This window comes from Lagopus muta, chromosome Z (genome assembly GCF_023343835.1).
Source record: "Lagopus muta isolate bLagMut1 chromosome Z, bLagMut1 primary, whole genome shotgun sequence".
NCBI classification, from domain to species: domain Eukaryota; kingdom Metazoa; phylum Chordata; class Aves; order Galliformes; family Phasianidae; genus Lagopus; species Lagopus muta.
The window spans coordinates 26,025,873-26,170,051 of NC_064472.1; the positions used below are offsets into that span (position 1 = coordinate 26,025,873).

At 42.6% G+C, this 144,179-nt stretch overlaps 2 protein-coding genes across 2 annotated transcripts; one reads left to right on the forward strand and one right to left on the reverse strand.

Annotated features, from left to right (window-relative positions):
* Positions 1-36,101: 36,101 nt before the first annotated feature.
* TMEM252 (transmembrane protein 252) lies at positions 36,102-38,514 on the forward strand. The gene is made up of 2 exons (XM_048930967.1): positions 36,102-36,448; positions 37,422-38,514. Exons 1-2 carry the CDS (start codon positions 36,171-36,173, stop codon positions 37,675-37,677), a joined length of 534 nt encoding a protein of 177 aa, XP_048786924.1. The 5' UTR covers positions 36,102-36,170; the 3' UTR covers positions 37,678-38,514.
* Positions 38,515-41,884: 3,370 nt separating this feature from the next.
* Positions 41,885-111,597, reverse strand: PGM5 (phosphoglucomutase 5). Its single transcript, XM_048930966.1, has 11 exons — positions 111,091-111,597; positions 104,540-104,702; positions 102,581-102,727; positions 100,972-101,097; positions 98,401-98,591; positions 97,057-97,211; positions 70,018-70,133; positions 61,624-61,759; positions 60,114-60,297; positions 53,997-54,131; positions 41,885-43,409 (listed from the first exon to the last, which is right to left on the reverse strand). Exons 1-11 carry the CDS (start codon positions 111,349-111,351, stop codon positions 43,320-43,322), a joined length of 1,704 nt encoding a protein of 567 aa, XP_048786923.1. The 5' UTR covers positions 111,352-111,597; the 3' UTR covers positions 41,885-43,319.
* Positions 111,598-144,179: the final 32,582 nt, after the last annotated feature.

Below are 144,179 nucleotides of genomic sequence, written 5' to 3' on the forward strand. Positions count from 1 at the left end.
CAAAAAACCCTTCCCACTGAGAAAATGAATAGGCAAGATGCTGTCTTTAGAAATGTTATTATTGCATTAATCCAAAATTGTTTGAGTCCTATTACTTTCCAAAATCTCTGATCAAACCATTGAGTTGATTATATATGCCTTTATAACATACTGTACAGTACTGATAAAATCTAAAGCCAAAATAAGTTGAACAATTTTTCTTTTGATAGAAAAACTGAGTAGGACCATAATAACTGAGGGGTATAAAAGAGTTTTGCATCTTCCTGTGCAAGGAAGCCTGCCCATGACAGGCTTTATCCTGCCACTGCTTCCAGTGGGCCAGCAGTGATGCTCACTGCCACAGCAATCACAGCCACAGTCACTCATCTTTTCCCCAGACTGATCTTTCAAAGTATGTCCCTGAAGGAGATGTCTTCAAACAGCTTAGTCAGGATTGAATTTAGCAACTCGCTTTTTGACCCTGGAACAAGGAAAATTTGAGTCAGCAAGTCTGCAATGACCATGTTCCCACTGACTTCTTTGCTTTAAGCAACGTCATTGGCAGCATGATGCTTGAGTTACTTAATCATGACATTAGAACATCTCTCCTCAGTTATCAAAAGGACCACAGCTGATCTAGCAGTTGCTTTACTTGCTTTCTCTAGGGTTGAAACAGTAATTTAGGCCTTTTTTTTTTTTTTTTTTTTTGGCATTAGATGCAGTAGCACTTCAGAAAAGGTTTTCATTCTCTGGCAGAAGCACAGTATATCAACATGCCAATTTCTTCCCCTCACAGATTGCTTTATACTCAATTAAAAATAGGATTTTTATGGATAAAATATCTTTCTGGGGCAAGGCCTTTTGGTGCTGGTGACTATTCTCCTCTGCTGTTATTCCTTGTGACTGCAGCCAAATGCAAACCCTACAGCCAAGCACAAGCTGTCCCTCTGTGGGGGCCACTGTGCCCCTGGTGTTTGGAGCTGTGCTACTGCCCAGCACTGCAGCACATGTGCCCACACAATCATTGCCAGCATCCAGCCAACCGGGAAATTAAAGACAAGGCTGTGACTCAGCAAAGCATTAATAAAGCCATAACAGCATATGAGAGCAAAGCAAAGAGTAAACCTCAAGCAAACTCAAAGCCAAGACAACAAGCATCTGAGAAAACCACCACTTTTCTCCAGAAGGATATTCTTCATTAAAATGGCATAATTCACCATCAGCTGCTAAAACAGTGAAAACAAAAACAGTTATCAACACATCAGTGTCTGAGAGAGGGTACTGTTTATTTCTTTCTTCCTACATGCACAACAAATATAAAAAGGATAACAACAGCATTAGCACTTTGTCTTGCACTGTATTATCCCTGTCAGCCTCACATCTGTCTCCCTAAGTGTTTTTTAGTGCGCAAGCTTCACATGAGCTTGGCTGTGGCTGGACTGCCAGCTGCCCTGTGAAATCCCCAGGTCAGACTTCAGCTCATTCCTGAATTGGGATCACTTCTAGGCATCATGAAAATTTGAGCCCTCCCATTTTCAGCCAGCTTACCAAGGCAGGAGAGGGGAATGATGGGGAGCATGTTCGTCCTTCCTCTCACAAGTGAGTTAACAAACTTCTGCATACACATGAGCCTTGGAGGCAGCAAAGTAGAAATGTTTACGATATTTAAGAGCTTGAGGACCCACAGAAGACAAGAGGATTTCTGAGCACTGGAAGGGTGCCTGGCCAGGCTAGCTTGCTGTCCCCAGCCGTCACCCCCTTACTCTGCTTCCTCCTGCCAAGATCCAGGCACACAGACCTCACCACACAGCAAAACAAGTAAACTTACCCCCGTGCAGCATCTAATTAGTCTCAGAGGAGAGTGAATCTCAAAATGTCATCTTCTGCAAGCCACGATGACCTACACCAACCGAGGATCTGCCTTCTAAAGGCTCTCAAGGGAACATTATTTGGATCAGCATATGACCTCCTCCATCACAGCTGCCTATTCAAGGGTAACTGTATGGTAAGGGATGAACGGGGATGTTAGCACTAAGTTAAAAACATGAGGTACAGCAATGTCTAAGCATTACATACTATGACATTCCTCTTTCAGCAGCACACAAATCAGAATCAGGGAACCCACTCTGTGTCAGTGTTGTTTCCCATCTCAGTATAGGGCGGCCTGTAACACTGAGCACATTTGCTTTTGCTCCCTTTGTTTTGAGCTATTAATTTTGTCTAGAGTTCTGAGTAATAAACTCTAAGATGGGAAAAATCATGTAGGCTAGCCAAAAAGAGCAAAAGAAAACTAAAGTATGAACACAAAATTTACAAAATCAACTTTTTTTTTATTACTGTTATTTTTTATTTTTAGAACTTTATTTTCAGGATAAGTGTCTCAGACATCCCCCATGCCACATCTTGGTGACCCGTGGCTTGTACAAGCCTCCATTCACATTACCAGTGGATGCAGCTAGAGACCCAAGCCAACAGAAATTGCAGAAATCCACTGCCTAGCTTCAGTCTCTGCTTGCCAGCTGTGTCTCTTTGGATAACAGCTCCTCAGAGCTGTATCCATTGTATTTCGCTGCTGCCAATATGCGTAGCCATGACCCTGATTTGTGCTCAAAAGTATTAAAAAAGGACTCTGTTGCTTCAGTCCTCTCCTTGCCAGGAGGTGGTGTAAGCAATCATACTCTTACTGTAGCATCGCACATATTTCTAGCTGCAAATAGTGCCATAGTTTCTTTACAGTTTATCCAAAAGGCAGGCAACAGAGCTGAGTTGTCCCTGCATCCTTCTCTGCTCATCACCCACTCCGAGTGACAGAATGGAGAGAGGGGAAATGAATGACAGAATGGAGAGAGTGACCTCAGCAGAAAAATTAAAACAGATGGTGAGATCTAGAGGGTGGAAGATAGAGATAACCACAACAGCAAACCAAGAGCCTGGCTACTATCAGATAAGTACTGAAGCAGAAGGACTGGTCTAAAACCAGTGACATTCTGATTAAGGCCGAGGTCTCTAAAAGCAATGTCTTGTTGACACTTTAATATGAAACACAGAGATGGAGACCATCCAGAAAGAAAATAGGTGCTTTTGATACCCTCCATTTAAAAGAATTTTTTGAGTTAGTTTTCAGAAAAAAAAAAAAGTGAATTTGTTTCCTCACTACTATGGGAAATTATCTGGGATCTAAAAAGCGAAGAGACAGATGGAATTGAATTTGGCGAGGGAAAAATAACAAGAATGGGTTCTTCAGATACATTGCTATAGAGACAAGCCTAAAGGAGTGTAGCCTCTCTGATAAATGAGAAGGTAAATCTCATTTCAACAGACACGGAGAAGTCTCAGGTACTCAGCAAGTTCTTTGCTTCAGTCTCCCCTGGCAGTCAGACTTCTCACACCGTATTCCTGGGCCTCCAGGCAGCAGTTGGCTGAGCAAAATCCCTCCCACTGTAAGAGCAGAGTTTGAGACCACCTCATCTAACTGAATGTGCTCAAGTCTATGGAGGCTTGACGACATGCATCCAGGAGTCCTGAAAGAAGCTGCTGATGTGGTTGCCAAGCCATCATTTGAAAATTTGTGGCTGTCAGGCAAAGTCTCTGGTGACTGGAAAAAGGGAACATCACTCCCATTTTCAAGAAAGGGAGAAAGGAATACCTGGGAACTTCAGACTAGTGAGCCTCAAACTGTCCCTGGGAATATCTTGGAGCAGAACCTTCTGAAAGAGATGTTAAGGCACATGTGAGATATGAAGGTGATCTGTATCCCATCCTTTTCTCTAAATTGGGAAGATACAGATTTGAAAAGTGAACTGTTCAATGGATAAAGAATTGGTTGGATGTTCACAGTTAAAAGACTGGTCAGCAGCTCTATGCCCAGAGGCCAGTTATGAATGTTGTCTACTGTCTTGGGACTGTAACTCTTCAACATCTTTATCAGTGACATGGATAGTGGGATTGAGAGTATCCTCAGCAAGTTTGTTGATGGCACCAAGCTGAGTGATGCAGTTGATACAATAGAAGGGAGTGACGCCATACAAGAGGGACCTGGACAGGCTAGAAAAGTGGGTACATGAGAACTGAATGAAGTTCTACAAGGCCAAGTGCAAGGTGTCACACGTGCTGGGGCAATCCCAGATACAGATAGATGCAGATACAGATACAGATACAGGTACAGGTACAGATACAGATACAGATACAGATACAGATACAGATACAGATACAGATACAGATACAGATACAGATACAGACTGAGAGAAGAAGTGCTTGAGAGCAGCCCTACAGAGAATGACATAGGGTTGGTTCCTAGTAGATGGAAAGCTTAACATGAGCCAGCAGGGTGCTCTTGCAGCCTGGAAGGCCAACTGTATCTTGGGCTGCATCAAAAGAGGGGTGGCCAGCCAGAAGAAGAAGGTGATTTTCCCCTTATGCTCTACTCTCACGAGGACCCAATGAGAGTATTGCATCCAGGCCTGAGGCCTCCAGCACAGGAAAGATGCATAACTATTGGAATGGGTCTGGAGAAGCATCTTGAAGATTATCAGAAAGCTGGAGCAGCTCTCTTATACAGGGTGAGGGAACTGCACTTGTTCAATCTGGAGAAGAGAAAGCTCCAAGGAGGACCTAATTGCAGCTTTTCAATATTCAAAGGGAGTTCAAAAGCAAGAAGGAAAACAATTTCTTGCACAGATGCATAATGATAGGACAAGGGGCAATGACTATAAACTACAAGGAGATTAAGATTAGGTTTCAGGGGAAAAAAGTTTAGGGAGAGAGTGCTGAGGTACTGGAACAGGCAGCCCAGAGGGGCTGTGGATGCCCCATCCCTGAGTTCAGCTTGGATGGTATCCTGGGCAGCATGCAAGGTCATTGAATCTCATTGATCTTTGAAGTCCCTTCCCACTGAAGCCATTCTATGATTATACGATAATGGCCATTTATTAGCATAGATGCACAAAATCCCTCACAAAAGACATGCCTGTTCCCAAACGCCTGTACTCCCGAGCTCAGCAGATGCTTTTTTTCCTCAAAAATTGAAGTCTCAGAGCATTAACAACAATGAATTGCTCGGGCCTCATTTAAATTATGAGTCAGGATGATTTTTATGTGAATCCTGCCCTCTGTTGATGCATTTGAAACACTTCATGAAGGCTATGGGGCTAGCTGAAGAGTGGCTGCTTTTAAAATTGTTTCTCATTTAGGAAAGGGTTGGTTGACTGGTTTCTTTTGTTTCTCAAAGGTAGGCTTTCAGTGAGCCTGTAACAGACATCTGACAAGGCTGCAGCAGGAATGTACTGATTTTAAAAAAGATTTCCTTGTTACTGTTTTTGAATAAAGGAAACTTTTCTATAAAAAATTTGAACTTTGTGAAGTGTCTGGATTTCATCACTGTTCCTTCAGGCAGTTGTCCTCCCCAGATCATAATTCTATCAAATATATTTTGTCCCAAAATAAACCAGACGAGGCTATGAAATCATACATGTCTTACCAAATGACTTCTTCCTTCAACAGTTTTCTTAAAGCAAGGATCTCCAAGCAAGTGTGTTATCTCCCAAGCATTTTTCATTCTGCTAACCAGGAATGCATGACTCTGGCTTGCCTTATACCAGACATACCACTCACTGCACCACCTTTACAGCCCCTCCATGTGGTCTTTCTGGCTTTCTGGTCTCTAGCCTTTTCTATTCAGACCCTGGTACTGTGTTCACTATGACAATTTTTAGTGTAATTAATATCAAGTCTTTCTGAAGTCTCACTGCTTGTAGACAACATCCTCTTTTGAAGAGGATCCCTTCATTCTACTTCACACCACAGTTTTCTTTCCAGCTTTTTCCCAAGTTTGTCACACTTGCAGCAGTAAGTCACCTTCCCAACAGTCAGCCATACGTGGGTTACCTTATGTACTCTTATTAGCAAAAGTAATTTTTTCAGGCAAAGAGACGAAACCTTAACGTGTTTCCTTTGTTCCATTCCAAGCAAACTGGCTACAGGGTATGCTCACAGACAAATACTTGCATGGCTAAAATTTGAGGAGTTCTATGCAGGCTTGCTATTTCCTCCTCACACGTACATAAGATATTTGTTGTCAGAGACTGAGACATACAATCAACATGAAATAAAGCTGCTGTGGTTCAAACTTGCAGACCTCAAAGCCAAGGATTCTGGCATCTACCCAATAACAGTAGTGGCTGATGGTCAACAGAAAGGCAAAAGTCTTGCAAGGGTCCATGAAGTTTGGAAAATGTTTATTAAATGCAGAAGTTAAGATTTTAAGTTGATGCATTTAGGCTGACCCCTTGTTTGCTTTGCTGCTAATGCCTAGCAAGAGTCAAAGCAGTGTGTCAGGCAGCAGCACTGACTTTCCCAAGACTCACCTTTGTCTACCCAGAGAAACCACTATCTAATGCCCAAAGGTGAGTCTCTAGAAGGATTTTAAGAGGGGATGCTAATGTCTTCACATCTTTCCCTTCTTCCCCTCTGCATTCTGGGGCAGCTTGGGCTGCTGATAGACAGCCTGGCGCCCTGTCCAACTCATCCTGCTTAGACAAGAAACACCCAGCATGACTAACACAAAGGGAGCAGCCAATTTCAACTCATATTCTTGCAGATTTATCATAGCCCAAAGGGAAAATGAATATTGATTCCCAGCCCTTAGAGACTGCAAAGCATACATACATATTTATGCTAGATCACTGAGTTACATTCAAGAGAACTGTACACTGTGATGATAGCATCATTTGGCACATGCAGTGAAATCTAAGTGAACAGTTCACCATTACAATGAGACACTGCAATGCCACTCAAAGTCCCACTGGGAAGGGACCTGCCCTAATAGAAGAAACTACCTATGGTATCATGGGCACTATTGTCAGAAGTGGCGCAGAAGCTCTGCAGGAAGGGACTTGCTTGTAGAAGTCAATATTAGACAAAATTTCTTGGTTTCTTACTCATCTCATCGAGAAAGTTTATATAAAAATTGATAAAATCAAACAACAAAAACTATCAATTATTATTGCAGAGCTCAGATTCTTGTTCAGAATAGGTGACTACATGCTATTGTGCACAATGAAGTACATAAGCTGTGTAGCAATGCCTCACAAATGCACATACTGCTTTATTTTCAAAAGCTTGACATGAGAAGAATAATTTGGGAGATGGTATGGTAGAGATAAAACATGTAAAACTTTATGACTTTACCCAAGAAGACAAGGTTTTCCCATATTTTGTAATATGTTTAGTCTCAGCAAACTAGAATCACCACTGGTAATCCAAATGTCTCATAGAAAAATGTATCATAACCTAACAATCTACTTCACTGACTTATTTATTAGAGTTTTAGACTGGAAGAAGCGTGTGGAGGTCTCTCATCAATCCTGCTGAATACAATTCTGACTCAGTAGCCAGTTAATTTGAACATATTATCCCAGTCTGTTACATAGGGAAGGATTACCTAAGTGAAATGCTTATTGAGATGAGAGGAAACACCTTTTCATTTGTCTAAGAATGCATTTTCAGCCTCATGTTCTGATTACTCTTACAGGAAATTTGATTTCAAAATTCACTTACATTCATCTATAGCCACCATTCCAATTCTGGATGCAAGTCAGGAACATCAACACCCATAGGGACTGGAACTCTGTAATTTGTGCCACTTCTGTCTCAGTCAGACACCAAACTGATTTTCTTTGTGGATAGAGTTTGTCAGGTTGCCACGCCAAGGAGATGTGGCGGCATTGGGAAAACACAGGATTCTTCCATGTTCAGGGATTTTTTTCAGTGCAGATTTCTTTATATATATACTGACCCTAGTCAGCTGCTGCATGCCTCAGGGGAAATATATTAGGGGAAAAATCTTTAATTTATAAGCCTTTTGAAGAAAGGACTGCCTTTCTCGTACTTCCCCTAGAGCACTAGGTAGGCTGTCAGCTCCCACACAAGAGGCAGTTGTATTTCTAGGCACATATAAGAAAGCTGTCTTGCTTTGCACTCACAGCCATTCTTTCTTCAGAAGAAATCCCTGTAATTTTAACACTGGGTTATTAGTGTGGTCTTCCTCCCACGCTTCACTTAGAACAGATGAGAGCTAGAGCTGCAACTGGTGATGACTAGGCTGTGAATACCACAAATGTAAATTCAAATTCCCTCATTTTCCTTGGATACCTACACAAAAGAAGCAAAAAAAAAATTAAAAATAAAATAAACACTGACAGTATTGCTAGCAGCCATTGCTGTGATGAAGTTGTACTTTTCCTTGTAAAAACCTGATGTGTCTTGGAAATGACAGTGATATACACCCATGCCCTTAGATACACATAACAGAGAAATGGAAGCGCTAACAGTTCTCTTAAAATGGGCACTATTTCATCACAGTTTCTTTTTTAGGTCCTCCTTTTAATTAAGCTTCATTAAAGGCATCATAGGTGAATATCAAAGGCAACCACTACACAACAATGCAGCATAGACAGCAAGATATGAAACATTTCAAAAGAGGTGTTTTCTTCACATTTCTGTTTACTAATATTTTGCAGTACAAATGTCTTACTAAACAACAAACAGATGTGCCAGTGGCTCAGCCTTTTTCTCAAAGTATGCAGAGATCTTGAAGAAGTTCAAGAAAAGGTTAAATTTGGAACATGGCACTTAAAACCCACAGAGGTGATTTGCTTTGGGATTTGATCTTGGTTTGCACTTGAGACTGGCTTCTAACCAAAAGGTCTGCTTCTCTTCTGGCTGGCCTTCATAGCAGAAATTTTCCCATATCAGATTTGGTCAAATAGTACTGGACAGATTGCCCAAAGAGGCTGTGAGATGTCCATCCATGGAGAGGTCTGGAGCAACCCCTTCTCCATGCATGTGCCTTGCACAGGGGTTGGGTTGCAGACCATCAGTCTGAAGTATGCTGTAGCTCCAGCTCATCCTTTGGCTTCCCCAAATTTCTCCAGGCCATTTTTCTGATTTGATTATTAAGCTACCTTCTGTTGTGTCCCATGACACTAACTGAAATGAGCATCCCTGGTATTCCCAATGTGCCTGGGAGGATGTCCCATCAGCACGTGTTCAATCATTTCATGGCAAAGGCACACTAAAGTTCCTTTAATCAATACCAACAAGACAAACTTCAGGACGGTGAGCAGAAATAAGAAAAACACAGTTTGTTTTCTGAATTTTGGGAGACGTTGCTTGTTTTGTTTTTTAAGAACAAATATCTTACTGACTGGATTTGGAGCTCCTAAATTCCAAAGAAGAAAATATAATCTCAGTGCAGGAACTGAGCTTACTCTTTGCTCTTTTCTTGGTCAAAGCTAAGCTTGGGGCTAAGGGCAGGGAGCTGCATCCTGCTAAGGCCCAAGGGCCACAGATCTCTTGTGCTCATTCTTCTCCTTTGTTAAACTTCAAGTGCTTTTGCACACTCACCCCTGAAACTGTGGAAGCTGCTGGAAGCCGAAATGCCCTTTTCTTTCCAACAATCTCTGTTTTCTCTTAACTTCTCCCCTGATCTCCACCCTCCCCCAGAATCCCTCTCTTCCCCATCCTCCATGACCTCACCAACACCTCCACCACCTGAGATGTTGCTACATGGTGTGCATTACTTTGCAGAGCTTCAAGTGCTTTTCTTTTTGGCCAATATCTCTGGTTATTCCTCTTTGCCTCTGCTTTCCACAAACTTCCTCCAGCCCCTTTTACGAAAGTCACAGGGACCAGAAGTGCACATAGCACTTGAGGTGAAGCTGTGCCACTCAGTGCTGTTACTGAACTGAGGCTTTTTCAATAATGATCTTCCAGATCACCTTACTATCTACTATACACTTGAGACCACTAAAAGCTATGGAGCAAATGTTCCAGCAAGCTACCCACAGTGACGCTTAACTCGGAAAACAGTAATTATATTCTAGCTGCATGAAAAATGCCTAGTAATTAACTATGACAGCACTGTGTGGATGAAAGTAATTGAGACTTATTATGATGTTTGCTTAGTTTTCTTAAACTGTCAGTCAAGTACTGAATAAGAGGAAAAATCAGCTTGCTTTAAAACATCCAGTTCATTTTCTATGCAGGATTTAATAAACAATCAACAAGAAAAATGTATTTCTTAACTTTCTCAAGCTTTAAAAGCACAAAATGAGAATGAATATTCCAGGCACCAGACTTGGAAAAGGAGTTTGAGTAGTTCCAGAAATACGCATTATTTGTTGGAGGTTTTTATATATTTAGGGGGCAACATAAATGTCTGCAGATCTGTTTTGTCCTGGTATGGATCAGACACATAACACTGATGTTATTTTCATATGCATGTAGCAGTTATTCAGTTTGCAGTTACCATCTGAGAAAACATAATATCAAGGAGGCATTTTAAAGTGGCTTACAATGGCCAATTGTTAAGATATATTTTAAAATGAAGAGTTATTGTTCAGTAGTACAATTCGAGACCAGCAGCAATCATGTTAAAAATGTTCTCTAACATGAACACTAGCTGCTAATAAAATGGCTGTTGTATCCTTCCAATGCTGCTTATTTAGGCATCCTATGGAAGGCATGTTTTGGTGTTTCTACATGATTACACAGAAACTAGACTTATGGCTCCCCTTGACTTCTTTGATTGCATGGCTTCAGAACTAAAATCTATAATGTATAGAATTAATTCTATTTATTGCTTGAAATCTCATCAATAACTGAATCCAAATAAGGCTGAACTCAGAACTGCTGGAGCAGCACTTAAGAAGAGGCAGCTCTGTTAAATAAATTGGATGCAGCTGGAGAGAGAGAAAGTGTATCTCAATATCGCAGTCTGAACAGAGGTCTCTTGGTGCAAAGCTACACTACCACAAAATATTACACAAGCCAGATAGCAAGTTTCTCCAGTGGGATGTAATCAGTGACATCAGGGGATAGGGGTCAAAAATTCTTCAGCCTAATTTATTCCTTATCTACAGCAAATGATGACAGGAGCAGAAGATAATAAGTTCCAGTTTCATCAATTCTGTGCATGCAATGATTGCAAAAAAAAAAAAGGACCAAGGAAAAGGAATGTCTTTCAAGATCTTAACTGAGGAGTATTACCATTGCATTTCCCATCCCTCTGATTATGGATTATTTTGTCTTTCCAAAATAGAAGTGTCTGTCAAGAACTATACCTTAGAAAAACATATGAGGACTGTACCATTTCATGTTCAGAAATCCTGTATATAAATCAGAGGGACTGGGGAAAAAAAAAATTAATTCTGGTTTCCACATCAAAGACCTGCAGACAGAGCCCTCATTTAAGGTGAAAGCTGTTACAGCTGAGTCCAACTGTGCCTTCTGTTTTTGTTTTTGTTTTTTTTTTTCCTAACATATTCAGTAGTCAGGGTGCTTACTATCACTATGAAAAAAAGCACAGTGTAATAACAGAAGTGTAAACACAGTATGTATTTACTGGAGAGGTATCCAGATTACCTAGGAGCAGTGCAATATTTGGATGGCTTTATTTTAAACAGTTGTTCTGTGATCTGGTATTTTAAACAGTGATGTTAGAATTATTTGAGCTGGCTACAGTTGCCCTTCAGTGAGAGTTACTGTTGACATAAGAGCCAGTAGCCATGGCAAAAGCCTGCAGGGAACCACAAGAAAAGAAAGTGAACACCTCTATGGACCTAAATATGCTTTTGGTATCTGCCATGCTAAAGGAAAGTTGTGGAAAGAAATGGTTTCACAATGTCTAGACCTGCAGTGGTGGCCAGATGGCAAATGCTCAACAGATCAAGAATTGGTCAGAAGCTACCAGTCTCCCAGAACAGATCAGCATGACGATTTTCTGGAATTCCACAAAAGGTAGATTTGGGTTAGGGGAACAATCTCTCTGCCCAGGTTTTAAAAGTGTTACATGAAACACCTGGCATCACCCAACAACTGCATGACCCTATCACCCACAGCCATCAGGGAAAACTGAAAAAATGAGTAAAAGCATCAGAAACACTACGTCCAAAATTTGTACAGAAACTGGTCTGAAGTGGCTGGATGCCACCTGTGAACGGTTATTTCAGATTAACTCAGTATGTGTTGGAAATACAGAAGTACATAAAATCCTCCCAGTACCAAGCTCAACTACAACAACCAGTGCCTTTGGGAAGGAAAATGCACTGCTGTAAACCAGGAGATTACATACAGATAAAGTACATCAAAAGAAAAAACAGTCAAGCCCTAAGGGGGGGAAGGTTTTTTGGTTTTCTTTTTTTGTTGCTGTCACTGTTTTGTTTTTTGTTTGTTTGTTTGCTTGCTTTGTTTGTTTGTTTTTCATTATTAACCTTCTTTTCTGCAGCACATGTAAAAGAGAAAAATACTTCACTCTTCAGAGGCCTTAAACAGCTTAGCTCCTGGGGCAGGGAGTGCTCCAATCTGCTTGTTTCATGCTGCCTCCTTGATGGCAAGGACACAAAACCTGCCCTGTCTTCACAACTCTACCTGTGTTGCAAACACTGTGCCCTGGCTGGATGGGAGTACAGAGCCAAATGGAAGAGGTGCAGAGAGCCAGCTGAGACTGCAAAGGGATCAGCTCAATGGAAACACATCCTAGGAAACTTACTAAGAACACGGAGGTGTGGCAAAGAACACGCGACAAAAAGAGGTGCCCAGAGGGAAGGTCTGGCGCAAGAGCAGGGAAACCATGGACAGACATGGGTACAAGTCCCAGCTCTGAGACATCAGTGGGATCAAGCAGAAAATGCATGCTGAATTTATCCCAAGACACAAGGCATGTTAGTCTGGGGGTTCTCCAGTTTTACTGCAGTTCTTTACTGACCATTGCTACACGGCCAACTGGGGAAACTATATCCAGGGGCATCTTAAACAGTCTTGTTTCAGCAGGTTCCTGTCCATTTGATTTCCTGGTATTCATCCAAAAGAAACTTCACCTCAAACATTTTCAGACAGCATGTTTTGAACTGCTCCTTAATTTAATTGTTGAATAGAAATTGGATTTCCATGGAAATGACATCATGGCAGATGAAAAGAGATCACTGAGCAGCATAAAGAATGACAACACTGCCAAGTAAGATGAGTTCCCATAAGAGATGGCTGCATCTATTTTAAAGCCTTAAACAAGGTTAAAAAATAAACATAATGAAGTGTGTGATCAGGATCTTCCATGTCAAGCCCCACTCTTGCTGTTTAAAAGCAGGTGATGGAAGGCAAAAAGTAGATCCTACCACAAAGAGATTTTCCATCTCTCAAGCCTTCCCTGCCAGAGGCTGAAGATTGTCTGAACTCACAGCTCCTCAACTGCTGAAGGCCAGGAGGCTGCAGAATTCTTTGTTGGTAAGGTGCCAAGGCCCTGCTGTTTGACAGACTTCTCCATTTCCAGTAGGCCCAATTACCCTACATGGCAAAAAAAGCTGTTGCTTTCTTCTTCTATTATTTTCAGTAGTGCTGCAGATCAGGTACAACTTATTTGCAAAAGACCACAGAGCTCAACACATAATAAAATAGCTAGGGAAATTCAGTTATTCCAGACAGGGAGTAGAAGCCTCACCATATGCCACAGGAGTAGCAACCAGCTTGTTCAAACGCCCATTGCACCAAGAACTTTTGCAATGAAGAGTTTACAAATGAAGCCTTCAACAAAGCACATAAGTCACTGTTGCACACGGAGAGGGAGATGGCACTGCTGCCTTTAACTAGGCAGGTCACTGTGACCCCAGATTACACCAAATGATTGCCACACTCTTAGAGGGGACAGCTTCTGGGGCTAATCTTAGCTCAGATCTCTGTATCAGTGGCAAGATGATCTTGTAAGAGTTGCTGTTACGTAGAGATGATCAAGATGCCTGTAGAGGTCATAGGCAAAGAAACTAGAAATGTTTCCCAATTAACATATATTACATATAGGCACAGCAAAACACGGAAAGACGTAAGTGGTGATGCTCCATTGGTGATTAATGCACCCAATCACTCTTTTGAATCCAACAAGTACATGCCTAAGGGATGGTTCTCAATGGTGGGAGAGACAGAATGGTGGCAACTGGCTCTTCTCTTAAGTCTTAAGGGACTTAAGTCTGGTTCTTCTTAAGTCTTTTATAATATTATGCTACCTGAACATTAAATCCTAAGTACACAGATATTGCATGATACTTCATATTAAAATATTTAACACAGAAATCATCCTGCTTTTAGGCCACCTTAACTTAGTTCTTAATTAAAGGTTTCACACAATCAGTAACTTCACTTCTACAAATCAGTAACTTAGGAAACCAGCTTCTGTCCCCTGCCTCCATTCACCTGTACAGGTGAAGCCAAAGAGAATCGTGGGCAGCAATGCTTCATGCTTTTCTGCTCTCCCTGAAAGGCACACCTCTTTGCCCTGTTTTTGCTCTTGCAAAACACATACCTAGGTGCGTGCTCAGAAAAAGCAGAAGGCATAAATCACATCATGGAGAACTGTCCATCAGCCAGGACAGGCTGACAAACATTAATCTTGCAGTGTGACATGTATAATATGTGTCATATCGTGAACCTGGTGAAGAACCATTCCTCTTCAGGTCAAGGTCTTTGGGAGGCAGGATGTTCTCATACAGAAGATTTGAGAGCTAAAACTCATGACTTAGTGTGAGGGCCTGTGTGTAATTCTGTCTTACATCCACAGGTGTCAGTGAAGGACTAGAAGCATTTCTGGGTGTTCTGTAGCAAAAGATCAGAGAGCTGAGTAGCACTGCATAGCTAAGTTTCTGGGCTGCAGACCCACCATTGCAGGATAAAACACATGTCAAAATGCACAGCTCAGTGGCAAGCTCAGGAAAGGCCACTCCTGATATGTGCAGGGCTGCACAGGTCAGTAAAGCAATTCTCTTCTATACCAACTCTGCTGCCACAGAACCTGATCTGATTTCTCTTTCATCCTCTGGAGAGATTCCTCCAGTTTCCCCATCGCGCAGCTTCTTTCAAGTGTTAAACTCTCTGCGTGTTTTCTCTCCACTGGGTATGCAGGGGACCCTCCTCCAAGCTCAACTCTTCCACCTGTGATAATTCTTGCCTTGTTTGTACTTTTCCACATATACCCATCAGGCTTCTACTCTGTAACCAGAACAATTGGGGAAAACACAAAGGCACTGTCTGCCCTCAATGCCTCCATGTTGCCGTCAAAGAACTACAGTGATGTGCTGTGGCCTGGCATGATTTCCCCTGGAGCTATGCAGAGGAATAGAATAGGGTGCAGCTGGAGGTGAGACAAGCATATGGGCTCCTGCTCATGTGAACTGATGCACAGCAAGACAGGGTGCAATCCATGCTGAAAAATATTAAAATTTTCCAAAGAAAATTAACATTTTTGAAATAGTTCCATTTTTCATCGAATGTAAGCAAGTGAAGAATAACGTTATGCTAACTGCTGCTTCTTTTCAAAACTTCTCATTACTTCCAGCTGCTCAGAAATACTTAGGAAGTCACTGGAAGAGCTACCAGAGACTCAATTAGCATTACAGTCTGTACAGGTTTGCACTAGTTTATTATAACTGAATCGGTGTCATGCTTTACTGGTTACAGAAATTCTCTCCAGTTCTAGTCTCCACCATCATCCATAGAAAGTATTGTAATCTACACAGTAATCAAGGTCTCTGAAGCTGATACAAGCTACAATTATTCTGTTGAGCTATTCCACTGAGTGGATTTGTTTTTTGATCATTTCATAGAATCATTATTTGGAGGAAAAATCACAGAATCACAGAATGGCCAGGGTTGAAAAGGACCACAAAGATCATCTAATTTCAAACCCCCAGCTGTGTGCAGGGTCGCCAACCACCAGACCAGGCTGCCCAGAGCCACATCCAGCCTGGCCTTGAATGCCTCCAGGGATGGGGCATCCACAACCTCCTTGGGCAACCTGTTCCAGTGCGTCGCCACCCTTTGAGTGAAAAACATCCGCCTAATATCTAACCTAAACCTCTCAGTTTAAAACCATTCCCCCTTGTCCTATCACTATCCTCTCATGTTAACAGCTGCTTCCCCTCCTGTTTATATGCTCCCTCCAAATACTGGAAGGCCACAGCGAGGTCTCTCTGCAGCCTTCTCCAAGCTAAACAAGCCCAGTTCCCTCAACCTTTCTTTAGTTTTCATTACATCTGGTATCATCCTTGTTAATCTTCCAGACTATCCATAATATGTAGAAAGGAATATTTAGTGCTCAGATTGGCACTGAAGTGAAAAATCATTTCTGCAATGTTATAACTGATGGAAGTTGAAGCAGGACAGGGGGAATAGAAATCATCATCATCCAAACCGTCTTACTTCTGTGCCCAAGGCAAACTTCTGCAAGTCTTTGAATACGTATGTTCTGTATGACCTAAACCATGGTGTAGGTAAGGGTAGCTCTCATCTGCCTATTTAAAGTCGTTCCTGAGCCATGTCCTGACTTCACAGAATCATACAATCACAGAATATCTCAAGTTGGAAAGGACCCATATGGTTCAAGTTCAAGCCACTGGCTCCACATAGGACCACCCAAAATCCAAACCCTATATCTGAGAGCAATATCCAAATGAACTCAAGTACTTGGGGGCCCCTGGGCAGCCTGTTCCAGGCCCCATCTGGTTCTGTCCTCTGGTGAAGAACTCATTCCTAACCCCCTCTTGCAATTCATTGCTGCATACTTCCGTGACAATACAGATGTAGAGATATGGTTCTCTTATTTTTGCTGTTCACAAGAATTAAAACACAGCCACACAGCCTGCACACCATTACATGGGCTGAATTACCCATTTTGCTTGCCAGCTGTATCGTGGATGCAGACCCTCCACTGGACCTGCCCATAAGTGATGCTGTGCACCAGGACAGAGGCACCTCGCAGAGCCATCACACCACCCTGAACACCACAGTGCCCTGGGGCTCTGTCCAGCCCAAGAGGTTGCTGGGGCAGGCAGTCCCCTTCCAACAACTGCACTGTTGCTGTTTCCACCGTGTTGTTCCCACCAAGACCCATTACCTCCTCTCACAAGATGAACATTTTCACAGCAATAAGCATGCTAGGCAGGTGTTTGGGGTGAGAAACTATTGTGAGCTTCGTCATAGACTGTCAAACAGTGAACAATGTTGCAAATATCATTGCTGACTCTACTTCTCTCATGACTGTGTTTAACCTACATACAGGGATAAGCTGCCCCAGCTGCACATTGCTGTGAAGTTTGGGCAATCTTACAGATTTTACAGTTTTATGGTTTTCTGTGAAAAGTACAGTTGTGTAGAAAAACATCACCAACATAAAATCTGGAAGTGTGAGTTGTGCTGTGAACCTGTCTGCAATGTAAACTAATCCCATGATGAGCAACCCAGAGGCAGAGAAGGAGTGTATTATCTGTGGTGTGGAAGGTATGCAGGAAAGCAGAACACATATCCCAAGTTACAGTTTTGCTGTGGAATTAGCACCAGATGCCTCGTGGGATGCAGAAGAGGCAAAGAAGAAAAGTGAATCAAAATGGGAGCTTAAAAGTCTGGCGGTCTTTATTCAGTCGTTTATGGGAACCAAGTTTCAGGTCTACACTTTCCTAGCACATAATGCTAAAGTTATGATAGCTACTTCATTGTTAGTCAACTTCTGAAGGAAATGAGTTTCAAGTGCAATTCATCCAAGGTGGCAAATTCATGCACATAAAGGTACCCAGCCTAAGCATACATTTTATTGACTCTTTAGCTTTTTTACTACAACTTCTACCCAACCTTTGAGTATTGAGACTCAAAGTACTGTATCCAGACTACAAGCATTTCTCCAGTACTGCTAAAAATCAAAGTTATTTCATGAACTCTTTTCACCATTAGAATATTATGGAGTGTGCTTGTGCTTGAAGAGAAAAAGATGTTCTTTGCATTGCACATAGTTACATGGGAGATTTTTTACTTGTAAAAACAACTGCAGTATTCTTGCCATCATCACACACTCTGTGAGAAAGGGTGATAAAACAGTGAAGGATTATTGATGTTCAAGTTCCTTTCAGTGTACTACACTCTACTTGCACATCCATGTTTCATTTCTGTTCTTCAAACCTAACATGGCAACGCTCCTCCCTCCAGATGGCATTTTCTCTGTGTTGGAAGGCAGCATCAAGGATAAGACAAATTACTATGTTTTTACTAGACTCTGTCCCTCCACATGTACAAAACATAAAAAATGCACTCTTGTATGCCCTTAAGTTGTTTTCAAGAATTTTGGTTCCCTGATGGCCTGTTTCATAATGGCAAAGAAAAGAAAATAATGATTGTGTGCCACACTATGGGCTTTCATGTTCTCTGAGGATCTGTAGCAAGCTGCTTCTGTAATGCCCCCTGCACCCACAGTGACGAAGAAAGAGCCCTTGTTGGTCACCTAATGTTCCTGGAAACCAAACTAATCTTCACAGGAAGGCTACACAGCCTCTCAAATCTGTGAAGTTCGGTACTTTGCAAACAGTAGTAGGTAGCAGTTTTTTCTGAACTACATCTCCACCAGAAGCTGGAAGCATCTGAATATCCAGCCTGCTGCACAGATGAGGACAAAAAAAAAAAAGTAGAAGATTACAAGCAGAAAGAAAACATCATGTTGTGACCTGAGTATATTGATAAAAACCTTGACAAATGACAAAGTATTAAACTTTTCTATGGGGAAAATGAGGACAGAAATCTAAGCAGTCCATACCACCATCATTGCAAAACCAGAGGAGCTGCATTTACCTCTTCCATCTCTGCACTTGCACAGTTTTAGCAATAAGGGCTTGATCGTTCACAGTGCTGCAGGTCATCTGAATGAGCTGCTTGTACTCACACAACACCCATCCTCCAGATTTCTGTCACATTCTGGGATAGATCCTCTCCACAACAGCTGCTAAAAGTTCCGTTATTTACCAATAAGCCTTGACAGCTCTCCCAGACTCAGATATTCATTGGCTTCTGGCACAACTGCCAGGTGGTGTGCTCCGTTGCTCTCATGCCCATGAGCTCCACACCAGCAGTGCTCCGCCTCAATCACCCACCCTCTCTGCCACTTAATCTGGAAAAAAACATGGTCTTTTTCTTATTCAATAGTTCACAACTGGGTCCACACTAAGCCAGTAAGACAAAATAATGTAGCTTAACTCACATGTTTTTATTCCAGAATCCCAAGTGAAAACTATGTGCTAATGAATCTCCCTTATATGTCAGACCCAGCCTGTGAGAAGTGGGTAAGATATAAACTGACAGGTTTCAATTTCAGGGTTGGCCAGCTCCAGTTCCAAGACTCTGTGGTGTACAAGCACGCACAAGTGAACAGTGCAAGTGAACTTTATACTGTTTCTGATATAAGCAGAGATTGGATCCTACATGACCTTGAGGTTACACTGCAGGGATATTTCTGAGGTTACTGTACAGGGCCCATCCCAATGCCTGCTTATCTTACGATAGTTTCTCCATGTATTTCAGAGATTTAAAAAACAGCATCCTCACACACATCCTGATCAACCCTGCTTACACAAATCATCCACTTCTTTGTGTTCTGCTAACATCTGCCTCATTTCATACTAAGGAACTTGGCCAACAGAGCACAGGCAGGATCCTTGCTAGCTAAAATATGCAAGAAGCCATCCACCAGGGGATATAATACTTTTTCCTTGTATCCCAAAAGCTTGGACACCAACATTTTTAGCGATCATTTATAAATTACATAGAAATAGAGATATTTCTTAGGCAATATATACAATTTACGTGTCCAAACATCATCTGCCTAATTGTTGTGATGTGAAGGAAAAGCACAATTCAGATTCTTTGTAAACTAACTTTATTCTTTTACATTTTATGTATGTAGCATATGGAATTTATCTGTTTGCCTGTTTTTCTGCCCATTTTACATCTTAGTTTCAAACCAACCTTAATGCTGACCTTTGCCTGACTTCATCCTTCTTCATATCTATCTCCTTGCTGTATGATTCAGACACACATTTTCCTTTGCAGCAAAGGAGTATGCATTTTTTTTGTGCATTGCATCTGCCAGTAATCCAGTGCAGTGGTTTCCATATCAGATAAAATACTTCCTCTTAGAGATTAGCATGTCACAGTGTAAAGCTGTCCTTTTTGTGCATGCTGCTGACTTTTCAGAAATCCCAAAAGATTAAAAGAGTGGAAAAGAATTGCAGTTAGCTAACCTGTATTTTAGGCCTTTCACTTACAAACACAACTCTCTGATTGTGAATGGATCAATCTCAATTTCATGCTGCATGCAGAAAAGGTCTTTTATCCTCTGCTTAGATGGATATTTCAGCAGCTCAAGGGTATTTTTAACCTCATGTGTGTACACTTCCATGTAGTATTCGCTACTCTGAGACCAGAGTTATCAGATGGGAAACTGTATAGAGTGAAAAGAGACCAATTCTGTATGGAAATATGGGTTGAGAATAGATGAATTTGGATTACTGGATATGTAAAGAGATTGAAAATGTATAAGGTTATTTATATTATTGTTAAAAATACTGTCTTCCTTTCAGGAAAGTGAAATTAAACCCTTGAAATGGACAAACACTGCCATAAAAAGTAATTAATTCTCAATTCGTTTTGCTCACTGCAGAAGATAAAACACTCTCGTGATCAGGTTTTTCCAAAGCTCAAATCATATCAAAGCAGTCTTTGTTTGTACTACCTTGACCTAGAGCATTTTGTTTAATTTCCATCTTGTTAAGAACAAAATCCTAATTAAAACAATACGTGCAAGGAGATTGAGGAGGAAGATTTTTACAAGGCCATATCCTCCATATGGATGAGTAATTAGACTACACTAGATGGTCATTTGCCTCTATCAAGGTAAGATAATTTCCATGGGATTAATATGCAAACACAGCATAATGAAGCCTCTAAAGTTGTCATAAGCATCTCAAGTGTTTGAGTTATAAGAAAGGAAATAGCTTCCATGGTAAGACTGTAACTCACACAGTCCAAAGATTAGATTTGTCACTACAGAATTGCAGGGAAAAATAAAAACTTTTAAAAAAGCTAAAAAAATAATAATAAAAAAAATCCTTAAAAAAAAATGTCCTTAAAGTTGTCCTTAAAATTGTAGGAAGGTAGCAACACACAATTTAATTTTGTGTTCATCTAGTCTGGCACCTCCCCTGGAAAAAGATACTAACTACAGCAACTGTTCTGTGAATGTCTGTGTACGTGTGCTATCTTTGGAACCATGCTGGTAAGGAGCAGTGGCACAGGCTGCCCAGAGGCTGTGAAATCTTCTCCTTGGAGATGTTCAAAAGCCATATGGACGTGGGTCTGGGCATCCTGCCTGGGCACGGGTTGGTCCAGAGGGCACAAAGAAATCCCTGTCATCCTCGACCACACTCTCATCCTATTCCTTCCAGAGGTAATGTGTGAATAATAGGATATATCAGAATTAAAATCAAGGTGTAAAAAAGATGAGTGATTGGGCAGAGGAAACCCACATTGTCTCTGTACCACCATGATCCCATCCCTATTCCTATTCTGTTTTTGGCAGAATGTGATATAGGTGGTGAAAAGGCAGTACTCTTGAGTTCCCTGCTTTCCTCCTCCCATTCATTCCTCATTCAGCTCAGCCTAATCATGTCTGTGGCTTTTGGAACTTAAACCCACACTTGTGTTTGAATATTTTGTTCCAAGGAGCAACCTTACAAAAAGGGCAGCTACCAAGAGCTGTAACCTGTACAGCAATTTGAATCACAGTGAGAGTTCTAGATAAGTAACATTCATGGACAGCTCTATGACAATCAGATCTTAGTCTATTTTCCTGTTTGTTAAAATCCATATGAGCAAGCAGTCCCTGTGAAATGACTTGGAGGATCCAAATCTAGCCTCATTACGCAGCTACTTATTTAAAAGTTCCTTACCCACTGGTAATCATCTCATCTTCAAATCACAACTGTCTGCAATTCTGCAAAGGAGCTACAAGTAACACAGAAAACAACACTCATCCTTTCTGTTTAGAGGATGCAAGTAGTTTGTGATGAGTTTGGAAGAACCACCTCCTAAACAAAGGATTTCACAGCTTCCCATTTTACTCAAACAGTGAAGAGATTCAGTTTCAGTTCACTTCTCAGTTTCAAAATTAATTCTACCAAAATATAAGAGGAACTTTTTGTTTGGAAAATTAAGGAGAAAGAGGTAAAAGCAAAAACGTAAAGTGATTATGATTCTATGTGTGAGAACTAATTGCAGAACAAGTCAAAAGACTGAAAGTGGAAATAGAGAAATAGTACTGAGAAACAAAGCACGTGTTCTTATCAGTGGAAGTAAGAAGTAATTATCATAAGATGCTCTCTAAGGAAAGTAATCAATACTTCAGTTTTCCAAAATGAGAATAGAACATGAATTTGAGAGACATACATCTTTTCCCATTAGTCTTCATAATTGCAAAATAGGACTTAACTACTGCGTCAAAGACTAACAGCTGACCAGCTGTGAAGAGTCTGAAGAGAGAAGTCTTCCTTGTGTCTTGGTGGGCTTTGCTCCTTCAGTCTTATTTTGTAATTCACGTGATAAATTGAGCAGTTGTTTCATACAGTTAGCTGTAATGAAGACAGGCTTATCTGCTGGGATTAGCTTTAAAAAAATAATTTGCTACATGAGTTTCTTTACTGAATACTTTTTATGTTTAAGTTCTATATGATAGCAATGGAGGTGTTCAAGACCAGGTTGGATGGAGCTCTGGGCAACCTGGTCTAGTACCTGACTGGGAGGTTGGGGGCCCTGCTTGTAGCAGAGGGATTGGAACATGATGATCGATGGGGTCCCTTCCAACTCAAGCCATTCTATGATTCTATGATTCAAGATGTTGTGTATTGGCATTGCCTGATTTCCTTTCATTGGGCTAGACCTGTGTTCATGTCTTTGCTCTCAAGCTTGGCCTGACATCAGAAAAGAATTTGAGAGAATACCATCTTATGGCAATTTAAGCAAATACTGAATTGTAGCAATCCTCTGTAGGTACGTTTTAGATACTAAGGATAGATACTGATCTTGTCTTCTGCAATAAACAAAAATATTAGCCCACCAAAATATTTGGGAAAGTGAAATATTATTAAAAAGCTGATTTTTAATTCAATTTTGTGCTCCCCACAACATGTAGGATCTATACAAGTGTCAACTTATGTACTCACATTCCGCATTGAAGGATAGCAAGTAATTGCAAAGCAGATCTGATTTCCCTCTTCAAAACAGTGGTGTTCATTTTAAGCAGAGCTCTAGAATTTGCTGAATATCAGAAGTCTGAAGAATAATTACACTTAAAATGTTGCTCATTAATACAGACCTCTATACGTGTTGAGGTGTTCTGTACATGAAAATTCAAAGAGTAGTTTCCAATATCCAAAACTTCTTAGATTTCTTAGGTGTGCTTTCTTGTGAGTACTTACATTTTCTGTCATGTTTTTCATTTTACTGATGATCTGTAGATTGTCTTTGCTAGCCTCAGTCTTCTCAGAGGAAATGGTTGAGAATAAATTCATAACATAAGATTGAACTGTAGCTGGAGGCAAAGAAAATTGCAAAGGAAGTGGTACTGGAGAATAAATTGTGGGCAAGAGACTGTATCAATTTCTTGCAATATGCAGAATCACAAATCACCAAATGGTTGGGGTTGGAAGGGACCTCTGGAGGCCATGTGGTCAAAGAGCTCTGCTCAAGCAGAGACACCTGTGCTGGTCGCTCACACAGGATATGTGCAGTGAATGTGTGTAAATAAAGGGAAGAAGCATGTTCTTTTTCAAAAGATATGCACATTATCAGTAAAATTCAGGAAATTGAGCCCCTGGCAGAAAGGATGCAGTCAACTGAAAGACAAGAAAAAGAGACAAAATAATCGGGAAAAAATTTGCAAGCTGGATACTTTCTTCTAAAATGTAGCTGTCTTCATTAAGCAAATGTCATATTTGTGGGGGGGTTTTTTTGTTTGTTTTTTTTTTTGTTTTTGTTTTTTGCATTAAATGTTCTGGTTAGAAATAACAAACCTAGTTGCAAATAGTTCTTTATGATAATGTAAATGTTAGACAACATATTGCAACACAGCTAAGGTTTATTTAAATAATTCATCCGATGAACATGGATAACAGTCTATTGCATCATTTGAATTTAAATAAATAAAAGGTGGCACTCTGCAGGCTCATAAATCTGAGAAAATATTGCCTTCTACTTTTCTTCACCAATAAGCATCAGTCTTCAAGTACTTCTGTAGTAAATGAATGTATGTTATTAGGAGAAAGCTTGCTGATAGAGAGTATTAGGAGTTATTGGTATAGTTCACAGTTGCCATAATAAATAATTGCAATTATACCCCAAAGACTGATTTCTGCCTTCCAGACAGTGTGAAAGAATGGAAAGACTTGGATCAGAAGGCACCTGTGAAAGTCACCTAATCCAGCATTCTGCTCTAGTAGGGATAAATTCAAAAGTAGACAAAGTTGACAAATTTTGAAAATCAGGAAAAGTGGATGCTGGAAAGTCTCTATGGTTCTCTTCCCCAGAATTGCACTACTCTCATAGGCTCCTTAGTGCAACAATTGGCTCTTTTTTAATCCCACTTCCAAGAAAATGTTTTCTGTCTTCTCCATGATGTCCCTTCACATGATGGAAGATTGCTTTAGGATTCCCACCCCATTGCACTCTCACTAGGCCAAGCAAACCCCTAGGTTTTTCTCATGCATCAGTGCTCTAACTGCAGCTATTTTGACTAGACTCATCCAAATTTAGCACTTAGCAATACAATGGTGAGGGCAAAATTGGACATTTCGTTGCCATCAGATCTGAAATTGCTGGTGCGATGCAATTGCAATGCATCTGATAGAAATTGGCACGCAAGGAGAATTGAGTAATAGGGAGAAAAATATCATAGAATCACAGAATCTTTTGAGTTGAAAGGAAAGTTAAAGGTCATCCAGCCCAACTCCCCAGCACAGAGACATCTGCAGCTAGATAAGGTGCTCAGAGCCCTGTCTAGCCTGACCTTGAAGGCCTCCAGGGATGGGGCATCCATCACGTCTCTGCGCAACCGGTTCCAGTGCCTCACCACCTTTATTGGAAAAATCTTTTTCCTTATATCCAATCTAAATCTTCCCTCTTTTAGTTTGAAACCATTTCCCCTTGCCCTGTCACAACAGACCCTGCTAAGGAGACTGTCCCTTTCTTTCCTGTAGCACTCCTTCACATACTGAAAGACCTCTCTCAGGTCTCCCTGGAGCCTTCTCTTCTCCATGCTGAACAGGCTCTCTCAGCCTGTCCACAGAGGGGAGGTGTTCTATCCCTCGAATCTTTTTTCTGGCCCTCCTCAGGATGCACTCCAACAGGTCTGTGTCTCTCCTGCAGCGAGGACTCCACATCTGGATAGAGTACTCCAGGTGAGGCCTTTACAGTGCAGAGCAGAGGAGCAGGATCTCCAACCTTGAACTGCTTGCCGCACTCCTTTTGATACAGCACAGGATGCAGTTGTCTTCCTTGGGCTATGAGGGTGCATTGCTGGCTCATTTCCCTGTCCACTAGTACTTCCAGGTCTTTTTCAGCAGGGCTGTGCTCCACTGCTACATACCACAGCTTGTACTGATAGTGGGAGTTGTCATGATCCAGGTGCAATACCTTACACCTGACTTTGCTGAATCTCATGAGGTTCTCATTGGCCCATGGCTCAAGACTGTCTAGGTCTCTCTGGATGGCATCCCATCCCTTGGGCACATCAATACTACACTCCAGGGCCTGATATCATCTACAAACTTGCTGAGACTTCGCTCTGTCAGTGTGATTGATGGAGATGGTAAAGAGTACCAGTCCCAGTACTAAGCCCTGAGGGACACCAACTGTCACTGATCTCCATCCAGACATTAAACCACTAAACGTCACTCTCTGGGTGTGATATGTTGAGAACAATTCCTTGTCTATCAATCCACCAATGAAATCCATATATTTCCAGTTTGAAGACAAGGATGTGACAGGAAACCATGTCACATGCCCTGCTGAAGTCCAGATAGATGACATCAATGGTTCTTCCCTTGTCCACTGATGCAGCTGCATCAACATAAAAAGTGAAAATGTTTATCAGGCAAGACCTGCCCTCGGTGAAACCATGCCGGCTATCCCATATTAACCCTCTCTCTTGTTCCTTAGCATAGTTTCCTGGAGGATCTGCTCCACAGTTTTCTCAGAGGCAAGGCTAACAGGTCAGCAGTTCCCTGGGTCATCCATTCTATGCTTCTTTAAAAGGGTGATCTGTTGCCTTTTTTCCTGTCATCAGGGACTTCACCTGACAATGACATTTCAAATATTGTTGAGACTGGTGCGGTGACCACATCAGCCAATTTTCTCAGGACTCTGAGGTGCATCTCACTGGGACCCATACACCTATGGATGTTTACATTTCTCAAGCAGTCGTGAACCTGATCTTCACTTACAGCAAAAGGGACATAATTCTCTCAGCATCAGAATCATCAGCTTGAAGGCTGTAGGTAGAGTAGAGAATCATTAGTGAAGACTGAGGCAAAAAGTTGTTAAATACCTCGGCCTTCTCCTTCTTTATTGTTACTAGCCTGCCTGTGTTGCTCATTAGGGAAGATATGCCCTACTAGCCTAGCAGCATCTCTATTTTCCTCCCAGGCTAAACTGTTCCTGCTTCCACTGCCAATGCTTTTTCTTTGTGCTTTTCAGTTTGACCAACATGCCTTGGTTCAGCCATGACAATCTCTTGCTTTCCTTTTCTGACTTTGTCCACCTGGGATGGAGAGCTCCCGTGCCCTAAGGAAAGCTTCCTTAAAGATCTGCCAGCTCTGCTGTGCACCATTGTCCTTGTGGACAGATTGCCAAGGGTTTTTGTTGACTTGTTCCCTGAAGAGCTGGAATTCGGCTTTCCTAAAATTAAGTTTCCTGATTTTATTATTTGCTTGTCCAGTATCCCTCAAGTGTGTGAACTCCACGGTTGCACAGTCACTACAGCCCAGACAATCTCCACTCCTGATGACATCAATCCTTTCAGTCACATAGGTAACAGATCTTTGCATTGCATTCCCCTGGTGGGGCTACTTATTACCTGGCTCAGGAAGGTATCCTTGACACATTTCAAGAGACTCTTGGATTGCATACAGCATACAGTGCTACTTTTCCAGCAGATGTTGGGATGATTTAAGTCCTCCAGCAGGACGAGAGCCTGTGATTGCAATGCCTCCTGTTGCTGGAGGAAGAAAGCTTCATCAACAGGCCCTGCTTGATCAAGCAGCCTGTAGTAGACACCAACCACAAGGTTCCCTTTGTGGCCTCAGTCTCTAATTCTGGCTGCTGAGCTTTTGACACTCATGGCCACTTCATGGATGGCTCTTCACTTTCTATTCCTTATTTGATGGAGAGGACAACGCCTCCTCCCCTTCTTTTTCATCTGAAGGTATGACAAAGAACAGTGGAATAATGGGAAGCGAGCAAGAGTGAGAGGTATGAGAATAGCACTTCTGTCTGAGAAATACAACTTTGTTTTTTTTAAAAAAAAAAGCTTATCCAGGACATAAATACACACTGTTTCTCCTGTGGGCTTATAATCCACAAATACCCAACAGTCAAAAAATCAAGTTCAGCCCCATTTTCTGCCTCATCTACCCATTGTAGCTGCTCCTTTGCTCGAGTTCAAGAGCTGAGCAGCAGAAATGTGAACCAAATCAGAGAGATAAAGAGAAAAAAATAGCTTACTTCGCGCTGTGGTCCTTTGAATATGAGTGCTTCATGAAATGGAAGGAGGAAGGAGCTGAGAAGAACCCAGGGGCAGTGACTGGGAGCTGGGAGTTATGGACATAATCCCTTCTGTAGCATCTTGAGCAGACTGAAGAGCTATAGGATTATCCTGGAAGCGAAATTATTTCTACACAGTATTAAATAGGAGCTGATGAGTAAATGCGCAGGATTTCAACTCTGCTTCTCATTCAAGATCATACCACTGATGGCTCTAAAGGATACCCAACCCTGCAAAATCCGGAGGCTGAGTCACAGAATCTGACAAAATGGTTGAGGATGGCAGGGGTATCTGTGTTCTTCTGGCCAAATCCCTGCCCAGGAAGGGACATCCACAGCAGGGTGCTCAGGCCCATGTCCAGGTTGCTTCTGAAGTTCTCTGAGGAGGAGATTTCACAGCCTCTGGGCAGCCTGTGCCAGGGTATAGTCAACCACACAGCATAGAAGTGCTGCCCAGTGTTCTCAGGGAACATCCTGTGTTCCCATTCGTGACCTTGTCCTAGCACATATAATTAACAATTAATAACCTGTGTGTTGGCATTAGCAATTAGTCATACAAATACTGTCAAAACTCAGAGCAAGAGTTGTTTTCAGAAAGCATGAAAAGAAGGGGAGAAAAAAGGGAAAAGGAACACTGGTGATGACAGTCATGAATGGCAGGGTGGTGCAGTCATAATATAGACAATTAAGACTGTAGGAGGCATCCTTCATTAATACCAGTTTATGATTGTGAATTATATGTGAGTTTATGATTATCCTGTCACTAACCTGCCATTAGTCCTTTCTCTTAACAGCCAGAGGAGTCGGGCTGAACTGTTGGAGCTTCCTCAAATGCCCATGTGAGGTGGGTAAACCGTCTCCAACAAATTACACATCAAAGCATGCACTGTAGTTACAGAAACAAACAGATATTTCTCATTTCTAGCACCTGATTCACGCTTGAAAATTATTGGTAAAAAAATATTTGAAGACTTCTTTATCCCGGAAAATTTGTTGTTTTTCTATAACTCTGTCACAGGATATTGCATCTACCTGAAAGAGGAATTTTTCATCTTTCCAGGGCAAATTTTGATTACATAACATTCTGAAAAGTTGCAGCTATAGCAATTTAACTATCTAATATTACCTGATATTTGATTGTAGAGTTTAGCCAATCTGTTTAAATGACATCAAAAGAGAAGGGTTTCAGAAGGTTCACGCTAATCACAGTGTAATATTTAACCTTATTTGAAAGCAATTGGGAACTCTTGCTTTAATATTAAACCATCCAGCACAGCCAAACAGCTGGTTGTAATCTTTCTGTGCTTTGTTAGAAAAGGGGCTGTCAGCTGTTTCTCTAAAGTTCACTTTTAATTTGCTTTTGACAAAACTGATGAAGACTTAGAGCCAAGTCTGAAGACCTGACTTTGCTCCTGCTGCCAATGGCCAATAGGCTAACAACATATATGTCTTGCTTTATTTCCTTACATAAAAACATATTTTGCCCTTAAATCTCAATTTAAGAAGCAAAGAAGGTTAACCTTAGGATAATTGGCTTCTGTGAATGAAGTATGTACGAGGAGAAAGAGAAAATATGGAAAGATTTTTGAGAAGTTGGCATATAAACTTTGAAATGAGAAATAATGCTCGTACTTTTTCTCCTTCAGCACATTTTCTCCTGAGATTTTTTGCAGATGGTACTTTATCACTTGATAGTAATGCAGACGCTGCTCACAACTTTTCCCAGCCTCTTAGGTGTCATGTAAGATGAGGTAGCTTTGAGTATGAGGCAAATACAGCATGCTTGAATTTCCTCTTGTAGATCCTTCTTTTCTAGTTTGATTCTTACAGAAGAGCAAAAGCTACATATTATCTTTATACCTATCTATCTTTATAGCTATCTTTATAGCTATACCTATACCTATCTTTATAGCTATCTAGATGTGGCTCTGGGCAGCCTGGCCTAGAGCCTAGCAACCCTGCCCACAACTGAGGAGTTGAAACTAGATGATCTTTAAGGTCCTTTTCAACCCAGGCCATTCTATGATTCTACGTATGTAACAGTTTTTCAACTGAAATAGTTGGAAAAGGAAAGAATAACATTTGCTGAGTAAACCCTTATTTTGTTTTACTTCTTTTCTTCTTTTTTTTTTCCTTAGCAAATTCTGGTAGATCCATTGAAAGTCTTTTAAGGCAGAGATGATTTCACATTATGTAGGAATTTGTCCCATCACTTCTGATTTTTCTGACCATGTTTCCAGTGTAACATCACTCTAACCTATTAAAATATTATCACAGCTGCTGTATTTCATGAATTTTCTTACACCATATGAGAGTAACAGTAAGCAGGTAAGTAGGTGAGCAATCCCAACTTTCATTTGTTTAGTAAACAAACAAAACACGGCTTCTAACTTTAAAATTCAGAACAAGTACCAGAAAACACCCCCCACCCCCCCCCCCCCCCCAAGGAAAGAAAGAAAAAACCAACAACAAAGCCCACCAAAATGCAGATTAAAACAGTTGTTAAAACTCAAGATTTTCTCAGTGATTTTAAAACTTTGTCTAACTTCTCCTTATTGTAAGTATTAGTATTTATTGCTCATTTATTCTGCACTGTACATTGTATACTATCTTTAACAGTCAGGGAAAATTCTCAAAAATCCTACAGCTTAGTATTCTCAATCAAATCATTTCATGCCCCTTTTGAGCATTTCTAGAATACATAAACTCAATTGCTTTTATGCAGTTCAGTCATGCATTCATGATTCACAGCTGGACCTCATAATGTCACAGCATCTTCAAAGACAAAAGGTAGCACTGATGGAGTTCACCCTCCTAGGTTTGCATTTCTCAAGCTGGGGATTGGCCTGTGAAACACAATTTTAATTTTTATATTGCTTCGTCTCTCATTGGTTCTTAAACTCTCATGATCTCTCAAAAAAACCATTGTAAATAATTGAGGTATGGTATGGAGAAAAGGCTGCATCTGCACAGGTTAACATCAATTCCCATGCCCTGAGATGCATTTTTTTAATGAAAACTAGAACTCCCAAGAGAGGCCCATTGCTGTACTGAATTACTGATAACGTTGTGCAATATCCTTTAACTACTTCTTTCCAATAAATCTTGTCTGTCAGGGGTGACACAAGCGGACAGAATAGAGGAACAAACCTTGTTTGAATTCTGAGTTTTCACTTTTCACAAAGGTAACACATTTCCAATCAGAACAAAAATTCGTATTTCTGGTAAAATTTCACATCTTAATAGCATCAGTATCTATGATGTGTAAAGTGATAGTATCTTATATACTACTATGGGTTACCAACTCCTTCTGTTACATTCCACATATTTCCATTAAAGTTTAATTTTCAAATTTCCTTTTTCACTATTTTTTTTTATTTTAAAATGTTGCACTTAAGAGATACTAAGAGAGACTGCGTTGGTCTGTCACAAACTTTCATTAACATGTGTATGATTTCACAGCTTTCTTTTTGAGTAGCATAATTCTAAAAACCAGTTTGTGTGAAAACTGCATGACAGGTTTCAACAGGATACATGGTGAGCAATGACCTTTCCAAGTGAAATGCCGATTGCAAAATAGTCAGTGTGGTCAAATCGTACGGTGGAACATCCATTAAGTTCATCTCTAGTTGGACTTCCTAAGAATTGCTTTTTGTGCGTCTGGACCGCTACCTTTTGACCTTGGTCTTCAGCCAGTTCTGCTCCACAACCTTTACACTGTGCTAGCTACTCCCTTTTCCCACCTGACCCTCATTAGCAGCAAGTTTCTTCCTGTTTTGTAAGAGAAAAAGGAAATCTGCTCATCCAGTCTGACGCAGCCTGTGGTACTCATTGCCAATAAAACAGCCTAGCTGACATGCAACAGGGGAGTTGAAAAAGGCCAAGAATGAACACTGAAGAAAATAAAGCAACGGAAAATAAGAAAAATAACAGAACCCTGAAAATTATATTGTGGGGCTATTTCAGGCCTCTCATCCTTCATCTTTGCTGACTCTATAAGAGTCATTCAAAGAAGTGATTCAAAATGAAACGCTGTGTTCAGCTCGAGATACCGACAGCTTGTGGACATTGACTTAACTTTGCCGAAAATAGCAGACTCCTACAGCTTGCAAAAATGGAAAGACCCACAAACGCAGAACAGCTGTCAGGCCTGCAGATTCCCCAGCCAAGAGTCCCGTTCCTCCTTCCTCACTGTATCATGAAGGACAAACCACGTTACCCACTCATTGCCTGTTCATCAACACAGTTGTCTCAGAGAGTGTTATGTGGAAGCTGAAGCTGAAGCATCATAGAAGGTACGAATTACAGGCAATGATGTGAACTTCATTAGCAGTCCCGAACAACTGTTTTTCCAGTTGCACAGTCTGAAAGCATCAAAGGCCCACAGAAGTAAGGAGAATGATTTTGTAAAGTTATATATGTTTAGCAGGTAAGAAAAAAGTGCAAAATATATGGGGAAAAATGCCATTGTAATTCAGCTGGATCTGCTAGTTTACAGGGCAAAATGAACTGCAGGAAGAATGTACCTGACTGTATGGAACAAGGAAGCACAGAGCTGAGGGGCACTCAGAGGCAGCCACGTGCCAGCAGAACGAGGGGCTGGGGTCTGTACAGCGGGCAGGGCCATTGTGAACCCACCCAGCCTCACGTTCCTGTGGGTGCCTGCAGCCCACTGCCAGTTCCCCTGCACACCCTCGGCTCCTGCCGCCCTCACAGACATGGCCAGCTCTCAGCAACCTCCTGCCGCATCTTCCCCAAAGGCAGCAGATACAATTCCCCTTCTTCTCTACAAGAGAAGTACCACTAAAAAGAGATGCAGAGGAAAATCTGCTTGGAGCCTGTTGTACTCAAAATCTCCAGAAAGGTTTAAATCTCCATAAAGACAAGGAGTAGGAAGTGAGATGAAACCTTGCAAACTGTATGACAAACGTGGCAGCATACCAAAAGTACTTGCTCCACCCTGTCTGCCTGTGCCCCTTCCCACCAGGAGGACTGCAAATCCTTTAGGGCCAGTTCCTGATCTTTACCAAGTGACTCAGCAGTCGGTATCTGCCAGGGCAGGGATCTGCTGTCTTACAGCATTCTCCTCAAGAAGAATACAAATGAAGAGCTGCAGTAATGCTGAGCCCTATTTCTGCCTCCATTAGGAAGAAGCATTACCTCAATAGTTTCACCAGTGGAGCACAGCAAAGCATCATGACTCATAGGTCATTTTCAAGGTGTTCATTTGACTGCCTAAGATGTTTAACTAATTAAATAGAAGTGTTTAATTAAACAATTAGATTGTTTAATTAACCCTGCAATGACAAATAGCTTAGTCTCATTTTTGTAGCTGACAGGTGTCTAGGATCCTAATCTCTAATGTCACTGCGGATCAGGCCACGCAGAGAGAAAACAACGTCAGCTGAGACTGAAATTATGTAACATTTTAATTTTTCAGCCTTTCAGACATTCAACATAATGGCCAGATTTCTAGAAAGAAATTGCCATAGGATGGTTCCTTCCCCGGGTGCAGTAGCGACACTGATCGTAAGAGCAATGGCTTCTATTTCACTGCTCGGTATAAGATGCAGCATCCCAAAGACGACGGAGTTTGGTGATCTTTCTACCTTCTGGCACTGGGACCTTCTCTTCTCAGAGAAGAATCTGTTGCCCGGGTGTGAAGTAACTTGCACAGCTGCAGAGGAGCTCCTGTGTGGTAACTTTGGCTGCACACCATCTCAGGCAGATGCTCGGAGCCACAATGGAGACAGAGTGTTTGGGAGCTCTGTTGGCTTCTCCATCCCCGTGGGGCGTCAGGTTGGCAAACTGCAATTCTCTGACACTGTTGAGCGTGGTAGGACTGAAGAAACAATTTTGCTGCGCAGAGAGCAGCTTAGCACATAGTGCAGCAGGTGTTACCTCTGAAGGAACACCTCCCTCCTTTATTGATGTCTGTGTAGGTACAGAATGTATCTACATATATAGATATAGGTTTACCATCCACACTGTCTAAATGTGTTGACAGGACAAGGCAGAATGGTTTTAAACTAAAAGAGGAGATTTCTGTTAGATGTTATGGGAAATTTTTCACTGAGACAGTGAAGTGGCACAGGCTGCCCAAAGAGGTTGTGGGCGCCCTGTTCCTGGAGGCACTGAAGGCCAGGTTGGATGGGGCCCTGGGCTGCTTGAGCTGGAGGGTGGCAGCCCAGTCCATGGTAGGAAATTGGAACTGGATGAATCCTTGAGGTCTCTTCCAACCCAAGCCTTTCTGTGATTCTGTGACTCTATGTCCATCCTGGGTTTGAGACAGTTTTAGGATCAGGTTTGTTAGTTCATCCTTCAGAGCTGCTGGAACACAGCTTCCAAACGCTGTGCAAGCTCAGAAGCTGAGGGCTTGTGGTTATCACCATGGATGTGCAGGCAAACTGAGACTTCACAGAATCAGGGAATTGTAGATTTGAAGGGACCTCTGGAAACCACTGAGTCCAACTAACTCCCTGCTAAAGACAGTTCTCTACAGCAGGTTGCACAAAATAAGCATCCAGTCAGGTCTTGAATACATCAAGGGAAGGAAACACCACTGCCCCTCTGGGCAGCCTATTCCAGTGCTGCATTTCACTGACAAGTACTTGTTTGTGTTTGTGTGGAATTTTCCATTAGCCACCAAAAACAATCTGCCTTCATCATCTTGACTTCCACACTTAGGTATTTATAAACAGTTCCCCCTCATGGGAACTAAAATGCATTAAGCTAGTTGTGAAATTGTACCCAGAGCGTGGTGCTCAGTGGCTCAGCATCTGGATGAAGATCAGAGATGAGTTGCATCCAGCATGAGTCAGTACTGGGACCGGTGCTGTAGGCTGGATATAAGGAAGGCGTTTTTTTACAGGTAGTGAGGCACTGGCCCAGGTTGCGCAGAGAGGTGGTGGATGCCCCATCCCTGGAGGCATTCAAGATCAGGTTGGATGATGCTCTGAGCAACCTGGTCTAGCTGTAGGTGTCTCTGCTCACTGCAGGGGAGTTGCACTAGATAGCCTTTAAAGGTCCCTTCCAACTCAAATAATTCTGTGATTCTATAATAAAAGCACCAATACACAACACTCCTCTCCTTTGTCTAAGATGGAAATTGGATACAGGAGATTTCAAACTGAGCAAGCTTGACTGTAAGCTACAGTATCACAAAGGCAAAATATTACTGCTCATTACAAAATATATGCAATTCAGAGGTACATGTGGAGGAGTTTTTCTTATAATGAGGACTGGAAAATTAACTTGACATTAGGTTAAGGTACATTCTTATTTCTAATTTCTGAGTAAACTTTATTATTATTATTACTATTATTACTACTACTACTACTACTACTACTATTATTATTATTATTATTATTATTATTCCGTAGGAAATAGCTTAGCAACTAGCACACAGTGCTGAATCCCTTAGATAAAGACTTGTAAACAGTGTTGTCCATGTATCCACACACACTGAAATGCGGAGCAGCCTCTATGTGAGCTGTGGACATCTGTCTTTCTGGTGTCTGCAGGCAAAGATGGTGACAAGCCCAAGAATACTTTGAACTAACCCACTACCTGCCTGGGTAGAATGCTGTGGGCCTTTGCCCACATGGTGGTAAGGGCAGACCCGCCTGGCAGAGCACCATAGAAATAAGCAGGTAGTTGAAACCTGCTTTCCAGGTTACATCATATGAAGATACATGGAAAGATATCAGAGGCTCAAGGCACCTCAGTGGAATGTAAATGGCAGATTTCTGCATCCGAGGCATTCTGGAGATTTGGTGTATTCAAGTACTTCTGTGAATTGCTGTTGTGCACAACAATCCTGAGATATTAATGAGTGATGTCCTCATACCAGATGCTGACAAGAGTGTAATCAGACAGTGGGAAGGTTATTTCCTTGTCAGAATAACTGACCTGAGAGCATACAGTAAGGAAACCACATGCGAGCATGAGTTTCAGGAAACTATATGTGAACATGAATTCTGAATACCCATATCAGAAAATACAACTAGGTGACAGGAAATATGGCCTGACGGGATTTTGAGAAGGTACTGAAAGGTGGGAAGCACTTGACTGACTTCGCATGGTTTATCATATCAGCCATAGGTTACCTGGCAGTCCCTCTGCCCTTATCTGCATCTCAACAGTGTTTTGTGTTCCTTTTTTGTTGTTGTTCTTTTTAAGACAGATAGATACAGAAGTCATCATTCACCAACCAGCAAAGTGTGTCGCCACTGTTCATTGTGATGAATGCAGCAGTTCAGTAAGAACTCCAGAGGTAGCAGTGGCAAAAAAACTGGTGCAGGAAGTTTGTTTGCTGGTTTCAGATTACAAATTAATCTCGAAAGAGATTATGAGTATCTTACAGAGTTAATGAGTATCTTAAAATTGTCTGTTTCTCTTAATTGTCCAAAGGCCAGTCAGTGCTGATGTGTATAAAATAGTGCTGCACAAAGATGAGAAGCACAGCTGAGGCACACAGTAAACAAACAACGGGTGGGAGCTTTGTGCTGTGTCTGCTGGGAAACATGAAAAAAGTTGTTTTTTCCCTCGTTCGTCTTTCTGTGCTCTTACTCAGTTTCTCCATCATTTGCCTGGGAATCCTTTGCATCTACACAAGTTCCTCTGCATGCAGATGCAGGAATAGCACGTTGGTTGCTTACTGCCTGTTAGCTCTGGGACTCCTGCTCCTTGTGACTGGCATTTTCTGGAGCATGGTCCACGAAGCCATGAAATACGGGGGCCTCAGCAACATCTTCGCGAGAAACCCTGGCCTTACAGAGCTCCGTGTCAGCACCATAGACAGGTACGTGCTACAGAACTGCTGCCGATGAATGACAGGGAGAGATGCTTAGCTTTAAGCATACTGTGAGAACAGAAGTGCAATGCAAGAGCCAGAAGCAATACAAAACAGCAAGTAAGGTAAGGTATATCCCTGAAAACATAGCAGGTTGCACAGAAAGCTTCAAATGAATTCATAGAGGGAGCAGGTACAGCCGCGCTGGCAGCAGTGAAGATCCTGCCAAAGCATCACTAGTTGCACTGCAATGGACCACACGGATTTTGCCCTGCAGGCTGTGCTCCCATATCGCTATTCTAGCCACTCTGCTCAAGGAAGTATGCAGCGAGCTACAGCTCCCTCTATGGTCCTAGCTAAAGTGTTATTGCATAATTGTTCCCACTATTTAGGAGCAAAGTCTGATGCTCAGAGAGACATTTTCTTACACTGACTGGTGCTGGGGCTGAGAGTGTTTTTTACAGGGTCACTGGATACAGATTGGTTTTCACAGACTGTTGTGGAAACCACACCAGAAACACTGGCAATGGGTATTCTGAAAACACTCTGTGTACAATATTCCGCAAATTTTGGTTAGACAAGCAGGAATATGCTATGTGTAATTTAAAACTGTGTAAAGTAATGATTATCATAATACTAAATAAATAAGCTACTTCAGGCAGTGATCTCTCTCTTTCTCCAAATCGAACTTATCTCTTGCACTTGCTGAAATACACCCATGTGTATTTCATGGGAACTCTCTCATGTCTGAATTTCTTGTTTTAATAAAAGTTTGTGGAGAAAGACACGGGTAATGAGCCCAGCTATGCCAGTTCCTTTGCATTTATGTATTGCACGTCTTGAACCTTGCCTGGGTTTCCATATAAAGCTTAAGCCTCAACTAAACTTTGGAAACACAGCAGATAGCTCCTCACCAAGCTCTCAGAGACAATTCACGTTTCACCATGATGCACTTCATTTTGGTTTGCTGCTTTTCTTTCAGGCCTGATTTCTACCCGCCATCCTATGAAGACAGCACTGACCCTGAGAAGCAGACCTTCCCACTACCTGTGGCCTCTGCACCAAAAGAGCAAGAAGTCATTAACATTCCACCACCTCCGTACAGCGAGAGCAGCACAGAGCCTGTCAGTGAGACTAACGAGCCAGAGCAGCCCCCACCATATGAACTACCTGGCCAGGTCTTGAGCCCCATGCAGGAGTCAGATGCTTGTGCACCCGCACAGGACAATGCTTGCTGACAGCAGACAGGCAGACAAGGGACCTCAGACAGAGCATGGGACAGCCGGGCAGGGACGTCAGTCAGTGCTGCCTGGGCCTGCATCACCCAGGTCAGAGCCACCCAGGAAAAGCACTGTCTGTTTTCATATTTGAGGGAAGCTGGAGGGGGAAAGCAGAAAGGTGCTCAGCATTTCAAAAAAGGAGATTCACAGGTCTGCAGCATTTGCTTAAGGAAATGCCACCCAATGTGATCACAGTGTTTCTTCACATGGAAATAGTCACCTCTGTGTAACGCTACCAAGGGACTTAGAGCAAACAAGCTGTCGGCTATGTCAGGAGAGCATAGGTAGGTGCATGGAGAGATACACCCTGCTGTTACTGCGCAGCCTGCGGGAGGCACTCGCTGGAGGCTGGTGCTTACCCAGTGGGTAAGAGACAACCCCTGCCTCTCCCACTAGGTGCGAGCACTGCTGCTCTGACAGCCTGTCCATTACAGTGTCGGTGTAACTGCAAATCCTTCTGAAAGAAATGTAACAGTAAGCAGCTCTGAGGAAACAGAAATCAGTGGGAAATCATCTGCTAGCTTCATTGCAACTACGGCTTTAAAGCTCAATGCTAAAGCAATTCTACCCAGAAGGCACCAGGGGCTTTGTTACTTAATCACTGTTGTCTGATATCTTCAGTCAGGTAAGGAAATATGCATGCAGGAAAGTTACCTTACAAAATCAGATCCTTTAAGATTTGCACGAAATAGGAAAGAAAAAAAACCCTACTGCTTAATATTGTGGTTTTTTAATTGGCCATAAATGCAAAACATAACAAGTTGTTTTTTCATAAAAAGTATTACTTTTTTTTTTCTGCTTCCCGTGCACAGAAATGCTCTTGACATGCAAACAAATGTTGTATCTTAGAAAAGTCGATGTCACTGACAACAGGAGTCATTTCATATGCTGCGAGAAAGATGCTAATGGTGGGAGAATTTCCTGAGAGCAGCCCTGCTGAGAAGAACTTGGGGGTTCTGGTAGATGAAAAACGTGAGACAGCAGTGAGTGTTTGTAGCCCAGAAGACCAGTGGTATTCTGGGTTGCATCAGAGAGGGGTGGCCTGCAGGGAAAGGGAGGTGATTGTACCCCTCTGCTCTGCCCATGTGAGGCCCCATCTGGAGTACTGTGTCAGGCCTGGGGCACCCAGTATAGGATGTGGAACTGTTGGAGAGGGTCCAGAGGAAGGCCACAAAAATGACCTGAAGGCTGGAGCACCTCTCCTATAAAGACAGGCTGGGAGAACTGTGCTTGTCCAGTCTGGAGAAAAGAAGGCTGTGGGGACACCTTCTTATGGCCTTTCAGTATTTAAAGGAAGATTATAAACAGGAGGGAAATCCTGTTTAACATTTTACAATGATAGGACAAGGGGGAATGGTTATAAACAGTGTTTGGATTAGATGTAAGGGGGAAGTTTTTCACTGAGAATGTGATGAGGTGCTGGCACAGGCTGCTCAGAGAGGCTGTGGATGCCCCGTCCCTGGAGGTGTTTAAGGCCAGGCTGGATGGGACCTGGGCAGCCTGAGCTGGTACTTGATCTAACAGCTGGCAACCCTGACTGTGGCAGGAGGCTTGGAACTTGATAATCCATTAAGTCCCTTATAACTCAAAACATTCTATGATTTTAAGGAGTTTCATGCTGTTACCAGTCCTAAACGTCTTGTGTCTCACAAGTTTTGGCTGAAAGTCCTCATTTGTGGTTTTATAACAATAGCTGACTTGGGAAACCTACTAATTCACCAGCTTTTGTCTGGAATTTGTAACATTTGTAGTAACTGAGTATTTTTGTAGCATATATTGTAAGCTACTTGTTTTGTTCTGAAGTACTAGTACTTGGTAATTTACTACTGAATTTGTGAATAAATTTTGATTTAAAACCAATGCCATGCATTCACTTGTATGATACAAGGTGCCAGCAGTTAAAGGAAAGTACACAGTACAAAACCTTAGGAGTTGCTACACTTTCTAACTGCTAAACAGACAATCCTGGTTAGGTGTGCAACTCCTCAGAGAGAACTAGCATGGTGGAAAAAGCTGCTCAGGCCCCTCTCCAAGCTCTCTAAAAGCAGAGCTTTTAGATTTGCTGTTATTTAAGCAGCTGCTTTTTGAATTGCTCTTATTTAAGAGCTGTGAGGAATAAAAATGGGACTGAAAGTACTGGAAAGAGGACAAGCTTGGACTCATCCTTTGTCACATGCTTCCTTCCTTCCTTTTGCAAAATCACAGAAGAAAACTTGCATCCAGGCCACTGTAGTAAATAATTTCAGATAACAAGAAATATGTCACAGAATCACAGAATCCATGATTGGAAGGGCAGAGTTGGAAGGGACCTCTGGAGATCACCTAGTGCAACGCCATGCTAAGGCGTCCCTACAGTAGGTTGGACAATGGTGGGATTGAAGAGGGTTTTGAGTATCTCCAGAGAGACTCCACAGCCTGTGTGGGCACCCTGTTCCAATGCTCTGTCACTATTAAAGTTCATTCTTGTTTTCAGATGGAGCTTCCTTGTGTCCGTTGCCCCTTGTTCTGTCACTGGGCACTGCTCAAAAGATCATGGCCCCATCCACTTGGCATCCACCCTCTAGATATTCAAAAGCATTGATAAGATCACCTCTAAGTCTTCCCTTCCCCAGGCTGAACACTCCACACTCTCAGCCTCTCCTTACAAGGGAGATTACCCAGGTCCCTAACCACATCTACAGACCTCAGCTGACCTTTCCAGTTGTCCTCAATCTTTCTTGAACTAGGGAGAACAAAACTGAACAGCCAGCACTGTGCCCTCGCAGCCCAGAAGGACAACTGCGTCCTGGGCTGCATCAAAAGAGGCATGGCCAGCAAGTCAAGGGAGGTGATCCTGCCTCTCTACTCTGCACTGTTGAGATGTAGAGTCCTCAGGACAGGAGAGGCATGGACCTGCTAGAGAACATTCAGAAAAGGGTGACAAAAATGATCCAAGGGGTGGAACACCTCTCTTGTGAGGACAGGCTGAGAGAGCTGAGGCTGTTCAGCCTGGAGAAGAGAAGGCTCTGGGGAGATCTGAGAGCTGCCTTTCAAGTTATCTAAAGGGGACTGACTACAGGAAAGAAGGGGACAGACTCTGTATTAAGGTCTGTGGTGACAGGACAAGGGAAAATAGTTTCAAACTAAAAGATTTAGATTGGATATAAGGAAAAAGATTTTTTCAGTACAGATGATAGGCACTGGAACAGGTTACCCAGAGAGGTGGCGGATGCCCCATCCCTGGAAATACTCAAGGTCAGACTGGACGGGACCCTAAGCACCTGATCTAGCTGTGGATGTCCCTGTTCATTGCAGGGGAGTTGGTCTAGGTAACTTTTAATGGTCCCTTCCAACTTCAACAATTCTATGATCTTATGATTCTTTGACCATTGTCCTGATGGGCTAGACTGTCCCTCTCAGCCCTAATGATATGTGATCCTGTAATTCTTGTGAGCACTGCTGCCATCCAAGCTGTCTGTGAACACAGCGAGCTTCTCATGCTCCCGCTAATTCTCTTTTAGAAGGACACCACTCCAAAGGGAAAACGTAGTAACCATTTGGCTGTGCTAGGAGGCAATTTCCTCTTATTTTATGAGTTAGCTCAGACCACATGATGCTGGAGAGCAGATGTAAGCAGTTTGCATATAAAAACCACGCTCCCTCCTTGAGACTACTCAAAACAATCTGCTGTTTCTAATCACATGGGCATTATGCTCTCATTGTTTTCAATAATTCAGTCTCAATTACTGTGCTTTTGTAAACTGCTTAAGTGAGTTGTCAGTCATCATTCCATACTGCTCCAAAATGGGCCTCACAGCGCCTAATACAGACTATACTTCGACTGTAAAATTATCACCACAGTTCATATATTGTCAATAGGCACATGAGATTATGGGCAGTTTTCTTTAATACAATACATAAGTGCATCTATCCTTCTTAGACTGTGCTCCCTTTATTTCCTTTATCTCTCTCTTTCCATTTTGCAAACTTGTTTGCTAATTAGTGACGGATACTCAAAAATATCATGTTCTGAGAGAGAAAATGACTGTCCAAATAAATGCTAGCACAATTGCAGCTGAACAACCGTTACAATTTCCAGACCTGATAAAACCGTGAACCAACAATAGAGGCAGAGGGGCCCCATCTCTGAGTGCTCATCTGTTTAGAGTCAATCATGAAGACAGTGTAACTGTATGAAAAGCAGTTTTATTAGGAAGCTTGAAAGTGCAGTGTGTCTTGCCAACAAGACAGAAATATAGCATTTCTCTTTACTGTGTACTCAGTGTCATAGAATTTATTTGACAGAAGTGTTGAAAGAAATCAAAACCGGTTTCTTTTGCTGCAATGTTATATAAATTGCATTAGATTTGAGAGCCACAATGAAATGAAACACACTGCGGAAAGACAGGTGGAACAAAGCCACCTTAAGAAATCATACAAGTGACCACACTGTTCCCAAGGAAGCAAAGCTTTCAAACAAGTCACATGCATAAAGTCTTTGCGTGTAGCTAGAACTGCAGTTATCATTTCACAAGCAGAAAAATGCTGATGTCTATATCCCCAGATGTCCTTCTCAGATTCAGATAACAGATAACAGGTCATCTCTTCACTCTTGGCACTCCCTAACTTTTTACTTCATGATCCACTGTAAGAAAAGAACTAACAAAAGCTGAGTCCAGCTGCTGAATGATACAAGTTATTTGTGTTTGTTTACATTTCCTCTTCACTACACACCTCACTAGCCACTTTGTGCTAAGTGGAACATGACTATTGCAAAGACTTTAAGAATTTCCATCATAACTTCTTTCTGTAAAATTGCTGAACTTGAAGCAATTGTCTTTCAAACATAATAAGCACCAGCTTCATCTTCTGGCATAAGGAATATCACAAAAGACAGCCAAGATTCTATACCCAACATATTGCTGCAAGGACACAATCAGCTTCTACAGCACAACTGCCTCAAAAGTCAAAAATCAAGAAAACGCAAAGGCACAAGTAGGACTGATATGCTTTAAAAGCAGGGTTAAAAAAATATGGGATGACACTTTCTTTGAGAGCATGTGCAAGTGTGTATACAACACTGCTGCCAGCATGTATTTGGGAGCAACACGAGAGATTGGAGAAGTGATGTCAGATGAGAAAATGCACGCTTCACAAAGCTGAGCACAGAGCCCTTAGGCCCCAGACATGTTCTGCATACGTCTCTGTAAACCAACAATAAGGATACAAGGATCCCAAACATGTCTTTGCTTTGCAGCTTCTTCCCCTCTCTCCATAACCAAAATTTCTCAACTGCTATCATAGTACTCAAAAATAAGCAGTTTGCCTTTTCTGTCACATCGCTGGCAACATTTAGGAGTTAAGGACTTTTTCTGTGATTATATCGTTATCTGAAATAAAGATATTACAGGTAAAACAAAGAAGTCAATACACTACTGTCTTTGGAGATCAATGTAACTGAATATGCTTGACATGACATTGAATTTTTCATTCCACCTCCCTCTATCCCCAAGAAAAGTTTTTAAACCATATAAGGCACAAACATCTAACATGTTTCAGCAAAGTCCTGTCTCTTCCTTGCTGTTTCTCTTTTGGCTCTGTTTTAACAATCCTCCACAGCTTCAGGTGATGACAGTGGGTCCCTTTCTCCCCGTCCTCTCATGGATCTGAGATATTTTCAGTGCGATCGCTATAAGAGGACTCAGCACAGCCTGAAGAGGAAGAAATGAAATGAATTACATACAGCAGAAATATCAAGAGACACGTTATTTAAATTCCTCTTCTACCATAGTAGTGATTTTCTGATTCTGTGTAATAGTAGCAAACCATTAAATAATCATTAAAGAGTTGATGCACTTATGCCATGTCGTGTACTTGATAGCAGTGTCGTGCCAAGCAAGTTTTGTGAAGTTTCACATTCATTATACCTGCACTATGCTTCAAAGAGAAACCAGTAAATACACCACAGTAATAATGTCTCAGTGTAACAGGAATAGAGCAGCTCTTGTAAAATCTTCTGTATGAAACAGTTTAGAGATCACCTCGGTATAATTATTTCTGTTCTGATGAGTGATGTACTAACTAGGATAAAAGCAAGAAAACAAGCAACAGTTCTGAAATTCAGGGCTGCTGACTGTACGAAGTGGCTCCACATATGAAACTGTTCAGATTGGTGAGTGCAGATAACTGCTAAGATAGAACCATACGAAAACAAAGTAAAATATGATTTTTCAAGTAATAATCTTCTCCCGGTTAATTATATTAGATGGAAAGATGACCTGACAGAAGATGAGTTTTATGCAAAAAACTTGATTTTCAGAAAACTATATATTTCACTGCAAAAGTAATATTCTAATTTTCTGATTCTCAAAAGTTATTCTTTTGTCTCAAACTATATTCCAGCCTTAAATCTGTCAAGTTTGAAAAGCAAATAAAACAGTGACTCTAAACAGCTTAACTTCACAGATTTCTTTTCAGAAGCTTAATGTAACCAGTTCTTTAAATCCATTTCAGTCACACAGCAGTTTCTGACAGTAGTATTTGCTTTACCTGCACAAACGGTCAGACTGTTAAATGAAATTGTGAGGAGACAAAACAACTTTGCAAGCAAAGTCATGAAGCAACATTTTGCATTTCATTGGCAACAAACGGGTTGGTGATTAAACTAAGTTATGTACAAGTGTAAGCAGTCTGATACATCACTGTTCAAAAAACTCCAGATTTGCAGATACCACTGAACTGAATTATGATTGAAATCGAATACAAGCCCAATGAAATAAAATGTGCATAGAGGAAATTAATATATGGAGTACAGATTCATGTCGTGAGAAAATGTTGCTGAAGTAAGAAGTAAAATGTGCCAATTTACAAGGACTTATCATTCCTTCCATCCCACGCCGTGGAGTAAGGAGAAGTGAAACAAGAATAAAACATCTGAACTTCCTCTGTCACCTCCTTGAGAACACTCTGATCTGTCTATTCTAAAAAGTACAGGAAAATTAAAAAAAAAAAATCCTTACTGATCTAGCTTTACTCTGTTGGAAAGACCACACAGCGAGATGCAAGAGGTCCAGGAGGCTCCTGGAAACCCTTGATGATAACTTTCTGGTCCAGGTATTGGAAAGACTGACCAGACGTGAAGAGCTGCTGTACCTCCTGCTCACCAATGTGGAGGAGATCATTAAAGCTGTTAAGTTTGGAGGCAGCTTGGGCTGCAGTGGCCATGCCCTGATCAAGTTCATGATCTCAAGGAGTGTGGGCCTGGCGAAGAGTGGCATCAGGACCCTGGGCTTTGAAAGAGCGAACTTTAAGCTGTTCAGTGGACTGTTGGCCAAGATCCCCGGCATGCTGTCCTTAAAGATGTTGAGGAGAGCTGGCTACTCTTCAAGGATGCCCTTCTGAGAGCACAAAAGCCCTCTGTCCCTCTGAATAAGAAAGCAGGCAGAGGAGATAGGGAACCAGCAAGGCTCGGCAAGGACCTGCTGGCCATACTGAGGGCAAAGAAAGGTGCGTACAAGCTCTGGAAACAAGAGCGTGTCACCTGGGAAGAATACAGGGATGCTGCCTGGATTCGCAGACATGGGACCAGGAAAGCCAAGGCGCAAGTGGACTGAACTTGGCAAGGGATGTGAAAAACAATAGGAGGACATTCTACAGGTACATTAGCCAGAAGAGACAGGCCAAAATGCTGTACTTCCTTCAGTAAATGGAAAAGGAGAACTGGCTTCAATGGATGAAGAGAAGGCTGAGGTACTGAATGAGTTCTTTGCCTCAGTCTTCAGTGGCAGCCAGGATTCTAATGTTTCTCACGTCCCTGAGTCCTGCATCCCTAAACCCCTTGGTGGGGACTGGGGTGGTAAATCCGCCCTCACTGTAAAGGCAGAGCAAGTCTGAGATTGCCTCATGAGACAGAATGTGTACAGATCTATGGGGCCAGATGGAGTGCATCCCAGGGTTCTGAAGGAGCTGGCTGAGGTGGTTGCCAAGCTGCTCTCCATCATATTTGGAAAGTTGTGGCTGTCAGGTGAGGTCCTGGATGACTGGAGGAAGGGTCACGTCACTCCCATTTACAAGAAGGGGAGCAAGAAGGACCTAAGGAACTACAGTCTGGTGAGTCTCACCTCTGTGCCTGGGAAGATCATGGAACAGATCCTCCTGGACAACATGCTTGATCACATGAGGAATGAGCATGTGATCCAACACAGCCAGCACGGCTTCACCAGGGGAAGGTCATGCTTAACCAATCTGTTGGCCTACTATGATGGAGTGGTGGCATCAGTGGACAAAGAGAAGGTGACTGATGTCATTTACATTGAGCAAAGCCTTTGACATGGTTCCCCATCACATCCTTATATCCAAATTGAAGGGATGTGGATTTGATTGGTGGACACTTGATGGATAAGAAACTGGTTGAAAGGCCACAGACAGAGGGTAGTGATTAATGGCTCCATGTCTGGGTGGAGGCCAGTAATGAGCCGTGTCCCCCAGGGATGGGGTCCTGGGCAGCCTGATCTAGTATTAAATGGAGAGCTTGGTGGCCCTGCATGTGGCAGGGGCGCTGGAGATTCATGATCCGCGAGGTCCCTTCCAACCCAGGCCATTCTGTGATTCTGTGATTCGTTTCTTAAACAAATGCACACTGGGGAAAAAAAAACACCGAAACAAACAAAGCACTACTCAGTGCTTTCAACAAAAAACAAAATCCAATCATGTGACACCCATTTACGAAAATATCTTAGCTGCTGCTCTTCAGCCAAATGGTTCCAATTACCATTAAAATATTCTGCTGCTTACAATCATACTAGTTAACAGATAAAAACTCAATTAGTTCTTTCCTCTCATTTGCCTCAACTACACTTTCTTCATCTTGCAGATGTTAAAAAACAGCATTATTTTTAAAATGGCAAAAGCAGAGCAGAACAAGGATGAAGAGACGAAGAGCTGAATACGCCAAATGAAATGTGGGTAAGTTTTACATAATTTGAGCACACTCATTTTCCATAGGTGTTAAGCTGACATTTCTCAGTCCACTCTAAGTCTCAAAAACAAGCTGCCCCATCAGTTTTATCAGTGGAAAGAAATTCTCAGAACTTATCTAGGACAGACAAATCTGAAAACACTCAGAGAATAGCAATAACATCAATAGGACACAAACCATTCTACTGATCACAAGTAACTACTATTCTCTCAGAGTTCTCATGTTGTTGCTCTGTCTTCTCTTACTGTATTTATCTGCATTTTGCATACAGCAACAAGTTCACCAGCATAATTTTGGTCTCTCAGCTGTAAATGTACCCAAGTGAATGAACAAGGTACAACACTCAAAACACGGGGTCAGTTATTCATGTACATATCATTACTTGTAAAACACTAAGCACTAACCCAATTGCTCCCTGTGCTCTGGGACCACAGAGAGGGGCAACAGAAAGCCATCTGAATTAGTCACTGAAAGAATGTACTGCTGGGGCACCATCCATCAGCTAAGCCTTTATGTGATTTACGGTATATGGGGCATGTAGGCACCTGAATTACTGACACAAAGATCACCCCTTGGACAATAATTATTTCAGAACAAATATTCTGAAATTATAATGCTACTGATTTCTAAGCAGAGCTGGCATAGCACATATTTCAGCACAATTCACTTTCCTAGAACAATTGTTCAAATTAAAGAAAGATAAACAACTCAGCACAGCATGAAGTTGTCAAAGAAGGACTGCAGTTCAATATTTGGAACTCTGCCATGACAGGAGATATGCCAAGTGTTTTCCATCTTTGCGTTTTCCCTTTCTAAAAGCTGCAGTCAAATCCAAAATTCTACCTCTTCAGCTGCTGGTCCTTCATATTTAGTGTCAATTGAAGTAGTTTTCCAGATCCTTGAGATAGCTTTGAGAAAAACATGCTTGTAGATTGAAGTCACCAAAAGCTGTACTTGCTAGGTGGTGTTATTACTGTTTTATTAATAACGATAAGCCTTGAAGATTCAGGCATGACTTTGCCTGAATTAACAAGCAGACATCACCACACCAGATCTTCTGCAGGGCTGATATATATATAAAGAGCTAAACACACAGCTCAGCTCAATGTGCCTGCCCAGCGGACATATCACTGTCAGATCCTGCATTTCAAAAAAGCAGGAGTCTCTGGAAAAGTTTATGCTGCCGTCACTGGTCCTAGAAAATCTTAAGCCATGTGGATAACCTGGTTAATAGTGGAACAACCTGGGTCTGTAGCATTTACAGAACTGGCCATGTTATAATAATGATTCATTATAATGATGCAACACGTTTGCTGAGGTGAAAAGGAAATTGATATCTCTGCCACCTCGCTATCTGTGTCTAACTACTAACTACTCTTTGCAAACTCAAATAAAATGATAGTAAGAGTCAGGAGGACAGCTGTTCTGCTGTCAGTGGAAGACAACCTGTGCAAAGGGTGAAAAATACAAGAGGAAAATGAAAATTAGGTGGTGTTAGGAAATCTCTCTTGTCAAAAGATTAATTCTTTTCTAGTATTTAGAATAGTCCAGATTGAAACTTAAGTTAAGCTAACTCATTTTCTTGACTCACAAAATATTTCATAATTACTGCCACGATATATTTTTCCAACATAACAAAAAAAAAAAACCTACTCCTTCTAGTTCCAACTGATTTGAAATCTGTTCACTGGAAGGCTTTTGGCAGATCTGGAAGCCAAATTACCTGAGTAGCATGCATATAATGTATTATACCATAGTGCAATCAAATAGATATAAATATCCTTATTCCACAAGCCTTCAAAGAAAAACTTATGAATTAAAGTAGTAAAGGTAAGACTTAATATAAACTCTTCAAATCACATATCAACATCCAGCAAGAGCCATGTTAAAAGATCCAGTGTTTCGAAAAATAACAGAGAAACCGTAACTCTAATAAACTGCACTCATGGTTAGAGGTTGTTAACAGTATTTTGACAGAACCATATAGAAACTTTTAATTTTATCTCTATTAAATGATACTGGGGAAAAGGATTCACATGTTATTGATTCCAGTTCCCTGCTCTTGCACAAAGTCATACTTGCAAGAGAGAAACAATCCCTTCATACAATCTTTACATATGTATAATTATATATCATCTTAATCCTTTTATATACATTCCATGGTCCACCCCAAAAAAATTTTCTCTACTGACATTCAAATTTTCTTTCAGAAATTCAGTTTTGGATGATGAAGACACTTTTGATTCCAATTACATTTTTTAATTGGTTTGATTTTCTGGACAAAAGCACAATGAAATAACTCTTGTGTAGTTGCTGCTACTACAGTGATTCTTTAGCTAACAAACACCTATCAATCTTCAGCAAAAGCCATTGCTTCATTTGTGATTCACTGTATCATACAGATTGAAGGGTCTACAACACCTATTTATCTCTAGTGCAATTCAGATAATGAATAATAAAATATTGTAAACAGAGCTGATTAGTTCATACGCAGAGTAATTCAGATTATGCACTACACCACTCCCAGACTGTTTAGCCTGCAACAGCAGTAAAACCATGTGATTGAAGGGAACACCATTTTTATAAATGAAACAATTAAAAACAACTCTGCATAACGAATCATTTCATTTTTGATCTTTGTACATGAATCTTCATGCTTGAATCTTATCCAAGTTCAATAATGTGTCCAGGTGGCTCGACAAGGGACAGGCAGATAGGAACCATCTGCTGCAATCCATAAACAGGGAGTAAGTTGATCTATAAAACGAAGCTATAAAAGAACTGAAAGGTCAAAAAAATCTTGTTTTACTACTTTGGGCCTATACAACCTATCATCTCTAGATTTTCAATCTGTGTTTTGATTTAGCACAGCCAAACAATTCTATTAAATGTATACAAAGATGAATTTCTAAGCACAAAGTCTAAAACTTTACACAGAAGTTTGTTGTTTGTTATAAAGCAATAACTTCCTGAAGTTGCTCACCAGATGCCTGCTTGGATGTTAGAAGCCAAATACGTCATTTTTTAAGAATGTCTTCCAAGCTATCTAGAAAGCAACTTTCTCAGTAATACACAGCAATGAGGTGCATCACCAACAATAAGAAGCAGCAAATTTGCTACTCCCTTTTTAAGAGGAATGTTCCAGTTGTAGAAAAGAGCTGGGCATCGTTTCAAATACTCTGTTTAAGCCCACATAGAAGCAGACAGCGACGCCACTATACACTGCGATTTAAAACTGCTCACAGCAATAACGTCCTTGGCATAGGACATGACAGTCATTTATCATTAATCGCTCCTCATTAGGAAGAACTGAATTAGTCATGGAAAGACAGCAAATATCCTTAAGCTCCCAAGTTATCACGAAGTTGCTTCTGCCCATTTATTTCAGCTGACTATAGAGTGGTTAGTAGTCACTGCTAGTCACATTTATCAGTGGCCTTGGACTTCTAGTTATTAGCATATTTTACTACTTTCTCTTGAATTTTAATGTTGTTGACCAATTGGCCAGTTAGCTATAATTTATTTGTTCTATCTGGAAAGTATTAGCCAATTAATTATATTAAGATGCTACTAAAATAAGATAGTAATTAAGATTTGAGAGACCCTTCTATTCATTAATAGCTACTGTCTGGCCAACATACAAATTGGAAGAAAAGTTCCTGAAGAGTCTTTTTTCTCTCTACTTATAAGACTACTTTTACAGAAAGACTTAGGATGGAAAATAAACAATTAAGACCTGAAAATCACCTTTTCCTCTATGATCCATGCAGATATACATAGAACTGATGTACAATAAGGTATGAAGAGAGCTCACTCAAGCACCATTCATTTCAATGGTTCCATAGTGACAAAATTAAGGGCACAAGTCTGAGGAACCCCCATAGTACTTAGAAGTGCATTAGGTTTTCTGCTGGCTATCAAATCAAAACAGGTCCTACAACTAGAGCTCTCCAAGTAGTTGATCCCTGATGATACAGAGAATAGTTGCATGTCTTTGTTTAGATTGTTTTCTGGACAAGTATTGCTTGTAATCTACTCGAGTTTCTTAAGCAACAATCACTGTTTCACTGTGCATTTGGATGATAGATACTGCAAATGATGAACAGCCACAGTGAAGGAAAAACAAAGGCAAACAGTGCTAAGACTGACTAGTTATATATAATGTATATGTAACTACAAGGAAATGCTGTTACATGACAAGCATTTCTGTTTATTGCTACTGATTCTACACACAGAGTAGAATAACCATAGTCTGTTCCAATTCCAAGTGCAAATTCCAGCAATTCACATAAAATGCTTGGTATTTAGCTAGAGTCCTTGCCTTTACTAGAAGAATAAACACAGAGAAAAGAATATACGTTCTTAAAAGTTTTTTAAGAACAGCCTTCTGACATTTCACATACACGATTGTTATACTTGGCTGAAGAAGTAACAATACCAAGTTGTTATAAAAATTAAGCAAATACTTTGTTGATTTTATGGCAGAATTCATATCCCACTTCATAATAAGAATTGACAAAAAGTTAACAGAAGAGGTTTCTTTCTCTTTGGAAGTTTTCCCAAACTCCCAATATTTGATTTTTTAAGTTATAAAATTTATGAAGAAAAACAAACTCAATCAGGATGGTGCAGCTCTACTGAACATAGATGATTTCATCCCTACTCAGAGAACAACTTATGCTCCTTATGGGAATAGTTTCAGCCACACTCTGTGGACAGCCACTCTAAATCTGAAGGACATCTGTGAGATCAATTTACAAAAACAAGAAGAAAAGACTTGTGCTTGAGCTTGACAGATAATTGTCTGGTGGTAAGATCAGAGAACCAAAACAAACTTGAGACTGAAACATTAGAATCACATGAGGGCAAAATACAAAAAAATCACAGAGGTTTCAGTTTGAAAAACCTCCTAACTCCACTGCCATTCAACAGATACAGGTGGTTCTAAGTACAGTGACTATGGATACAGCCCAGAACATTAACACAAACCTGAAAATGACTGATGGAACAAAGCTTGATTTCTATCCCTGTTCTTTCATTTTAAGATTTTCTTCATTCCTCTATAGATTTTTGAAGATTTTCATTAATTTGCTTGTTTGTTGTACTAAAACAAAAACTGAATAGTTATGCTTATCCGCAGAAGTAGAATGAAATGGTATTGTCATCAGGCAGAAATGGGGCAGTGCAAAAGCACTCAACTTCCGGCTGTATATGTAAACAATCAAAAGAAGGTACTTAAAAAGGTGGTCCAGTATGCAGAAGAAACTAAGCATTGAGTGTCTTAGCATCAAATAATTTTCTTCTGTTTTATGATACAGAAAGTATACCATAAACATGGGATATTTCCTTGCTCCATGGACTTGTGACAGTCTGGGTGGAGTGGTAGGTCTCTCACTGTTCCCACCTGAATGCTGGTGAGGGATCTGGAGCACAAGCCTTATGAGGGAACTGGGATAGTTCAGTTTAGAGAAGAGGAGGCTCAGAGGAGACCTTACTGCTCTCCACAGCTACCTGAAAGGAGGCTGTGGTGAGGTGGGGGTCAGTCTCTTCTCTCATGCAACTAGCAATAAGAGTAGAGGGAATGACCTCAAGTAGTTCCAGGGGGGGTTCAGGTTGAATACTGGGAAAAATAGCTTCTCTAAAAGAGTGGTCAAGCACTCTTGACCACAAGCACAGAATAGACTGCCCAGGGAGGTGGTGGAGTCACTGCCCCTGGAGGTGTTCAAGAAACATTCAGAATGTTATACTGAGGGATGTGGTTTAATGGGTGATAATGGTGATAGCTGGATGGTTGGACTAGATGACCTTAGAGGTCTTTCCAACCTTAGTGATTCTATGATACTTCAAGAAAGAGTGAAGAAAATCAATGTATTATATCTGCAGGAAATCAGGTAGCAAAATTTCTGGAATATCTGCTAGACATTTGTTGAGTAGCATAGAAGAAACTCATTAAATCTATGGTAGAAATCTAGCAAAGAAAACCCAATGCATGGTTCAAAAGGATTTCATGTTCGGAGAAACTTTGCATCTGTACTGCATTCATAAATACATGAGACTTCAAAAACAGTTTTAAAGTCTTGCAAACTAAATGCTTATCCACTCTTCCAGGAGAAATACTTAGTCCTCTTTTGTTTATTTCACAACATGACAGTGTTTCAGTGGAACTAATCTGAGAGGTGGAACTACAATTTGTATTATAAATTGTTTTAGGTCTCTGCTGGATTTCACTGAAATCTGCTCTCAAACTTTTATTTTCCTAGGAAGGAGTCTGGTTATGATGTGAGATAATTCTCAGATAGCTGCGAGTCTTTCCCTTACAAGGAATCCCTACACTGTTCAGACTCAGGCATCCCTAATTCCTAATTGTGCTTGCACTGCAAGGCAACCCTGAGAAGTCTTCACTAAATGATCCCTAGAAAATCGCCCCCAAATTTATTAATTTTTAAAATATTGTTCTTTAAAACCCTGAGTGGAAAAAATATATATTTTTTTCCCAGCATTCAGGCATCTCAGGCCTTACACAAATATGTACTAAAACTGCTAGTCCTACCTCAAAAAGTCAACAGTCCCACAGAAGCATAAAAGACCCAGAAATTGCAGATTCAATGAACAATCAAGATCAACAGGCAAGCTCATGGCAATGGGGCAGGTCCAAGGTCAAACAGAGGAGTCACTGCACAGTTTGGGTCCAATAAGTGGCAAGCAGGTCCACAGTGACCAGGCAGGGTTGAGGCCAATGAATAAAGCCAATATATCCTCCAAATTTAAGGCAACACCTGATACTATAGATGATATTGTCTTTCTGGCATTTGACTTAACCACGAATATCTGTAATTTAAACAAAAAATTGGCTTTCTCAGGATGTGGTGGTTTTCTTCAGTTGCCTAGACTGACTGAATGAATGTATGAACCTATTTCTTTTCTCTTGATCCTTCAACGTTCTGCTTCAGTGCTCCTCATTGAACTGATGATCTTCACTGAACTGATGATACAGACTTCCAAAATATCCACTTACGGTTTGAATATGCATCAATACAACTATTGGAAACTCTTCAATTTCTCATTGTATTCCTGATATTTCTCTCCCGAGATCAAGAAGCAGCTTTCCCAAACCAAACACAGTAGGCCTGCTAATGCTTCCTAACCACTTAGTAGCTTTGGTATAATATTCTGAACATTCTACCTTTCACACTTGGTTAAAAAAAAAACAAAAACAACACATGTGCTGTTCAGGCTTCTAAAGGCATCCACTGGAGCCTGATTTTAATACAATTGTAAACAGTCTATTCTTGCAGGTTTTCTTACAATGTTATTACATTACCTGTGGCTCCTTATTGTGTTGGCTAGGATCCTTCTCATAACTCTCTGCATAGATTCGGAGAGTAGCTCTCACATGGCTAGAAGCACTCATTCTAAAGATGAGCCTGGAAGCATCTGAAAAAACAATCCGCAGCCCCTATGGGAGAAGAAGGAGTATCATACATTGAGGTGGCAATACCTCTAATACAGCACAGTTTTCACTGCTCTAAAATAAAACAAGAAAGGAATAAGGATACAATCTCACTTTAACTCTGGACAACTCATTTATTACTTTTTTTCCATCTCAAGACCAGAAACAAAAACAAGTGGTTTCACTCCCACTCCTCCAACCAAGGGCTTTTTTACTGCTGTTTTTAGTTTCTTTCACTGATTTGGTTTTTTTTGGTAGAGCAAAAAATCACTAGTCAGTGAAATATTTATATATCAACAAAGGAGCAAAACAGGAGCAAAAGGCAGTCAGTACCGAATACAAAAGTCAGCATCAGTTCCCTCACAGACCATGCATCAAGACTTGATTACAAGGATTTCAACAAAAGTCTGTAATACAGTCTAGAAACCCAACGTGTGTTGTTAATTTCAAGTATGTCATTTAAGGTGACATTCTTCACTGTGTGAAGTTTTAAAAAGACTTATTATTAATTAAGTAGGAATTTACTTCAGCTTCCATCTCTCTTTATTACCCTTCCTGCTTTCATAGTGTATATATGAACACATATATATTCTTCCACATTCTTCCACAGGCCATGTACTGGATCCTTAGTCAACAGTCTCTCTGTACAGGGATGACATAAGGTAAGCAAGAAGGGCAGACAGGTAAATTTGTTCCCATTAAAACAAAACACTAAACTGAACAGTTAAATAGTTGCACTGTTTTCATTATCTACCTGTTTTGCACTAATATATGTTCTTGTTTCTTTTCTGTAAATGGTACCCCTAGGTTAAACGCTACCTCTGTTCTGCCAATGAACTTCTCTTTTCCATTTCAGTTCTGCTATTGGCAAATGAGTGCATAAACTGAGATCATTGCTAATTTTGTTGAAGTTGCAGTAAGGCATTTAAAAACGGGAGAATTAAAGAGAGAAGTATTTCATTCTTTCATCTTTATCAGCAGGCTGGGAAGACACTGCTGGTTAGGAACACGGTGCTCCCCCATAATAAAATAGAAGTGCAAAAAGCCTTTGTTTGGTCAGGTGTATGTCAGAGTATTTTCAACAGTGTCTGGATGATACTGTCCATCAGCATGAAGAAATATGTAACACGAAAGCATAGCATATGGGTAAAAGGCTGAGTCAGATGGCCTAAGAGATATTCTCCATCTATTGCTTTGGTTGGACATGGAAGTGTATGTGACACAAATGTGTCTCATAGAATTCCTGCATGAGGAAAAAATGGCATCTACTGACATTCAGCAATGCTTGCCAAATACTTATGGAGACCAAACAGTGGATGTGAGCAGAGAAAGGCAGCGGGTGGTGCATTTCAGCAACGGTGACTGTGATATGAAACACAGGCCACATTTAAATGGCCATGCAGATTTTTACAAGCACAGCATGCAGCCTCCTGCTCATCACTGGCAGAAATGCTTAGCTAATGGTGGTGACTGTGTTTAAAAATGGTGTTTTATAACTGAGAATTTGCTCTATCAAATAGTGTTATTATGCACTTTGTATTTGTTGCAGCTTCCATGGAAATAAATAGGAGGCATTATTTTCCTGCACATTAATTTTAACACATACACAATGGTAACATAAATTCATCTAGTATTTTCACCATGAAAAGCATGTGTTGTAATCAGAAATATTTTATATTCATCAGGATAAGCTTCAGAGCCTTTTTTTCTAATGTTTGCTATTAAGCCAACTTATTAATGGGTTGGTTTGCATGATGTTAGGGGAAGTTCTGCCACCAATGGAATTTTAGCTTGGACAGCAAAAAGTATATAGTCAGTTTGTTATGATCTCATCCTCTGAACAAGGAGTTGTCTCTTGCTGATTGCTAATCACTTCTAACTTTACAACAGCAAAATGAAAAAAAGATAGCTCTAGGTATAATTCATTTTGAATAGTTGTCAAACCTACAACCAGGAGCTCAAAATATGTAACATTCATGTCAAGCAGCTCAAAGTGAGAAGGAAGGAAGCTTAACATGCTTGCACAAAATTAAATCACAAACATAAAGAGCATGTGAATGTCCTCCTACCTAACAGCTACATGGACATTTTGCATGTCCCTGCTAGGTCAAGCTAACTCCACAATGATAAAACTTGAACACTCCTCTACATATTCTGTGTATCTGGGAAGAATAACAACTGTACATTGTTGCTTCTCTCAGAACCTCAGTAGTGTCTCGCCACTGATTAAACCATGGTCTCTGGAACAAAAAAGGTTTACGAACACTTCCCATAACTCTATCCTTCATGATGCTGATTTTTTCCCCCAAACCAAAGAATCTGTAGCCACTTTGATGCTACAGTTTATAGTACTTGAGATTTTTATATAGCATACACACACACAACCTGCATTCAGTTTACTATTTCTGAGCTTATTTTCACATTTCTCAGGGATAAATGACTGACAGTATTGGTTTTTACAAAATAGAGATGTCAGCTGATAATAGTCCACAAGACAAGGATTTCTGCCGTGCAGACAAAGATATTTTTCAAAAGGGAATTATAGAGATGCAGTGACTGTACTCACTAAAAGCAACTACCTCTGGAGTGCCAGAGAGAAATTATGTGCTAAGGAAACAGTGGCCTTCACAGTTGGACTGTCAAAGTCAACTTGTGTGTCACTCCTGCACCTGGAGCTAGAACATAAGTCATTTTTGGCACAGAGCTCAACAGCAAAAACCTGTCTTTTGACTCTCCACTGAAAACAGCCATTTCAAAACTGGCAGCACTTTTTTACTCTGGAAGGCAACAGAATTTAATGAGAACTATTATGTCCTTACATTTCTTAACATTTTCTGAAACTTATACCACAAAGCTGTAGGTTACACTTGTTAAAACCAGAGGAAAAACAACCAAAAACACTGTTCCCAAATAACTGTGAAGAAACATTACCTGTCAAATAACCTACAGGTCTGCACTTAGGTGAAGACAAAGTCAAAAAGTTTATCCCTGCTCGCTACTACACAGTTTAACATATTAAATATTCCTTTTTAGCATTTTTTAGCTTTTGTGATCACTGTTGTCAAAGCAATTTGGTGAAACGGAAAGCAGCCTGCTTACTGTTAGACATGCTGGTGTTTTTTCACCTGAGACAAGCTCAATTAATTTAAAGCCACGTACTTGCTATTTATTATATAAAAAATGTCAGCTCCATGAAAGTGCACAGAACAGGATTTTATAAGCAGAATTAATAAACTGACTTAAGGAAAACACAGTGAAGAACAACAAGCTGGAAACTCCACAGTACAGAAGAAGTTCCAGTTTTAATAACATGGGGCACACTCTTTGTCACAAACATGTTTTATTATGGAAACTGGTAAATCTTTTTTCCAAAAGGAAGCAAATGAAAACCTTCAGTACAGCTCTGACAATGGACATCCACAGATAACTTACGTTATGCAAATCAGGCCTGCTCATGGACATTAATTAGTCGTGTGGAAATTTTGAAACAAAATGACCTTGCCACTGGTTAACCTGCTGGCTTTGAAGCCAGTGTGACAAAGAGAGAGCTTCACAAGGATTTCTCTACTTTTCACTATAATCCAGTGAAGCAGTTTACTGATACACTAAGATCTCTGAAGTGTTCAGAAGACAAAACTTAATACTCATCCTAATACTCATTGTGTAATTTCACTTCCAGAGGTTTCACTGTTTTTTCAGTTAGCAATTTCATGATTAAACAAGTGAGAATTAGCATAGTAAATTAGGATGAACAAGACTAAGTAGCAAATTAAAAAAAAAAAATTACTTAAGATTTTGAAAACTGTTATTAAATGGTAGAGTGTAACACCAGCAGAAAATCTGGTTTAGTAGCAGTATATCTAACAGACACATACATAAATTAGAAGCATGCAGAATAGCTATCTTTCTTCAAAACACTGTGGTTATCATAATTTTTATTTGCTCAGCTGTGGACCCTTGAACACCACTGGGGCATAGGAGGCCATTCTGGCTACTCTGACAAGAAATTTGCTATTGTTGACATGGGACTAAAATATCATTCTGAACAGAGAATAGTTTTTTTCCTTATCTCTGGAGGGTCATATGAAATAAATTTCAGAACAGCCCCCCAAAAAACATGAGACTACACACAGAGAATTTTACAGCCTAAATCTAACAGAGGAGCAAGACAACATTAAGAAAGTTTAAATGACAACCACTGGGAGTTTTATTCAGCAAATCTCTGAATATGATAAATCTTTATGAAAGAGTCCAACATTTTAGTTGGTAACTTGTTCAGTATGTTATGGGCTATTTTCAGCACAATTATCAGCAGAAATATACCAGCACAATTTTCAGGAACAGCAACATGTTTCATTTAACTTTATATCTTATTACTGGACTTTATATCTTACTACTGATGATAAACAATATTTATGTGTTTGTTTCAGAATAAATTAAGAGTACAGCCTGCTTGTACTGCTATATATCTATTTTGTTATTGTGTTTGTTTTCTGCAGTTTATTAACATTGATTTAGTTGTAGTTCAGTAGAAGCAGTTCAGATACATTGAGTACAAATTTCTATCCACTTTCCACTGAGGAATAAAAGGTTCCGGACAACCTAGCTGGAAAATCTACATGAAACTCATGACAGTCACAAAGAGGCACCTGCATTTGCACAAAAAGCATAATACATGAGGAAAATGGCAGCAGTGAACTGTTGCTTATTTCCACGGATTAATGTCATTTCTTATTTTATTATGCTTGGCGAATTCCACCAAGGCTGCAAACACACAGAGCCAGGAATGTAAGCTTGTCAGAAAACAAACAGATTGAATTGTATTCTCACCAAATGAGTGCTTTTGCCTATGAAAAGACATGCTCTCCATTTCAAAGTCCATTTAAAAACAGAGTAAGTCGTGCTTCTCTGTATTACATGGTGACGTGATAAGCAGTTGTACTCCAATTTAGGAAACAGCTTTGGATGAAAAGAAAGGGAAAGTACACTAAAAGTTTACTTTTTTTTTTAAGGACAAGAGTCACAAGCCTGCTATGCCTGTAATTTTCCAGTGGATTTGGATATGACAATATCCTTGTACCTTGTTTCAGCAGCAATATGTACAAGGACAGTAATTCAGTGCCAAGTGGGTTGCTTGTATCATCTGGATGCAGTGATGAATGGAAACTACAAAGATACTGCACAGAATGGAGTGACAATTGTTTTAATGGCTCATAATACCACTTGATAGAGTCTGATCAGGTCAAGCAGTTTACAAACTTCACAAACAAAGACAACAAGAATAAGCAGCATAAAATCAGAATACATTTAAATATGAGTCACAGCTCATATTCAAAATGTTTTGATATACACCTACACCAGGCAAAAGTACATGTCTGCTTTTGTGTTTGTCATGGAACATAAAAGGCTCAATTTGAGTTGCAGAACTTGATAGCTAAAAGATCTTAATATTGACATAGTCTGCCCAAAAGGAACACAGAGCAGTTATTTTGGCTAGAGAAGCCAAACATGCCCCGATATGGAACAATCTGCTTAAGTCTTCTGCATGCTGTTGGCAACAAGGGAATAACATGCCTTAATTATGTGAATAACAAAACCAAGAAAATTTGACCTTTTTATGCGATGTATAGCAATTGTAGGTTTCAGACAGAAAATAGAAAAAGCAAACGCTGCCTTTCTACAAGACACCTTGCATTTCTCAGGAAGTGGGTCTCTCTGTATCTGCTTTGCTGGCAGCAGGGACCCCATCTCTGCCTACCTTCTCTATAACACTACAGTCTCCATTTATGCACAGCAAGTGCAAGCTGAACCAGAGGTGGATTATCTTATCCAGTCTGAGAAAATCTTAAGTAGGAAATGCGGTATCTATCAGTGCAAATTAAAAAAATGTCTATAAATAATGGTAAGGCTTTCAGCTGAATGCCAGAAATGTTTTAAGAGATATGTTGAAAGCTGCGAAATTTTGCTACTTTACCACCACAGCCATACCTGTCTTTTGGTCACAGTGCCATCCACAGGATCTATGTACTCAAAGCTGTCTGTTCGTTCCACACTGTAGATACTGCTGCCCACAGCAAACTGCTGGTGGCTGAATGACTTGTCAGTGATCAAAGCTTCCAGGTCTCTCATTATGAAATACGCTGTTCTGGGTTCCAATGCTTCATAATCAAACCTTGCATGCATATAAAAAAGTAGAAATAAAAAGTAAGCCCACCACAGCTTAGAAGACAATTCTTTTTTCTCAGTTCTCAATATACACACAATTAGCAATTTGTTGCTTACTTCAAAAAATTGACAGTAGACTACTGAAGTACTGATTGCAAATTAAACCAGTATATGCACGCAGTCCTATGCAATCTGCCCCTCATATATACACCACAGTTCTATTCTGGCCAACTAATTCTTGAGGCAATAGAAACAATTTGGAGTATACATTGTATCTTAAGTAGCACAGAAAACATCATAAAATCACTATAGAACTATAGAATTACTAAGGTTGGAAAAGACCTCTAAGATCATCTGTCCAAACATTCACCCACCACCTGTATTTCCCCACTAGACCGTGTCCATTAGTGCAACATGTAAGCACTTCTTGAACACCTACAGGACAGCGACAGTGACATCTCCATTGGCAGCCCGTTCCAATGCCTGCCCACTCTTCCAGAAACGTTTTTCCTAATATCCAACCTGAAGTTTCCCTGGAGCAACTTGAGGCCAATCCTATCACTAGTTACGCAGGAGATGAGGCTGTCTCCCATCTCACCACAACCTCCTTTCAGTAGTTAGTTGTATAGAGCAGTAAGGTCCCCCCTGAGCCTCCTCTTCTGAAGACTAAACCCAGCATAGACAGCATTCTGAAATCAAGGACACAATCAGTGCAGTGCTCTGAAGAAAATAAAATAGAAGAAACTTTGCTGCAAGTTTTGAGGAACAGCTGTGCTCCTCCATGATTATACTTACTCATCTGAATTAAATCTATTCTGAAACAAAGAGAGAGAGAGAGAGAGAGAGAGAGAGAGAGAGAGAGGCTAAGGTAAGATCTGTGTTATGTGAACGCCAATTAGAATTCACCCTTCTGAGACATTAATAAAAACAAGTAAATGTATGAATCTTCAGAGGAGTTCACTTGAGTTCAAAGTAAGCATAAAATCAGTTTTCACAAAAGCATTTTCATGAAGAAGCATGGAGAAAGAAGTTCATGAGTACACTTGCTGAGATTTTGACATCTTTCAACACCATGTAACCAACTGCACCCAGAGATTCCACATCTAACATACTGGAAGTGACATATATGCACAGCTCCTTCAATGAATACAGTCTGCTTGCTCAACTGATAAAAAACTGCCCATTACAGTGGCAATCTGTAGCAGATTTTCATTACATGGACATATGAAACACACATCTAAATGTAGCTGAGTGCAGGTAATCAAGCCTTGTTTGCAGCAGAACTGACCCACTGACTGCATAAGTTTCTGTACCTTTTCTTCATTTTTCTCACCTGCAGTAGTAGTGTCGACCAAACTTTGCCCAGTGATCCCTGACAATTTCTTCTACGCTCTGCTTTCGAGCTGCTAGGATTGAAAGCCAAACTAGAACAGCCCATAGTCCGTCTTTCTCTCGAAGGTGATCAGACCCTAAAGAGAGATATGTAAAGCACATTATTTGATACCACTGTGTACAAGAAAACAAGCTGAGGAGGCTGGGCAAATGTCTCACTTAACTTGTACATCACATAACAGTAAGCAGGAAGGTACCAGTTTCCATAACTATGGTAGCTCCCAGATTGATAACCAGAATTTACTTTTACATATGACAAAGTCTATACTCCTAACATTAAATAAAAAATATACATGAGTACTTGGATTGAAGTGGTAGCAGTATCATTATAATCATTATAATCATTATAATCATTATAATCATTATAGTCATTATAATCATTAATCATTATACATACAGGTTATTTCCACACTTCTGGTACTGTCTCCCCAAACTGGGCAAGACACCCAGACTCCTGGCCAGTGTTCTGTGTTATGCAAGTCAAGTTCAAGAGCATCTCCCTTCCAGAATTTCCAGAATATTTATAACCTGACATCAGGTCAAATAAATATATATATATATATATATACGAAAAAAAAGAAAAAAAAAAAGATAAATAGCTTCTGGAGGAAAAAAAAAAGCAGAAAAGAAAACTTTTTTCCCTGACTTCCTCCTTAGTTTTCAGAGATAAAAACGTTTGAATGCTCAGATCTAAATTCCTTCCTAGTTTCATATTTATGACAAATTAATACAAAAGAAACTAAGAATAATTTTTGAAAATCCCATGGGATTTAGGACACATTCAAGGATACAGGAGACACAAATTCAAGTCTACTATTTGAATTCAAATAACATGGACTTGAACTGCCAGTTTCCACATACAAAACCAAAAGGAAACTTGGAGTAATGAGCTGCTTTGCTGTAGCCATATCACTTATCTTGACCAGATAACATTTCCATGAAAGTAAACTCTGTCTGTCAAAACAGTAATGTGTCAAAAAGCAAAAAGTTTCAATAAAATTATCATTTCGTAACCAAAGAGTATTACATAGGAAAGGTCTTGGCCATGTCAGCAAGCACCCCCTCCTTTTGGATAATTTACAGCAAGTTTCTGTGGCAATCTGCACCTAATCTAGGTGAACATTTCCGAAAATCAATAGAAAGCAAGATCCAGAATGCTGGACTTAGCAGATACTGGAAGATGACTACTTCAAGTAATAGACTCAAGAACCTTGATATGTAAAACACCAGATTTGATTCAAGTTTTTTAGTTGCATTTAGTTATCATTTTCTGTTCTTACACTGTAGAAAACCTGGGTACAAGGTACATTAAATCACAATTTTTTTTTTTCCCCTCGTGAATTACTGATCAATAGTTTGACTGTGTCTCTAGAAATTACTCAGCAGAAAATTCTCAGAGAAATCAGAAAGGTTTTTGTTTCAAAATCTGTTGCATGATATATTCTCCATCATCAAATATAAAAATTCTGCTGCACCAAGTCTGCTTTGCAGTAGTTTTATATAATAGCCTGCAAGTTCTGTACACACATTTGTCAAAAATGGCTGTGTTTTCCTACTGGCAAAGGATCTGGTTTTTGTTATATAAATTGAAGCTGTTAATCTTGTGAAAAATTGTCAAGAGAAAATTAAAGACATAAGGAAAACAGTAAGATATGCCTGGAGCAACTGTGATTTCTGGGGTTAACTCTTGACATCCATCCTTCAGTTACCACTGCTGCCTTTGACTTTCAGTCCATCTTTTTGACAGAGAGCAGCAAGTCAAGGTAGCAGCTGCTATTCACACAAATTTGCTAAGTGCCCATCGACCTGGGATTTTCACAGCTCTGCCTGTAGCTTAGGCTCCTTGGCTTTCATTCAGCCCCAGAGGTATAGACTCCCATTCCTCCTGAATCTAACATTTAAAAAAAATTACGACAGAATTAACTATGTGTAAATTACTAATTCAGCACAATACCAGAACTGCATAAAAATGATTACAAAAAAGCTGTAAAGGGGAAAAATGTTTCTAGGAAGCACAAGAAAAAAAGGATATATGGAGATTATGCTTGAGTCTATGAGTTGGGCTCTGTAGAAAACTAGGACACTGAATAGCTCAAATGGATTTAAGAACTGAGACACACAGCGATGTTCCTTCATGTTTGCAAAGTAGCTGTCATGATACTGAGAATACTGTCTTTCTGCCAATTTTGATCTGCCTTGACCTGCAGTCTGTGAACTGTTCCCAACAAGGACAGTCTACTAATACAGTGCCTAGAGCTATAGCCTGATCCCCTAGCAGCTGCTATAAAAACTCCAAGAGCTTACTTTGTTCCCTGGTTCAGAGCCTCCAGATGCTATCAAAGCATGTAGTGCTGCTTGATCACAAGAAAAAAGGGCAGGGTTACTTATGAGCCTTGGAGCTTTGCAAATAGCTTTAGATCAAAAAAAAAAAAGAAAACAAATGTCCCCAAACAGGAACTCAGCCCTTCAGATAATCTGATCCTCACCTTTTCTACTCTCTCTTCACAATAACACAGTAGATCAACTGAAGGATCCCTTCTGCAGAAATACCAACAGTCTGGTCTACAGATAACAAAATCAGCTTTGCTCATATGCAAAGCAGATGGCACGATCCTATCTTTTATACAGACAAGAGTTTGTTCCTAGAAACGCTGCCAGTGCAGTTTCTGCCACTGCCATTAAAAGGAGGATGTAGAAGAGGGCTGTCACCTCCCACCTGCACTTGTCATTCCTCTGGTAACAGCAGGAAAAGCTGTTAGGCCAGCACAGCTGCAGGGGACTTTCTGAGTGTCCTGACTGCTGGGAAGGACAAAAGGGTGTGGAAATGCAGCCTGACTCTGCTGAGTTGTTTTGGGAACAGGAGCTGGTGGGGGATCCTGGGCAGGATGGAGGAGATTGGGAATGCTATGCATTCCCTTTTTTCTTAACCTTCGTGGTTCTTCTTGTAGATATTCATTCCTAGCACAGGAAAAGTTAATTCTGCTTAAAAGTTATCTCTATTGCTGATATTACCCACAGCTTAAATTGCTTAATCTGCTCAACGGACACAAGCAGCAAGTGGAGATACGGTAGAGATAAACACTCCAGTGACTTGTTTCAAAGTAAGTGATCATTTACTTTCCCATTGTGCAACACGCTGCAGACTGCAAGCCATCAAATCACACAGTGAAAGGCACACCAAAGTGTCAGCAAAATTGCCAATACATCTTGACATGTGTGCAAAGGTCTAAACTTAGCACCGAAGAAAATAAGCATTTTGATTTCACAAACAGTTTGAGTATGTTTCACTGGATCAAACTGGTCCAGTGAAACATGGACATAAGAATTTTTGGAAAGGTCTCTGAGCCTTGTTTTGGCATGGCTTAAGCTTATAAATCTCTGTGAAGAGGGATGAGTGTACACACGTAACATTCTTCTGATCCATTTAGCAGCTTTGGCGCGTGTTGTGTCCTTGTGTGTCCTTCATGATGACATAAAGATTGTTGTTCCTCTGGAAAGAAAAGGATACGAAGAAAGCAACCCAGAGGCAAAAGTCTGTATGGAAAAACCTGTAAACAACCCAACCATTTCAGAATTAAAAAAAATCAGTGATTAAAAACACTAGCCTAACAATAACAGTAACCTTGTTCCCAAGAAATGTCTTGATTCATTATTCTTATTAGAAGGAAAAATGACAATGGGAATTTCTCAGAACTTGTTTATTCCACCTCTTATTTTACCAGCTGATCTACTAGTTGGGCTACTATTTGCACATATGTGCAAATTTACTGCTGTCATTTCTTTTTAGTAAATTAAAATCCACTACTGCAACTCTGTTAGTGAACTCTGGTTTTCACTTGTTTTATCTTTGTAGGTGTCTTCACTTCTTCTCTCCCTTTTACTGTCCAGCTCACATGTCAGAAACACAAGGCAGGGAGCTAGTTCTGCCAGCTCTGTTAACAGTATCTTCCTCCAGTTCATATACCTAATATCTGTTGTTGTGAATCTGCAGAGGCAGTTTGTGCAAAGTGATCAAATAAAAGGTGCTTCACAATTCCTGAGACTGTAATACTACCAGTCATTCTGTCTTGCTGAGGGCACTCAGCAATCTCAGGATAATTCTCATTGGTACTTCTGATTGAAAAATATATAGCATTAATGAATTCCAGCCAGTAAGGAGACAAAACAGAAAAGAACAGTGGAGTCAACAAACGTTTTTCTAATTATGTCACTGTATTTAATTTGCCATTGGTAAGGAAAATTACAATAACAGCAAGTACTCTGACAGCTTATTTTTAAGTTAGTTTGCCATATATTTCTCAATATAATAATAACAACAAAAGTTATTTTATACTACTGCAACAGTTAATTGCTATGGGCAGACTCAGAGTAAACACTGGGAAAAACTGTTAGAGCACATTCCCATTCACAAGAAAGTACACAGACAGGCTTAAACTGAAGTAGTCTTGAGAGTCAGTAGCCTGAGAAACAAGGAAAATCATGAAAAAATGTTTGCATGATTTTTTTTTTCTGATATTGTCAAGCTGTTGGGCATGCAGGCTTTCTTTTATATGTCTCATTTATTCTTTATCTGAGAAGAGTTCCAATTTTGATAGACAGTGAGCCTTGAGGATCATATGTAAGAGGAAAATGTAATTGCTTTTCCCTAAATTAGCCAATTCTGTCTAGCATATTGCCCTCTGTAATGAAATTTTAAAACAAATGTGAGACTGAAGCATGTATATAAACTCACAGTAGAACATTTTGTCTGCACACAGTTTGAGCCTTACAAAATTATCCTTCAGTGATTTGAATCTTGGTGATATTTTGGGCAAATGGAGTCCTGTGTTACTGTAACAGATAAGACCATACAGCTCTTTAAAGGCTTTCATTATTTTCAGCACCAGACCATCTTTGTATTCTCCACTAGTTCTTCTTACACATAATCTTGCAGGAGAAAGCAGTTGTTGTTAATGGCATCTGGAAATTTGGAGATGGAGCATGCAAGTTTATGAAAGATGCATCAATTACTGATTGATGGCTTAAACTGCAGAAAGATAAATCAACCACACTGCCCTCTGAATCCTGATTAATTCTTTGCTGATGAAATTTAGAAACTAATTGCTGCTGCAGATGCCCTTCTCTGAACTGTGTCCTAAGCATTAGTCATAGAACCAGAAAGCCACTAACCTCATCTGACAAGCTCTCCACACGACTACAAAAATGGAAGAAGATTTTAAAGTACTGGTTGAGCTCCAAGATCAGCTGCCAGAAAACAAGTCTGGGAAACGCAGCACTAGGGATGTTTTCAAAATCTTTTGTCCTTTTATAGCAGAAAATTTGCTTTTATTTATTTGCCAGTACAAAATCCCTTATATTATAAAACTAAGGCTCTGTACTGTTTGGAAATTCCAGCTGGGCTGGATTACCTAAGTATACAACCAATCAGTCTCCCGTGCTGCATGGTTAGTTTGACAGTAGAACATAGATATGTAAATCCCCATTCTCTTGCACAGAACAATGATTTTCATGCTCTGATCTGCTATATGGTATATTTCTTGAAAACTTCTGCACTGAAAACTAAGATGTGTCATTTCAGTTCCCTAAATAGCTGTGACAGAGATGAGAGATGTAAAATTTACTCAAATGCCCAATACTGGCAGAAACTTGTGAAGGTCATGCAACTCTTAGGACATTATCAAAAGGTTCACAATAAGGTAAATATTTATTGCTAAAAACAGCTCACATTGCTAAAGTATTGGTCATCTACACACCGGCCTATGTTTTACTAATAAACATCCTGGCATATGTGGTTTTTCCAGACAGCTGCACAGAACTGAAAGATGATTAGAAAATTAAGGCAAAGAGAAAAACAAACCTTAGATATCATTGTAACTGCCCTCTAGGCTCTGCCACTATTAATTCACACAAAAAACTACCTACACACTGGCCCAGTGCTCCCAGTGGTCTGCATGCCAATAGGCTGGAATCTCAACAGTTTATACTACTGTTCAGATGGCACTGTCAAAAATGAGAGGCCAAGTGGCTTTCTGAACTGCCAATGAAGTTCTCTAGGTACTAGGAAGCTGATCAGAGTGGACTAAGATGCACATGTCCTGTGTTCCTGTAAGAATAGCTTTCCACATCATCCATGAACATGTTGCTCAAGCACCATTACAACTCACAAGAGACAGAATTTACTGGAAATATGAAGAATTAATAACGGGATAGGAGAATCAGATTAAATCAGGAATACAGAGAGTGCTAGGAATGCAGAGATGGGTATGAAGTCAGGAGATGAGAGCTGCAAAATCAGAATAGAGGCTACAGTACATAATACTATTAGTTTAGTACTTTACAGAAAGATGGAAGTAATGGGAAAAAGTTTAGGGCAGGTGGAGACAGGAGTTACAGTTGCCTACTTTCAGGAACAGGCAAACTCCACAGGCTCTTCCTTTATCTCTAATAGTCCATCTTCCCCCACTCCAACAAGCATCTGCTACTTTGGTTAATAAAGAAATAAGGTCAACACAAATCACAACATCTTCAGTGTTTCAGAAGGCCAAGCTTTTTGCTTGATCTCTTGATATGGCTGATCTGCAGATCAGTATAAGTGATACTGAGGAAGACCTGAGCATGCACATGGATACAGGCCATATCTTTTCAAGGTGCCAGGGAAATTTGTTATTTGGTCTTTTTCATGCAGTAGGACACACTACACTCAGTAGGCTAGGGCATCCAGATGTAGTTCAGTCTGTGGGAGCTCACCATCAAACTCTCACAGGCTAAATCCAATCACAAATCACATTTTTCCCTTCCTACAGCGTGACAGTGAAAACAGGGTTGCTCATTATCAAATAATTTAGGTGTTAATGACATATGCTGATGTCTCAAGGGCTAACTTTCATGGAAATAACCACAAGAGAAACTTTAATATCCAGAGAGAAGTGAAGAACCGATGTAGTGAAAAAGCATCAAAAACCTCCCCTCTGGTTCAGACCTCTCACAAACAGAGATGCAGCCTAACGAATGTTAGGCACAAATGACAGTATGTTCTGAAAGGTACAAGATCTTCTGAAAATGTCCCCCTTCCCAAGCTAAAACTGTCATTCTATGACCTTGCAGAAAACCCTTAGAAAAAAACCTATCCAAGGCAGTACCATATTGTGGCAGACACCGCAGTGAAGCCAAGGCAACCAGGGTGCTAGTAATGGGACAGTGTTTCACAATCAGAACAGAAAGCAAAACACACATTCTTTACTCATTATTACAGACATCCAAAGAAAAGTAATGTATTCTTGGATTTAATGAGCGGCTATATTAAAGTGGTATGTGTATGGCTTAACGATATCCTCATTTTTAAACAAGCAGCATTCTGGCCTAATTGAGCTAATGGTAACTTAGTTCCAGAGTTAACTAAATCAAAGCAATATGAAATTTCTAATCAGATTTCACTGCACAATAAATAATTTTCTATGAAAAGCTGTAGTCAAGGAATTACACACACACACAGAATCAAACTTCATGGAATTTGCATCAAAATATGCAATGTATTATTAACCATGCAATATGTTAAGTTATTCTGATATGCAATTATTTAAAAACACTCATATCACAACCACAGTAATAAAAAGCATAAAGAATAAATAAATTATGTTCCAGAATCCAGGAAAGAAAAAAAGAAGCACTGTAAAATGCGTTCAGTTTTTCTCATTCTACAATACCAAATTTGTTCAGTTTTGTAGAGCATAAGCTACCGGTTTGCTCTGAATGAGGGCAGCTCAGATTTATCTTCTGCATTCTGTTGTTTGGTTCTTGCAACAGATAAGGGAGAAATACTTAGGGGAGAACAGGTGTTGATATTCAGCTGAATTTATTCTAGTGTTGACTTTATCACTGCCTGGCTTTCCAGTGTTCGTAATGTTCTAAAAAAGGGATGCACGTAACAGGTTTGATTAGACATAACAATCCTCACTTTGTACACTGATTCATGTTAGGAAAAACAATAGTCTGCAAAACAATAGTTTGCAAATACAGGCAAAATCCCTCAAAAGGCCATTGCGGTCCATAAAAAATACTATTGCAGTGGAACTGGAGACATCCTTCCACATAACATTCAAGTCAGAATATGGTGGCAGATGCCTTTGAAGGCTGTAGAACAGCAAGAAGATCGCCATCTTTCACATGGCAACTACTACCAGACTCCTAAAATATGAAAAGCTGACAGTCCTTTATTCAAGCACAAGATAATTTGCTGAATTTTTTATTATTATTATTTTTTGGCTTTGACTTGATGTACCTAGGAAAATTAATGTCATTAAAAGTCTCCGGAAATGTCTGATTGCGTACTGCTTACCGGTGCCAAAGCTTTCCTCCCCACAGAGTGAGCAACGTCCAGAATCCATGAGATTGGAAAAATATCTCCATCCTGTTGGTGTTTCATACACAGGAACCTTCATTACTTTTGCCACTCTGCAGAAGGCACAATAGAACAATAAAACACCACACATTTCAGAAAGTGCTTTTTTTTTTTTTTTTTTTTTTGACACATAGCTTGAGGTCAATCAAGGACTATTCTAGGATTTGCTGTATCTCCAAACAGCTGAGCTATAAAACAAAACAAAACAAAACAGATGAACAGCACCACTCAAAACCGATCCCTCAACACTTGATGTCAGCAAGAACCTAGATAAGTTAATACACTGCAGCACTTTACAAGAGGTAGGAAGCTCAGCTAAACTGGCTTTACCAGTACATTTCTCTTGTTAATGAGCCGGAACATGAGTTACATGTAGAGTTTTGTTGTATTAATGCTTTCCTTAAAGTTTGATCACTATGTTGAAGTACTTTCCTTCACAAAACACAAGAGGCCAACAACTACACGCTAGGAAGACACTTGTGTTCATGTGTTCAAAGCCAAGCCATTACAGGTGAGTTTTCAAAGCACAACATCTACAAAAAGCATTTATGTAATTCTGTGATAAGCTGGGTTTGCAGTCCCCTTTAAGGAGCCCTCTACAAAGCTAAGGATTTACACAGACTGAGTATTACTGTTCCTCTTGCTCTCACTGCATTTTCAACTGCTTTCTAATATGAAAAATAAGACATGAGGAATAGTCAATCTGATTGACAAGGACCTTTCACAGAAAAATAACTGAGATGACTTACATAGGTTGCTCCTAAAGTAATGTCTGCTATTTATTCTCATGGAAACTACAACAGACACAAAGAGCACAAGAACACTATTTGATAGAGTAAATGTCCAGCCACAAAACACTGTTTCTCAACACAGTCACCACCATTAGCCATGCATTTTCACCAGCAGTGAACAACATCCTGCATGGCACACTTGTAAAAATCTGCCTCACTGCCAGTGTTACCTTTGCTGAAGCACACCACCCACCATCTCACTGTGCTCACATTCTCTGTTTGATCTCCAGAAGTATCCAACAAACATTGACGAATGTCAGTGGGTGCAATTTTTTCCACATAGAGGAATACAATTTCCACACCTCTGCTTCATACGCACTTCCATGTCAGACATCATCTCATCAAACCGCCCCACGGCTGCCACCTGTCACACAGCATGTATGTAACAGAATACTGGTGGGAAGTTTCAATCTCTACTGTCACACCACCAGTATCCACCTCTGACATCATGGCCCAACGTAATAACAATACAGGAGACATTACTTTCAGAGTCCTCATACTTAATTTTAACTACAGTCAAGCCCAAAGTAGACCAGGTGGGATTCAACCTGCTTAACACAACCCACCTAGAACTCATGAGTCAAGGCTAAAGCAGTCACCTCTCTGATCAACAGAGAGACCTTTTTTCAGCCAGGCCGCTGCTCTTTCTTAAAGCAGGTGCATATTGAGGTAGACAGGATGACCCTTTCAAATGTGCAAACACTGACCCTTTTGAAACCTGAGTGAAAGTTCAGTCTTTCAGAATTATCTGCAAAATCTTTAGTTAATCAGTGCTGTCTGCAAATCCACTTTTTTTTTTTCCATGTAATAAAGATCCGTTGCTATCTAAGTCTCCTATTCAGCCTAGGTGTTCATTTTAGCATTGTACGTTATATCTAAAAAGGGTATTTTATAAATGAAATCAAATAAGAATTGCAGATACTTATTTGAAAAGAGTTAGAAAGAAATACATAGAGAAAAAAAAAATGCATGTGTTTAATCTTAAACTTGTGTTCCATGTCTGTAATGTGAGGTAGAGGCAAGTGTATACCTTTGTGTGTTCATACAGCACCAGCTGTATTTTTGGGCTTTAGATATACCTCTGCATAACAGAAGTCATACAATGCAGAGCTTAACAGGTTTATAGTTGGCTCTGCAAAAAAGCAAAAACATAAAAGCATTTTAATCTGTATGTAGTAGTAAGTGCAGGCTGGGAATGGGACCATCCTGCCAAAAAGTAGAAAACAATACAAAAGAAAACAATGGTTAGCATGCTGGAAGAGCAAACACAGTTCTCTTGAGGTAGCCTAACAATGCACCACAAATATCTCTGTTTGCAGAAATGTTCCAATATCCTGGTTTTAGAAGAAGGAAATCCCTTCCCTTTCACTTTTCTGAATTTCTCTACTTTGGGAACAAATAGACTCAGGTGGACCTGTTTTGACCAGTACAAAAAGCTTTCAGGATTTTGTTAAGCTTGTTCAAAGTTTTCTGGCTATTTGGCCAGCTCTGAAAATACACATGATGATCCTGTTGGTATTGGGTTTATTTTAGACTAAGCCTTTCAAGCAAACAAACATAATATACATATAAATACATAAAGCTTACACTGAAATACAAGATCATTTCTTGCAATTCTTTTGTTGTTTTTGTTCTTGAATCTTAACAGAGTAAATTAGTAGAAGCAGCAAATTCAGGTCAAATTTAACAACTACATATCAGCAGCACTGCAGAAAAAGTTACATCATATTATGCAAGAAGGGCCAAGTTCGAGTAAATAAGAGACTTGACAGTACACCATACCCTGAGCAAAAACAACTTCTTCTCTGTTGTGCAAAGAGAAGGTTCACTTTCCTCTCTATGCCTGCTTTCCCCCCTTTGAACTGTCTCTTCTTTGAGCAAGGAGTAGTTCTGTTTTCAAGGCTGTGAAAAACAAAAGGGTTCTATCCCAGTTGAGTAGCGCAAACCACACAACAATTTTTCTTCATCACAAAACTACAGAAAGGCAATAAACTGATGGTGTGAAGTGACATTCAAATATTACCATATCTAACAGGCCTAGCTTATCATTTCATCCAAGCAGCATGCTAATTAGAAAACATACGGCTCTTCCCAAGCCCCTTAGCCAACAGGTTTATCCCTGTCTTGCCCAAATCTGTGCCTACAGTTTCAGTAATCTGAGGAGAATGTACACTTTAAATACAACAGTTTTAAAGAATCACTGTCTGCTAGTAACAACTACTGTCATCACAGAATAAATTCTGGTAAACAAAGGCATAGTTCCAATTCATGGATCAATTCAACAAAGTCTTCTGCATTTAGTTGAATCTCAGAAACATGTAAACCCATCCTAGCATTCCACAGATGCTTTTAGAGACACGGTAGTTGCTTCATATCTGCACATAATACTTCAGATTCCTACATTAAATATGACATCATTAGACACTGAAGATGAGAGCTATTTTCCTGTAGCACACTGAAAAATAAGCATCCTCTTTCTTACTGGCATTTTGCTGAAACAGAGAATCACCAGTGGAAGTCCCAGCACATACATGTGCCTTTACCGTGCAGCCTATAAACATGGCAAATGAGGGTTCCCAAAATTCTTAAGGCTGCAGACAAAGAGCAAAAATGTGCTACCTCAGCTCAAACAAACAGCAATGCAAGCTACAGGAAAACACTCTGAGAGGAAGGAGCTGGGAAATTACTACATCTTCAAAGGCATGTATGGTAAGCACAAATTAAAGGTGGAGGCACAAAGGGGAGTGTAAATTTCACATTCTACTAAGCAAAGAAAAGACTATAGTGAGGGCTTCTGGAATGTTTAATTCTACAAGAACAACTGCTGACAAGTCATGCTGTATGTTCTTGTTCTGGAACACAGATCCATAAATTACAATCGATGCTGCTTTTAGCAATGCAACTTCACAGGATAGCTCAAACAAGCTTGCATATACACAGTTATTTAATTTTCTCTTTAATTTCTCCATGTTAAAAGTGGGAGACTGAGTTCTGTGACCCCTAAATTCTGGGGACTTAGAAATGGAAAGTCAAGGAGTTACAGGGAAGGGGTTTTTTTTGTCTATACGAGATCTCTTGGTCATGTAGGATATCATTTCTCTCAGAAAGTGAGTTTTGGAACTGGTCCCATAAAGAGATTTTAACTAGAAGAGGCTGTGGACACATTGCTTACCTCATCTGAGGGAATTTTTTATGTCCTTATATGTACCATGTCTCATTGTCAAGGTACTGATGCAGCAGTGCTCCTTTAGGGACAATACCTAAGCCTCTGAGTTCTCTGGGTGTAGGCGTGAGTTGTCAAAAGGTCTGGTAAGAATATATTTCCAGAGCAACTCAAGAAGACTGGTAGAAAATATGCCACATGAGTAGGTTCATTTTCCTGGACTGTTTGAGCAGAGGCGTTCTATTTATGTCTAACCACGCACTCAGTATACCTGTGTTTATATGTTCTGTGAGTATGAACAATGCAGCAATACAGCAATCCATGGGCATTCTGGCTCTTATCACCTCAGACATTAATGGGATTAACTTCAAACAGAATTCCTGTTTGCTTTCTCTCAGCGTAAGCGCTCACTACGTCAATGAGAATACATGGTAGAGTTTCTTGTGCCTTCTGCTGCACTGAGTAGCTCTTGCTAGACAGGACACAAGGTATTTACACTCAGGCCTAAACTGCAGGGCATTCATTTCAATCATTCTGTCCACAGCAGAGCTAAGGGCATTCATTTCTCAGTACGTAGAAAAGTAAAGGAAAAAAACTTCAAAGAGTAGTTATACATACTATTTAAAACTATGTTTTGTGAATTAAAAAAAAAAAAAAGGCAGCAGCAGCTGTTCTTACATGGGGAGACAATAAAGTGAGTTAAAATTACTGTATGGTTACGTAGTTACATTTACCCTTCTACTCTCACTTTTATTCTGAAGAGCTAGTCGCTCACTATCTATAGTTGTCCACTTTTTATTAAAGCAATAGAACACACACAGTGCAACTATAAAAAGCAACACCAGAAAATAGCATTGTTAAGTAGAACTGTTAAGTTGATTCTTACTTAGGCTCTGCAGCAAGGCTCACCAAAGCGTGAGCTGGAAAGCTCATAATAGAGTTAAAAATGAAAATAATGACAAGATTCACAATGACGATCAGGACTTTTAAAAATTCCCTGTCTGAAAAAAAAAAAAAAAAAGAACAGTTAATTCTGAAACTGTTTTTGAAAGCCTTAAGAGACTGATGTGGAAAATCTACCTGTTCTGAAGCAGACAACTGCACAACTTACCTTATACAGTTGACAGCCATATGCAGATCACCTAATTAGGAAAATACAGGGTACAGGACTCTAGATTCTGTTTTGTCAAGGAAAATATTATCCTGCTTAAACTGTGTAAAAAAGTAACTTCCCATTGAAAAATATATAAATTTAAAAGGGTTAAAAGGAATATCCTTATGAAACTATTCTTCCAGTTTTCCATCCACAGTAGACAACAGATTATTTTTCACAAGCGGACTAATAATTGAAGTGGTCTTCAACAATATCTATCAGCCTCTGTACATCCGTAAGTCACTGCAGTTTTGTAATAAAAAGATGCCACTGATTGCAGTGGAATAATCATTATGTTCACAAAAGCCAAAGGAGGGTTTGCTCCAGCCTGTTAACTACATTGCCACAAAAGGACCTGATGAATACCTGTCATTGAGATATAACAAATGGTCTGGGGCAAGCTGACTTTCTTGTGTTCAGTGAAACTTTTATAACTTCTGGGAATAGATCAGTCAATCAAACAAAACTGCTGTGCCAGAATTATGACACCCATTCACTGCAAAGATAAAAGGTCACAACAACAAGGAAGGGCTTTCTTTCACAGGTCTCGTGAACAGCAAATGACTGGCTAGAGTTTTGCACTGCAGGTGAAATGCTGGCTTGGGTAAACTGCAGCACTGCACTCACTGGAGTCTTAGTGGGAAAAAAAGAGAGGGACATTGAAAAAAACATGCAAGAAGTGGCTACTAAGTGTCTTCCTCTTATCTTCCACCACCTGCAGGCATCAACTACATACATGAAACATGCTCACCGACACCTGAGTGAGCAGATCTCAAAATGCAGGCTGGTACTTCATGGACACATTTTTTTCCACCCCACTCCTCTCTGTGTAGCAGGTGCTGAGGTAGACAAGGTGCTTAACCTTAGGCAGCAAAGAGTCCGATTCTGCAGGAGGACAAGCACTCTGAGCACTAAGTCAACAGAAATCAAAGGAATCTGAGAGACAGAAGTATGGGTCACTGTAGGACAGTATGTAGTAGTACAGCTCCTCAGAATATCACTGTAACTGCTTCTTTCAGAGGTACTGGCTATAAAAGAAAAAGGTTTCACATTGGGTCTTCTAAACCTCACCTTTAACGACTGAAGTAGACCATGTTATATAATCTCCAGCTAATTAAAAACCTGATTCAATTTAAGGCCTAAGGCATACATTATTTTAAAGTCTATCATTTGACTAAGAAAATCAATTTTTCTTCCAAATTATGTAGTCTTTCTTTGTAAAGTATTTGAGGTAAGGATCTGTACCTGGTTTATCAATAAAATAATTTCTCTAGCTGAAAATAACAGACTTGGTATGGTCTAGCCCTGGCAAAAAATGCAGTTTTTGATATTTTATGAAGTGAAATGATTCAAAATGTCTGTAATATTTTTCAATCCTGAGATCAAAATAACTGGCTTATGCTTTCCTACATCAGTTTTTCTTTCCTTCAATTACAAATTCTGCTTCTTCTCTTCTCACACTGTATTGTACAGCCTTTGTTATAATGAACTTAAGTGCACTTGCAATCGGACCCACAATTTGATTCTTTTGGAGTACTGAGATGACATATAAAACTGAATGCCTATCACATCACCGTATTTTCTTCTCCATCCAATATCTGCATTAATCACTTCATTTTCTCTCCAAAATTCATAATTCATAATAGTTGAGAATTTTTTTTGTCTTTAGTTGAGATTTTTTTTTTATCTTCCTTGAAAATATGGACTCACTGCTTTATCCACAACAAGGTCCCTGCTCCATTCTCAGCGCATGATGTTTCCACTTATTCTGTATTCTCAACACAGTAATGCTGGAATTCTCCCTGCAACTTCATTTCTCATCTCTAGAAGTTTAATAACTGGTCACCTTTGGTGACTTCTCTCCTATTCTCATGATTTCTCAAGGTGCAGGAGTTAACCTTCTTCAATCTGATCAGTAAGTCACCTACTTTTCTTTATAATGGTGAAACTCCTAGCAGTCTGTGAGAAATTCACAGCAGTAGCAATGACAGCACCACAGCACTGGCACCAGCTATAATACAAAATAGATGTTCTGCTTCTGGATGTTTTCATTCTGTCTGCACCACCTTCCCATAAAAGGCTTCAACTGCATATTGTGCAAGGAGCAGAGCTAAAACAACAGCCACCCCCCCTTTTATGGTCAAGTATTACAGTGTTACCCTCTCACACTCTTTAATTTATTAAGTAAAAAGCAAAGGAATGCTAAGTGCTTGAACGTAACACAGATAACCAGGACATCCCACTAAGATATGACGGTTGGCAGAGGGGTTATCAGGAGAACAAGGCAGAAAAAAAAAAAAAAAGAAAAAAAAAAGATACAGAGAGCTATTTTCTTTCTTGCAGAGGACTACAATAACAGAAAATGACAAATAAAAAGCATGTGGAATGCCTTAGCTACAAAGGGTCTCCCCACCCCCACTAAGTTTTAGCTGTAAAATGCTTCTGCAAGTGGACTAAAAGTACACTGAACTAAGTCTGGTGTCTGAAATTGCTTCTGCATGAAAATAGGCAGTTTCAGGTGGATTTTCTTGCCTGACAATAGTTCTGAAGATGGTTACAGATTGCTAATAAGTGCAGAAATCAGATCCTTATTAAATGTAATTTGGGACAATTTGAATTCCCTTTCTATCAATGGAGCTTCATGGAATTCATTCAACACCAAGCATAGTGCCAGCTCACTGTTCCAATATTCTCTCCTGCCTCTTAGACTCACAATGGCCTTTCCCTGTTTAAATGCTTTCAACAGCACAAACTAAAAATTACCCCAGCAGAAAGACCAAGTCATATAAACACTACCTACCATTCCCATGCCTTGTAACACAGCAACCACACACACCAGAAATTTGTTTGAGCTACGCAGAACACATTCATTTTCAGCACAATTACCACTATACTCCATAGACATGAACTACTGCATGGGAAGTTAGCCTCTTGGCTTTAAATTCCTAAAACCAAACAAATTAAAAATTCAGTGTCTCCCTTTGGATCACTCCAGTTCACTGGATTTTACTGACCTCTGTATAAGCAGACTTGAGAAGACTTGCAACACCTAAAGAAGGGTTAAGAAACACTCATCAGGAAACTCAGACTCCGAAGTGCACAGTTGGGCCCTGAAGTCATTTACATTCCTTATTGCCACCTATAGGCCATGGTATGAACTCACAGTTTAATATTTTCAGTGACAACACAATCTTCTTGCACAGACATTTTGTAACACCTAAGACAATATTACAAGGCCCTTGTGTAAACAAACAAAACAAAGGCAAAAACACAGCAGTTTTTGAAGCACAAGACCCTTCAGAAAACAACAGTATAGCCCCAGTTTACGCCCCAAAGCCAACAGGCTATTCTGTGATGCAATCACAGGTGGTAAAAGTTCACTCTTGTTTAACTATGCACTGCTGAAGCTAAATGCATTTTCACACAGGCCAGTAGCTGCAGCACAGCTCTACCTCAGAATTCTACAAAAGTGCTGTAGAAAGCCTCTGCTTTTTCCCCGCTGTTTAGGGAGAGAAAGGTCAAAGCAAATGGCCAGCGCAGCTCATTGCTTTACCTTCAGAACTGATGTGATAATCCTTTCCACTCTGGGCAGTATGTATAAGGACAGCTTTTATGGACACTCTACTTCAGTCCTAATTTGCTCTGGAGTGAAATGCGACTGATGCAGAACTAACTGATGGCAAGGCACAGTAAGTGCACCTTTAAGATATGAAATAAGGAGACAGCATGCAAAGCTCAATCTTTTCACCTCACATTCACAAGTGCTGCAAGTAGGTTTTTGTTGTAGCAACCACGGTAAGAAATTGCTGCTAGCATTAAAACTACCAGTAGTGCCAGTTTACGTATATATTGTCACAGTGAGACTGTCACCACTCCCAGCTTGTGGTTCAGGGGACTAGGAGGAACTGAAGTATCTTTTTCTGAGAAGTTAATTCAATTTTAAGGAGTTGTGCTGAAGGAGGCCAGATTGGCTTAGCTAATAAGGTCTTTAATTGAGCTTTGGTTCTAAGATCCCTTTCCAAGTATGGATGACAGCAAAGAGTCCTAGCAATGAGATTCCAGAGGAGACAAAAGCTCTCTGAACACCTATGTGCTTAATTCAGTTTAATCAATGTTTGTACATATATAAACTGCCTACATTTCCATCTTTTCAAGGACCTACAACATGAAAGAAATTCTAACAAGAAACACTCACTGTACTTTCTCAAGAATTCCTCCTTCAGGCAGGAAACTGGCCAATGAACCTGTAACATCTGCTCCTGCTCAGCTTAGCTATCATGGTAAGGACAGCACTGTCAGCAGAAAATCACTGTAGCTCAGTGTACAAAACACACCATTCTTTGCAGTCTCCAGACACCCTCCAAAAATCTCCTCTGGCAGCTTTTAAAAACATCTCAGCCTTTAACAGAGCAAATGTTCATAAAAAGAATCAGAAATTGACACAATTGCTCAAATCCAGACATTTGTATAATCGGAATAAAATAAGAACAAATAAATGCTGACCTGGTGGTGCTTGCTTCACTTGAAACTGCTATAAAATGTGGAATTCTACAGTAATAAATGCAGGTCAACAGAAAAAAAAAAAATCATGCCTGCCTTTTTCAAAAGAAAAATTAATTTAATCACAGTGATAAACATTTCACTATAAAATAAGTATTTGTACTGTTCCTTCAGGCATTGGAATCAGGCCAAATGTGAATTCACATTTAACTGATAGAAGGAATCCTCAGTCACTCTTTACTAAGAATTAGTTAGCTGAAAAAATTTGTTTTCAAGCTATTCATAATTTCACCTATCTTGAACTCCTTACATGGCCAGCACCTTCCCTTCCCTTCTCCCCTGCTGAATGTTAAAAGTCAGATTGAATGTGCGGTGTTTAAAATTAAATCCAGACTATCAGTCTGAATGTCTATATCTGGACTGAGTTTGCTAACAGCAAGATTTTATTCTTAGAATTTGTAGTGGTGTCCTTTCCTGTTATGTATGAGGGAAAGCAGTGCTGACAGGACAAGAAACAAGGAACAAGATCAGAAACAAATCTGCAGTATTTCTCAGTACAGCTCCACAAAACTCACAGTCCAAGTTTCACTGAGTGGAGAGGACTAAAGTGATTTAAGTTTTGCTGAACCCCCACCAACCATAGGCAGCACTGAAGGCTCAAGTGATAATAAAGCATGTTGTGCACACAGCACTATTCAGAGATCTCTAGCCTCACAGTGAAGAAGCTTATCTGTTATGCAGGAAGCAGACTGGTCCCATCAGTGTGGCACCGATGTTCTTTGGTCTCCTTCACAGATTCGGTGCCTTGCTAGCACAAACACACAGGCACTGGGACTCTAGATAGAATATCTGCACTGCTCTGTGTTATATAAATGCTGTGTGACATCAGTATGGTACAGGCTTTTCTGAGATGGAGCACTGTCCAGAAACTTTACAGGGCCTTACATGATTTCAAACTACAGTACTGTCTGTGGAAAAGCAACCCAGTTTTCTGAGCTGTGTTTCTCCTCGTCCTTCCAAATCTTCTCAGCCCTGTTCAACCATACCACCCATGCTGAGATTTATGAACAGAAGAAACCTGGGAGGCTTGTGCTAAGAGAATGCTGACCCAGTCACACTACAACTTAAATTTCTCCTTTACAGGACAGGTGTTTTATACAAGGGATCAGAGCCAAACAGTAATGAGGATAGCACATAATAAAATGGGGAAAAGATAAAGCACTGAAGTAATGGAAAAACTAGCACTTCATGAAATTTTTCTTTCTTCTGTATTATTTTAATATATATGCTATAATAACTTTACATGTTTCCCTTTAAATCTCTGGGGTTTCATGCAAACTTGAAAGTAAAGTATGTACTCTAGTATTCTGTTGGGCTGATGCCAAAAGGTAAAGGTCAACTACTTTCCTTTATTGAGTTTCAAGCACCCTTTAAAAAGTAAGGCTAGTTACTTGTTCTGCAAGACCTGTTTCCAATCTGCTAACAAATCCAGCACCTTGCAGACAGAAATACTGCTCCTTAAGAAGAGGAAAAAAAAATGATGCCAAGGTGGATAGGTCTGTGCAAATAAAGATAAGTTCAAATGTTTATTATTTTAAGTACTTCCAATGCACAAAAACGGCTGCATTCATCCTCTTGCTCCTCACTTCTCCTCACTGTGTACATTTGTAGAGAAAAACAGGATGCTGTGAACACACCCCAACAATTCTTTAGTTTAACTAAAAAAATTGAGATGTTTGTATGTGCTGGAAGTGGATACTGCATGCGCTCCCCTGACCTAAAGCCTGCAGTCCCTTCCATTTTCTTTACCTAGAGGTAGCAATTAGGTGTGACCTTATTTAACCTTATACTCAAGGCTCATCAGCTACAACAGTTTCACCAGGTATCAGTAATCACTAACAAAAAAGTCATAGCTGAGACAGATTCCAAAGCTTGAGGAAGGGAGGGCAGCTTTTCAGGTTCACACGGTGAAAGAAAGCCCTTCAGAATGAACATTTAATGAGCGTTAAGAGGCTATATTTGTCCCCTCTTGTCTCTACCCGCTCAGATTCACCTCAGTGCAAAATGCCAGCAGTCTCCTAAGTCAAAGGGCAATGTTTAAAGGATCCTAAAGATAATCCATGACTCAGCTCACTTCCTATCAGGAGAAACTCGTTATATGTATTTTACAGTTACTCTCCAGATTCTGCAAGACACTGAAACCACACATAGAAAGCAAGGAAGTGGTCACACATGCTACAGGAGACACATAGCATGTGAGTCTACCCATCTGAGGAATCAGATAACTTATGAAAGAAAAAAATGACATGTAATGGTATCTTAATCATGCCACCTTGCACTGAGGAGGGTCAACAGGCATATTTTACTACCTACAATCACAATATTTGTAGTGGTGTTGGAGGCAAAAAATATGCAAAGCATGGGGCTGCGCTCTCACTCCACCTAGATGGAAAGCATATTGTAAAAAGTGAAAGAAAATATGAAAAACTTGAAGAAAATGCGAAGAAGGAGCAAACAAAAATCTCTGAAAATCCCATAAAGAATATTAATTACAGTGGTTATGGATGACCTTTAACCTGTATAAGCTGTAATGATTAGTAATGTTTAAGACATTTCAGTTAAAAGTCATACTGGAGCAGCAGGAAGATAATGATGAACTTTGTTAGTTGGAGATAGCAATAAATGCCAATTTGTAATAAATGCTTACAAGAGCACAGACAGATCAGCAGGAGCCCATGATGCTGAAGTCCTATATATGCCATCTTTGAGATCCACAACACCAAGCAAAAGAAACAGAAAGGAGCAATCCTTAAATCCCACCACTGTAACATTTTGGCAACCTCATGATATTGTTTAATGGTAATAAACACTATTTGGACACCAAAACCCTAATAAAAACCCTAATACTAGTACGGGTTCATCAACAACAAAGCCCATACTTCTCAGAAACACAACTGAGTGATATTAATTGCTGCAGTGATGAAAACATGAAAACTTTTACCAGTCTCACAGGCAAATATGGTAGGGTAAAAATTGTTTATATATTACATCAGTAAGCTATATATATGGGAAAATATTATATGCATATGTATGTGTATTACACGTACACCCACGAAAACATCATCACTCTGCCTCTGAAGTGTGTGTTATTTCCAGGAATCCAAACTTCCGAGTTTGAGAATTTCTGACCAACAGTATCACAGTAACTAAGGTTGCTTTTCTCGTTTCTCTTGGTTAGAAATGTATTGGAAAGCTCTGCACTCCATGCAATGTGTGTAACTCTTTATTATTAAGGGTTTGTTTTCCTCAGTGTGTGGGATGCTAACAGGCATACTCAACACAACGTTCCATACCAAATGCTATTCTCATGTTGCTTCCGTCATCGGTTTGAGATTCAAATCCAAAACACGTAATTTTGCTCCCTCTCTCATAAATGTTTAAAGAGTCAATTCCCAAAGGAAGTAAAATCTTTAGGACAGAGTCTGACTTCTCGCTGCACGAAAACTTCATTTTCTCCTTCACACCAGACCTAACCTAGAATCACTAAAAACAGCTGCTGACATGAACAGTATCTAAATAAAGCTGTGATAAAAGGCAAAAGGTGAAAGTTTTGGTAAAGTCAAAAAGTAAAGTCAACTAGCAAATGCAAGTACAAGTACACGATGAGAGATGTGCTTTGGCAGCAGCTAACACAATGATGTCTTTCACATAATAAAACCAGTCGGCACAATACTCAGAGTCCCTGCAAGATGAAATTCTCACACACATACTCCAGATCCACACAGAATCTGGGGTTTGGCTGCAGATAGTACGGAACACTGATAAAGAGAAGTCCAACCAGCTGCTAAGCACATAGCCATGGTCTCCAGATGCACTGCAGTAATCCCTAAGGTTATTCATGCCCTTTGTGGCCGAGACACAAAAAAATCTTTTCATTACTATTTCATCACTGCTATTTTTACTAGCACTCGCATGTGTGTACATAGTTAACTCCTCCTTGTCAACAAAGGAGGAAGGGAATGGACAGCAGTCAGGAACTCCTGGCATTTTCAATGAACCTATATATAACAAATTCTTACAAAACTTTTAAAGGTTACAAGCTTATTTTAGCCTCCAAATTTTGCTTTGGCTTAGGAAAAGAGAGACCATGCCCTGTTCTAGGAAAAACAGCACCCCCATGTTTATATATTTGTTTGTTTTTAATATCACAGCAGAGTACATTAGACTGTGTCCCATTCCCTGACTGTTAAGCTCCACCAGCAAAGACAGTGATTGTGCTGCAGATCCATAAGAATGGCTGTTACTGTTATACTGTAGTATACTGTAATAATAGCCTACTGTGTTACTGAATTCCTCACAGAGTCTTCTCAGTATATGAACAGAACCAAATTAAATAAAGACTTGGTTTTATAAAGCAAGCTTTTCCCTGGAGAAGAGGATTTACCTTTGAATATCAGACACAACAGAGCACAAAATGGCACAAATGAATACTCTGCCCCATTAGGATTTGGCAAGAATATCAAGCAACAAAGAAAGGAGCATCAGAAGGAGCCACTGGGCATGCATGTGGCAGGGAAACAAAACAAAGCTTGAACAAAGAACAAAGAGTGCTGGAAGTTTCCACCCTCCCACCTTCCTGTTGCAGCCTAGAGCCCCACATGGGCACTGCAACGGAGAAAACCTACATTTCCAGCAATAAAAGTGATCTATGAAGTCAGAGACGGAAGTGGAAAATAAAGAGTGGGACAAATAGAAGGAAATAAGTTCTCTCATTCAGTAGAAACTGTCAGAGAGAATTTATTTTAACAGAAAAGAGATGTAATAAGTGGAGAAAAGATAGAGGGTGATCTGGTGTTTGCCTCACTTGCCTCTACATATACATACTCAAGGAAGTCTCAGTAAGGTCATCCCTAATTATGGGCAAGACCTGTGTTTTTTTACAAAAAATACAAAAACCTTATGAACCAACTACAGTGAAAAGACTTTCCACTAATTCAGATTATACACATGGCCAACTGTTATTAGCCCGTTTTAGCTCTTTTACAGTGAGGTCAGCAGGTTGAAAAGTCACTGCATGCCTGTGTTCATCAACCAAAACACAACACAGATGTGAAAACAGCCAGAGCATGACACCAAACTCTGTTATGACAGCAACTGAAATTGGAGTTTCTGTATTCTGATTTGTCCAAATAATAAATAAAACAATGGCATTAGGTATGTCACTGGCTGGTTCCACGGTTTCTTCTTCACCTCATTAGCGCTGCAATACTGCAACCATCCTCTCACTCAGAGTTGTCAGCAGGACAGCTCAGAAAATGACCAGGAAAAATAAAAATAGTGGAGCTTCTCTATTTGGATAATCTCTTGGATTTGTAAGAGAAAGAAAAAAAAATGAAAGAATCAAAACTAAGATTTCTACACATCACTTTTTGTTAATTGCACTAACTACAGGAGTGCAGTAGTGCTACTACACTCCTGCAGTACTGCAACAAGTCCTAGTCTTGCTGGAAGGGGGCATAGCATAGGGGCATAGCAGCACTACAAAAAAAAAATCCAATTAGATCTCTAAACCAAATGTGTGACCAAAGCAAGGTCAGCTATGAGATAAGACAGTGTTACTCAGAGTGTTTTCCAGACAAGCACTGTTAAAATCCCTTGTTCCAAACTATTCAGTCTCCTGTCCTCTCACCACACAAACCTGTGAAGTGCTTGGTTCCATCTTAACAGCCTCTGTGTAGCTACTGGTGGCTTGTATTAGGTTGTGACAATGACATCCCTTCTCCATACTATCAAATCCAGTGCTCCCACCACTCCTCTTGGGGCTCAGGGTAAAACAATATTGAAAACATGGTGTTACAAATCTTCTTAAAATGGAAGTAAATGGCATCTGCAGCCCTACTCCCAATAACAGACTTACTCATTTTATCACCTAGACAATCACACTGGTCAGACTTAGATCTATTTTGGTTGCTTCCTAGTGATGTCATCAGGATTTGGACTTCCTTACACTATCATTGTTTTATCTCTTGTACTCTGTGTATTTTAGAGAATTAGAATTACTAATTTTTCTATGCAGTTTTCACAAAGAAGAAAAGTGCTTTTACAGTTTCAAGGTAGTGGTCATATCTATAGAGTAAAAGCAAATTCAGAAGAAGAAACTATAATATGCAATAGAAACAAATCTACTACAGCATAGCTGATGTTGGCAGGGGCCACAGGATCCCAAGCAGGGACACACAAAGCAAGGTGCCCAGAACCATGCTCACACAGCTTTTGAAGGTCTCCCAGGAGGAGACCACAGCATCTCTGGGCAGCCTGTGCCAGTGCTCCATCACCCACACAGTAAAAGAGTGGCTCTTGATGTTTGTACGGAACCTGCTGTGTATCAGTCGGTACTCACTGTCCTGTCACTGACACCTCTGGAAGCAACCTGGTTCTGTCTTTCTTTTAGCTTAGAATACTAGATTTTGGATATTGGATATTCTTTACACCTGGAATATTCTTATACTGGCAATTACCAGAACATGAAATATATATTTCAGTACTTTTCATATATTCTAGCTGTAGAAATGATTTAAATAACTTCATTCTGTTTTGACTGCAGTGTACTATTTGAAAGCAAAAGTGGTTTCTCATACTCACAGTAAACACAGAGCTTCAGTGGTAAATTACAAAACTATTAATACCGAGAAAGGAAAATTCCATTCTCCTTTAATATCAGGCTCTCCTACGAGCACTCTCTCTCTCACACACACATATTCATAACCCTTTTCAGAACTCTATTCTGATTTTGGAAATATCTCAGTTGCCTTTCATTTCTGCACAGAAGGAAACAGACGAAAATGTTTCTGCCCCTACAAAATTAAACTGGCAATTCAATCGACTAAGTCTGAAAGATCTGTTCTAACAAGGCTCCCAAATGTCTTCAAATCATGCTACGTACCCTGGTTCTGTCACAGTCTTACACAGACCTTGTTCAAAACCCCCAGAATGTGAAGAACAATTTCCTGTCTTCTTATTTGTAAACAGTAACTTAGCAGAACATGCTTAAGAAACATACATAAGAAGTAGAATTCTGTTTTTGACATTCTGTGCCAGAAAGGTTTTCTTTGACATCAGCAGGAAATTTACCCACGAAGGTCATCCATTTACAGAAGTCCTTTGATGGGAGAGGTCAGTTTTGGGCTGGTACCAGCTGTGCTGTCTGGCACAGATGAAACATGTTCAGACACGTTAATCCATGTGGGAGCCTTTGGAGGCTGCAGCCCAAAATAAATCCATGGAAAAAAAAAAAAAGGGGGCATTTATTTTAAACACTCTTTTAGTAGTCATAGCGTCTTCTTCAACTGTCTTACTGAAAAAATTCTCCAAATGTTTAAATTAAAATGCTTTTGGAATTTTTTTTTTATCAGGATATTTGTAGAAATTCCTGTTGCTTATTCATGTTTGTATACATTTTGAGATATAAGACAGATGCAGCACTGGGAGAACTACTGACCTTCTGTTTCCCAACATCTGTCTATTGCACAGTGCAAGACTCACTCAGAAAGACTGGTAAAATGTTTATTTTTCTTAGGTGGTTTTCACACGCTGCATGTTAAGCCCGGACGTATGTTTGTTTGTTAAGACTGCAAGTAAACTTCTTAATAAGTCAGTCACGTCTGCAGTGTATGTTTACATCACACCAAAAACAGAATATTGTTTTAACCTTGGTGGACAAAATGTAGAAGTAAAATTCACAGCCAAGATGGAAAAAAAGCACTGTACATCTTTCAGTTCATCTTTTAAAGGACAAGAGCTTTCAGTACAATTTTCCTCACTCAGTCCTGAGAACGGCTGGCTGCACAGCCAATGAACCTGCTCACTCCAGGCGACAGCACCTACACCTGCCCACCTTATGCACTGGAGGCAATCCAGTGACTGTAAGTGGGAGTAGGGCTGCCCTGCAGCCTGCCTTTTTTAGTTGCCCTCAGGATCACAACTGACCAGTGAATCCCTTTCAGGCCCAAAAACTAAGCTGTGTGCCAAGTAAAGATGTAAGCCACAGGACCATCCTGCCATAGAGTACGACTCAGTTTTCCTACTGATGTAAGACACTCCTGCGTCCTTTTCTTCCCAAGGAATGAAATACAAGTACTGAGAAACATAAACAAGCAATTCATTCTTACAGAAGGTTCAGAAATACACAATACATTGACAATAACAGCTAAATTACAAGCATGCTGTACAAATGAAACTAAGGCACAGCTAATGAATGGATGTCAGTGTCCTGCAAAGACATTTCTTCCTCCACAAAGCTTTTGAAACATGCAGTATATGAGTACATAAAGCACCTATCTTTTAGCATTTATTAATACTGCAATGTCATTTTAAAAGTTACCCTTCCTGAACAAATTTGCCATCATACAATGCTGAACAACTTTTTATTATACTCCAAACACATAAAATTATATTCATGAAAGTTTAATGCAGTTGTCTTTTACAGAGTTCTAGAACAGACCTTCTACTTGTTTTATTTCATTTAGTTTAAAAATGGCTTGTATGTGACATGGAGTTGATTTGACAGAGGTGTCTTAAAAATCCACAACAAGCCTCTTACAGATAAGAGAAAGTGAGACTGACTTATATGACTGAAGAAGATAACAAGAGCTATGTCAGAACTGGCAGAGCTTGAACAAATCACAGTCACAGAAGTGAACACTTTTACCTAGTTGACTGTAAACTGTATTTATAAATTGGGGAAGTCTATTTTGGAATATCCCTTACAACAATAAAGGGCATCCATGCCAGGCAAGGGCCATGCATACCCAGCTTTTTGCATACGCTCTGTCATTAAAACAGGTGGATTAAGAATACCGAAGAAAAGCAGGCAGCTACAAGCCACTTACAGAGTTACAAGAGGGACAAAGAAATCCATAGAGTATTTGTAAACTAAAAATTCAAGGAAATAGTCACAAAGACACAATTGCAATGCGATATGCTATTCTCCATAGCTAATCAGAGTTGCATATTTCTTTAGTTGCTAATGTTTCTTAAACAAAAATAAAAGGTCCCTTTCATTAATTGATCCAAGAAAACTTCTTTTTTTGTATCTGTGTTTACAATTGGAAGATTAAGCTCTAAGCTTTACCTTTGAAATCTATGTTTCTGCTTCACTGTAGACCTCTTTCACTTCATATCCATCACTTAGACTTCATTTTTCAAACATGGTGTTTGAAAAAAGAATAACAGTCAATTATCAATGTAAAACTTTTCATAGGTGCACAGATACGAAGGATGCCAATGGAACTACTGGTGCTCAAAATCCTTTGAAAGTAAGACCAGACTAGGGAGAGCTGATTGATCATCTCCAAATTAGAGGTCACTTTTGAAAGCAACAAATAATTTCCTGGTCTACAAATATCTTACTTGAATGAACTCCTTGGGAGCCATAGTTCATGCATATATAAGTTGATGCAAATCCTATACTTCCTTGCTTTATTCTAAGAAAGTTTGTATCTATATTATTATTCAAGAAGTGCTGAATATGTCTAATGCCTTTGTGTCTATAAAAAAAATACTCAAGATCTTCATACAGAAGATGTGAATTGTAATATCAGACCTGACTGAGTTAAATCTAGCTGGTCATCAACAGAGATTTCACAATAACTCTTTGAATAACAAACATATTGGAATAATTTTCTATATTAGGTATTGCAGAAAACCTTCAATCAGAAAAAAAAAAAAAAATCTTGATGTTAAACTTCAAACTGTGACCATGTTGTAACAGAGTCAAGAAAATGCCATAACTGGGTATTATGAGTAGTTGCAATAATACAGTTCGAGCCTAAATTTGACTGAATGTTAACATCTACCCTTTCAAATGAATCAAAATAGATTTAGGACAAGCTACAACACTTAGGCATTCCTCACCTCAGCCTAATTAAGGCTTGTGAACTGCGTGTTAAATTGAAGGCCTGGGCCCCTTACTCCTTCAAAATAATTCTTACAGAATACAATATTTTCATCTGTTCAGTCTGTGATGTCTGTGTTGGTTGTGCTCCATATGTAAATTCATGTAACCATATTTACACTGTTTTATGAAGGCACATAATTAATGACTGTGCCACTAGGTACTGGCCAGTCAGTCCTGAACTTAGCAGCAGAGCTGTTATAAGCAGCAGTGCTACTGTCACTTAAATTTGCTACTATCACTACCTTAAATTTGCAAATGATTTAAGTAATTATCTGGAGTTGTCTTGAGATGGAGTAACATTCCTTTTCAGTAGCCTGTTACCTCCTGTTCCCATACCTGCTTTTGAGGATTCAGGATTTAACAATGCATCACTGCGTTGCACACCTACACTAACTGACCTGAGGAGTATTAAATTCTGAACTAAACCCTAAGCAGAATGATGAAAGCACAGCAGGAAATGTATTTTCCTGCTGTATTTAAATTACGTTTAAATATGTAAACAATGTATATGCAACACAGATTTCCAGGGAAGATGCTATTTAAAATTGTCTCTTATATGCTACCCTCACTGTCTCCTGCTGAGCCAGGGGACTGGGTTATGGAAAGAAGATGACAGGAAGTAGCAGCAGAAACACTTAATCAGGACAATACATTCCCCAACAAAAATCATACAAAGAGGGTCCAGTGCTTCATGGAGGAAAGCAGGCCTGCTTGGAGCTTTATCCTTCTGTCAAGTCTTGAGTTTAGCATTAGCAAGCATTAACACCCAGCAGCTCTATCCTTGTTGGTAACAGGCTTTGGAACTGCTTTCAGAGAAACATTCAGACCTTCTTTCTTTGCCTTCCTATCAATCTCTTAAATTTTTGAGCACAGTTGGACTTTGACACACAGTAAGCACTAAATCATCATTAAAGCTTCATTACATCCTTGTGGTTTCTATTATGACAGTGTTTTAAATGCCAAAGAGAGATGTTCATTATTTGTTTGTGGAGGTAATATTTGCTTCCCTGGTGTTTCCAGGTAGAAATCAGAGACCAACCAAAAGCAAACCAACTTACGCCAAGAATAGTGAGGTTCTCTTGTTGGGCAATTTCTACAAGTCGATGTTTTCTTTGATTCCTAATTCTCACAACTGGGAAAAAAAAAAAAGACAAAAACAAAAACCCAGTCTTCTGGAGTAGTGTTGCGCTTCTCTGGGCAGTAATCAAGGGGAACTCAGTTGGTAATAATGATTAACCAAAAATACAGCCTTCCCCATGCAAATGGCCAAAACAACTCGAAGACACTTCTCTGAATTATTATCTTTCATGCTCACTCTGTGTTTGTCGCCCATAATGTGAGACTTATGTCCTACAGGAATAGGCAAAGTCACTTAAGCAAAGTTTCCTACTGTGCTACAGAAAAAAACAACCCTACTCCAAATTTTCATCCTGTTAATTTAAGTTTCTTGCTGACTGACAGGATAACATTCTTTCTGCACTCAGCACAGCACATTCAAGGCCATCACATCTCTACCTTTCACAGCATGAAGACACTTTGTTAAGCAAGTCAGAAGAGACACCACCACAGCACGCCCTCTCAAAACCTGGCTCTTGCCAACCGGACAGTAAATGGATAGGCAGCAAGCACTGATGTCTCAAAGCTGCATTAAAAGGTGGAACGTCACAAGCTCCTGAGTAGTGAGGTAATCAGCTCTGCTCAGACTAAATCTAGTTAGAGCATACAAATACTGTTGTAATGACCTGCCTGTAGAAACAAAGTATCAGATAATGCTAGCCATAAGAGAATTCTCTAAACAATCCTCTTTTCCTGTACCAAGCTGACCACTATTTTCCGCACTCACTCAACTTCATAACTCCTACATAAACAACTTTTGCTCACTCTTCTGATTCTCATTTTGTAGACAATGAGCTAACAACTCTGAATTCCATTTCCTTCTCTGTTAAGCAGAAATCAGATAAACCAGAATACAAGGATATAAAAAAGAATAGTTTGTTGAACAGTGTACACAGCTACATGTTCACTACAAGAGAAAGAACACCAATCTAAGGTTACACACCACCAGAGAATTGAAGTCTGGAGACTTACCACCACAATCCTGTTGATGTTGGACCAAATTAAAGCAGATGTTTCCTGTCAAATGTTATACTGTTATACTCTGCCTACATTACATACAAGTGTATTCCAGCAGTCACTTCAAGCAAACGTGTAAATGTTGAACATCTTAAGTGAATTCTCTTGTAAACCACTGCTCTGTTACTGTATTTCTAATCAATATTTAAGTCCTCTAGATTATTGTTTCCTGCTGTTTAACAGCACACACTGAAAAACTATTAAGCAACACATTATCCTACATGGACATGAACAAAGCTCTAGAGTTTCTAAACCCCTTCCTTCAAGTATTATGCATGATTTTTTTTTATTAACTGAAGGAAAAGCCTTAATAGGTTTAGATTTAGGCTAAACTGTGGCCACACAATATAGATGTATCATAAAAAGAGGTGGATTTTCTTTTCTTTTTTTTTTTCCAGATGAAAAAGGTCCCCTGACCTTGGAAGACAGCAGTACAACGGAGCCAATTCTCTCTCATGAAATCTGCTCTTACAATCGATATCCAAAAGTGGGCCATTTTTTAACTCTGGTAATTTCAACTAGGAAAATACTTCCATGAATTTTAGTGTTTTATGAAGTAGTGACGGTTGTTAAATCCTACCTGGACATGCTTGAAGGTAGCATTTCCTTACCTCTTCTGGAAGACAGAGACCTAACATGTAGAAACAAGTTTTCTTTCTTGTATAGGTACAGCTTTTCTAACCTACTGCACAAATGTTATATGTTATATATATTATATTACAAATGTTGCCATTTTCCCTTTCAGTCATGTTTATTTTAATATATTTCTCATTTTCCACTGTTAGAACATCAAAGCACTAAAAATAAGGAACACCAACATTCAACAGTGCAGTAGAAATGACTTTTAATCAATACATATAAGCCTTAACAGTTAGACATTTCACCCACCTTAACAATTCTTGCTTTCTATGCACAATATTACATGCTTTTTCCTAAGCACAGGTATGAGATGAAGGACTCAAAAATTCTCTAGCAAGGAAAACTTTGATAAAGGATGAACAGAACAGGGAACATTTATACAAGCAAGACACAGTAAGTCCGTAAGACCTCAGGACCTAAAGGATTTGGCCAAAGTAATTGCCAGGCCACTATGTTATATTCAAAAGGCAAACTGAAAGAGCCTTCTGAAGATAGCAAGCAAATACCAATACTGCCTTCAAGAGGGGCAAGATTTAGAGGACTACAGACCTGTCAACCACACCTTATTCCCTAAGGTGAGATGGTGGAGTGCCTTGTCGGGAAATCAGTTCCAGACCTACTAAGGACAAGAGCCCAACTGCAAGTAATCAACATGGATTTATGAAAAGGAAATCCTGCACAGCCAACCTGTTAGCTTTCTACAATGAGGTGACTAGCTGGGGAGACAAGGAGAGAAAAGTGGATGTTGTCTGCACTGACTTTAACAAGGCTTTCAACTCTCTCTCCCATAATAACCTCATAGATATAATGATGAAAAATACACAAGAGGATTGAAAATTAGCTGAATTTCAAAGCTCAAATTGTTGCCATCAACAGCACAAATTCCTGCTGGAAGACAGTCTACTACAAGTGTACCACAAGGGTGTACACCACAGCCAGCAACTGAATGTTGTTATTAATGACCAGGAGGATTGGATAGAGCATATTCTCAGCAGTTTGGAGGTAATATAACATAAGAAAGAGTAGCTGATACACTAGGTAGTTTTGCAGCCACTCAGAGACCTTAAAAGATTGGAGAAATTGGCCAACAGTAAACCTCATCAAAGTCAACAAGGAGCAATGCCAAACCCTGCATGCAGCAAGAATAATCCCAGGCACCCCATATATAAACTGGAGTCAAAAAGCGGGAAAGTAACTCTACGAAGAGGATCTGGGGTCCTGGTAGATGATAACTTGACCATAAGCCAGCAAAAAGCTTTGAGGCAAAGAAGACCAACAACATCCTGGTCAGCATTAGGAAAAGCAGTGCCAGCAGGTCAAGGGAGGTGAGCCTTCCTCACTGTGCAATACTGGTGAGGTGGGATCTGGGATCCTTTGCCCAGTGCTGGGCTCTCTGGGATAAGATATACATGGACTTACTGGAGCAGTTCTACTAAAAAGCTACTTAAATGACTAAGAGATTGGAGCCTATGTCATACTGGGAGAGGATGAGGGAGAAGGGGCTGTTAAACCTATAGGAAAGAAGGTTGAGGAGAGCATATTAGCAGTGCACATAAAAATCTGATTGGAGGAAGGAATAAATAAAGATGGAGCCAGACTCTTTTAGTGGTCCCTAGTGACACGACAAGAACCAATGGGCACAAACTGAAAAACAGAAAATTCTGCTTCAAGATAATTAAAAATAAAAAAATAATTTAAAAAACCCTTGTTTATTGTGAGAGTGGCCAAACAGTGGAACAGGTCTAATCAAAATCTCTCTGGAATTTCCATTCTTGAGGACACTTCAAGCCCAAGCGGATGTGGCCCTTAGCAGCATTCTCTGGTTGAGAGAATGCTCTGAACAGTTGTTAAGCTAAATGGTGTCCAGACATCCTTTCTAATTTCAACTACTGCAAGATTGCTTCCTTCTCTTATGTCAGAGTTAATATTCACAGTATATTTTTAAATTTAATTTTTAATATTTTATTTCCAGTGTATGAGGTTGAAGAATGAGCATTATGGGTAGATACACAATGAACTTCTTTGACAGTTCTAGAGTACAGAACAATCCATCAGAAATGAAAAAAAGGGATCAAGAAATAAAAAAGATCATAGATTAAAAGCATACACTAGTGAGCAGTAACCTGAAACCTATTGCAGAATTGCATCTAGCAGCATTATCTTTTCTGTTCTGAACATTCTGCTCAGAGCAGAAAATATTTTCCTCACTGACTTAATTAGGAGGTGAGAGATACAGCAGCAAACAGAAATGGTGCTGTCACTCTAGACAACATGCCTTCTGCTATCAGACATCACATTCTTGAAGAACAGGATTTCCCTTTCCACTGGAGACACTTCAAGTCTCAGAATTCTAATACTAAACATTAAACTAGTGTGCTATTTCTACACAGAATTGCTCAATCTTGCCTTTTTTCTTTTTGTCAAAATCACATTACAAATATTCTTATCCTTCAAAATGGATTTTTTTTTTTTCTTGCAAGTTGGCTAGTTAGTTCATGGGAATAGAAGTATGAATGCTTTAAGCACAGTCTTGCATGCTCACTGTCCAACGATAGTATTTCTCTGCACTAGGACAACTCTCCCTTATGTATATGGGCATAAGAAATCAGATTCTAGTTCAACACGAAACTCCGTCAGCAATATACTACATTTCAGACTATGATATTCTATGATTTTTTTTGAAAAATACCTCTTACATACTGTCTTTCCTGGAAGTTAATCACTGCCAAAAAGTGGGCTTTACTGGTAATCCTGGAAGACATGATGGTTCAATAATTCCTCCACCCAACGTTTGAGGAAGGTGTTTATGACTGTTTACTGTGTGCCAAGGCATGTATCCTGTGCATATGCAGAAAAGCTACTTCCCTAAAATGAAAGCCACATGTGTCTTCAAGTCTAAGCTGGGCTCTTTGAGGTCTGAGTTCAGCACTAGCACATGTAAGTGAAGCAAGTAAGAGAATTCTGCCACCACAGCATCAGAATATCTGGACATCATTACTGCATTGTTACAAAAACTTTAGAAGTCAGGTATTTTGAATTTTCAAGAGTCTAAATAAGAGTCCCAAAAGAAAACTGATCCCTTTTAAAAGATTAACTTTTAAATATTCAGGAAAACAACAACAATCTAGAAAGAAAGAAAAAATATATATATAAAAAAAATGTCCTGGAGCAAAGCAGCAAATTTCATAATAATTATTTGACAGACAACAAGGAAAATATTTATATTCTTCCATCATTTACTGAGTTTTATTTAATAATCAGACTTAGCTCCACAGAACTGATTTAGGTAGTAATCACCCTAAAACAACTTGTGCACCAGAAGATCAAATAAATACTGTCAAAGACATCAGTCAAGTAGCCACTTGGTCATTCTGGGGATTTCAGCACATTCATACTTCCTGGCATATTTATCCAGCTTTAAGAAAAGTAGAAAAAGAAACATATTTAAAGGCCACTGTGTCTTCGAGTCTTACAGGAATGCATAGATCCCAGGTTGTACTTCCAAAACTACCTGTTATTTATTTTAAATTATCTATCTATTATTTTAAATTAACTATCTCAATATAACAGTAGCTTTCACTTCAACAGTGAGATATTTGGATCACTAAACAGACAGCATAAAATAAAAAAAAAAAAACCAGCAATCTAACTGCATTTTCTTAAAACAGACTATTCACCCACAAGTAAGGAATATTTTCCTAAAGGTTCTGTCAATCATTAAATGAAACTGCTAGCTGAGTAAAGTAGTAAATTCCTGAAACCTCCCAAATAGAGATGCACCCTGATATTCTTGTTTCTCGATGAGTGTAATCAACCTTTTCATAAAATCTACATTTCATTTTAAAATTACTGCTTACGTTTCTTGATTAGACACATATAGCAGCTCAACCAACCACTCTTGTACTAGTGAAGCTATGCAGCCAGACTAACACTGACACACAATTAGCTCTGTGATCACTCCTTCCACATAAAGAATCTAAGGCAGTAACATTTAGCTTAATCCTCTTATGAGGAGTTTACAGAAAATTTAAGCCTGGATGAAATTTCTTCAAAATCCAGCTGCTGACATAGGATATACTTTTTCAACAAATTTTTTAGAAACAAATTAGCCTTGTCACAGATACCTGAAGTACACTTTCAACAATTCATGTCCTGGAACTGGAAATGGATTTCAGGACTACTAAATACCCCTTCCAGGACATTTAATATCATAATAAAATACCTAATTAACCTGATTAAAACAACCAGTTTTGTGGAGGTTTTTTTCTTCTTAGTGCTTGCTTAGTAAAGCACTTGCATTTTAACTGTTTTAAAATTCCATGGTTTGAAGAGGGAAGCTGCCAGATGAGACTATTATTTAATCAGAAAAAGAATGAAATTATTTGGAAAAGGAATTACCCCTTACTTTTCATAATATCAGAAAGATCTGACCTATTCATTCCTTCTCAGGGTGAATTAAACTATTTTAATCCAAGTAAAGGTTAGTAATATTCATCTCGCTAAGATCAAAGCATCCTTAAAACAAATTAAAGCAATGAAACACATAAGCACATCATCAAATGACAACGATTTTGCAACTGCTTTATAATACAAAGCATGGAGATAATATAATGACCAACATGATAAAGATGTTCCATCTTACTTGTCCAGGGCTGTACTGGTGGGCATGCTTCTACCAAATCCTCGGACACCCATCTGACAGAAGTATGGAATGCAAGACAGATTGGCAGCAATAATTGCCAGTGAATCAGACGCATTAACAAAGAAACCATTTTGGCCAAGGATCATATAGCGGTCCTGGAAAAGACAAGAAATACAGAAACCTCAAATGCCTCAAATCCTATGCTTTGGTTTTTTCTTTTAGATGAACAGTAGAAACAGTTCTTTTGTGTTTTTTTTTGTTTTTTTTTTTTAAATAGGCTTTGTGTTACATGTATCCCTCTTCAGGCAGAGTAAATTTACTGGCATTGTCCTGACAGATTTATAACCTTGATATCATACCCTCACTCCCTCCAGTAAACAAAAGCTCCTAATCAGACCCTAGCCTGAGCCTCCTACACTGTACTTCAGTAGGTCTGCTCCTGCCAGGGAATGCCTGTGTAGGAGAATCTTTCTGCCAACTGCACGCACTGTACTGTGAGTAGGAGGGTATTCTGTGTTTCGAGACCACAGAAAACAGCTTCTGTTCTTCAGAACCTTTTCATCATTCTCAAATCTTCACAAGACAGCAAGTTGTTTTTGCAATACTTTACTGATATGTTGATAACATGTCACAAAAACTAAAACAAGCAGAGATTATAATTCAGTGTTTTATTCAGCTAAAAATCTCTCTATGTTAGCCAAAACTCACTTTCTTAGTTACTATTTATTAGTTAGTTACTATTTAGTGACAAGTTGATGCCATCTGTACATGCTGTCCTTTCCCACGCAGAGAAACATTACACCAGAAGAAAACAAATACAGACAAAAAAGGAGGGGAGGGGAGGGGAGGGGAGGGGAGGGGAGGGGAGGGGAGGGGAGGGGAGGGGAGGGGAGGAGAGGAGAGGAGAGGAGAGGAGAGGAGAGGAGAGGAGAGGAGAGGAGAGGAGAGGAGAGGAGAGGAGAGGAGAGGAGAGGAGAGGAGAGGAGAGGAGAGGAGAGGAGAGGAGAGGAGAGGAGAGGAGAGGAGAGGAGAGGAGAGGAGAGGAGAGGAGAGGAGAGGAGAGGAGAGGAGAGGAGAGGAGAGGAGAGGAGAGGAGAGGAGAGGAGAGGAGAGGAGAGGAGTCATTCTGGATTCAAATCCTGCTCAACTTGCAAACATCCGTACAAACAAATTATTGCACGTGACTGATTTACAGGTACAAATTCTATCATCTATGCTTGAAAGTAATGTTATTCATCTTCCAGAACTGTCTGAAAAGCAAATAAATTATACTTACATGTCAATACCTGACAGCAGACAAAACAATAACTAAGGTGAAACTTCCACACCGATCACAATACTTACTCCATCAGCATCAAAAGCAGCTCCAAACCCATACTCTCCACCTCTCATAGCCTCCAGCAAGGCAGTTGCATATGTTAAATTGGGATCAGGACGCTGTCCACCAAAATCCTCCAGAGGAATACAGTTTATAGCAGAGTTTGCAGGAGCTCCTAATTCATCACAGAGGATTCTTCTCACGTAAGGTCCCATAACTGCAAAAATATAAATCTGCCATGCAATCACAATAACATATGCTTGACATTCAAATTTTTCACAGTACTTCAGAGACTCGATACAAAGCATACTTCCAGCAATTCTATACATCTGTGCTATTAACAAAAGGGAAATCATCATTCCTCAGAAGAGAATATGGTCACTCCACACAGATCAGTTTCTAAGTTGGCATTAAAAACACACTTCTTCACTGAAGTAACCACTGAATATTGAAAGATAGAAGTTTTATTTAGCAACTATTAGGGGAAAGTAATCAATGTACAAACACAGGGTATTCCTTACTAGAATAAAAATAATATTATTATATTACTATTATAATATTTTACATGTCCTAGACTGCAAGCAACAGTTTAGCAAATGCACTAGCAAAGAAAGTAAGCAGTAATAGAATGGAAATAGGGAATACACTTCTTTCAGATTTCTCACACTGAAATTAAACAGGTTTCCCTACTGAAAATTTTGCTGCATTTTTCCTATTGTCACGTACATAATAAATAAAAACTTTCCTACAACTGATTACAAAATAACTTTTTTTTTCTTTAATCATATGGCCAAATAAGACCGTGGTTCATGTTACCATATCATAACTAGTATATGCAGTATTATGGGGTATCCAAAAATATCACACAGATTCATTTTGAATCTTTTTATTTCACCTTTTGAAGCTTTTTATTTCACCTACAACCCAGTTCACCATTCCAGGACTTCTCTTAATTTCCTGGTAAGATTTACCAATCCTAACCTTATCTGCTGAACAAATGCACATGCATTTCCATCCTTTATCCAATTCATCTCCATTTTCAATAATTGTAAGGAGTATTTTCTATCATTTCAGAAATAAGAGGATCCTAAACATACACGCATCTGGAAATGATGTCATTATCAAACTGTACCAAAGATTTTCCAATTTCACAATCAAATATTTTGATCATATGGAGAAAACTGTAATGTTAGTTGTATCTGAAATCTATGCTTGTGCACTGGGGTGGCTGAGTAGCATTTTTTATAATCATAGAATCATAGAATTACTCATGTTGGAAGGGACCTCAAGGATCATCAAGTCCAACTGCAGCCTAACCATAGTACCCTAACTAACAATCCTCTTCTAAATCATATCTCCGAGCACCACATACAAATGGCTCTTAAACACACCCAGGGATGGTGATTCAACCACCTCCCTGGGGAGCCTATTCCAGTGTTTAACCACCCTTTCTGTAAAGAACTGTTTCCTAACATCCAACCTAAACTTGATGCAACTTGGGGCTGTTTCCTCTCGTCTTGTCAACTGTCACCACTGAGAAGAGACCTACCCCGAGATTATTTAGTATTTTGTAATAGGTGAGGACATCAGAGATCTATACATTATTTCAATAACATTTCCTCCAGAAGTGTATGTGATGAAAGGCATTCCATTCCTCATTGCTCGGCCAACTCACCGAGGATTCCTGGTAGCAATTTATTCAGATTTAACTAATTTTCATTGAATCACAGAATGGTTTGGGTTGAAAGGGACCTTAAAGATCATCAAGTTTTTATCCCCTTGCCATAGGCAGGACTACCACCCACCAGATAAGGCTGCCAGGGACCCATCCAACCTGCCCTTGAGCACCTGCAGAGATGGGGCATCCACAGCTTCTTTGGGTAGCCTGTGCCAGTGCCTCATCACTCTCCAAGTAACGCACGTCTTCCTAACATCTAACCTAAATACCCTCTCCTTCTATTTAAAACCATTCCCCCTTGACTCATTACTATCTGCCTGTGCAAAAAGACAGTCTCCCTCCTGCATCTAAGTTCCCTTTGAGTACTGGAAGGCTGCGGCAAGATCTCCCTGGAGCCTCTTCTTCTCCAGGCCAAATAAAATGAGCCTTTCTTTATAAGATAAGTGCTCCAGATCTCTGAGTATCTTTATGGCTCTCCTCTGGAGGCCCCTGGACTGGAAGAAGCAAACCAGGTGAGGCCTCACAAGGAGAGAGCAGAGGGGGACAATCACCCTCCTGCTCTGCTGGCCATCCCACTTTCGATGCAGCCCAGGATACAAATGGAAGCCATTTTTCCTTAGCAGAGACTGTCCTATAACCTCCTTGGTTATGACACACTGCAACGTATCATCATGGAAAGATCAGCTCATCCTGCTTGCTTTCAAACGCAGAAAGAAAATTTTTATTGCATACAGATGTCCTCAATTCCTTATCAAGAAAGGACTAGTAGTGGGTTAGGCCTTTATTAATAGTCTGATGTGCAAGCCTTTCAGCATTTCTAAAAATCCTGACATTTATACACTGTATATGTATTTATCTTTATTGTAAAACTATTGTAGCAAACTCATATTTTGGTCCTGATAATATCTTAAGTTCATACCTCCGTTCATGGCATCAATCCTTATTTTGATCTGGTTGGGTCCAGTCAGTAAATTTCTGATTGCGTTGAAGTCAAAGATATTTCGAAGGAGATTGAGGTAGATATCCACAGAATCAACAATTTCCACTAGAAAAAAAAATAATGCAAAAAAAAATCAACAACATAACAAAACAGAAATACAGCTTACATATGGGGACATACGTCTCCCAGCACACTTTCACAACCATGTACCTGAATCAAAATAAGACCACACAATCTCTGTGTAACATGGATTGGTGCTGATGCCAAAGAGGCAAAGTAAAAAGCTCTTTCATCAACCTTAAGCCTTGCATGCATTTTTGCTTGCTACAGCACTGCAGAGAATGGAAGACATCCATGTTGATAAAAATTCACAATTTCTATTATCTGAAAGCAGTATCTATTTGCATCACTTCATCAGGATAGACACACAGCCTATCCTTTTCATTTTTGGCACTTACAATCTGCCTCTAGTTTATTGTCATTCTAACACCATATTTTTGCATTTTATACATTACTGACTTCAGAAAGTTTGGCTCAAATACATCTGTTTGGTTTTTTTTGTTACAATCCTATTAATATGAATTGTGATGCCACAAAGGGAGAAAGCTACAGCTTCTTCAAGATACTAAACAGGTCAAAGTTAAATTAATTACTGAAAGTAAATTTGTTGGAATCAAACCAGCTACCATGATAAAGCCATGCTTTTCAGTCAGCTTGAAGCTATTTTTCTGATTAAATTCAGAAGAATGTTACACAAACACCTTTTTATCTGGTTTAACGAATATCCTGAAATATTTTAGTTTTACAAGTTAAACTACTGTCCTCAGAAATGCTGACCTCACCCCCATGCTCTTCTTCAGGGTAAAATGTAAACATAGTACCTAAGAAAAAAGCTTAGACTAAAATATACTTGAACTAGAAACAACAACAAAAAATAGTTCCCATGGTTGAAAAGTAAAACACACTGGAAGATGAGTCGATTATCTGGCACATGGCAAAATTCTTAAAGATTTGCTAAAATGGTATTTCAGCATAACTTGTCAGCCCTGATCACAATAAAGTTTACATTATTGTTAAAGTTTAAGGCTCCAATTTTCACACATACGAACAAATGACACAACATCCACAGAACTGTTCATATATATTAAGATAACATGCACGTGAAATTGAAGTCTAAAAATTATCCTAGCTCCTCCCAAATCCAATTAACTTATTTTCAGTTGCATCTTTTGATCAATTGCAATACTTCCCTGGAGTCCCCTGGCAGCTATATTGTTCCAGAATACAGCATCTTTCCAGAGATGACTGGGAAATAATTCTTCCTCAAATCAGAAAACAACAACAACAAAAAAGGGATTGTTTTTAGTCTATTTTTATGCTACCTGATATTTTTTGTGTTTTCCTGTATGCAAAATGAACACAACACTCACCCTTACCACCGAGCATTTTGAGATCTAGTAGCAGTAAGGAATTCTGAAAAAATAATGATGTGATTAAATAACTACTGTTTATCATTCTGTGGCAGTTCTACTATCTACTACTAGAATCAACACGTGTAAGTAGCATGCATAAAAGCCTTCATTTATACCTCGGAAAGGTTTGAATTTGTTCTCCAGATCAAACTCTTGTCTTCCTAAGCGAGATAAATCAACTCTGAGATCAGGACAAATGGCATATTCTTCCAAGGTTTTGCTGATTTGATAAATCTTATCTGAAACTACATCTGGAGCAGGTCCTATAAGAGAAGAGAACTTGTCAGCTCATATTTTTAAATGGAGATTCCATACAAAAAAAAGTTTGCTGGTTTAAAAAAAAAAAAAAAAAAAAAAGAATTTATCTACTGAAGAATATGCTCCAAAAAGAGCACTGGTGTATTTTTTACATTGCAGCACACTTTTTAAAGGGAAAAAAAAAAAAACCAACAACACAGAACTTGGGAATACAGTGCATTCTCACACCATTTTGTTTCATAGAAAGTATTTAAGGCAATCACTAGCCTAGAGAAAAGAATTCAATCATTTTTCTTTGTGTTTGTAACACAAAAACATTGCCATTTTTTTCTTCTACAGTGAACTTCAACATATATACCAGTGAAAAAACTGCCTTTCAGGAGCAGCTTCTGGTGTCTCATGGGTCTTTCTGCAAATGCACAACCATGAAGCTGAGATTGTTTGGCATCTCACTTGATTTCCTTGGCCACAGATTATCATTAAAAACTCCTTAGCAGTTTGACAGCCATTAAGCCACCAATGCCCTAATGACACATTCATAAGAATCGAAGTAATTTAATCATTTAACAAGCAGTTGTGAGAGCTTAGGTCAATGCAAAAGAGAAATCACATCTAAATGTGCATTATTATCAGCAAATCCTGAAGATCGGCTATATTTTTAAAAAATTATTGTCGTTCTAGTAAGAGTTGCAGGCTTGATGCAAAATGACCAGAAGACCACTCTGTCTTATCTAATTCTTCTTTGCTTATACTAAAGCCACACTTCCAACTTGGAAAAATGAATTCCTGTGTTCTTTTTGTTTTCTCTCTCTCCTACTTGAATGCTTCCTTCTTTTCACCATTGGATGCCTTCCTCCTGCAACAATGCTGCTGTACCCAGTATAGCCTTACCACATGAATCAGAGTCCAACATCTCAGACACAGCCTATCTGATGGTCCAAGGTAATAAATACAACACACAGTAGTCATTTAACTTTATTTGGCCTTGCAAATGACTTCTTACTGTTTTATTCCAAACCCAATCACGGGGAAAGGACAGGCTTCATTCACACTACATCAGCCTTGATAGGATGATTTTAAGGGTACTTTGGGATTTTCAAAAGGAAAGCATCCTACGTTTGTGAAGTGTACCAGGCTTCGGCATTTGTAAAAATCATTGGGTTTGCACAGATCAGTAACACAAAATGTATAAAGTGCTACATAACTACATGCACCAACTTAAAAATTTCAAAAAACAAGACAACATTACTGTACACGCAAACTGTGTAATTCAGGAGCAGAAATGAGACAGCTAAAGTAGTACAATTCTCCTTGGATAACTGCAGTTTTTCTTCCTGGTCAACATGAAGAATGCTTTTTTCCATACATGAAACATATTCTGACTTATGAGTTACACTGCTTACAGCACTTCAGAAATCACATGCTTTAAATTAAGTGCCAGGACAACCAAGACAGAAACATGAAACAAACAAAACTCCCTCATAGGCAACCTCACAGAAAGATGAAAACTGTTACAATAATCCGTCAGAGTAAGTAAAATAAAGTAAAAATTGGACAGTAAACCTCGAAGAACTCTTACCAACATTGCAAGGGCTTTAATGAATGTTTAATACTTACTGACCATATGCCATGTAAACAAAAACAGTCCTACCCTTGAGAAAAAAAGAAGAAAAAATACGCTTATTCTCTGCAAAGTTGTTAAAGAATAGTCTGTGAAAGAATAACCAAAAGCACAGTTAATGTCAGTTGGCTATCCCTGAATTTTAATCATACTGAGATGCAGTGCCATAAACGTGTTAGTTAAAAAGAACACCTACCTCCATTTGCAACCTCAAACTTGACTCCAAACTCTCCTCCAGGTCCCCCAGGACTGTGGCTGGCTGTTAAAATAATCCCACCAGCTGCTTTTATCTTTCGAATAATACATGAAACAGCAGGTGTGGATAAGATACCATTCTGCCCAATAACCAGTCTGCCGATCTAGGTGAAAAAAGGTGTTATTTTTAATGTTAATGAAGAAACATACACATCAATATATGTGTATACAGTGGCTAACAGAAATTTTAAGCTCCTACCATGGAACCTATTTGCTACAGAGAAATACACAAACAGGAGCTGGTTACTTGCTACATTGGTGTTCCATTAACAAGTGCTGTATTATGTATACCCAGAGCAGCAAGGAGCATAGACACAACAGCAAACTGCAAGCCTCCATCAATGGAATGGGGTATGATCCTGCTATCAGGCCTTTCCAGGTATCCTCATCAATCACCAAAGCTCCTCTAATAACAGTATGTTTCAGTGTTGAGCGTGTGGAAGCAAGCAAGGTCAGAGCTTCAGTCAGCATAAAAGAGAACAGCAAAGCGATTTGGCTTTCATGGAGGGGCTTTTCAGAGCAATTGCAAATATAACCACAATATATTTCTAAAACATGCAATCTCTGAGTCACATCTTTGTAACACAGATACCCTTGGACGTCCTGCCCGCAGAAAATACCAGTCCTCCTTCAGTCATTATTTACTCTTTGGCTATTTCAGACGAACATGGAGTGTTTCCAGGACACAGCTGAGCAAGGGAAGTTCCCACCAGTCTTAAAGTAAAAAAAGCTTTCAGGTGGTGTTATTAAATACTGCTTCAGTGCGTTTGGTGTTATGCACAGTTCCACTGCATGATTCCAATTTCAAAGCCTCTACCTTAGTTACCTACACAGCTATTACAGTTTCAGCTCAGCATGAATAACCGAGGCGCTAACCATACACAATAATTTTGATGCATAAGGATCTTTCTGCTGGAAAATAGGAAAAGCTATCAAAATCATAAGTAAAGTTCACAGAAAACATTCAAGTTTTGTCTGATTTGCTCATGGTAACTAATGTAAACACGTTTTGTTGCACTGCCAGGTATGGACAAATCTGAAGGAAATGATAAGATACAAAACCCAAGAAACTCAAAATGGTAATTTCTTGTTTTGCCACTGCAATTATAATACTTCCCACGAAAAACAAGTATTCAGGGGGGATGGGGATATGTAAGTCAGCAGAATCCACTTGAAGTTGCCATTCCACTGACATGGTCAACTGGTGAGGGTGGAGCGTATAGCTGGTCACCTTCGGTACCAGGCAGCTGAGCCTCATTTCTGCTCAGTTCAGAGGTGCTTTATTATTCATGTCTAATAATACAGATCCATTAACCTGTGATAAAACAATGAGAACACCGCCTTACTTACTGAAGAACCTTGATTATTTGTGGAGGAAACCAAGCTAGTGAATACCGATTTCCCTGAAAAGCAGATTAAATGTTATGCAGGCACACTGCTGCAGATTTGCTCCCGTCAGACTTCGTACTGCATTCTGGCACTTTGTCTCACTTCCCTTCCTGCTCTTGGTTCTCTCTGAAGGTATAATTAAGCAGTAATTTAGAGTACGAGTATTTGTAAATCTCAAAATTTATCATAAAGGTCTCAGGAGCAACAACAAAGATATGTTTCTTCCGCTTAGTCTTCAAATAGTGAAGGGGCTGGTATTTCTCCAATACAGAACCGAACTGGTATCTCTTGCTGACTAGAGCACTTTGCATTCATGTAATGGTCTTAGCATCTTTTAAAACTCTCCAAATGCTCCAAAACTCTCCAAATGGAGATTTAAAAATCTCCAGAATTTGCTTTTTTTTAACTCAAGTGTTTTGAATAGAAACTGCTTCAAAAATGGTTTATGTATAACCTTACTTATGACTGCAGAAATGCAGTTCCTATGTTATGGAATAAGGAAGACCGTTTTATATAAATAAGCAGAAGTGTTCCTAGTGTTCTGGGCTGCCTTTCCACAGACATACCTTTGCCTCAGAAAATACCCAGGACAGAACTCCATCCAAACTTCTCAAGGAGAGGCAATGATACTGCTAGTAGTTCAAGCATATGCCTTGAGGCACCTTACGAACCAAGTTCAAGAAAAAAGGATTTCCATGAGCTGTATTACTTACTGTTTTCTTTATATCAGTGCTTATTTATATAGGTAGTAATTTGAAATAGAAATACTAATGTTTTCCAATTGTTTTGAATTTGAGCGTGTCCTTTTAAGGCTTCTTTTCAGCCTATGCGCAGCTTTTGGACAACATGAGACTTCTTCCAAGACTGTTGTACAAGTGCCATCATTTAATCATCACTTCTCATTGTACCAAAGCACTAGAAGAAACACAGACCACTGGGAAATGGGCTTTAGCAAACTTTCCCCCAGTCTATAGCATGTACCCCCATATTTATGGGAAATAAAATGAAAATAAGTAATGAAAACGCTAGTTTTGAGCACCTTCTCCCTCTTTTCTAAATTATTATGCATGTAGAATACTAAGGCAAGTGAAGACTCCATTTTCCAAATACAGCTGTCAGAAAAGTGTGGTGGCTCTCAAAACGTTATTGTGGATGGGTAAGCAAAAGGAAGATGACAGGAATTATGTTTTGCTGATGTACTGTGAGGTATTAAAGTATCAATACATTTATATTTATGCATGCAGGGTATATCATGAATTCTTCTATACTTCTACGTGAGGTTTAGGTTTTTTTGTAAGCGCACAGAAATCACTGTTCTGAAGTAGCCAAAACACAGATTATTCACAATGCACAAATTATCTGGCACTGTCTTTTTACTGCACTTCACTTTTCTCCTGCTCAACACAAAGCAGTTCTCCCATTTTCCTGGACGCCAGCACTTATACGAATAGGACTATTTTGCGTTGCTTTCAGTATTTGTGACAGGTTATTTGTTCAGGTGGTTATTCCTACACTAATTAGAATTAGTGCAGAAGCAGTGTAAGAATTGTTTGAACTAATTCCTACCCTGTAAAAACGCTATAATGTTTCGTATTCTAAATTAAATAAGAAAGTGAAATTATGTCTTATGATAATCTATTTTGTTCACAGTGACTACTGCAAAGAGCTTCATTTTACATATAGCTCTTCAGTGCTTCTATTCTAAACTCTAAATTCCGGCACTCCTTAGAAATGTAAACATCTTTCTCTCTTCATTTTGATGGCAGGAATTCAATCCCATCCACTCTCAGTCCAGTTGCTGTTCATTATGTCTCTGAATCAAGTATTAAACTGATATCTAATTAATTTTAAGAAATGAACTCTCAGATTTACAGACTTCTCCGGGCTAAACCAGCAACCAGATGGTGTCCACGTACTCACTCACAATTAAAGTTCCAGTATTATCCTTCTGAAAATCTTAGACAGCTTCATAGCATGGAAAGATTATTTCTGGAATTCAAAAACTTGCATGGCTACGAAATCACAGGCTTGTAACTGTCTCTTTTAATACCGTGCCCAGCGCCACGTCCTATTTTGTCTCTCACGCCGCATCCTATGTTGTTGCTCTGCTTTTAGTAGCAGCAGCAGCGAAAGAGACCATGTTCCTCAGCAAACTCTGAGGGTACAGTCACCCTAACAAGTATTTTACAGAAACATTTTTATGCAGTATTACTGCACGCAGCTGTGTATTTTCAGAAAATACAATGGAGTCACTTAACATTTTTAAATTGATCTTCCCAGTAATTTTTCTCTCACATGCCTCAGTCAATTGAACCTGAAATAACACAAAGCAAGTGGATTATACCCTGCAAGTGGATTATAACAGGATAGGGATATATCTTCTTTCACTGTAGGATCCTAATGATGACTTAGTGTCATGCCTAACATAGAAGCAAATAAGTCAGCCATACAGGTGTAAGGAGGAAAGATACGATTCTCATGGGAAACAAAAAAAAAACATGGTATTGCTAAAAAAGCTGGAAAATTCTTTGCCATCTCAAACTTTTACAGCATTATTAGCAATACTTCACGACCTCCACAATGTTGCTATGAATCTCCATAGGCCAAGTACAATCAGCAACTCATCCGTTTCTGATCAGATCCAGAATTTTTAGTTTAAACTTATTCTGAACTTTGCCTCAAAAATAAAGCACCACACCCAGCTGATGGCTCTAATGGAATACTTGCATTTAATTTGTAGTGAGACTTTGTCACACACGATGGATCCTTTTACCTCAGTTCTTCCTGGCATTAAGAAGCAAAAACTGCTGACAAGTGGCAGATGAAATGGAGATGCAGCTTCAGATATTCTCCTAACATCTCACTTCTGAGAAATGCCTGTTGCAAGCTGGAATGAGACAGGACCTTGCACTCCCACGACATGCAGCCTCTTACCAAAATGTGTTCGCCTCAATCCGATTTGTGCGGTCTTTCAAAGAATGACCACTAGTTAGATGCTTCCAGCTAACCTACAGTATCTCTCCAAACAGAAAGACATGATGAATCATGTGCTGATGGCCACTGCATAGCACCCATAGCCACTGCCAGCAGTGGAAGCCTAGAAGCTGCAGCCATGGTGTACCTGCAGTCCCAGCCCATAGGGTGAGCGGAGGGCTCAATGATGACAGGAAGGCAGGGCAAGCAGCAGCAGCTGACTAGGCAGGGGGCCTCGGCTCATTCCTTCTCCGAGGGCCTGTGCCAACTGTGCTAGGCTGCTAAGGCACGGAGAATGCAGGGTGAGTCACCAAATTAGAACAAGGGGAACCTAGCGACTCTAAAGGGCAATACGTTTACAGTTGATAACAGAAAATCCCCTTTATTTTTATACTCAGCAGGCACAATTAACCAAAGAACTCAGTATGTGTCTTCCTGGAAGGAGACTTCAGCTCAATTTGTCAGCACTACTTGGCCGTCTCTCTCCTGGAACTCCACTGAGACTAAACGTTTTCAGGGCAGCTTCAAGCTCCTACACGTTTCATCTCACCCGGCATTTGCCAGCTTGCTTTTTTTTTTTTTTTTCCTTTTGATGCTGGCCAGGCTCCTTGTAGAGATATTTGCCTTGGCCAAAGGGAGAGGTATTTGCCCTTAGCAGTATTCATGCTCTTCACCTGAACCATACAGCACAGGACTAAGCAGTGCCTTTGGGGAGGCTTAGATAATTTCTCAGCTGTCATATATTAGCAATCAAAGAATAATACATGTAATGAGTATTCTTTGGAGGCAAAAAAAAGTGAGGCTTATGCACTTACAGTGTGTTGCAGAGATACAGAGAAGCAGCCGGCGGGCCAGAGCACATGGGAGCAGGATCAATGTCACCCCCAACCACCACCCTCTTGAATTTGTCAGGACTGTGTCCCCAGACAGAGTATGGCACTTGAACTCAGGAATCTGTGGGAACTGCCAGCAGACACTCTTGTTTCTTGGTTTCAGAAAACAGTAAGGAGAAACTGTGCTTCCAAGAAAGCTGCAATAACTTAAGGAAAGGGAAGCCCAGTTAGAGCAAAGCGCCAGAAATACGCTAAACTGGAAACCTCCTGAGGTCAAAAAAACCTAATCTGCAGGGGGAGCAGAAGAAAATGGGAAATGTGACAAGGGATGCTGGAAGGAAGCAAGCTGACAGCAACATTTGCCAGGACAGAGTCCTGACTGCAGCTCAGCCCAGCTGAGAACTCCTCAGCCTTCTAAGCTCTACATTTCTAGCCTCCCTCAGATCTCAGTCCTTGTGGTCACCTTGCAACTGCAACTCACTCGGTGCATACAAGAGCAGTGGGTGACTGCAGGCTGGGCAGAACAGCCCTTGCTGTGCTTTCTCCTGCCCACCCTACAGTGACAGAGCTTCCCTTGCAGAGCTATCAGTGAGAGGAGCTGACGCAAAGTAGTCCTGTGGAACTTGCAGTTCCCAGCTATGAGCAGTGGCCTGCCACTGCTCCATGCTGTGTGCGCTCACTGGAGGGTCAATTCAGCAGTCAGGAGAGACAGCAGCTTCAACTCTGCTTTGGAGAAGAGACTTCAAGTCCATGCTGGCTTGTACTTCCCAGCTTTCTGCATGTACAAACAGACAAAGGTGTTTGCACACTTCTATCAGAAAACATGATTCCCCTCTTGAGATTTTTGACATTTTCAAATTTGACCAAAATACGCTGTAACCCATTTGACTGGATGGGTTGTCACCATTATCTCATTCAAATGAATGAACACTAAACGAACAGAGAACACTAATTTTCTTAAGATGCAGCCAAACTGCTGAATTCCTCTTCCTTTACATCGTTTTCCTTGAGCATCCCTAAAAGACAGTAAGCACCAAGCACACATCTAATGCCCTCGCTTTCCACGCGCTTATGTTTGACTCTGCTAAACCTTCTCTGCAGAGTCAGGTGTGGTTTTTCAGCTTCCACTCCTGACTCGGTCCCAAACGAGCTGTGCAGCACCACGGTCGGCTCGCAGTACCCGGGGCTGCCAGAAGCACCCGGCTTACACGCACGCATCGCCAGCCTCGCCCAAAGCTGGCGGAGCAGCCTGACCGACGGCACAGAGCACCGGCAGAGCCGGGAGCCCCGGGCTTACCCCGTTGGCCGCGGCCATTTGGACGACGATCTCGATGGCCGTCTTGCTGAAGTAGCGGCCGTCGCTGCCCACCACCATGGTGCAGCCCTGGCGGTCGCGGAGGTCGACGGAGGAGAGCAGGCTCTGCACGAAGTTGGGCAGGTAGTTGCGCTGGCTCTCGAAGAGGCCCGTGGGCCGCCGCAGCCCCCCGCCGCCCGTCGGCCGCTGGTCCTCGTAGGGCGTCGTCTGCACCGTCAGCACCGGGATGGGGTTCCTCTCCATAGCGACGCTCGGTGCCGCCCGGCCGGCCGCGACTCCGCTGCGGAGCGGCGGCCTCACACGGGCTCCCGGCCGGCGGCGGGGCGAAGAGAGGCGGTTACGTCCGCCCCGGCGGCGCGGGATCGGGCTCCCCCGACGGTCGGCCCTCGTGGGACGGAGGCGGGCCGGCTCGCCCCTCGGAGGCCCGGGGGCGGCGGGAGAAGGGCGCAGCGGGGGAGCCGGGGAAGGCGCGGGGTCGCGCCGCCCCTTCCCCGCCCGGCGGAGGTCCGCCGGCGCCGCGCAGCGCGCAGGGACGCGCGGGACTTGCCAGAGCCGTGCTGTCAGCGTGCAGCGGCCGCGGCCAAAAATAACCCTGGAAAGCAACACCGAGAATCGCGGTCTCCTGCCAGAGATGTAACCGGAGGCTGGCGGAGAGGGAGAGCCAGCGCCGCGCACTTGCTCGGGGGGATCACGCTCTGTCAGCGCCGCAGCCGGCCCCGGCCGCCCCCTCCGGCTGCGGGAGCCGCGCGCCTCAGGACGGCGTGCCGGGCGGCCGCTCGCCGGGAAGCAGCTCGCTGTGGGAAGCGCGGGAAGCGGTCCCGTGCCGTGTCGCGGGCGAAAGAAACGGGGAGTTAAGGAGTGAGAAAGTTACAAACGCTGAAGTGAGCGTGGTGGTTTTCTTTCAGCTATTGCTCACGAGCGACTTTCCTGTATGGGAAGCAAGCTTAGGAAGGGTTTGGGATTTATTTATTTATTTGTTTTTGGTTCTGTTTTCTCATCGTGAGCTGGGAACCAGAGCAAAGAGCTGATCTGGCAGGGTAACGAAGGTGTGAGTTGCCATGCAGGTCTCCTCCCTGCGTGTCCGAGAAACGCTGAACCTATGCTTCCCTGAGAAAAAATTGTCAAGTGTTACATATTTTGTGTGGATGTGACAAGAGCTCATTGACATGCATGTTCGTTTTATTTAAAGTAAATACAGAGGTGGTAGCACTGCTGAGGAGGTGCCTGACATTTCCCAGTGTTAAGGCTGTGTTTACAGATGCTTATGGCTGTCAAACATCAGCTGAAATTTTCCATCCAAATGCTTGCTTCACGATAGGTCCACACACAGTTGTGGTTTTGTTTAGTTTTGTTTTGCCAGGATAGCTCTGTTGGCAGGAGAACTGGAAAAAAAAAAAATAAACATGTAACCTGAATGTCATTCTTGAGGTCATGCAAACTCTAGTGCAGAAGTGCACCTGAGCTGACAAAAATGATGGTGTAGCTCTCCGCTGATGAGAAGAAACCAGAGTAACTCAGCTATGCTATTGGGCTTCTGCAAGGTTTTAGTGGTCAGAGCAGGTAGCGTATGACGATTTATGAATGTCTCTTACTCAAGATGCTCCTCTGTTCATCCACACCTTCTCCCTCACTACAGAACACCAACCATGCCACCGTAGGCTATGCCAAGCAGTTTAAATAAACTTAGCCACTAAAGCAGATGGGAGTTCTAGCTCTGTTGGAGGGACTTACATGCTAGTGCATAGCCAGCACAACAGAACAGCTACAAAGAAGCAGTGATCTCTTTATTCTCTTCTGTTAAACCTTCTAGAACATACAGTATCTTGGCTTACAACTGAGCTGTAGGAATAAAGCTGTGTTTGCAGCTGTCCTTCGTTGCAGATGGGCCCCCGTGCTCATCTTTTGTGACAGTGGATTTAATAGAAATTATTCATTTCTGCAAAGGAAGAGGGAGAAAATGTGTTTTGTTTTCTTTAGAAAAGTCCTTAAGTTACCAGTGTTTGGTGAAATCTAGTGCACCCACACTTTGAGACAGTTTAGAAAGCAGGCAGTAATATGCCTATAATATTTCTGAAGGGTGATCTACCTGTTTAATCCTGTGAGCTAGGTTTGTTTTGGTTGTTTTGGTTGTTCTTTTAATTCAGATATCAATTGAATAAAAACAGTATTTCTTAGAAATATTAATTTTGCAGAAAGTAGTCACAATTGTGACTGTCTGTACTGGTTCAGAATGCATGTTAGTTGGCCAAAGAAAAAAATCTGCAGTATAAAAATGCCAGTTCTTACACCCCTAACATAAAAAGGCACTGTTACAGATGATTCAAAATGATTTGGGGCCTGAACGTTCTAATACAAAGCTTGCACAAAAGGAACCATTTTTCTTTGTTTGTTTTGTAAATGCTTCAGTTTTTAAGTATCTCGATTAGCCTTATTTTGGTATATTTATAGCTTTGGAAGCTCTTCATTCTTTATAACAACATCAGTCCCACGGGTGGCTCTGCTCTCAGCAGATTTCACTGTAAATGCGACATCTCTATGATTGGCTAATATTGCAGTACATGAAGTGCTTGCTGCTATGTATCACATAACGAAGGAATAATTATCAATATGGAATGATATTAAGAACTTGGGATGCTTTCCTGGAAAACAACAGCTACATATATTCTTAGTATTACCGGTAGTGAGTTGTGTTTAAGTGGTGGTTAAAATAAAAAGCAACTTAATAGAGTGACAGAAAACAAGTTAAGTATATTTCATTTGCAAGTAAAACAATTAGCTTTCTGACTGCTGGCTCGATTAGCAAGCTTGATTTCACATGTTTTTGTATCTCAAGAGCATTTTCCACCTTTACTTTAATTCTTAAAGCATACTAGCTTCTGACCCCTAAAATCTTTATGATAACTCGTGTTCTGTGCTTGATTGAATTGGCGTTATTTACTTTAAGACACATAATTTTTGTGTTTCCTCGGCTTTTTCTTTTCCCAGCATGGTTCTGGTGCAATTTCTTGTCTGTTTAGATCCTTTTTCTTTTCATCCACTGATCTGGACCGTGGGTTCTTTTCTGGGTTGCCTCATAGGAAAGAAATCAGTCCCACAGAAGCCCTCTTAGAATTACTTCTGCTTCAGTGAACCTGGTGACTGTAAGCGTCCCTTCTGCAAGACAACAGAAAGTGCTAAGGGATCTGCTTCAAGGTTGATTACAAAGCCCAGCCAAGCTGTGATTTGATATTAATACACAAGAAATTGTGAGGGACCTGAAGCCTTTTGTCCTGTTAAAGAAAAATATTTTTTAGTATTGGCTTGCGGCAGAAGTGTACCAGCACACAAGCAGCAAGTTCAGCTTCTTCAATGGTGTTACTAATTATAATTCAGTGCTAGTGTAATACCTGAGTGTTAGATAGCAATGTATTTTAGAACAGTTCCATGCAATAAATGTTTGGGATATAAATGGAGAAACTCAAAATTAATTAAGCTATTCATGACAGTGCCATATATAACAGTGAAAATCCTCATTGTGACCCTCAGCTGGATGGGGATTTTCCAGTTGCTTTTAAAGTGTATTCACCATTTGCAGAATGGTATGCAGTTGCCTCATTAGATAAAATTCTGTGTTTTCCTTCACAATGAAAGATAAAAATGAGTTCCCAAGTAAAAGATTTTCTATGTAAATGCTCCTATCAGCTATTTAGAAAAGGCAGAAAATGTGTATTCTTAAAGTCTTAGTGTGTGTGCTAGACCAAAATGGCTTTTTCTGGTTATCTGAAATTCAGTGGATCTCATGGATATGTTTCTTCACAAACTACAGCTTCTCATTGCGCAGCCTGTCTGGATTCACATGTCCAGAGGGAAAAAAAAAAAAGGGGGTGGAATAAATGCTGTGGTGATGATAAGACTGTTAAGTAGCATACGATTCAGGTTTTTCCCTGTGTTGTTCAGTGAGCCATTTGACAGCTGCTAGATTTGACTAATCAGGTGGGCTGTAAAATGTGTTCAGCCCTTTGTCGCATGCTTGCCATCAACATTAGGAGTCCAGACTAATTCAGAGAATGTCTTCTGGGGAAATATTCAGTATTTTTAACTTGAATTAATGTTGGGGTTTATATATAGATGTGAGATTATTCTTGTCTGTGTGGGAATTAAAAATGGATGCATACTACAAATTTAGCATGGCATGAAGAACCATCAACACATACATTGTTTGTTGCTGTCCATTAATGAAGTACAGACTGGAAGGTCTCACGATCCAAGGGTGTAGAGAGCTCTGACGGGGATGGAGAAAGGAAAATCTAGGAGAAAAGGATTTCTGCAGTGCGATGGTCGGCTTACTGGAGAGGACATGGCAGTATGAGTTGCTCTTGCTATGCCATAAATAAGATTCAATGAACTGAATGCCCAGGATGAACAAAGCATGTATTTAATCAAATTTAAAAAAAAAAAAAAAAAAAAAAAAAAAAAAAAGTCCAACCTGAATGCCCTGCAAGTTATTCGCAAAATCTGGAAATACAGGTAAACCCTCTAAAATAATAACGTTTTCAAACATTAACATTTTGTAATTAACTAATTTAACTTACTAAATTCTTCCTTTGGAAGTAACAGGTACTGTGAGTCCAACAGAAACTCTTCCTGTGTTTGCTTCTGTATAAATATGACTTTTCCCTCTGGGAGTGCTTAATATGGAGAGATGCTTCATACCTTAAGTTTTGCCCCAGTTTTTAGAAATTCACTCTTTCTAAAACAAGTAAGTTAATTAGTCCTTCTGTGCAGTTGTCATAGTCATGTTAGCCTATGTGATGATGATCAGTATATTCTGTTTAAGAAGTTGTTTGTGCTGCCAGGAGAGCTACATGCCTTCAAGTCCTAATTTAGGAAGAGCTGACTCCCTTCAACCGTGGAGTCTTACACTTTCTTTTATGGCTATTTACAGTTTGTGTCACAAGAGTGGAAAACTTCATCATATGATTGGCATTCTGGCACATGATACGCAAAGAATGAAGTACAACCTACAAACTGCTCCCTCTGCAAAATACCTGCACATTTCAGGTCTGATTTTAAGAGGTACAGTAAGTGAGAATGATGCAGAAGAAGGCCCTCTGGGCTGTTTTGTTCAGATGTCCCTTACAGGTACTGCTCACCTAATGGCCTCTTCCCCACAGTCTCCCACTGCAGAAACTCTGCAGGTAAGTAATTTCACTGTTTGCTTGTCAAAAGTCAAGTAAGTTTTCAGCAATGGGAATGGATTTGAAGATAAATTTCTTGCGATAATGCAGAGTATCTGATAAACAAACTTTCCTTATTCAGGTAGCTCTGATTGTTTCTTTGGCTGCTAATGAGGTCAGATAGAAGCAGTTCTTTGGATGGACTAAAATAATCCAGAAACATTAAGTCTGAGATCTCATCTGACTGCATGCTGCAGAAAAATCAGACAAAATGTGTCAGTGGCAAAATTTCCAGGTGCTGCAGGGCATCCCATTTGTACTGCAGGGATAACACCCCTCTGCTGCTCACAGCAGGAATGCAAAAGTGATCGCGCAGCGCCGCTGTCTGCAGGATGCCCACTGCTCCCATGCCTGATCCCAGGGAGCCCGCCTGCAGGAAAAGACTTGTGCTTCTCTTAACCCTTACCCTCTCTCCCATGTCCTGTTGCTCATCTCCGAGAGGCAGCCTGTTCTCACCACCTGCAGGCCTGCAGGATTCTTTACTAGAAACACGGAATCATAGAATCACAGAATCACAGAACGGTTTGGGTTGGAAGGATGTTTAAGATCATCTAGTTCCAACATGCCTGTTGTAGGGGACACCTCCCACTTCTCCCACTTCTCTTGAGGAAATCCAGGATGCTGTTGGCCTTCTGGGCTGCAAGTGGACATTACCAGCTCATATTGAATCCTTCCTCAACCAACATCCCAAAATCCTTCTCCTCAAGGCTGTTCTCAAGCCATTCTTCTTCCAACCTGTATCTGTGCTTGGGATTGTCCCAACGCAGGTGCAGGACCTGGCTCTTGGCCTTATTGAACTTCATGAGGTTGGCATGGGCCCACCTCTCAAGCATGTTCAGGTCCCTCTGGATGGCATCCCTTCCCTCTGGCATGTCAACTGCACCACTCAGCTGGGTGTCATCTGCAAACCTGCACAGGGTTCATCATTTAGATGAGCACCTTGGGCATTTATGTCAGACAAACTAGCCTTCCTTTCTGTGTACCCTCTGACCACATCCTTCCTATCCTTTCGTTTGGCCTCAGATGAATACAATTTAAGTTCATATTTTCTTATTTTGATGCTTTGCAAGCGTAAGTGAAATAAAATTTGATGTGTTGCTGTGCCTGGCAATTGCAATATGAAGTTAAGTAAAATAATTTAAATAAAGGATTGATTGCAGGTGTTAAACAGGGCTTTTTGCTTCAGATTTTCAGATCACTGAGTTAATCTATCTACTATTTCTATAACTGTAAAGGCACACAGAATAAAATAATAAAAATTATCTTTCCAAAGAACTGTGGGGTCAAATTGCTGTTTTTATTTGGCTGTGGACTGTTCAAAGAGTTCTGTTTCCTGTTGGAGGATCTCTAAACGCTTAAAAGAACAGAAAATAACTTGTTGCTACATAATAAAGCAATGGACAGTAAATTACTAGATCAAAGACAAGTAGGATGATAAAGGTGATCATTGTGGTAATGGACATGGGGAAGGGGGAGGTGTTTCTTTCCTTTAATTCCTGCTATAAATAAACCAATTAATTTTATACCAGCATTTCAGGTTTGTATTGAGGTCTTCAGAACCTACTGCTTCAGAAGTGAATCTTGCAGGGAAATGGCTTGGGCATGTTTGTCTTATTTGGGCCACGAGGCGTTTTAGAGAACTAAGATGCTGGTCAATTTCTTCACACTAGAGTTACAAACTCACTCTCTCAGGAGGCTCATCTTGTGCATGAGTGAAGGTCTGCACGTGCATGCAGAGCTGTTCTTAAGCTTAACTGACTTGCTCCCATCAGGTTTCACTTTAAATCAAATTGTCTCTTATGCCATTTCCGTTCTAGCCTCTCCAGAGGCAGACAATCAACCAGCAAATGCCCTGCCAACATGGTGGTTTCCTGGAATTTCTGGTCTCTGCATTTTCTCCTACTGTCTACTTTGTTCTAATACAGCAGTATTTCTTGAGAGGTGATCTTCATCCAATGCTCACAACCATTTATCCTTTGTTAATCCCATGGTGATGACTTTTATTCATAAAATCACATTCAAGTGGAAAGGACTAGAAACACTCTTGAAAACACAATTATCCTTCTCCTTGATAAGCATTGCTATGATACAGATGTTATAAAGAGCTTCAGACAAGCTGAAGAGTGGTGACTTCAGGGATCTGTTTTTCCCAATGGTTTCTCTTAATCAAAGGTATATTATGATACAGCCTTCTTTATCCTCCATCTACCCTTTGCCAGGAGTGCTGCAGGCAACATTCCCTGCACACTGATACTTGGGCATAATACAGCCTCCCAGATTTAACATTCCTGGTTTTCCTTTTTTCTGCTGCCTTTTTGTACTGTCTTGTCCAGAGCTTTTGTACTCCAACAGCCATCAACATAACTATCTTTTAATTGCAAAGAAGAGATGTCTGGTTGGACAGTTCTTCAAAGCAATAAATTGCTTCTGATACCTACAGATCTAAACAGAAAAGCAGCACAGCATGCATGGTCTATAACAGAAGTGAGTCAATCCTCAGGACTTCATACACCAGCATCCTCCTGCCATCCCTGGGAATCATATTTTTGAATAGTTTTATTTTTTTCATAGTATTATATAAGTAAAACCCATGCAATTTCTTTGATTTAAACAGGATTGCTTTGGTTGAATCTCTTTCTCTATTTATTTTTTTCTTGTTTTGGAAATGTGTCCAGCTTGTACTGAGAAAGTACTGCTTTTACATTCTTTAAATACTGAAGTGTTCTTTTCACTTAGCTAATTAAAGTTAACCCTCCTTCACTGATGGTTTCACAGCAAAAGTTTAGCTTCTAAGGTGTCTTTGATGTCATCATTCCACATTCCTGTGACGTCAGTAAAATCCTTCAACAGAAAGCTGAAGACAAAATTCTCTTAGTTTTACTGAAGAAAATATTTGGAAAGTAAAAGAAAAATATCATCATGACTGTAAACAGAATAATCACTAAAAGAATGTAGGCTTTTCCTTCCTTGCTTTTACTGTCTGCATAAGGAGCATAAAGCCAAGAATAACTTGAGAATTTCTGAGGAGAAAACAAGAATGTTATTGCAGAAATTCATAGAGACGATAAAATAAATGCTACCACTAGATGGTAGCACATACTAATTTATTGTACTTTAAATTATTGTACTGTAAATTATTGTACTTAGGGCAACTTAGGTCTTTGAACGTTAAAAAAAAAAAAAGGGGGGGGAAAGGAAAAGGAAAAGGAAAAGGAAAAGGAAAAGGAAAAGGAAAAGGAAAAGGAAAAGGAAAAGGAAAAGGAAAAGGAAAACGGGGGAGGGGAAAGGGGGGAGGGGAAAGGCGGGAGGGGAAAGGGGAAGGGAGGGGAGGGGAGGGGAGGGGAGGGGAGGGGAGGGGAGGGGAGGGGAGGGGAGGGGAGGGGAGGGGAGGGGAGGGGAGGGGAGGGGAGGGGAGGGGAGGGGAGGGGAGGGGAGGGGAGGGGAGGGGAGGGGAGGGGAGGGGAGGGGAGGGGAGGGGAGGGGAGGGAAGGGAAGGGAAGGGAAGGGAAGGGAAGGGAAGGGAAGGGAAGGGAAGGGAAGGGAAGGGAAGGGAAGGGAAGGGAAGGGAAGGGAAGGGAAGGGAAGGGAAGGGAAGGGAAGGGAAGGGAAGGGAAGGGAAGGGAAGGGAAGGGAAGGGAAGGGAAGGGAAGGGAAGGGAAGGGAAGGGAAGGGAAGGGAAGGGAAGTTTTCTTCCATCCCTTAGGTGTGTTACCAGTCTGTTGCGTTCCAAGAAGATTTAATTCCTGTGTGTCCCAGGGTATAGTGATATTGAGACTCCTATGAAGCTTGAAAGAGCAATCACCTGGAGCATCCAATACATTGCAACTATCTGTGGAGTAAGCAGAAAAGTCAGAATCATTTAGAAACAGCATCACTATAAAACAAGTTTGGAAGGGATCAGTGGCAGAAGCAAGCACTAAGCAGCAGTTGGTCCTGGCTGTTGATTTAGCCCAGGTGACCCACATGTTTTGCTGCGAGTTGATTTGGTGCAGTTCAGGTAGTGCTTCCGTGCCAAGGGCAAACACTGCGAGCAGGAATCCAAATAGGGCCATCGTCTGTGGAAAGACAAAAATAACCTCTTCCTACAATTATGATAGTACTTGGGCCCTTCTAATCTCCAGTCAAAGGATCTTCGTAGGATACTTTTGCAGACTCAGATAATACTCTCATGCTAGTGCCTGAATGATGCAAGGTTATAGCAGGTACCAATGAGCCTCCTCATACAGAAAGGAAATTAAGGGAGAAAAGAGCACTCATGAGGTGATCCGGCACATCACGTGCATCGCTCATTCGGTTTAGTTGTGCTTTTAGTGTAGTATGCGCGCGTTCTGTAATAGCCTGACCTGTAGGAGTATGTGGTATTTAGAAGTTATGTTGAACTCCCCACTTTTGCAAAGAAGACTGCACTGACTGTGACTTATAGGACGGCCCATTATCTGTTTTAATTTATTTGAAACTCCCAAGATAGCAAAACATGTAATCCCATGCTTAATGACATATTTAGCAGATTCACCCGCTAAAGGAGAAGCCCGTATAAACCCAGAGCAAGACGATAGTGACAGGAACACATTGCAGTTGACCAAACTCTGCAATATGGGTGACAGCTGTTTGCCACACTTCCAATACTTGCAAACCTCAGGGATTAGTCCCCAGCCCAAGGCCACCATTATGGTGACTGCACTATGGACATGTCAGTACTATCAACCTTGCATCATTCATGCCAATATTAAACTATTTATGCAAACCACAGGCATTTTGATGAAACATCTCATGAGAGCTACGGGCAGCATCAAACAGATTAACAGGGGTCACCATAACCAACTACACCATTACCCCCCCCTAAACCAAGGGTGTTTAGGTGGCTACGAATGTGGATGACACAATATGGTTCCTTTCTTTTCTGTAACGTGTGTTTAAGACATAAAAACAGAGAGATAAGCCACACATTCTTGTTGTCTCTAATGTGGGCATCCTCAATTCTTTGGCATACACCAGCCACGTGGAGGGAATCAGTTACAACATTTAGAGGTTCATTTGGCCACGCAGTAAAGGCCCATAAAATCGCTTTTAGTTCCACAGTTTGTAAGCTGTCTCTTGGCTCTGTTGGCACAAACTGATGCTTCCAGCCATTGTCATTGTCCCACCACACACAGACAGCTTTGCAGCTCTGTGGCGGGGAGCAGGAGCGACGCGGCGAGAGTCAGAGGCGGGACCGAAGGCTGGAGCGGGGAGGGGGGGGGGGGCGGTCGCCGTTTCTGTTTTCCGCGGTCAGGGGTGCTGCCGGGGACGCGGCTGGAATCCGAACCAGGGCTGCTTTCTGCACCGAGAAGTAGCGGCGGGGGTGGGAGGGGGGGTGGCAGTGAGGGCGGGCGATGGAGATCAGTCGGAAGAAATTCTTCCTTGTCGAATTTGTTTAAGCCCTTCTATTATTTAGTGCCAAGCAGGTAAAAGTTTGGCAGCCGTTCTGTTTTTACTAATAGAAACCTCCCGGAGTGTTGCACCAATTTTGTCCCAAAGCTCTCCATGTAAAGAGAATCCAGTTTAGGAAATTCAGGGACATTTTTGCTTAACCGTTTGAGAAAAGTAAGTAATGCTAAGGTAAATGCAGGCTGATTCCGAAACGTTAAAACTAACTGTAATGCTGCAAGATTTACTTGCTGCTCCTTCGTTAGTGAACTCCCCATAGTTCCCGACCGCTCACCTCTTGTCCCGCAGAGCGCTGCGGGCCTGCGCGAAACGAACTCTGCGTAATTCAGCCGGGCGGCGCTGCCGGCTGAGTCGGTGGAGCAGGAGGCGCTGTCGGTAGGACAGGACCCGTAGAAGGCAATGGTTCAGAGCCACGGTCAGGCCCTGTACCCTTTATTTGCCACAGATTTCCAGATTATGTAATCGCTCTGTTAATATTTTAAACCTCCCAGTCCAGTTTTTCCAACCCCTCACCCATATCGTCGCTCTCTGATTCTGCAGGAATCTCTTTGCAGTGTCCATCAGGGGTGATATCAGGTATAGCCCCTGTTTCCCACTGTTGGAAATACCCAAATGATTTTCTAGGACGGTTTCTCTGATAAAGCAGATTTTATTCGCAATTGCAATGGCGGGCCTCCTGCAAGCAGGAGAGCCCTGAGATAACAGTGTTACATCTTTTATCCCCTATTGCCTGCCGCTGAGCTCTTTCTCCCCTGGTTCCTCATTGGCTGAGTACTGCAGGTTCACACTCTTTCGCAATGCTTCACTAATACAAACACCAAGTAGACACACATCTTTGCTGCCCAAACACAAATGTCATAATTGATTAATTGACTTCTAATAATTGCTTTCTTAACAAACATTTGGTTGTAACTTTTCAGATATCAGTTTTACAACATAAACATAGTCATAGCCTCAATTGTTTAATTACCCCCCTAACATCTGTGCCCCTTCACATTGGGTCATTGTTCTGGTCATTCATTTGTCCTTGCATAGAGATAAGCTCGGAAGGAGGATAGAGGGGAGTATCTTGGAGCCTGTCTATGGCATCCTAACATTCCCACCAAGTGGGACAGTTCTGCTTTGTGTAAAGGCTCTGACTCCTTGAAAGTTTGTTAAATGTATTTTGCTTCTGCTGGTCTAATGAACAACCTTACAATATTTCCTAGCTCAGAACACTATACCCATATTGTTTAGAACATTCAAAATCTATTGCAGCTTTGTGAGAAAGTATTTGTTAGGTGGTTCGGTAACTATGTTTGTAAAATATGTTACTAATATTTAAGTGGTATTCTTACTTTCCACATCAGTTATTTAGCTATTTCTAAGGATATGTTACAGCTTAATTGTTTAGATCAATTGCCATTTTCAATGTTCAATGCAGAAACAATACTTTGACTTTCCACACCGCTGCAGTACTGCAGACAACTCAGTAACAGTGTCATTTGAAAGATGAGGAGCTGGTGCCTCTACCGATGCTTTTACCTGACCTGCTGCACATCAAACTCCAGTGCCTAATTAGTTGTTGTACTGGCAAGTGCCTGTATAGCTGCAGTGGCTGCCTGTCGCTCGGCTTGCATGGCTTTTAAAGAATTAATATAGACCTCCACAAGGGGCCAAGGGTCTGCATTAATTTTTCTTCCATTCCACCATCAATGATTGATTTTCACATGCAGTCCCCAATACCCCGCCATTCATCAACACTGAATATAAGCACCACTTCTGACAAATGTCCCTTCTTCCGAGCCCAATGCACCAGGATGTCGGTCATGCCTTTAGGAGATGGCGTGAGAGGTTCTTTGTTTTTCAAAAGGTATCCTTGGTTCTCATACTGCTTATCTTGCTGCACACCTGCTGCTCTGAACAGTTTTTTCCAGCTGCTGCTCTGAACAGTTTTTTCTTGTGTTCCCACACCTCTTTCCTCTCAGTTTAAGCTGCAGGTTCATTCACAACCACGACACTTGATCACCAAGGTTAGCTGCTTCACAGCTGTCCCATCCAGGACCACAGTGACTGGTCGCGATGTGTGTGGGGTTCCGGTCAGTTCTGTTATCCAGGGCACCACAAGATCACAGAAAAGGAGAAGGAGGGTGGACACGTTGAATGAATGGCTTTGGAATGGTGTTGTACTCAGGGCTTTGGGTATTATGGCTTGGGACACAGCCCTTGTGAAAGGGGAAGTGCTAACAGCAGATGGAAGCCGATTGCCTAGAAGGGCCACAAATATTCTTGGAAACAAGGTGTCTGGGCTGGTTAGCAGGGCTTTAAATTAGATATGATGCTGAAAGTCAGTGTGCTGGGTGACAGAGAAGCATGTGGGAGTGCTGTCAACTTGGGAAGCGGTAAGGGAAAACCCAAACTTGCCCTAGAGGTACTAGGGAGGGCTCCTCTGAGGAGGCAATGAGGCCAGTAGCTAAGCTGAAGTGCCTCTATACCAAGGAGTGTAGCATGGGAAATAAACGGGAGTTAGAAACCATGGTGCAATTGGGAAAGTATGATCTAACTGCTATCATGGAAACACTGCGGGATGAATCCCATGACTGAGGACTACAGGCTTTTCAGAAGGGATAGATAGGGCAGGAGGTATGGCGGAGTAAACCCTCTGTTAGAAAGAGGATAGATTGTGAAGAGCTGTGTCTGAGGAATCTTGCACTTGGATTTGTTGAACCTCATAAAGTTCACCTGGGCCCACTGCTCAATGCTGTCTAGGTCCTTCGGGATGGCATCCCATTCCTCTGGTGTGTCAGCTGCATCCCACAGCTTGGTGCCATCCACAAGCTTGCTGAGGATGCACTCAACCCCACTGTCAATGTCATGAGTGAAGATACTAAAAATTATCAGACCCAATAACAACCCCTGGGGACACCTCTCATCTCCAATTTCCATCTAGACATCGAGCCATTGACCAACATTCTCTGGACCCAATCCTACAGCCAATTCTTCATTCGTTGAACAGTCCACCTATGAAATCCACATCTTGCCAATTTGGAGAGAAGGATGTTGTGAGGTACTGTGTCAGAGGCCTTACTGAAGTCAAGATAGATAACATCAGTGGCTCTTCCCTTGCTCATGGATGCAGTGCCATGATCATAGAAGGCTGCTAAGATTGGTCAAGCAGGATTTCCCTTGGTGAAGTCAGGTTCGTTCTTCCATATCACCTTCCTGCCTTCCATGTGCCTTAGCATAGCTTCCAGGAAGATTGCTCCTTGATCTTCTCCAGTACAGAGATGAAACTGACAGGTCAGTAGTACCCAGGGTCATCCTTTTTATCCTTTTTAAAAGTGAGGAAGCTGCCTCACCTCAGTATCTTCCTTGTAGAGAAGGGCCCCAGTCTGAGCACGTACTCCAGGTGCAGCCTCACTGCTGCCAGGTACAGAGCAACAATTGCATCCCCGGTCCTGCTGGCGACGCCATTCCTGATGCAAGCCAGGATGTCGCTGGCTTTCTTGGCTGTCTGGGCACACTGCTGGCACATGTTCAGGTGGCTGCTGACTAATGCCCCCAGATCTTTTTCCACCACGTACGCCATCCACTCTGCCCCAAGCTTGTAGCGCCGCATGGGGTTGTTGTGACTCAAGAGCACTTGAATCCTGCTGAGCCTCACACAGCTGGCCTCAGCCCTCAACCGATCCAGCGTCATCTCAAAACTTACTGAGGGTGCATTCAATCATCCAGATCACCAATAAAGGTATGAAACAAGACTGGCTCCAGTACTGACACCTGGGGATCGCCGCTAGAGAAATCTTGAGTCTAAAGAGCTACACCATTGGAAAGACAGAATGAGACCTGCCAAGGCAGATCCTTCTCACTGGCTCAGGCAAGGCTGTTAGCAAGACCATGATCCGTGTGGAAATCTTCGTGGAATCATAGAATCCTTGGAGTTGGAAGGGACCTGCTGAAGCAGGGGGGTTGGACTTGATGATCTTTAGAGGTCCCTTCCAACTCCTACACGTCTGTGATTCTGTGATGCTCTTTTCCTCTGAAGGCCATCTAGTCCAACTCTCCTGCATAGAAGCCCTAGCCTTGGGCGTGACGCCACTCACACAACCGGTCATTCAACTGCTCAGTTCTCCTCTTTCTGCCCGATCCCCGTGTCCAGCCAGGGGCACCGAGGAGAACATCGCCTGCACTGCTGACCCCTCCAACACCTTCCCCAGGGACGCAAGGTCCTTTTTGATGTGTTTTAATTTCCTGGTTGCAGCCTCGTGTGACCTGGCTCGAAAGACCAGGAGAAGATAGCTGTCGACTGGTGTTACCGTTCCACACACTGTCTTCCTGATGTTCCCAACGTGGGCAGCAGACCTCTCTGGAGTGGTTATCTGGCGGCAGACGGGTGCCTCAGTGCTCCTCAGCAAGGAGTCTCCAATTACACCTCTTTTTTTTCAGTGGCACTGCGTGTGATTCAGGCCCTCGGTTGGACTTTCTTAGTGTCATCATCCCCTTCCAGTTCCAAGCTGCTGTCCCTAGCTTCTTCCTTCTCCCACACCAGAGTCTGAAATCTATCGGCTCGTGGCACCTCAGGGCCAACGGGGAGGCTTCTCCTTTTGCCCTGAACAGAGACGAGGGTCCAGAGCCTCTCACTCTGCACATGTTTACCCTCTGGTCAGGTCAGGAGACTGCTTGCCGCCTTCCCCCGGCCGGGCCCCGAGACAGGGCTGTCTGTCTGTCCGCTCCACCCTGTGATACGAGGCATCGATTTCCCTCTCAGACGCCTGAACGCGTCTCAGACTGGCAACCTCCTCTCTCAGCCTGGGCAGCTGCTCAAGCAGTTGGGCACATCTGTGGCCATGACACCCCCCACCTACCTTGGTCCTATGGGTGACCCCTCGGTTCCGGAGCTCCCCGGAGCCAAGGGTCTGGGCAGCCTTCTCACTCCTCAGGAGTTGCATCTGGATACACCCAACAGGCCAGAGGGACTGTGGGCCTCCGGTCTGCGCTTCTGTCTCTGCCTGCCTGCCACACCAGGTGCTCCCTGTTGGCTGCCTTTGCACGTGCAGGGCACGACCCCTCTGCTCCTGGCTCAGCCCCTGCCGTCTCAGAGCTCCGCTGCCACACGGAGGATGGTGACTCCCGGCAGCTGCTCCCTGCCAGGGGCTACCCTCAGCCCGCCAAGGCAATTCCCTGCTTTGGTGCAGAATGTGTCCACCCGGAAGCCGAGTGCATTGCCAAAAGCAAATCATCTTGATTAATTCCTAATATAACTTGACTCTTTGGAATTTCATCTGAGAGCCACATCTCAGTGGCTGCAGAGATGAGAGGCAGTGTGCCAAGCCACAGCTGCTGCTGCTGCTGCTGCTGCAGATCCCAGACAAGGCACCAGTGGGAAGAGCCCTGATGCAACCTGGGCTCGAGCTGGCTTCCCCTCCATGGTGTCCACGCCACAGCCGCGTGCTCTTTGGGCCAGCCAGGCATGATCCAGCTGCTGGGATACTCTGCAGCTGAGGTCCTGGCTGGTGCCACTGAGTCCACAAGGACTGGGGATAAGGGACTCGGAGGGATGCTGGCTGCACAGACCTGCAACACCGACTCCTTCAGTGAGGGCCCCTATGGGTGCCCCCAGCCTGGCACCACCACAGCTCGTCTGTCCTCGCGCACCCCTCCAGGCATCGCTAGGCACACCCCCACCCAATGGCTGGGGCACAGCACCCGCTGCTCCCCCCAGCTGTTGGAGGAGCATCGCTCCTACGAAGCGTAGGTGGTGGGGGCATAGCCTTGCACGGAAAGCCTGGCTGTGGACAGCAGTGAGAAATGGAGCACCTGGAGACTGGGAGGAGCAGGTGACCCCAACCTGCGTCCTGCCACTGCTCAGTACAATGGCTGCTGTGAGCCAGAGAACCTGGGCGCCCTCTGTCGTTCAGAGGGGCATTCGCTGCCTCCTGCTTAGTCTTCCTCGACCCTGGAGTTTTTCCAAGCCCCAAAGTCTTCCTGAGTGCTAGCTCATGCCTTTGGGCAAACACTCTTGCGTGCCTTGTGGGAGACATGAGGCTGGAGGGGTGACATGTGTCGTACAAGCAGGGCTGGGAGCTCCTTCCAGCAAACTTGTCTCAGCGTTGCTCAGCCCCTAGGACAGCAGCCGTCTGGCTGGGCCCTCAGAGCAGTTCCCAGGAGCAACGCGGGCATCTCACCTAGGCAGGTTAAAAGGGCATAGCTCCCTTTTTTTGGCGGGGACGCAGAGTGACCAACTGGTCTGTATCTGTGCACGCCAGGGAGTCAGAAAATGGGTCCATGGAATCATAGGAGCATAGAACCGTAGAATCATAGAATGGCCAGGGTTGAAAGGGACCTCAAAGATCATCTAGTCTCAAGCACCCTGCTATGTGCAGGGCCATCAACCACCAGACCAGGCTGCCCAGAGCCACCTCCAGCCTGGCCTTGAATGCTTCCAGGGATGAGGCACATCCACAGTCTCACTGGGCAACCCGTTCTAGTGCACCACCAGCCTCTGTGTGAAAATCTTCCTCCTAATATCTAATCTAAACCTCCCCTTGTCTTAGTCTAAAACCATTCCCCCTTGTCTTATCACTATCAACTCATGTAAACAGTTGTTCCCCCTCCTGTTCCTACGCTCCCTTCAAGTTGAGGAAGGCCACAATGAGGTCTCTCTGCAGCCTTCTCCAAGCTAAACAAGCCCAGTTCCCCCAACCTTTCTTCACAGGAGAGGTGCTCCAGCCCTCTGACCATCTTAGTGGCCCTCCTCTGGACCCGCTCCAAGAGCTCCATGTCCTTCTTGTGCTGGGGGCCCCAGGCCTGGACGCAGTACTGCAGATGGGCCCTCACAGGAGCCGAGGAGAGGGGGACAATCGCCTCCCTCCCCCTGCTGGCCGCGCCTTTTTAATGCAGCCCAGGATATAGTTGGCCTTCTGGGCTGCCTAAGACAGCAGCAGGTACTGACAGATAACTGGCAGCGACCAGAAGCTGCTTCAGCAATGTGAGAACCCAATTCTTTCCATATGCAAGGGAGGACCTGGCAGCTGCCCATCCTGGGAGAGCAGTGGACCATACTCTGCATGCAGCCTTGGTCCCTGCTTCGTGCTGCCTTCCCCACTCCCACAGACCAGGCCGGGCTGACTCTTGGATCACAGGCCAGGGTGAGCCAAAGGACTTGCCCTGCACCACCTCAAGCCTGCCTGCCTGCAGAAGGAGCCAACAGCTGTGGGAGCCTGCAAACCCCTCAGAGCATCAGGTGGTGCAGGACTTGGTGCTGTGCCTCCTGATGACTCACAGAGACACCGGGCTGCCCCCCCGGTGGGCAGGCCACGACGGAGGAGAAGCTCCAGCCAACTTGCCGGGGCTTATCCTCATCTGCAGGTCCTCATGTGGGACAGCACACCTTCCCTGGTACTCCTGAGCCCATCTCCCCCCTCGATCCTCAGGGAGGCCCCCGTAGAGAAAGCTCTTTGACGCAAGTAGATATTGATGTTTTTATTTAGGAGCAAAATAGGCATTTTGTATAGAAAGCGTGCTACTTGGCATGGCGCTTCCTCTCGTGTGTGCCTTGCAAAGCTCTCTTGACAGTCTAGGCACGTTTGCTCTGTTCTTAGATCTTCCCGGTCTTCTGTGCCTCGTTGCCTTTAGCTTTTCCATCACAAGTGCGGCGTATCTCCTTGCAGACACTGCTAAGCTGTTGCTTGTGCCTGACTTAACTATAAGATCGTGGCTAAAACCCCAGAGTTAGGTGGTAGTGATAGGAAGTTTCGGTGCCTGTTAATAGCCATCAGGCTGGGTAGATCTGCCAAATATTAAGGGTAGATTGCCCAGTGAGCCAGTGTAAGTAGCTTGAACTGATGGTTCTTTCCAGACTGGGGCTTCTGTCATAGACTCTCCTGTCAGCAGTCTCTGTGAGAGGTGCTCCCCTCTCCTGTCAACTCTAGAGAGGGGCGCAGACCTGAGCTTGACTTGGGTCCATACTCCTCTGGACAGAAACGCCCAAACACACTGACAGAATGCAGGGGCTGGCATGACTTTCAATTTCCTTGCCTGGGTTTGGTCAGAAATGACTGACTCTATCATTGCATGATTCTCCCCTTGCAAGCAAGTCGGATGTCCTTAGAGGCAGAGACCCTCGGCTTTTCAGGAATCGGGCATATCTTCCCCCAGACCACCTTGCTAGTTGGTGCAGCCACAGGGTCACAGTCAGGGTCACCGCAAGCATATAAAAATGAGCTGCGGTAGGTGGTGGTGATCTGTTGCACTCCACGGAATGTTCTCCTGACAAGCCGAAAGCCACCGCGTTCCGCTGTGGCACTCCAGGTGCTCTTGCGTCTGCTAGGGCCTGCCTCAGCCCAAGGTGCCTCAGATGGTGCAGTCACATAAGTGCTGGCAGATTCTTCCTCCTGGGACACAGCTGGCTTCAGCGGGCTGCCTGAGACGAGATGGTTCCCAAGGCGCTCCAGCTTCATGGAGCGGATGTGCAGCTCCAGGGCCTCGCGCTTCTCCTCGCTCAGGAACAGAGCCTGACGGCTGTGGAAGTATTTGCGAGCCTTCTGGGATGCAGAGTGTTGCCACACAGACTTCCGCACTGCCACAGGGAAGTCCTTAAGCTTCACCTGCAGGCATTTTCTGGCCGTGTGCATGGAGAGCTTCCTGAAAGTCTCCTGACTGAGCTGCAGCTTTGAGATGGTGGCAAGCGCTGCCCTGAGGTGCTGGCTGCTGGCTTTGATGTCAGTCACACGCAGGCCTGCAGAGTCCGTTTGACAGTCAGTGTCCTTTAGCCTCGATGCATTGGCCGGGCAAGGAAGCACCGCGGTAGCCGTGGGACGTTCTTGCTCGTGACTCGGAGGCAAAGGAATGATTGCCGACTCCTTGGGGCGGCAGTGCTGCTCCTTCCTGGGATGCTCCCGTTGCTCAGCCTGGCCCTGGACATGAGCTTTCCGAAGGATGACCTTCCCGGTTAGACCCATATTCCGGGGAAGATTTCTAGGGGGGCATTGCACCAGCCGGTACATGGAGATCTCTGTAGGGCTGGGATCACCCCACTCTCTTATCTCTTGCCTCTTGAGAATGTTGCCTGCGATGCAGTCGCCCTTGCCTTTCAGCGAGGGGCACATCCTTCCCCGCAGCAGAGGCTGGGACTGCCCTGACTGGATGAGCTTGGGCAGGATGCGGCGGCACTGTCTTCCCCAAGCCTGCTGCTGGGAGAGTAAGACCCGTTCGGGCAGGCTCCCCTGTTGCACTTGCAGGCTTCTCTGGGCCACGCGTAGCTTGAGGTCTCTCTGGGTTTCAGCGATCCGTGCGGCTCCAGGGGAGGAGAACGTGCTGGGCACGTTCAAGGACTCGACCTTGCCTTTCCCGGGACTGCTCTGGACCTCAGGGGAGCTGCAGCAGTGGCATGACAGGCTGTTTTTCTCCACCAGCTCCTCCAGGTCCCTCCAGGCCGCCTGCAGGAAGTCAGGGCCCAGCACAGTCTTGCACTGAGGCAGCCCTGACAGAAGCAGCTGCTGGAGCTTCTGGTCGGCCTCACTGCAGGGGCTCCACGGTTCACACTGGGGGCTCCTGCGTTCAGCCAACTGACTCTCGGCACCTGTAAAACAGGGAATGATTGAATGCACCCTCAGTAAGTTTTGAGATGACGCTGGATCGGTTGAGGGCTGAGGCCAGCTGTGTGAGGCTCAGCAGGATTCAAGTGCTCTTGAGTCACAACAACCCCATGCGGTGCTACAAGCTTGGGGCAGAGTGGATGGCGTACGTGGTGGAAAAAGATCTGGGGGCATTAGTCAGCAGCCACCTGAACATGTGCCAGCAGTGTGCCCAGACAGCCAAGAAAGCCAGCGACATCCTGGCTTGCATCAGGAATGGCGTCGCCAGCAGGACCGGGGATGCAATTGTTGCTCTGTACCTGGCAGCAGTGAGGCTGCACCTGGAGTACGTGCTCAGACTGGGGCCCTTCTCTACAAGGAAGATACTGAGGTGAGGCAGCTGGCCGGTTGGGTGCAGGGAGACGTGAGATATGCAGGTGGAATGCTTGGGAAACGTGGAGATCAAACAAGGACTCGAGCCACAGTGGGACAGGGTCTCCAGAGATGCTCTGGGCCAGGCATGTCCTTTTTTAATGGAAGACTGTTAGCTTTCATCCAAGAACCGCCAGAGACCACAACCACATTTTTAAGGTGCATGCTCTAGGAGGTGAGACCGTAAGTTGTAATTTCTCAGAATTCCAGCCCCTTTCCTTGGACTCTAAACTACATGTATGTGTTATGTCTTTTAAGAATCTAACCACTGCTTTTCTCGGTGTGCACCCGGTGCTGTAATAAACACACCTGCTTTATAACCTCATGTGGGCTATAGAGTTTGATTCTGCACATCAGTAGTTTCCATGTAAATAAATAGGAGGCATTACTTTCAGAGCAACTCGTGGATAGACGCCCAAGACAATTTCTACTCACTCAGCGCAGCCCAGACAAGCCCAAACGTTTGGACGTCCGTACCCTGGGCCCATCTGGCCAGGGTTCATTGGGCCCGGTTCTGGGCCAGGGCTCGGCTGCTCCCTGAGGCTCAGCCCAGCCAGGGGATGGATGCTCCTGGGCAAGTCTGGGGCACAGGCCGACCCTCAGAGGACCTACCTGGCTCCGGTGCCACTGCTCGCTGCCACCATTTCCTCCACCGCAGGCGTTGTCTGCCGGCCTGTGGACACACGGACATGGCTCAGTCAAACTCCTGGGTGGACCCGCAGGACTGCTCCCAACTCCCCCAGCCCCAAGTCCCCCAGCCACAAGTCACCCCCACCCTCAAATCTCCCCTACCTGTAGGTGTCGGATCACGGTGAGCAGGAAGACTCTGGCCACCAGGTACAGGAGGCCATAGCAAAGGACAAGGGTTACAGGGACAAAGAGAGAGCTGTCGTCAACCATCGCTAAACGCCGGTCACGACCGCAATGGCAGAGGTGGGACCACCCCTCTGAACTCACAGCTCGAGCATGCTGACATCACAATGCTGCCCACTCGCCCTCAGAACCATGACACGCTGCGGGGCGGAGCCCGAGCATGGGCATGGGCACTCTGCCTCCGCCTGCCCACCCCATGCCTGCACACGCCTCGTGCTGGCCGCTGTCTTGTTACCGTGGCCGCTCTGAGGTGGAGGCATTTGAGGTCCGTATCGCACCAATTTGTCTTCCCAATAACCTAATCTCTTCCATTTGATCTCCACGTTTCCCAAGCATTCCACCTGCATATCTCACGTCTCCCTGCACCCAACCGGCCAGCTGCCTCACCTCAGTATCTTCCTTGTAGAGAAGGGCCCCAGTCTGAGCACGTACTCCAGGTGCAGCCTCACTGCTGCCAGGTACAGAGCAACAATTGCATCCCCGGTCCTGCTGGCGACGCCATTCCTGATGCAAGCCAGGATGTCGCTGGCTTTCTTGGCTGTCTGGGCACACTGCTGGCACATGTTCAGGTGGCTGCTGACTAATGCCCCCAGATCTTTTTCCACCACGTACGCCATCCACTCTGCCCCAAGCTTGTAGCGCCGCATGGGGTTGTTGTGACTCAAGAGCACTTGAATCCTGCTGAGCCTCACACAGCTGGCCTCAGCCCTCAACCGATCCAGCGTCATCTCAAAACTTACTGAGGGTGCATTCAATCATCCAGATCACCAATAAAGGTATGAAACAAGACTGGCTCCAGTACTGACACCTGGGGATCGCCGCTAGAGAAATCTTGAGTCTAAAGAGCTACACCATTGGAAAGACAGAATGAGACCTGCCAAGGCAGATCCTTCTCACTGGCTCAGGCAAGGCTGTTAGCAAGACCATGATCCGTGTGGAAATCTTCGTGGAATCATAGAATCCTTGGAGTTGGAAGGGACCTGCTGAAGCAGGGGGGTTGGACTTGATGATCTTTAGAGGTCCCTTCCAACTCCTACACGTCTGTGATTCTGTGATGCTCTTTTCCTCTGAAGGCCATCTAGTCCAACTCTCCTGCATAGAAGCCCTAGCCTTGGGCGTGACGCCACTCACACAACCGGTCATTCAACTGCTCAGTTCTCCTCTTTCTGCCCGATCCCCGTGTCCAGCCAGGGGCACCGAGGAGAACATCGCCTGCACTGCTGACCCCTCCAACACCTTCCCCAGGGACGCAAGGTCCTTTTTGATGTGTTTTAATTTCCCGGTTGCAGCCTCGTGTGACCTGGCTCGAAAGACCAGGAGAAGATAGCTGTCGACTGGTGTTACCGTTCCACACACTGTCTTCCTGATGTTCCCAACGTGGGCAGCAGACCTCTCTGGAGTGGTTATCTGGCGGCAGACGGGTGCCTCAGTGCTCCTCAGCAAGGAGTCTCCAATTACACCTCTTTTTTTTCAGTGGCACTGCGTGTGATTCAGGCCCTCGGTTGGACTTTCTTAGTGTCATCATCCCCTTCCAGTTCCAAGCTGCTGTCCCTAGCTTCTTCCTTCTCCCACACCAGAGTCTGAAATCTATCGGCTCGTGGCACCTCAGGGCCAACGGGGAGGCTTCTCCTTTTGCCCTGAACAGAGACGAGGGTCCAGAGCCTCTCACTCTGCACATGTTTACCCTCTGGTCAGGTCAGGAGACTGCTTGCCGCCTTCCCCCGGCCGGGCCCCGAGACAGGGCTGTCTGTCTGTCCGCTCCACCCTGTGATACGAGGCATCGATTTCCCTCTCAGACGCCTGAACGCGTCTCAGACTGGCAACCTCCTCTCTCAGCCTGGGCAGCTGCTCAAGCAGTTGGGCACATCTGTGGCCATGACACCCCCCACCTACCTTGGTCCTATGGGTGACCCCTCGGTTCCGGAGCTCCCTGGAGACAAGGGTCTGGGCAGCCTTCTCACTCCTCAGGAGTTGCATCTGGATACACCCAACAGGCCAGAGGGACTGTGGGCCTCCGGTCTGCGCTTCTGTCTCTGCCTGCCTGCCACACCAGGTGCTCCCTGTTGGCTGCCTTTGCACGTGCAGGGCACGACCCCTCTGCTCCTGGCTCAGCCCCTGCCGTCTCAGAGCTCCGCTGCCACACGGAGGATGGTGACTCCCGGCAGCTGCTCCCTGCCAGGGGCTACCCTCAGCCCGCCAAGGCAATTCCCTGCTTTGGTGCAGAATGTGTCCACCCGGAAGCCGAGTGCATTGCCAAAAGCAAATCATCTTGATTAATTCCTAATATAACTTGACTCTTTGGAATTTCATCTGAGAGCCACATCTCAGTGGCTGCAGAGATGAGAGGCAGTGTGCCAAGCCACAGCTGCTGCTGCTGCTGCTGCTGCAGATCCCAGACAAGGCACCAGTGGGAAGAGCCCTGATGCAACCTGGGCTCGAGCTGGCTTCCCCTCCATGGTGTCCACGCCACAGCCGCGTGCTCTTTGGGCCAGCCAGGCATGATCCAGCTGCTGGGATACTCTGCAGCTGAGGTCCTGGCTGGTGCCACTGAGTCCACAAGGACTGGGGATAAGGGACTCGGAGGGATGCTGGCTGCACAGACCTGCAACACCGACTCCTTCAGTGAGGGCCCCTATGGGTGCCCCCAGCCTGGCACCACCACAGCTCGTCTGTCCTCGCGCACCCCTCCAGGCATCGCTAGGCACACCCCCACCCAATGGCTGGGGCACAGCACCCGCTGCTCCCCCCAGCTGTTGGAGGAGCATCGCTCCTACGAAGCGTAGGTGGTGGGGGCATAGCCTTGCACGGAAAGCCTGGCTGTGGACAGCAGTGAGAAATGGAGCACCTGGAGACTGGGAGGAGCAGGTGACCCCAACCTGCGTCCTGCCACTGCTCAGTACAATGGCTGCTGTGAGCCAGAGAACCTGGGCGCCCTCTGTCGTTCAGAGGGGCATTCGCTGCCTCCTGCTTAGTCTTCCTCGACCCTGGAGTTTTTCCAAGCCCCAAAGTCTTCCTGAGTGCTAGCTCATGCCTTTGGGCAAACACTCTTGCGTGCCTTGTGGGAGACATGAGGCTGGAGGGGTGACATGTGTCGTACAAGCAGGGCTGGGAGCTCCTTCCAGCAAACTTGTCTCAGCGTTGCTCAGCCCCTAGGACAGCAGCCGTCTGGCTGGGCCCTCAGAGCAGTTCCCAGGAGCAACGCGGGCATCTCACCTAGGCAGGTTAAAAGGGCATAGCTCCCTTTTTTTGGCGGGGACGCAGAGTGACCAACTGGTCTGTATCTGTGCACGCCAGGGAGTCAGAAAATGGGTCCATGGAATCATAGGAGCATAGAACCGTAGAATCATAGAATGGCCAGGGTTGAAAGGGACCTCAAAGATCATCTAGTCTCAAGCACCCTGCTATGTGCAGGGCCATCAACCACCAGACCAGGCTGCCCAGAGCCACCTCCAGCCTGGCCTTGAATGCTTCCAGGGATGAGGCACATCCACAGTCTCACTGGGCAACCCGTTCTAGTGCACCACCAGCCTCTGTGTGAAAATCTTCCTCCTAATATCTAATCTAAACCTCCCCTTGTCTTAGTCTAAAACCATTCCCCCTTGTCTTATCACTATCAACTCATGTAAACAGTTGTTCCCCCTCCTGTTCCTACGCTCCCTTCAAGTTGAGGAAGGCCACAATGAGGTCTCTCTGCAGCCTTCTCCAAGCTAAACAAGCCCAGTTCCCCCAACCTTTCTTCACAGGAGAGGTGCTCCAGCCCTCTGACCATCTTAGTGGCCCTCCTCTGGACCCGCTCCAAGAGCTCCATGTCCTTCTTGTGCTGGGGGCCCCAGGCCTGGACGCAGTACTGCAGATGGGCCCTCACAGGAGCCGAGGAGAGGGGGACAATCGCCTCCCTCCCCCTGCTGGCCGCGCCTTTTTAATGCAGCCCAGGATATAGTTGGCCTTCTGGGCTGCCTAAGACAGCAGCAGGTACTGACAGATAACTGGCAGCGACCAGAAGCTGCTTCAGCAATGTGAGAACCCAATTCTTTCCATATGCAAGGGAGGACCTGGCAGCTGCCCATCCTGGGAGAGCAGTGGACCATACTCTGCATGCAGCCTTGGTCCCTGCTTCGTGCTGCCTTCCCCACTCCCACAGACCAGGCCGGGCTGACTCTTGGATCACAGGCCAGGGTGAGCCAAAGGACTTGCCCTGCACCACCTCAAGCCTGCCTGCCTGCAGAAGGAGCCAACAGCTGTGGGAGCCTGCAAACCCCTCAGAGCATCAGGTGGTGCAGGACTTGGTGCTGTGCCTCCTGATGACTCACAGAGACACCGGGCTGCCCCCCCGGTGGGCAGGCCACGACGGAGGAGAAGCTCCAGCCAACTTGCCGGGGCTTATCCTCATCTGCAGGTCCTCATGTGGGACAGCACACCTTCCCTGGTACTCCTGAGCCCATCTCCCCCCTCGATCCTCAGGGAGGCCCCCGTAGAGAAAGCTCTTTGACGCAAGTAGATATTGATGTTTTTATTTAGGAGCAAAATAGGCATTTTGTATAGAAAGCATGCTACTTGGCATGGCGCTTCCTCTCGTGTGTGCCTTGCAAAGCTCTCTTGACAGTCTAGGCACGTTTGCTCTGTTCTTAGATCTTCCCGGTCTTCTGTGCCTCGTTGCCTTTAGCTTTTCCATCACAAGTGCGGCGTATCTCCTTGCAGACACCGCTAAGCTGTTGCTTGTGCCTGACTTAACTATAAGATCGTGGCTAAAACCCCAGAGTTAGGTGGTAGTGATAGGAAGTTTCGGTGCCTGTTAATAGCCATCAGGCTGGGTAGATCTGCCAAATATTAAGGGTAGATTGCCCAGTGAGCCAGTGTAAGTAGCTTGAACTGATGGTTCTTTCCAGACTGGGGCTTCTGTCATAGACTCTCCTGTCAGCAGTCTCTGTGAGAGGTGCTCCCCTCTCCTGTCAACTCTAGAGAGGGGCGCAGACCTGAGCTTGACTTGGGTCCATACTCCTCTGGACAGAAACGCCCAAACACACTGACAGAATGCAGGGGCTGGCATGACTTTCAATTTCCTTGCCTGGGTTTGGTCAGAAATGACTGACTCTATCATTGCATGATTCTCCCCTTGCAAGCAAGTCGGATGTCCTTAGAGGCAGAGACCCTCGGCTTTTCAGGAATCGGGCATATCTTCCCCCAGACCACCTTGCTAGTTGGTGCAGCCACAGGGTCACAGTCAGGGTCACCGCAAGCATATAAAAATGAGCTGCGGTAGGTGGTGGTGATCTGTTGCACTCCACGGAATGTTCTCCTGACAAGCCGAAAGCCACCGCGTTCCGCTGTGGCACTCCAGGTGCTCTTGCGTCTGCTAGGGCCTGCCTCAGCCCAAGGTGCCTCAGATGGTGCAGTCACATAAGTGCTGGCAGATTCTTCCTCCTGGGACACAGCTGGCTTCAGCGGGCTGCCTGAGACGAGATGGTTCCCAAGGCGCTCCAGCTTCATGGAGCGGATGTGCAGCTCCAGGGCCTCGCGCTTCTCCTCGCTCAGGAACAGAGCCTGACGGCTGTGGAAGTATTTGCGAGCCTTCTGGGATGCAGAGTGTTGCCACACAGACTTCCGCACTGCCACAGGGAAGTCCTTAAGCTTCACCTGCAGGCATTTTCTGGCCGTGTGCATGGAGAGCTTCCTGAAAGTCTCCTGACTGAGCTGCAGCTTTGAGATGGTGGCAAGCGCTGCCCTGAGGTGCTGGCTGCTGGCTTTGATGTCAGTCACACGCAGGCCTGCAGAGTCCGTTTGACAGTCAGTGTCCTTTAGCCTCGATGCATTGGCCGGGCAAGGAAGCACCGCGGTAGCCGTGGGACGTTCTTGCTCGTGACTCGGAGGCAAAGGAATGATTGCCGACTCCTTGGGGCGGCAGTGCTGCTCCTTCCTGGGATGCTCCCGTTGCTCAGCCTGGCCCTGGACATGAGCTTTCCGAAGGATGACCTTCCCGGTTAGACCCATATTCCGGGGAAGATTTCTAGGGGGGCATTGCACCAGCCGGTACATGGAGATCTCTGTAGGGCTGGGATCACCCCACTCTCTTATCTCTTGCCTCTTGAGAATGTTGCCTGCGATGCAGTCGCCCTTGCCTTTCAGCGAGGGGCACATCCTTCCCCGCAGCAGAGGCTGGGACTGCCCTGACTGGATGAGCTTGGGCAGGATGCGGCGGCACTGTCTTCCCCAAGCCTGCTGCTGGGAGAGTAAGACCCGTTCGGGCAGGCTCCCCTGTTGCACTTGCAGGCTTCTCTGGGCCACGCGTAGCTTGAGGTCTCTCTGGGTTTCAGCGATCCGTGCGGCTCCAGGGGAGGAGAACGTGCTGGGCACGTTCAAGGACTCGACCTTGCCTTTCCCGGGACTGCTCTGGACCTCAGGGGAGCTGCAGCAGTGGCATGACAGGCTGTTTTTCTCCACCAGCTCCTCCAGGTCCCTCCAGGCCGCCTGCAGGAAGTCAGGGCCCAGCACAGTCTTGCACTGAGGCAGCCCTGACAGAAGCAGCTGCTGGAGCTTCTGGTCGGCCTCACTGCAGGGGCTCCACGGTTCACACTGGGGGCTCCTGCGTTCAGCCAACTGACTCTCGGCACCTGTAAAACAGGGAATGATTGAATGCACCCTCAGTAAGTTTTGAGATGACGCTGGATCGGTTGAGGGCTGAGGCCAGCTGTGTGAGGCTCAGCAGGATTCAAGTGCTCTTGAGTCACAACAACCCCATGCGGTGCTACAAGCTTGGGGCAGAGTGGATGGCGTACGTGGTGGAAAAAGATCTGGGGGCATTAGTCAGCAGCCACCTGAACATGTGCCAGCAGTGTGCCCAGACAGCCAAGAAAGCCAGCGACATCCTGGCTTGCATCAGGAATGGCGTCGCCAGCAGGACCGGGGATGCAATTGTTGCTCTGTACCTGGCAGCAGTGAGGCTGCACCTGGAGTACGTGCTCAGACTGGGGCCCTTCTCTACAAGGAAGATACTGAGGTGAGGCAGCTGGCCGGTTGGGTGCAGGGAGACGTGAGATATGCAGGTGGAATGCTTGGGAAACGTGGAGATCAAACAAGGACTCGAGCCACAGTGGGACAGGGTCTCCAGAGATGCTCTGGGCCAGGCATGTCCTTTTTTAATGGAAGACTGTTAGCTTTCATCCAAGAACCGCCAGAGACCACAACCACATTTTTAAGGTGCATGCTCTAGGAGGTGAGACCGTAAGTTGTAATTTCTCAGAATTCCAGCCCCTTTCCTTGGACTCTAAACTACATGTATGTGTTATGTCTTTTAAGAATCTAACCACTGCTTTTCTCGGTGTGCACCCGGTGCTGTAATAAACACACCTGCTTTATAACCTCATGTGGGCTATAGAGTTTGATTCTGCACATCAGTAGTTTCCATGTAAATAAATAGGAGGCATTACTTTCAGAGCAACTCGTGGATAGACGCCCAAGACAATTTCTACTCACTCAGCGCAGCCCAGACAAGCCCAAACGTTTGGACGTCCGTACCCTGGGCCCATCTGGCCAGGGTTCATTGGGCCCGGTTCTGGGCCAGGGCTCGGCTGCTCCCTGAGGCTCAGCCCAGCCAGGGGATGGATGCTCCTGGGCAAGTCTGGGGCACAGGCCGACCCTCAGAGGACCTACCTGGCTCCGGTGCCACTGCTCGCTGCCACCATTTCCTCCACCGCAGGCGTTGTCTGCCGGCCTGTGGACACACGGACATGGCTCAGTCAAACTCCTGGGTGGACCCGCAGGACTGCTCCCAACTCCCCCAGCCCCAAGTCCCCCAGCCACAAGTCACCCCCACCCTCAAATCTCCCCTACCTGTAGGTGTCGGATCACGGTGAGCAGGAAGACTCTGGCCACCAGGTACAGGAGGCCATAGCAAAGGACAAGGGTTACAGGGACAAAGAGAGAGCTGTCGTCAACCATCGCTAAACGCCGGTCACGACCGCAATGGCAGAGGTGGGACCACCCCTCTGAACTCACAGCTCGAGCATGCTGACATCACAATGCTGCCCACTCGCCCTCAGAACCATGACACGCTGCGGGGCGGAGCCCGAGCATGGGCATGGGCACTCTGCCTCCGCCTGCCCACCCCATGCCTGCACACGCCTCGTGCTGGCCGCTGTCTTGTTACCGTGGCCGCTCTGAGGTGGAGGCATTTGAGGTCCGTATCGCACCAATTTGTCTTCCCAATAACCTAATCTCTTCCATTTGATCTCCACGTTTCCCAAGCATTCCACCTGCATATCTCACGTCTCCCTGCACCCAACCGGCCAGCTGCCTCACCTCAGTATCTTCCTTGTAGAGAAGGGCCCCAGTCTGAGCACGTACTCCAGGTGCAGCCTCACTGCTGCCAGGTACAGAGCAACAATTGCATCCCCGGTCCTGCTGGCGACGCCATTCCTGATGCAAGCCAGGATGTCGCTGGCTTTCTTGGCTGTCTGGGCACACTGCTGGCACATGTTCAGGTGGCTGCTGACTAATGCCCCCAGATCTTTTTCCACCACGTACGCCATCCACTCTGCCCCAAGCTTGTAGCGCCGCATGGGGTTGTTGTGACTCAAGAGCACTTGAATCCTGCTGAGCCTCACACAGCTGGCCTCAGCCCTCAACCGATCCAGCGTCATCTCAAAACTTACTGAGGGTGCATTCAATCATCCAGATCACCAATAAAGGTATGAAACAAGACTGGCTCCAGTACTGACACCTGGGGATCGCCGCTAGAGAAATCTTGAGTCTAAAGAGCTACACCATTGGAAAGACAGAATGAGACCTGCCAAGGCAGATCCTTCTCACTGGCTCAGGCAAGGCTGTTAGCAAGACCATGATCCGTGTGGAAATCTTCGTGGAATCATAGAATCCTTGGAGTTGGAAGGGACCTGCTGAAGCAGGGGGGTTGGACTTGATGATCTTTAGAGGTCCCTTCCAACTCCTACACGTCTGTGATTCTGTGATGCTCTTTTCCTCTGAAGGCCATCTAGTCCAACTCTCCTGCATAGAAGCCCTAGCCTTGGGCGTGACGCCACTCACACAACCGGTCATTCAACTGCTCAGTTCTCCTCTTTCTGCCCGATCCCCGTGTCCAGCCAGGGGCACCGAGGAGAACATCGCCTGCACTGCTGACCCCTCCAACACCTTCCCCAGGGACGCAAGGTCCTTTTTGATGTGTTTTAATTTCCCGGTTGCAGCCTCGTGTGACCTGGCTCGAAAGACCAGGAGAAGATAGCTGTCGACTGGTGTTACCGTTCCACACACTGTCTTCCTGATGTTCCCAACGTGGGCAGCAGACCTCTCTGGAGTGGTTATCTGGCGGCAGACGGGTGCCTCAGTGCTCCTCAGCAAGGAGTCTCCAATTACACCTCTTTTTTTTCAGTGGCACTGCGTGTGATTCAGGCCCTCGGTTGGACTTTCTTAGTGTCATCATCCCCTTCCAGTTCCAAGCTGCTGTCCCTAGCTTCTTCCTTCTCCCACACCAGAGTCTGAAATCTATCGGCTCGTGGCACCTCAGGGCCAACGGGGAGGCTTCTCCTTTTGCCCTGAACAGAGACGAGGGTCCAGAGCCTCTCACTCTGCACATGTTTACCCTCTGGTCAGGTCAGGAGACTGCTTGCCGCCTTCCCCCGGCCGGGCCCCGAGACAGGGCTGTCTGTCTGTCCGCTCCACCCTGTGATACGAGGCATCGATTTCCCTCTCAGACGCCTGAACGCGTCTCAGACTGGCAACCTCCTCTCTCAGCCTGGGCAGCTGCTCAAGCAGTTGGGCACATCTGTGGCCATGACACCCCCCACCTACCTTGGTCCTATGGGTGACCCCTCGGTTCCGGAGCTCCCTGGAGCCAAGGGTCTGGGCAGCCTTCTCACTCCTCAGGAGTTGCATCTGGATACACCCAACAGGCCAGAGGGACTGTGGGCCTCCGGTCTGCGCTTCTGTCTCTGCCTGCCTGCCACACCAGGTGCTCCCTGTTGGCTGCCTTTGCACGTGCAGGGCACGACCCCTCTGCTCCTGGCTCAGCCCCTGCCGTCTCAGAGCTCCGCTGCCACACGGAGGATGGTGACTCCCGGCAGCTGCTCCCTGCCAGGGGCTACCCTCAGCCCGCCAAGGCAATTCCCTGCTTTGGTGCAGAATGTGTCCACCCGGAAGCCGAGTGCATTGCCAAAAGCAAATCATCTTGATTAATTCCTAATATAACTTGACTCTTTGGAATTTCATCTGAGAGCCACATCTCAGTGGCTGCAGAGATGAGAGGCAGTGTGCCAAGCCACAGCTGCTGCTGCTGCTGCTGCTGCAGATCCCAGACAAGGCACCAGTGGGAAGAGCCCTGATGCAACCTGGGCTCGAGCTGGCTTCCCCTCCATGGTGTCCACGCCACAGCCGCGTGCTCTTTGGGCCAGCCAGGCATGATCCAGCTGCTGGGATACTCTGCAGCTGAGGTCCTGGCTGGTGCCACTGAGTCCACAAGGACTGGGGATAAGGGACTCGGAGGGATGCTGGCTGCACAGACCTGCAACACCGACTCCTTCAGTGAGGGCCCCTATGGGTGCCCCCAGCCTGGCACCACCACAGCTCGTCTGTCCTCGCGCACCCCTCCAGGCATCGCTAGGCACACCCCCACCCAATGGCTGGGGCACAGCACCCGCTGCTCCCCCCAGCTGTTGGAGGAGCATCGCTCCTACGAAGCGTAGGTGGTGGGGGCATAGCCTTGCACGGAAAGCCTGGCTGTGGACAGCAGTGAGAAATGGAGCACCTGGAGACTGGGAGGAGCAGGTGACCCCAACCTGCGTCCTGCCACTGCTCAGTACAATGGCTGCTGTGAGCCAGAGAACCTGGGCGCCCTCTGTCGTTCAGAGGGGCATTCGCTGCCTCCTGCTTAGTCTTCCTCGACCCTGGAGTTTTTCCAAGCCCCAAAGTCTTCCTGAGTGCTAGCTCATGCCTTTGGGCAAACACTCTTGCGTGCCTTGTGGGAGACATGAGGCTGGAGGGGTGACATGTGTCGTACAAGCAGGGCTGGGAGCTCCTTCCAGCAAACTTGTCTCAGCGTTGCTCAGCCCCTAGGACAGCAGCCGTCTGGCTGGGCCCTCAGAGCAGTTCCCAGGAGCAACGCGGGCATCTCACCTAGGCAGGTTAAAAGGGCATAGCTCCCTTTTTTTGGCGGGGACGCAGAGTGACCAACTGGTCTGTATCTGTGCACGCCAGGGAGTCAGAAAATGGGTCCATGGAATCATAGGAGCATAGAACCGTAGAATCATAGAATGGCCAGGGTTGAAAGGGACCTCAAAGATCATCTAGTCTCAAGCACCCTGCTATGTGCAGGGCCATCAACCACCAGACCAGGCTGCCCAGAGCCACCTCCAGCCTGGCCTTGAATGCTTCCAGGGATGAGGCACATCCACAGTCTCACTGGGCAACCCGTTCTAGTGCACCACCAGCCTCTGTGTGAAAATCTTCCTCCTAATATCTAATCTAAACCTCCCCTTGTCTTAGTCTAAAACCATTCCCCCTTGTCTTATCACTATCAACTCATGTAAACAGTTGTTCCCCCTCCTGTTCCTACGCTCCCTTC

What these genes read in the sequence shown, in the direction of transcription:
- TMEM252 (XM_048930967.1), top strand. Translation starts at nt 36,171, where the DNA reads ATGAAAAAAGTTGTTTTTTCCCTCGTTCGTCTTTCTGTGCTCTTACTC. An exon ending in CGTGTCAGCACCATAGACAG is followed by an intron (nt 36,449 to 37,421) that starts GTACGTGCTACA and finishes CTTTTCTTTCAG; the next exon opens with GCCTGATTTCTACCCGCCAT.
- PGM5 (XM_048930966.1), bottom strand. Translation starts at nt 111,351, where the DNA reads ATGGAGAGGAACCCCATCCCGGTGCTGACGGTGCAGACGACGCCCTAC. An exon ending in CAAATTCAAACCTTTCCGAG is followed by an intron (nt 101,098 to 102,580) that starts GTATAAATGAAG and finishes TTTTTTTTCTAG; the next exon opens with TGGAAATTGTTGATTCTGTG. An exon ending in ACCAGTACAGCCCTGGACAA is followed by an intron (nt 70,134 to 97,056) that starts GTAAGATGGAAC and finishes TGCCTTCTGCAG; the next exon opens with AGTGGCAAAAGTAATGAAGG.